This window comes from Callorhinus ursinus, unplaced genomic scaffold (genome assembly GCF_003265705.2).
Source record: "Callorhinus ursinus isolate GAN/ISIS: 27379988/994484 unplaced genomic scaffold, GSC_fseal_2.0 scaffold8, whole genome shotgun sequence".
Taxonomy (NCBI): domain Eukaryota; kingdom Metazoa; phylum Chordata; class Mammalia; order Carnivora; family Otariidae; genus Callorhinus; species Callorhinus ursinus.
The window spans coordinates 34227486-34371664 of NW_027397070.1; the positions used below are offsets into that span (position 1 = coordinate 34227486).

General features: G+C 38.1%; 2 protein-coding genes and 1 pseudogene across 11 annotated transcripts; 1 reads left to right on the forward strand and 2 right to left on the reverse strand.

Annotated features, from left to right (window-relative positions):
• Window positions 1-4900: 4900 nt before the first annotated feature.
• CUNH14orf39 (chromosome unknown C14orf39 homolog) lies at window positions 4901-61912 on the reverse strand. Of its 10 annotated transcripts, none has more exons than XM_073895310.1 (18): window positions 61775-61912; window positions 60902-60958; window positions 60751-60807; window positions 58161-58287; window positions 56351-56440; window positions 42490-42677; window positions 42352-42394; window positions 39761-39881; window positions 38733-38830; window positions 36754-36884; window positions 35999-36075; window positions 24242-24327; window positions 24099-24157; window positions 18799-18860; window positions 17514-17692; window positions 13663-13801; window positions 9102-9159; window positions 4901-6026 (listed from the first exon to the last, which is right to left on the reverse strand). In XM_073895310.1, the coding sequence occupies exons 2-18, from the start codon at window positions 60948-60950 to the stop codon at window positions 5827-5829; spliced, it is 1764 nt and encodes a 587-aa protein (XP_073751411.1). In that variant the 5' UTR covers window positions 60951-60958; window positions 61775-61912; the 3' UTR covers window positions 4901-5826. The 10 variants fall into 10 exon arrangements, with proteins under 10 accessions (XP_073751411.1, XP_073751412.1, XP_073751410.1 ...); XM_073895311.1 differs by lacking the exon at window positions 61775-61912 and adding an exon at window positions 61584-61743; XM_073895309.1 differs by lacking the exon at window positions 61775-61912 and adding an exon at window positions 61403-61743 and having other exon boundaries at window positions 39761-39869.
• Window positions 14967-16447, reverse strand: LOC112822760 (NEDD8-activating enzyme E1 catalytic subunit pseudogene; annotated as a pseudogene).
• Window positions 61913-88815: 26903 nt separating the features above from the next.
• On the forward strand, window positions 88816-90943 carry SIX6 (SIX homeobox 6). The gene is made up of 2 exons (XM_025870502.2): window positions 88816-89387; window positions 90485-90943. Exons 1-2 carry the CDS (start codon window positions 88816-88818, stop codon window positions 90651-90653), a joined length of 741 nt encoding a protein of 246 aa, XP_025726287.1. The 3' UTR covers window positions 90654-90943.
• Window positions 90944-144179: the final 53236 nt, after the last annotated feature.

A 144179-nucleotide genomic window follows, 5' to 3' on the forward strand; every position in this document is an offset into this window, starting at 1 on the left:
TACCAATAGACAATAGAAGAAAACTACGGACCAAAATCAGAATACATTAAAAAGGATAATACATCAGGGTTTATCCCAGAAATTTATGACTGGTTCAACGTTTAAAAAGCAACCAATGTAATTCACTGTATTAATAGACTGAAAAAAATACAATATGATAATATCAATTGATGCAGAAAGAATTTGACAAAATTCACAGCAGACTATGAAAAGAATAGAATGTTCTTAACCTGATAAAGGCAACTATATAATAACCTACAGCTATCATACTAAATGGTGAAAGACTGAACACTTTCCGCCTAAGATCAGGTAAAAAGCAAAGATGTCCTTCCCACCCCCTATTCAATATCCTACTGGAAGTCCTATCCAGTGAAATAATATAAACAAAAGAAATAAAAAGCATGTATACTGAAGAAAGAAAGAAATGAAACTGCCTCTATTTGCAGACATTACTTACATAGAAAATCCCAAAGAATATATAGAAAAGCTACAAGACCTATTAAGTGAGTTTAGCAAGATCACAGGATGTAAGGTTAATACACAAAAATCAACTTTATTTCTCTATACTAGCAATAAACAATTGGCATTCAAAATAAAAGTAGAAAAAGTATAGCATTTATATTAGTACCAAAAGGAGGAAAAGAAGAAAAATAAATATAAATAAAACAAAATATGTGCGGGACCTGCACTATGAAAATGACAAAATACTAATGAAAGAAATCAAACAGATGTAAATAAATAGAGAGATATACCATGCTCATGATTAGAAGACTCAAGATTGTTAAAATGCTGAATCTATAGGTCAGGGGCCCCTGGGTGGCTCAGTTGGTTAAACATCTGACTCCTGATGGGAATGATTTCAGGTCATGATTTCAGGGTGGTGAAATTGAGCCCACATCAGGTTCTGGTCGTGGAGCCTGCTTAAGATTCTCTCTCTCTCTCTCTCTCTCTCTGCCCCACCCTCTAAAAAAATGCTGAATCTATAGGTCTAATGCAATCCCAATTAAAATCCCACAGACATTGGGGCACCTGGGTGGCTCAGTCGTTAAGCGTCTGCCTTTGGCTCAGGTCATGATCCCAGGGTCCTGGGATGGAACCCCGCATCAGGCTCCCTGCTCGGCGGGAAGCCTGCTTCTCCCTCTCACACTCCCCCTGCTTGTGTTCCCTCTCTCACTGTATCTCTCTCTGTCAAAAAAAAAAAAAAAAAAAAATCCCACAGACATTTACAAAAATCAACAAGCTGATTCTAAAATATATATGGAAAGGCAAAACAACTAGAAGAGCTAAAATATTGTTTACAAAGAACAAAGTTGGAGGACTTGTACCACCCAATTTCAAGATTCATTATAATTCATAGTAATCAAGATAATGTATTATAGATGAAAGGACAGACACCTAAATCAATGGAAAAGAATAGAGAGCCCAAAAATAGACCATATAGGGGTACCTGGGTGGCTCAGTTGTTTAAGCATCTGACTCTTGATTTCCACTTAGGTCATGATCTCAGAGTTGTGAGTTCAAGTCCCGCATTGGGCTCCACGGTCGGAATGGAGCCAACATAAAAAAAAAAAGACCTGTATGAACATATTGATTGATTACTGCCAAAGATACAAAAGCCATTCAATGGAGAAAGGACAATCTTTTCAACAAATGACGCCCCCCCAAAAGTTTATCTTAATACATACCTCACACCTTATATAAAAATTAACTTAAATATATCACAGACCTAAAAGTAAATATAAAACACTAAAGTTTTTTTAAGATTTCATTTATTTATTTGAGAGAGAGAGAGAGGGAACACAAGCAGGGGCAGAGGAAGAGGGAGAAGCAGACTCTCCACTGAGCAGGGAGCCTGTGGGGCTGGGATCATGATCTGAGCCAAAGGCAGATGCTTAACTGAGTCACCCAGATTTAGGATTTGCAACTTCCACAATCATGAGAACCAACTCCTTAAAATAAATCTAGCTGATGGATGGATATATAGACAAAAGACAGAAAGGATGCTATTGGTTCTGGTTCTCTGAACCCTAACATAATGGCCTTGAAAATTGGAGTGATGTGGACACAAGCCAAGGAATGCCAGCATCCACCAGAAATTGGAAGAGGCCTCTGTAGAAAGTATGGTCTTACTAACACCTTGATTTTGACCCAGTAAAACTGATTTGGGGTTTCTATCCTCCAGACCTGTGAGAGAATAAATTCCTGTTGTTTCAATCCACCAAGTTTGTGGCAATTTGCTATAGCAGCTACAGGAAACTAACATACCCTAATGGATAAATTTGTTTCTTACAGGGTCTGGGTTCACAATTCTGAAATTAAATGCTTACTAAGGTTGAACAAAAGAGTAAATAAATTATAATTAATGAAAGCCAAATTTCTCACCGTCAGAGAAAGAAGTTTCAAATAAAAGGAAAACACTAGAATAACCCTCATGTTGCTGGAGTTATCAGTACAAGCTCATGTTTTGTTTTAAGTATGTAGATAGATAAATATACATACATATATTTCTTGCTCTGTCCACTGAGAATTAGTGATACCACAGTAGCTATAGTATCTTAGACCTCCTTTGATGATAAATCAGTCTTAACTGAATTGGAATTTTCCTCTTCTAAATTTAGAATACCTTTTCTAATCATAGAGAAAAAAATTAGGCTAATCATATTAAAATAGATTTTTTTCTTAAACATAAATAGATGTGCAGTTTTAGCTTTTCTACTAAATGTAACAGAGGGCTCTGGGACTGGACCCCACATTTCTAAAATCTTACTGAATAGAAGTGGAGATGAGTTCCTATTTTGAAGATGACCGTTATTTTGAAGATTTCATCTATCATTAGGGGAATACTGCTCTTTAAAAATTATCTTTAGAAGGTTATTTGATTATACAGTTATTTCTGTGATCTATATTAGAAACACTGCACATAACTCTGCTAGTTGAGATTTATGATATTCAAACACAACCAAATAACTCTGCTTCCTTTCTCTTTTTACCTTATATACAGAAGGTATTCAATCAAATATCTTTCTTTTAGGCAGCACATACTTTTCTGATTTTAGGTGTCAGCAACATCAAACCACAACACAACTAGTTGTTATCACCTGAAACTTATCACTGCATATCTGGACCAGTGCAACTGCCTCCTACTTGATTTAACTCTAATTTCTCTCAACTCTAACCATATTACCTACTTGATTTAACTCTAATTTCTCTCAACTCTAACCATATTACCTACTTTCTTAGTCATTCCTTTTATCTTGCAACTCCGGCATTTAAGACATAAATTCCTTATCAGCTTCAGAAACCAAGTCAAAACACTTGAAGATTCTCTATAAATCATTCTTACCATATCTATTAACCTCAGTTTCCTACTATTACTCTCCACTCTGTTTAGGCCTATTTTGAATTTCCTCCATTTGTACTAAATTTGTGATTGCATTTTTCCTTTGCTCATATTGTTCCCCTTACCTAGAAAGCCTTCCCTGCCTCTTTTACCAATTCAGTTCAATTCTATTAATTCAACAAAAAATTAATGAAATCTTACTAGACACTGGTCACTAGAGTTAGGCAAAAAAAATGCAAAGCTAAAAAAAAGCAGCATTAACACTCAATAATTTTACAATCTACATACCTTTAGTGTCCTGATTTAAATCCTACCTCTTCAATGACTCCTTCCTATGCTTTCCAGTTCATGATAACCTTCCTTCTTATAATTCTTAAAGCACTCAACCTCTTCTCTACCACAGACCAAGTTATAAACTATAGAATTTGATTATAAACTATTTTATTGTAATGTGTTTTTGTTGTTTCATAAGGTATGTCTCAACTAAATTATAAGTTCTTTGAGTGTAAGACTGTGTCTTTTAGCTCTTCTATATACCCTCAAAATGCCATGCACACTGTAGATACTTTAAAAATACTTATTTTATCTCTTTTATTGATACATGATACCTGTGTGCTAGGCATTTCTCTATTTAAAGTAAAAATAAACCATGGAATCACTGGGTCTCTCAAGGCTAAAACCAGTTTTGACCCTCTTAAATAACAAACCAATTACATTTTCTCCTTCCTCATATATAGCCAATGTCTTTATTGTATCAAAACTACCAATTAATTCAATCATAGGGTCAATAAAATACTTGATATAAAAAGAAAAACTCTAGGTTTTTAACTGAAATTTTCAGCTTTCAACCAGTTGTTGAAGCTTTTATTTCTAAACCACAGTCTGAAGTTTTCTTAAATTCTTTCTCTAATTAGCTGTATCATTTCTCTGACTTCTATCAAGTCTTTGGGAAAGCTTAATTTAATACAATTGTGATATGTTGTAGACACCCTGAAGAAGCAAGAGAGATTCACCCAAAATTTGGCTTGGATATTGAGACTAATGGCACCACATACACCCCAGTAGGGTATGAAAAGGTTTATTACTCATATAATGACGTTTTCTGGAGAGGGCAGGCCAGGACTACCTAGTTTGTCTGAAAATGGCTTGAGAGAGCAGAGGAAGGAGACTGGCTATGGGTTTTTATGGTGGTTGGGGGTGGGGCCAGAACAAGAGTTCCTATATATGGCTTCAACTTCCCACTGGTGCTAAAGGTGGGAACACCTGGGTTGTTTTTTTTTTTTAAGATTTTATTTATTTACTTGACAGAGAGAGAGCACAAGCAGGGGGAGAGGCAGGCAAAGGGAGAAGCAGGCTCCTTGCCTACCGAGCAAGGAGCCAGATGTGGGACTGGATCCAAGGACCCCAGGATCATGACCTGAATTGAAGGCAGATGCCTAACCGAATGAACCACCAGGCATCCTATGGAACACCCGGGCTTTCTTATCAGCTTGATCAGATGTGGAGCAGAAGGGAAAGAAAATGCAGTGAAGCTTAAAATCTGTCAGTCACACACCAGAATTTGGAATCAGACTCTTTATTACTCGAAAACTCAATGTAACCAATTTAAAAAGCACAAAATACAAAGATATTGAGTAATACGTTTATATAATTTCATCAAAATTTAAACATCTTTATTTAACCTATGTAACTCACAAGCAAATACTGCATATAAAACATGAAGGCTAATTTTTTTGTTAGAAACAGAAAACAAAATTTTAAATGTTCTTCAAAAAAGTTTAAGCAAGAAAATATAACAGTATTATCATTCATATAACAATCTAACTTTCAGAAATTACTCTAGCCCTTCACATTTAATTTCTTTCCATTAAAAATATTAGAATAACTGACAAAATTATAATTTTATTATTTGTTGTATTAGAAGAAAATAACACATTTTATTCACTATCACTAACATGAGTTCTGTGAGATTATTAAAGCACTACTCTTTATACCGCAACAGTGAAGCATAAGTGAAACAGTAGTTTTAAAAGCATTTTTTAGTAGCTAAAGTACAAAGTACACCTCAGCTAATTCTGCATAGTTACTGCTACAAGGTCTTCTGGTGGCCTAAATTTCAGGTTCTTATCAAAGCACCTAAAATACTACCAGAATGAAACTTAGGTTCTGGGGAGAAGCAGGCTTAATATTTATAGTAAAGATTAATGAAAAAGCATCAAATTCTATTAAGATTAATTCTGCCTAAATACAGCTTCCAAAATCAAAACCAAAATAAATGACAGAAAATGCTTCAAATAAAACAAAATTTGATGACATAGGGTTAATTTTCCTCAATATTTAAATATATAATCAAATAACATAACTATGGTAACCCATTACTGCTTTAATCAACAAAAGAAAGTAGTCTTCATTTTTAAGTGATAATGTAAATTTATGCCCTAGATGATTACAGAGCAGTTAAATAATTTGAGAAATTAGTAATCAGTTCAAAAAAAAGTAAATTGTGTTGTATTTTGTGAGGAAGATGAAAAACCTTTTACAGAAGAAGGTGTTGAGTTTTGATCCTGTTCAAATGAAAATGGAAAACTAAAATAATCTTTTCCAGTTCCAAATGTGTGAGTTGAAGAGTCTGATGAAAAAGAAAATGTGAAGCCATCTTCTCCTTCTGGTTTCCCAAATAAGTTTCCTGAGGAAGATAAACATTACAATACCATGCTATTCATGTTACATAATTTACATAATCTATTAAATTACATATACTGCAAACAATAAACAGGGTAACACTGAATCACTTATTAAGCAGATAGTTAACTGTATTCCTATGTGCAAAGAACTGTGAGAAATCAAATAAATCCAAAATTACTTTTAAGTAATTTGAACTCCAGCATAATAAGAGCTAGTATATATGGTAAGAGAAGGGGTAAAACACCTCAAATGGAGAGAACAGCACAGAGGCACAGAAACAGGCATGCATAGGAAGTATAAGGATAACAGAAATCAATTCAGCTTGTCAGGAGCACTGAGAAATCATAAAAAGTTATTAAAAGGGTATTAATGAAGATGATCTTAGAAAGACTGCTGAATGTCCAACTACAGAATCTGGACTTTATTTTATATGTAAGAGGAAGCCATTAAAAGTTTTCAAGTGGAGGGGCACCGGGATTGTTCAGTCAGTTAAGCAATGGACTCTTTGATTTTGGCTCAGGTCATGATCTCAGGATTGTGAGATCAAGCCCCGTCTCCCACTTCACACTGGGTGTAGAGCCTGCTTAAGATTCTCACTCTCCCTTTCCTTCTGCCTCCCACCAAAATAATAAAAAAAAAATTTTTTTAAGTTTTCAAGTGGAGATATGACAGGATTTGAACTACTTTATAAGGATTACCAAGGAAAGAATGTGTAGAAAGCCTGGAACAGTAGAGCATCTAGAAGTGGGGATAATAGGAAAGAAATGATGAAAGCTTCGTCATATAGTCACAGCAAAATGAATGGGGAAAGATGCTGGGTCTGAGAGATATTGCAGAAGTCAAACTTATTCAACTATTATTTATGAGTTACTACAATGTACTGTTTGTGGCATTGTTCAAAGAAATGGACAGAACAGTGAAAAGGCTTCTATAGTTCTAAAAGGAATTTAAGATTTTATTTTTATTTATTTGAGAGAGAGAGAGAGAGAGCACAAGCTGAGGGGAGGGCCAGAGGGGCAGGGAGAGGGAGGAAATCTCAAGCATACTCCACGCTGAGCATGGAGCCTTATGTGGGCTCCATTTGATGACCCTGAGATCATGACCTGAGCCAAAATCAAGTCAGAGGCTTAAACAACTGAGCCACCCAGGTGCCCCAAGAGGAATTTTTGAAATCAACTTTACATAAAAAATGATTTGGTTAATGATGCCAAGAACTGCTCCTAAGGAAAAATATTATTTTTCATTCACTATATATGTAAGACTATAAATATTAAAATATTTTAATACCTTTATTATAATTTTTAGTTATTAACAAACTCAAAATACACAGTAATCTAAAAACTTACTTGAAGTCTTTTAAAACACCTGTATTTTTTCCATAAAAAATCAATTCAGTTAAGCAGAACAATTTGCTTTGTAGCACTTTAAAATTTCATGTATCTTTAAACACCTCAATCATTTCAACCTAAATAAAGCTGAGCCTACCAGCAGTAGGGTGGGTGGATGGAGGGATGGTTAGAAAGACAGATGGACTGACTGATTACCAGATACTTGAGTTCTTCCTCTAACCCTTTATTTTTCCATTGACTTCAGTACACATCCATAAGACTTAAATGAAGGAAAATAACTGTAATATAGCTATAGGCTCAGAAAGAACTAAAATCTTGAATCTGCCTTTGAATAAATGAATTTGATGTTTTTTATTTCAGAAGAAAAGAAGTTCATATAAAGTCTCCATAAAACTCCTATGTTCATTATAAATAAAATAATAGATTAATGTGCAAGGTGCTGTGGACAATACAAAGGTGAATAAAACAGAATCATTGTCCCCAAAGACCTGTGATTAGAGAAGATTTTTTATATATTGATAAATAACGACAAAAGAATATTATGAAGTATATAAAAAAAGAAACATAGAGAAAAGTGAAGGAGAGATCTTTTTGGGATGAAAAGTTGAAGGGAAATAAAAGGATTTATGGAACCTGGTCTTGGAAGATGGTTAGAAAGAAATGGAAGTTGATTTCAGGAAGAAAAAAGTAGGTAAGAAAGTGTGGGCATATTTGGGATGTAGTGAGTTCTTTAGTCTGGCCAAAAGCATACATTATTTCTAAGAGAAAAGGCTAGATACATCACATTAATAGAATAAAAGAAAATAATCATATAATCATCTCAATAGATGCAGAAAAAGCATTCAACAAAATTCAACATCCATTCATGATAAAAATTCAACAATTTAGGCATAGAAGTTACATATCTCTACATAATAAAGCCATATATGACAAGCCCACAGGTAACACTACACCAATGGTGAAAGGAGAAGAGTTTCCCTTTAAAATCAGGAACAAGACAAGGGTGCCCGCTCTTACCACTCCTATTCAAAGTAGTACTGGAAGTCCTAGATAGAGCAATCAGGCAAGAAAAAGAAATAAATATATGTATATATATACATATGCACACGCAATGGAATATTACTGAGCCATAAAAAAACAGGAAATCCTGCCATTTATAGTAACACTAATGGCATTATGCTAAGTGAATTAAGTCAGACAGAAAGACAAATAATGTATAATCTCACTTGTATGTGGAACTGAAAAGGAAAGGAAAAAAAGAAAAATGTCCACTATTCTATCACCAGAGCCAAAGCAGTACCGAATACAAAATATACTATATTTATACACATACACATTTCTATGTTGAATGAATCAATTAATCATGGGATAAGAGAAGAAGGAAGATCAAATAAAAAGTAAGCACCAGAGATATAGGAGGAAATCTAAAAACTTCAGAAAGAAGATGAGAATAGTCAACTATATCGAATGCTACAGAGATAGTGAATATGGTAATAAATAGAAAATACCCATAATGTTTAATAATTGTTAAGTCACTAGTTGTTACTGGAGAATTTGATGGAGTAGTGAAAGAAGCTAAATTGCTACAAAAAAATAATTAGTGAGTGGTGCAGAAGTAATAGAATTTTAAAAGAATAAACTGAGGGCCTGAGAAAATCAGAGGCAAACTAAATAAAAAGTGGAGAAGTTAACATGTTTTTATATGTAGCAAACTTCAAATCACTTACCAATTTCTTGTTGTGATGAGAGAGGATTTAAATTTCCTGCAGAATAATGTTCATTAAACTGAAAAATAATTTCCACTCAGTATTACTCAAGAAATCAGTAAAACAGTATATATGGTATTTATATTTGAATATAAAGCCTGGTTCTTCTAATAAGCATAATTAGAGTATACAAAATGGCAACATTCTATATAGCACATTACTGTACTTTAAAAAAAGACCTATCTTTAAAACCTATCATTTGCTTATATTAAAATAAAGCTTATTGATTTGATTCTTGCAATAGATAATATATTAAAAGGTATATATAGTATACTAAAGATAGTTCCTACTTTGGAATATTAATATAACCTAAAATTCTAAGTAACTTTTGCTTTATTCTGAAGGTCTTTTACAAAGCAGATTCTTGGTATTGTTTTCCTGCCTATAAAAGTAAGGAAATATGACAGCTTCATGTCAGTTCAGATCAAGTTTTGCTGCCAAAAGAGTCTGTTTTCTCTGTAAAACAGGTTTTTTTCAAAAAATGGGATCATGACAACAGATTTCTGTCCCTTTTTTTCTCTTAATGCTGCATTATGAGCATTTTCCCATGTCACTATTCTTCCAAAACCAAGATGCTCTGGATGGCATTTTCATATTCTTCCATATGAACACACCATACAGTTTCTTTTTTGTTTGTTTTTATTTAAATTCCAGTTAGTTAACATAGAGTGTAATATTAGTTTCAGGTGTACAATTTAGTGATTCAACACTTACATACAACACCCAGTGCTTATCACAAGTGCACTCCTTTATTAACCCATTCCCCCAATCCCTCCCCTCTGGTAACCATCAGTTTGTTCTCTATAGTTAAGAGTCTGTTTCTTGGTTTGCAATCATTTTTTCACTTTGGATATTTAGGTCACTTCTGTTTTTTTCTAATACAAATTACACTTGAGTAAATACTGTTATGCACAGATTTACATTTTTTTGACAATTAATAAGGAAAACTGTTTATCCCAGAGATTTTATAAGTCACTTGAATTTCTTTTTCAGTGATTATTTATTCACCTAAAGAACTTTGTATATATCTCTATTGAGGTAGTAATTCTTATTAACCCACATAAGCTTTTTACATATTAAAGGCATTAATTCCTTATATTATTGCAAATATTTTATATCACATTATCATTTTGCCTTTAAAAACTTTTTAACATATAAAAATTTTCTATGGACCCAAACCCAAACCCTTTTATTTTCTTTTGGCTCTTCTTCCACTGTTTTAATGTTCAGAGAATCCTTCCTCTTATTAAGATCTAATGAATATTTAAAATTTCAAGACTTTCTAGCCCATACTATTGATCAATTTATCAGTCCTTGTACCATTATCACATTTTGATTGCTCTTGGTTCCCCCTCACCAGTCTTCTTTTCCACAATATTCTTATTATTGTCTGTAGGATCTATAATACAATTTTATTTGTAAAATAGGTAAATTGGCTTATCTTTTTGTCAGTCTAATGATGAGTTTATAAATTCTGTCAATTTTTTTCAAAGAACCAACTTTGGCTTTGTCAATTTTCTCTATTGCTTTTTTTCTATTTCATTGATTTATCTCCCTTATTTTTTCATTCTATTTACTTTGGGTTTACTTTGTTCTTTTTCTAGATTTTTCTTTTTTTTAAGATTTTATTTATTTATTTGACACAGAGAGAGAGAGAGAGAGAGAGCACAGCAGGGGGAGCAGCAGGCAGATGGAGAGGGAGAGGGAGAAGCAGGCTCTCAGCTGAGTGGGGAGCCCAATGCGGGGCTTGATCCCAGGACCCTTGGGCAATGACCTGAGTTGAAGGCAGATGCTTAACGACTGAGCCACCCAGGCACCCCATTTTCTAGATTTTCAAGGTGAAAACTTAGGTCACTGATTTTAGACCTTTCTTCTTTTCTATTAACTGAATTATTTAAAATATTAATTAATTTAAAGCTATGGTTTTATTCTGGTTTTGGAAACATTCCTCAATTTTGAAACACTGAATTTTCATAATCACTCATTTCAAAATCTTTTCTAATTTCTCTCATGATTTCTTTTGTTTTTTGTTTTGTTTTGTTTTGTGTGTGTGTGTGTGTGTGTGTGTGTGTGTGTGTTTTAAAGATTTTATTTATTTGACCGAGAGACAAAGCGAGAGAAGGAACACAAGCAGGGGGAGTGGGAGAGGGAGAAGCAGACTCCCTGCTGAGCAGGGAGCCTGATGTGGGGCTCAATCTCAGGACCCTGGGATCATGACCTGAGCCGAAGGCAGATGCTTAAAGACTGAGCCACCCAGGCGCCCCATGATTTTTTCTTTGATCCATGACCTAATTATTTAGGATTTTCCTTCTACTTTATTTATTTCTAATTTAATTATATTGTGGAAAGAGAACATACTTGCTATGATCTCAATCCTTTGAAATTTATTAAGACTCATTTTATGGCCCAGAATATGGTCTTGGTGAATATACCAACAGCACTTGAAAAGAATATAAAGGCATACCTCAGAAATATTACAGGTTTGGTTCCAGACCACCACAAAACCGTGAATATCACAATAAAGCAAGTCAAATGAATTTTTGGTTTCCCAATGCATATAAAAGTTATGTTTACACTACACTATTAAGTGTGCAATAGCATCATGTCTTAAAAATTGCACATACTTAAATTTAAAAATATTTTATTGCTAAAAACATGCAAACTTTCATCTGAGCTTTCAGTGAGTTGTAATCATTGATCACAAACCACCATAACAAATATAATAATAATGAAAAAGCTTGAAATATTGTGAGAATTACCAAAATGTGACATAGAGATACAAAGTAAACAAATGCTGTTGGAAAAAATGATGCCAGTAGACTTGTTTGGCACAGGGTTGTCACAAACTTTCAATTTATTTAAAAAAAATAAAAGCAGTATCTGCAAAGTGCAATAAAACAAGACATGCATATATAAGCTGTGGAGCTGAGGTTGCTGGATGTGGTTGGTGTTCTATAAATGTCAGTTAGGTCAACAGGTTTGTTGGTAGTGTTCAGATTTTATAGATCTTTATTGATTATGTTGTCTAATTCAATCAAGTGCTGAGAGAAGGGTGCTAAAAATCTCCAATCAAGTTTGTGCTTTTTTCTATTTCTCCCTTTAATTCAGTCAATTTTTGTTTCTGTATTTTTTTAGTAGAGTTGACAGACAATGTTACATTAGTTTTGGGTGTACAACCTTAGTGAATTGACAAGTTTATCCATGATGTTATGTCCACCACATTTATAGCTACAATCTGTCCCATTACATTGCTATTACAGTATCACTGACTGTATTCTTTATGGTCTGCTTTTCATTTGTTTCTGTATTTTGAACCTGTTATTAGGCACATACACATTTGTCATTGTTATATCTTTCTTAAGAACTGGCCCTTTTATTTTTTTATTAGAGAGAGAGCGAGAGAAAGAGAGAGAGTGAGTGAGCAGGGGCCAGAGGGAGAGGGAGAAGCAGGCTCCCCACTGAGCAGGGAGCCTGATGCGGAGCTGGATCCTAAGACCCCAGGATCATGACCTGAGCCGAAGGCAGATGCTCAACCGACCGAGCCACCCAGGCGCCCCGCAATGGCAAAAATTCTTGTTTCCATTTTACAGATGAGAAACAGGGAGCTATGTACTCAAAATGCTACATCCAGTACACACTCAACCAGTGTGGCATCAGGGTCTGGTCTTAACCGCTACACTGTGCTGTCTCTACTGATCAAATAAAGCATATCTTAATTTTCAGTTTCAATTGCCAAATAACAGAAATAAGCACTTTACTGGCTTTTTTTAAGCACTTTACTGTTCCATCACTGAATAGCAGAAATCACTATATCACTATTAGAAGAAAACTAGGTCTTTTAAAATTAACCGATAATGTTGCTACATACACATATGTAAATAAAAAGACCAACTAATAACCTGGAGAATTTTTCACACTGAGAAATGAAAAGTTTGTTTAGAAGTTAGGAACATGAACTATGAAGCCAAATCCATTTTAAACTGCCTTTAACTGCAATTTAAATCATCCCTATCCTGAGATGCTTTTTTTTATTAAGATATCAACTGAGGTCACCTGAAATTGAAAACAAAAACATAATGGGGCAACTGTGGTACATTATCACTACTCAGAATCTTTTTAAAAAATTGCCTCTGCTTTGTACTCTGCTCCAAGACAGTTTGATAGTAAAGAATTAAAATTACTTGAGGGGCACCTGGGTGGCTCAGGTGGTTAAGCATCCAACTCTTCATTTTCACTCAGGTCATGATCTCAGGGTGTTGCAATGGAGCCCCAAGTTGAGCTCTGCACTCGGTGGTGAGTCTACCTAAGATTCTCTCTCTCCCTCTGCTTCTTCCCCTGCTCACTCACTTGCTCACTCTCTCTCTCAAATAAATAAATACATCTTAAAAAAAAATTCTTTCTCCCTCTGCCCCTCCCCACCCCTGCCTGCATGCATGAGTGCATGTGTGTTCTCTCTTAAAAAAATTACTTGAGGTTCCAGTGTACAGCTTTTTAGAAATAAAACTTTAGCTTCTCATATTACCTGATCTGATGAGATTTCTGAATCAAATATAGTAGAATCAAATAAGTTCAATCCAGGAGATCTAGAAGTATAATTCGTAAGAAAAGAAAATCCAGGGGATTCCTTTTGTGTTTGACCTTCAGGCATTATATTTCTATTTCTGTTACAAAGAAATAATAAAAATGTTAAAAATAAAAAATTTTAAAAATGTTAAAAATATATTACTAAATACTGCAGACTGGTAAACAATAGCACAGAAGTAAGAATTAGTACAGTAGGGAAAGGGAGAGAATAGTTATTGAAGTGAAAAACCTCTTAAGAAAAAGATGGTTTGAGGTGGAAAATAATGTTAAAGTAGAACAATCAATTAGGGAATAATAATGAATTCCAACTGAGAAAATACTGTCCAGCTCTATTCTAGGTATTTCCACTGGTATTAACTTACTTATTCCTCACAATAAACCTATGAAATAGGTACTATTATTACCACCTCCATTTTACAGAAGAAAATTTTGAAGCATAGAAAGGTTAAATGACTTTCTCCAAGAAATGTAAGTGCCAGAGTTGGGATTTGAATTCAGCAATCCAGATTCAAAGTCCCAGCTCTTAACTTTGAGGCTATATTGTCTCCAAGATTTTGAAAGACAGTTACAAGATTTTAGTCTTGATGAGGAGTCAGCCATTACATATTTTGCATAAGGAAGTTAAACTATAAAATGATTTGGGAAAAATAATTAGAGAGCATAGTGGTTAAATGAATTCTGGAGGTAGAGCTGCCTGTATTTTTTTTCTTTCAAACATCCATGTCTTGGCTTTAATACTGTGCATATTTGGCCTCTATGGCACTACAAGTAAACATGAAAATAGTTCCCATTTCCATGCACAAGTATTCAGCTATAACACCATTTAAAATTAGTATGGACAAGGTAACCTTTGCAATAATTAATATTCATTTGGATAACTACAATTAAATGAATATTAAATCAAGTAAAAAATAGGCTATGTTCAACATGCTCTAGATGTCAGGGTATAATATTCAATGTTATTTAAAACTTAATTTTCTTTTTTTCTTTTTAAAGGGACATCTTTTCTCTATGTGGGTGCTCAAATGAAAACTGAGGAATGCATTCTTTGACCATAGGAGCAAAATTCAGACAAAAGAGAGTGCTTGCCTCCTCCTCTGAAAGAATACATTTGCTCATTATCTCTCTCTCCAGGCATCATTTCCCATATTATTAATGAAAATGCTTACAAGTACCAACCCCAAATTTCTGTCTTTATGGGTAAGTTATAATTTAAAAAAGAGTGGTTCATTATATAAAAAAGTCAAATTCCAGCAAAACTCATGCTAAAAATGACATTAAATTTCTTAGCATCCACATAATATATTTTCATGAATTTTCTATTATGTGCAGATTTATTTTCTTTAAGAAGTAAAATGAAGTTTGAATAGTACAGTCTGTGTTGTGGTGACATCAGCAACTGCCAGTTCTTGCTCATCAACGAGTCCCAATTCTTTCAACGTCTTGGAGAGATTTGGCCTTGTTCGTTCTTCAATAGAGGTTACTGACTGTAAGTAAAGTGTTCTATTTTTTTCCCTCTAATGTGGCTGTGATGGCTGGAGATTTCATCTGCAGAGAAGCACTACTGGTTAAATAATCCAAAACCTCCTGCAGTTTAGTGGATGGAGAAAACTGAATATTTTGAGGAAGATGGCTAGAAGCTGGGCAGTTTTCCTTTCCTTTCTGCTTCAAATGTGTATGTTTACAGTCCGTCACATCACTGAATACCAAGTATAAGAGGAATATATGCACTTGTGGCTATTTTAAAAACCTCAGTGGCACATACAGCTGCAATAACTGCATTTGTAGAAGCTACTGCAGGAATGATTCATTTTACTACACCTTGAGTGAGTCTATAGGTAACACCCCTAGTATTATATTGTGATGCTATCACCACGAACTTTTGGAAAATCCACTGAATATGATCAGGATCATTTACATCTAATGGACTCCTTCTCCAAAAGCTGCTCCTTAGGCCACTGCAGTATCCTTACATACTCCATACAGTGTTCTGGTCGCCTGGGCATAGACGCAATGGTGCACACGGGAAAATTAATCTGTGGAGCATGCAGTTCTAGTGTGCATTCAATACAAGCGGTCATTCCAAGCAGAATCACTGGGCATTTCCTTTAAAACCTTCTGTCCCCCCATCTATCAAAGGAACAATGGAGCTTGGATCTAATAACACCATCTTCATAATTTAGAAGAGATATCAGCATGCCATTTATCCATCTTCTGGCTACGATAGAGTCCAGTCCACATACAATTATATGAAATTGTCGATAGAAAGTGTCATTAAAATCCTGAAAACTTGTTGAAATGTGGAACTACATTGCAATTAGGAACTCTGTCATTTAGAAATTCTGCAGCAACTTCAGCCTTAGGTCTTCCAACATCTTTAGGCCTATATAAAAACTGCCTATTTAGATTGGAAACATCTATAGCGTCCATGTCTATAACATAAATCTAAAACCAGACAATGCCAGATTTTTTAGGAACTCACATCCTAAGCTGCCAGCTCCAATGACCAGAACTTTACACGTATCTAACAAAAACTGGAGAGATTCAGTGCTCAGTTCGAAATCAGGGTGTGTGAAGGGTCCAGATCGCTCGAGGAACTTCTTTACATGGTTCCAGCGAACTTCTCAGTCTCCAGTGTTCCCACACCCAACATCAACAGCCATTTTCTCAGCTAGCAGCTCCTCTATTCTCCTTTTTTTCTCTGGCTCCTCGCCATCCACCATATTGTCTCCCAAGCTACCTGCATTTGAATCTCAACTCTATCACTGACAAGTTGTATCACCTAGGATTCTGTTTCCTCTTCTATAAAATAAGCATAATAATGTATTTACATCTCATAAAGTTGTGACTATTAAATGAGCAATATTTATAAAGTGTTTAAACACAGTTAATGCTATTGTCAAATAAGATAGAAATCTGAAAATACTTCCATAACTGTCTCCATTGACCATCAATGAGTCACTTAACTTTACAGATCAGTTTTCTCATCCATAAACAGAGGATTTAGCATATGGCTGCCATATCCTTTTACAGTTCTCATATTTGATGAGTTCCACTTTGAATATACTGTGTGTGAGTCAACAGCGTGACTTTAATATATAAAACTCTTACTAGCAACTTAAAATACAGAAGTAGAACATGGGTGAGAGATATTTGAAGTGGAATCTGTTTGATATATGTTTTAAAAGAATCTTAAAGTTTGTAGTTTAAAAAGGGATTAAACTAAACAAAAAGGTTAAATGCAGCCTATTCTCTTGGCTGTAAACTACAAATCTGTGGTTTCCAAAGTTAAATAATCATGTTAAGAGATATTTCTGCCTACCAAGGTTACTTAACAGATGGCAATTCTTGCTTTAGACACTACAACATAAGGAAAAATGACAGCTGGAACATTATTCAATGATGTCCACAATCTACCATACACGATAATACCTTTTTAGCTTGACATTTAATATTTTTCCATACATCTTCTATCCTTTAGAAAATCTTAAATGTATATACTATTGCACAGGATAAGTACTCAGAATCTATACCATCTTCAGCTGAATGCTGTAGGAAAAATGGGGAAGAGGTTCTATGAAACAAGAATGGCAGAATGTTAATAATTGTTTAAACAGGATACTAGGTACATGGAGGTTCATTACGCTAGTCTCTCTCCTTTGTGTATTTGAAATATTCCATAATAAAACCTTTTTAAAGTTACAGGAACTAGACATTTTACTATTCCTATTATTTATAAAATATTGGCTCAATAGATTCTTTAATGATAATTATTAATTAAAATCCTACATTTCAAAAGAAGGGGTTTTAGGAAACAATAATTTCTCCAAAGATTCAGGTGTTTTCACAGCTTCAGTGTTTCTTAAAAATAAAGGAATTTCAGGAGTTTGTAGAAAATTCTCAGCCCTTTCTTCTACTTCATCACTATTATTTTCTATTGGTTTCCCAAAATGTTCTGCACATAAAACCTGCAAATTCAAAATAATAGAAAACTATAAAAATGAATGTTATTTTTTAAAAAGGTTATTACATTAACAAATTCACACATGTAAAAATGTGTGAGGAAGAACATCATATTAATCTATGATGTTATCACTTCACAGACAAAATAAGTAAAATAAGAATACCTGATGAAAGTGATACCAAAATATAATTGTGCAAAATATGGAAAAATAATTATTTTTAATTTTCTAATTTTTTTCTTCTTCCCAGCTCCACCTCCCTTATGTTTACCCGAAAAAGGAAATGATAACCAGAACATACTCAAATTGATGAAGAAAAATGGTTAGGAATGATTTTTTTTAAATTTCCACATCATGCGCTGGCTCAGGAATTGTATATGACACAGGAAGGAAAAAATGATTTACTTCTAAGCAATCTTATTCTCATTGGCTGTGTTCTTTGTACATTTTTGTCCTTAAAAATTCATTACACTACTTTCTCGGCAAAGGTTGAGAACATGAATAGTAATTTTCCTTTATATCATTTTGTAGGGTAGGAATATGACTTCTCAAATATGTTTGCTATACTAAATCCTATTTCAGAAATAATTTGGGTCTCTCAACCAAAAAAATTCAAAATGTTCTTTTTACCTGTTTTTCTTGAGCAGAATTCTACTATGTCATTTGTCTTGTTTTAACCCTTAGTAGCTACCTTAGTAAAGCCAATAAACATTGTCTACATCTATCATTAAAGTTTTCCACTATTAAAATATATTTTGAAAATATTTTTGTGGCAACCACTGGTCTTGAACTGCCTTAGAAAATCATTTAATTTTACCAAACAAAATTGTTTTCTTCAGTTGTGATTTAGTTGTGGCATCAATATATATAGTCAATTATTAATGACAACTCTTTTTGTATATTTTCCTATAAACTTTTTGTGGCTTCATTTTTTAATCTAAAACTCCTCTAAGGAATAGAAGCTTTAACACCACAGAAACTTGATTACTAACCTAAAACACCTAGACCTCACATATATAATCTTCATTAAACTTAATCTGAAATTAAAGTGGAAACAATATTTTAAATTGGAATATTTTGCTTAGAAATTAGAAATCAAACATTTGACTTACTTGTGAAGTACATTTTGATTCTCTCAATTGTCTTACTGTACCTTTGTCTTCACACTCAGCATCTGTTTGTTATAGGAGAACAAACTATTTTTTCTTTTGGCAACTTAATTGTAAATAAAACATACACACAATAAGAAATTACCAATATTTGTTTCTGACCTACAAAAATAGCAATTTCATACAGCTTAACCCAATCCATACAGATAAGAGAATAAAATCCATACAAATGTTTAACAAAGAAAATTATAGAGAATACCCATGTAAGCATCACCCAGGTAAAGAAACAACATCATACATACTCCAAAAGGCCCCATATTCCTCATATCATCCCCTTCAGAGGTAATCACTTTCCTGACTTCTGTAAGGATTATTTCCTTGATTTGCTTTCTATAGTTTTATCACCTAAGTAATACAGTTTACCTGTTTTAAAACGTTATATGATAAAATGGTAATATAGATGTTCTTTGTCTTGCTTTTTTTGTTCAGCATATGCTTGTGAAATTCATCTATATTGTTTCATATAGACATAATTTGCTTACTTGTATGGATGTAAAGTATTCTATTGTACAAACACAACATAATATACCTATCTATTCTACTAGCAAATGGGCATTTGGGGTATTTCTACTTTGAGACTGTTACAAACAGTAATGATATGAACATGCCTTTACATATATATTTGTACGTATGTACTTGTATTTCCCCAGGTATATACCTAGGAGTGGAATTACGAGGTATAGAATATGTATATCTTTCATTTTACCAAATTTTAAACTATTTTCCAAAGTTTAGTTTCCAAACTATCAATTTTTGTTGTGGTACCTAGCCATCCCAAGTTACCTTAGGAGCTCATTCAATTTCACCAGACAAAACTATTAGCTCTAATTATAATTTAGATATGGTCTCAATATATAGTCATTTATAAATGAGTTTCCCCCAATAGTTGTGAGAGTTCTTATCATCCTATATTCTCATTAATACTTAGTATTGTCAGACTTTCTAAATTTGCTTATCTGTTGGATGTGTAATAGTTCACTGTAGCTTTATTTTTCAGTTTCCTAATTTGCTGAGCATCTTTTCATATGTTTATTTACCACATGAGTTTCTCTATTTGAAGTGCCTATTTGCATATTTTGCACATATTTCTAATTGGGTTGTCTGTCTTATTTTTCTTGGTTTGTAGAAGTTCTTTGTACAATTTTGGAAACCAGTCCTTTGACAGTTTTATGTGTTAAAAATATATCCTCTTGGGCACCTGGGTGGCTCAGCTGGTTAAGCGGCTGCCTTCGGCTCAGGTCATGATCCCAGGGTCCTGGGATCGAGCCCCGCATCGGGCTCCCTGCTCCGTGGGGAGCCTGCTTCTCCCTCTCCCTCTGCCTGCCTCTCTGCCTACTTGTTCTCTCTCTGTCAAATAAATAAATAAAATCTTAAAAAAAATAAATATCCTCTTGTCTTCCATTCTTTTTTTTTTTTAGGTTTTTATTTATTTGAGAGAGAGAGAAAGAGAGTACATAAGTAGGCAGAGTGGCAGGTGAAGGAAGAGGGAGAAGCAGACTCCCTGCTAAGCAGGGAGCCTAACTCAGGACTTGATCCCAGGACCCTGAGATCATGACCTGAGCTGAGGGCAGACACTTAACAGAATGAGTCACCCAGGCGTCCCTTCCATTGTTTTTATAATGTCTTTTGATGAACAGAAAGTCTTAAGTTTAATATAGCCAAATTTATCAACCTTTCTGATTGGGCTTTTTAATTCTTATTTAAGAATTCTTTCCTACCCTGAATAGACATTTTTCTATTTGATCATCTGAAAGCTTTATAAAGATTTTGCCTTTTGCAGTTAAGTCACAACTATTATTTTCCCACATATTAACTTCCTCAAAAGACAGGCTTGGAGATTGTTGAAGAGAGTCCTTTTTTTCTTCTAAGATGATTACATGCCTTTTTGGGTGTGAAGCCTTAACATACATGCTGAACAGCAGCTAGACTGTGCCAGATATATGCATTTCCCCACATATTTGTATTAGGGGTGCATTGTTCCTCGAGATCAGCCATTCTTCCCTTGTCTAACACTCTATCAGCTTAGGATATATAGAGGATTATAAACAGGTGGAACAAATCACAGAAAGGTTCCCCTTTCTCTACATCCTCATCAAAACCTGTTGTTCCCTGTGTTGTTAATTTTAGCCATTCTGACAGGTGTGAAATGATATCTCATTGTACTTTAATTTGTATTTCCCTGATGATGAATGATGTTGAGCATCTTTTCATGTGTCTGTATGTCTTCTTTGGAAAAATGTCTATTCATGTCTTCTTCCTATTTTTTAATTGGATTATTTGTTTTGGGGGTGTTGAGTTTTATAAGTTCTTTACATATTTTGGATATTAACCCTTTATCAGATAATGTCATTTGCAAATATCTTCTCCCATTCCGTAGGCTGCCTTTCAGTTTTGTTGACTGTTTCCTTTGCTGTGCAGAAGCTTTTTATTTTGATGAAATCTCAATAGTTCATTCTTGCATTTGTTTCCGTTGCCTCGATGTATCTAGTAAGAAGTTGCTATGGCCAATGTCAAAGAGGTTACTGCCTGCGTTTTTCTCTAGGGTTTTAATGGTCTTCTGTCTTACATTTAGGTCTTTCATCCATTTGAATTTACTTTTATGTATGGTGTAAGAAAATAGTTCAGTTTCATTCTTTTGCATGAGGCTGTTCTCCCAACATCATTTCTTGAAGAGACTGTCTTCTTTCCATTGGATAGTCTTTCTTGCTTTGTCAGAGATTAGTTGACCATATAGTTGTGGGTTCATTTCTGGGTTTTCTGTGCTGTTCCATTGATCTATGTGTCTTTTTTTTTTTTTTTTTAAGATTTTGTTATTTATTTGAGAGAGAGCAAGAGAGAGTAGCGAGCGATAAGCAGAGGGAGAAACAGGCTCTCCGCTGAGCAGGGAGCCCGACTCGGGGCTCGATCCCGGGACTCCGGGATCATGACCCAAGCCAAAGGCAGCCACTTAACCAACCGAGCCACCCAGGCACCCCTAATGTGTCTGTTTTTATGCCAGTACCATACTGTTTGATCACTGCAGCTTTGTAATATAACTTGAAGTCTGGAACTGTGATGCTTCCAGCTTTGTTTTTCAAGGTTGCTTTGGCTATTCAGGGTCTTTTGTGGTTCCATACAAGTTTTCAAATTGTTTGTTCTAGCTCTGTGAAAAATGCTGTTTTTATTTTGATAGGGATTGCATCATATGTGTAGATTACTTTGGGTAATATAGATATTTTAACAGTATTTGTTCTTCCAATCCATGAGCAAGTTTCTCCATTTCATCTTCATTTCTTTTATCAGTGTTTTGTAGTTTTCAGAGTATGGGTCTTTCATCTCTTTGGTTAGGTTTATTCCTGGGTATCTTATGGTTTTTGGTACAATTGTAAATGGGATTTATTCCTTAATTTCTCTTTCAGCTGCTTCATTATTGGCATATAGAAATGAAACAGATTTCTGTATGTTGACTTTGTATACTACAACTTTATTGAATTCATGTTATCTGTTCTAGCAGTTTTTTTGGTGGAGTCTTTCAAGTTTTCTATATATAGTATCATGTCATCTACAAATAGTGAAAGTTTTACTTCTTCCCCACTGATTTGGCTGCCTTTTATTTCTTTTTGTTGTCTGACTGCTGTGGCTAGGATTTGCAGTATTATGTTGGATAAAAGTGGTAAGAGTGGACATCCCTGTCTTGTTCCTGACCACAGAGGAAAAGGTCTCAATTTTTCCCCAATGAGGATGATTTCAGTTGTGGTTTTTTGTATATGGACTTTATTGTGTTGAGGTATGTTCCCTCTAAACCTACTTTATTGAGGGTTTTTATCATGAATGGATGTTGTACTTTTTCAAATGCTTTTTCTGCATCTATTGAAAGGATCATATGGTTCTTATCCTTTTTTATTAATGTGATGTATCATGTTGATTGATTTGTGAATACTGAACCACCCTTGTAACCCAGGAATAAATCCCACTTGATAGTGGTGAACAGTTCTTTTAATGTACTGTTGGATTTGGTTTGCTAGTATTTTGCATCCATGTTCATCAGGGATATTGGCCTGTAGTTTTCTTTTTTAGTGGAGTCTTTATCTGATTTTGGTATCAAAAAAATGAATTTGGAAGTTTTCCTTCCTTTTCTATTTTTTGAAATAGTTTGAGAAGAATAGGTATTAACTCTTCTTTAAATGTTGGGTAAAATTTGCCCGTGAAGCCTTCTGGCCCTGGATTTTGTTTGTTGGAAGACTTTTTATTACTGATTCAATAGAATGAGCCATTTTTAAAACTTTAAAATAAAAGTTTGTAATCCACATGATACAGACAAGAAGAAGTGAATACTTTTATATAGCCTAATATATATATAAGTGGAATAACTGTTATTCATTACTGGATTACCAGCATATGTATATATGTATACATACATATGAGATGTCTTATGTTACACATTATGTTATATATATTATGTATTTACATGTACATATATACATACATATACATACATGAAGAGATAGAATGAGTTTTTTAAAGGGTGTGATACCCTTAAAATTTTCCAACAGCTAGTTGACTCTAGCATAATAAACTCATATATACATACATATATTTATATATACATATATATATCCTGTGACCATTTTATGATTTTATTCAAAGAAAATAATCCAAGATAGTAAAAGATTTATGTAAAAGAATATAGTAGCATTAGGAAAAACACCCAACCTGGAAACAATAAAATAGTTAATGTTTTGAAAAAGAATGGCTAAATAATTAAAAGAAGTCAATATAAAAATAATTCAATATTCTGAGAGAATGGCTAAATGAATTATAGCATTTATTTAATATTAATATCTAATGGCATATGATACAGTCATTAAAAATAAAATCTATTTAATGGCATAGAAAAATACTCTAACAGTATATCAAGCAGAAAGAAAAGGTTACAAAATTATATATAGCATTGTTTCAAATTTGGGGGAAAAAAATAAAAGAACACATATATACATAGGAAAAAAGGATGAGAACATATACTAGTATGGACGGTGTCAGTTATATCTGGGTGATTGTATCTTTGTTTCTTTTGTATTTTTCTCTGTTTTCCAAATCTTTTACAATGAAATATTTTATATTTAGTGAAAAATGTTTTTAAAAACCAGGCATGCATGGTCAGTTAACCAGAGATGCAAACAATCCAAATAATGTATTTGAATAGTATAAAAGCTGGATATAATTTGTTACTCCCACTTCTTAGGAAAAATATAAACAGCAAATACCTGTATCTCCTTTTTCAAACCATTGACTGCAATTTGATTGTTTCTGTGGGGTTAACAATCTAAAATACAATAAATAAATTTTATATTATTTGCTGATTTATTAATTTCAGAAATTAAAACATTTTTCGTATTTTAAAAGTTACCTGAAATGCATCATATTTTGTGAATTTTTAATAGCCACAGAATTTGAGCATTTTGAATGGTTATTCAGAGTAGAGTCATTAAGTACCTGAACAAAAGAAATTAAGTATTAGAACTAGCTACACAGACAACAAAAATTTTTTGCTTTCCATGGCTACTGAAGGTTCTCCAAGAACATTGTCATTCTCCACCTCATCATCATTAGCAATATGAACAACAACTACAAACATTAACTGAAACCACTACATACAAAATATTAAGTCAAATACTGGAAAAGTTTAAGACTCTTAAGGAATTTGGTATTTTAGACAAGTATAACAACTATGCTTCGTAGTATTCCTACATTTAAGATAAACTTAAAAATTTTTATCCCACATTTATTACTAACCAAGTCAATCTTACCATTTTCTCAAATGATCTGTCTATTCTCTATAACCTCTTAAATTGAACATAAAAAAGCAAAATAGCAAGTTAAAAGATTAAAACCTGAGATTTTGTTTTTTATATATGTATGAAAAAGGTAGTATTTCATTTTTAACTTTAAATTTTATTTAATATTAATATCTAAGCCACTGCTTTACTAATGTTTGTATTGTCTGTTTCAAGTCATTCATTCTCCGTGAGTCACTCATTTTGAAGAGTTCCTGATTTTTCTTATTTGACTCAACATAAAAATATCTTTATTTTAATAGGAAAATGTATCCCATTTATTTTTGTTATAACAGCCATTGGTCTTAATTCTGTAATCTTATTATGATTTTAGATAAGAAAAGACCTTGCGCCTTAAAGAACACCTGTCCCTTAAAGAATAAGTGTTGTTAATTTCAATGTATGTTTTAAACAATATACATTTTGTATGGGTTCCCTGGTAAAAGTATTTGTACAAGTTAAGTTGTTGTTTACAATAGATGCCAAGAACTAAAATTGCTGAACATTTGCATTTTTATTTTTAATAAGTACTATGAACCAGTCCTCCAAAGTAATTACACCAAATTACATTCCCACTATTGCTGACTTTAATAGATATTATCAAGTGTTGTAGTGTATGCAAATCTGATAGGGGAAACCAGATATCTCGTTGGTTCAATATGCATTTCCCTATACCCCTGAGCTCAAGCACCTTGTTATGTTTTGTGACACTTTTTCTGTAAACTGTTTTATCTTTTGCCTAAAAATTAATTTGTATTATGTGTTTATATATTATACATTCTGTATACCATCTCCTATCCATTCTGTCATTCTCTTTAACTTTGTTGGTGTCTTTTGTCACACAGAATTTTTTTATTTTGATGTAGTCCATTGATCAATTTGTCTTTTCTTATACCACACTGTTATAATCATTGCATTTTGATAATGTTTTAAAATGTTCTGGGATGGGGTGCCTGGGTGGCTCAGTTAAGTGGCTGACTCTTGATTTCAGCTTATAATCTCAGGGTTGTGAGATTGAGCCCCACATTGGGCTCTGCGCTGGGCATGGGGCCTGCTTAAGATACTTTCTCTCCCTCTCCCTTTACCCCTCCCTCCTGCCCCCCCTGCTCGCTCACTCTCTCTCCCACCCTAAAAAAAAAAAAACCATGTTCTGGGATGATGAAAATGTTCTGGAATTAAGACAGTGGTGATGGTTACACTACCTTTAGAATACACTAAAAACCACTGAAATGTACATTTTAAAATGAATTTTATGATAAACATTTTGATATCTAAGAGTATGAGTTTCCCTTACATTGTTTTAAAACTTTTCATACTCTAAGTATGAAAATCTTTAGTTAAAATTATTTTAAATCCTTAGTTAAAATTATTTATTAATCTGTTGACGTAATGTCAATATGCTTGATAGACTTTTCTAATGCTATCATTGTAATTCTTGGGAAAGCCAAGTTTAGTCATAACATATTTTTTTAATGTTACAGTGCCCAATTAGGTTTGCTAATAATTTATTTGGATTTCTACATGTATGTTCATTCTTGAGACTAATGTATAATTTTTTCTTTCACTATCTTTGTCCTTGCTACCTAATGAATTAGCCATGCATAATTTGCTGGCTAGTTTCCAACTTCTGTATTCTAGAATTGCTTATTAATAATAAATAATAATAAAGAGACTGCCTCAACTAGCAATTTTGCCTCCCAGGGAACATCTGACAATGTCTGGAGACATTTTCTATTGTCTTTTCTTTGAGGGGAGGTGCTATTGGCCCCTAGAAGATCACAAGATAACCCTACAAAAAAGGATTATCTGGTCTACAATGTCAATAGTGTCACAGTTGAGAAACTCTAATTTAGTCCTCAAAGGTTTGGTAGAATTCACCTGAAAAACTGATTCTGGTGTGTTTTTGAAAGGGGTGTGTGTGTGTGTGTGTATGACAGAGGGAGAAGGGACACAAGTAATGGAGGAAAGAGGAAAACAGAGATTTGCTTACATTTCAGTTTCACTTACATTTCCATTTCTTCTAGTTTATTGATCTATTCACGTCTTTCTCTTTCAGTCTATATAACAATTTATATTGTCCTAGAAAATTAATGCCCTCACCTAATTTTCAAATTTATTGATATAAAGTCTTGCATAGTATTATCTTAGGACCTTGAAAACATTTCTTCCCTATGTACAATGATATGCACTTTTCCCCCTTATTATTCTTTTCTTTTGAGAGGTGGGGGCTTTTTTTTGTACTTGCTGAAACTTTATTTTATTGATATTTAAAAGTTACTAACTTTTGGCTATACTGATTAACCTAACTTTCTAATTTCATTAATTTCTGCTTTTCTCTTTATTAATTCCTACTTTCTTTGGATTATTTTCCTGTTTTGAGTTGCACTTTTTTCATACTTTGAACTTTTCATACTTAGAGTTCAGCTAATTTTAATCTTTATTTTCTAATATACTTGTTTTCAAATATAAATTTCTGAGGACCAATTTTGCTACATTCCACAGGTTTTGGTTTATAGTATTCTTCTAAATAGTTTTTAAATTTTATTTTGATTTGTTCTATAATCCCCAAATAATTTGAAAGTGTGTGAATTTCTTTTTCCTCTGCTAAATACTTTTTTGAGAGGAGGGCTTTGTTTGTTGAACTTTTTTTATATAGTGGTAAATAAAGAGATTAACTTTTTAGAACTGGTTGAGATACCCTTTTAGTTGTAGTAAATGGCCAATTTTACTTTATTTTATTTTAAAAGATTTTATTTACTTGACAGAGAGACACAGCAAGAGAAGGAACACAAGCACGGAGAGTGGGAGAGGGAGAAGCAGGCTTCCTGCTGAGCAGGGAGCCCAATGCGGGGCTCTATTCCAGGACCCTGGGATCATGACCTGAGCTGAAGGCAGACGCTTAACGACTGAGCCACCCAGGCACCCCAGTAAATGGCCAATTTTAGTGAATACTGCAAATATCAGGAAAAGAAATCATAGATGAGCCTGAGAAATGACACAGTAGAAATGATGCTATCAGCCCTGATAAGTGAACCTGACTGAGCCTCTTTGAATTTCATGGGCAGGTAAGAGAAAAATAAATATTTATCTTGTTTAAGATGCTGTTATTTCATTCATTTGGTTTTGTATTGTTACACATGTAGCCAAACTCAACCCCTAAACTCAAGATAGTACTTTTTTTGAGAGAACTATTCTTTTTAAACTGTGGATTCAATCCTTTCTTGGAATTCTATCAATTTTTACTTTATATATGGTGCATCATGGTTCTTAGGACTTAGTGAGTTATTTTTTAAAAAATATGAAATATATTTATCCCTATTAATGCTTTTTGTCTTAAACTCTATTTTATATGGCATTGTTACATCTGCTTTTTGTTTGCATTTGTCTGGTATATATTTCCCATTTCCTTCTACCTTCACCCTTCATTTGTCAAATTGTTTCAGCTCTTCGTTTTAAAAGTATATGGCTATACTGCTCTGGAAAACAGTATGAGGTTCCTCAAAAAGTTAAAAATAGAACTACCCTACAATCCAATATTGCACTACTAGGTATTACTCAAAGAATACAAAAGTATGAATTCAAGGGCGCCTGGGTGGCTCAGTTGGTTAAGTGACTGCCCTTGGCTCTGGTCATGATTCCAGGGTCCTGGGATCGAGTCCCACATCGGGCTCCCACTGCTCTGCGGGGAGCCTGCTTCTCCCTCTGCCTCTGCCTGCCACTCTCCCTGCTTGTGCTCTCTCTCTGTCAAATAAATAAATAAAATCTTTAAAAAAAATACTAATTCGAAGGGATATATGCACCTCTCTGTTTACAGCAGCATTATCAACAATAGCCAAATGGAAAGAGCCCAAATGTCCATCGACTAATGAATGGATAAAGGAGATAGATATTCATACACACATACACATACACACACACAAAGAGTATTACTCAGCTGAAAAAAAGAATGAAATCTTGCTATTTGCAATGATGTGGATGGAGCTAGAGATTATTATGCTAAGTGAAATAGAGAAAGACAAATACCATATGATTTCACTCATATGTGGAATTTAAGAAACAAAACAGATGAATATTGGGGGGAAAAAGAGAGGCAAATGATAAAACAGACACTTTATAAACTATAGAGGACAAACTGAGGGTTGCTGGAGGGAAGGTGGGCAGGGGGGAATGGGTTAAATGGGTGATAGGTATTAAGGAGGGCACTTATTGTGATGAGCGCTGGGTGTTGTACGTAAGTGATGAATCACTAAATCCTACACCTGAAAGAAACTAATATTACACTGTATGTTAACTGGAATTTTAAAATTTGGAAGAGGGAAAAATAGTATACGGCTATATTTGTATATACATTACACAGAAGCACCTCTGTCACATATTTGATTACAGATTTGTTTGGAACTATTTATGGCATTTTATTTATTTTCTATTTATAATGTGTCCTAGCTATTTTATCCACCCTTCTATTCCTGCCTTTTGTAGGACTGATTAAGTTTTCTTTGTTTCATCTTTTTTCTACTATTTTAAAACTTACACACTGCATTTTATGTTGGTTACCCTCACATGTTTAATATACACACATGAATTCACATTTTTCCAACAATATATAAGTAAATCAGTATTCATTTATTCCTCTACCTCCATCCCCAAACAAAAAAAAAGAACTTGGGTAAACTTTTGTTTCCCTCATTTATCTTCCCACCTTCAACCCATATTGATCTCATCTGAAATTTTAGTACTAGATTTTAAAATTTTTGTAATTAATACATATTTAGAATTAGTAAGTTTCACTAATTACTTTGGTTACCACTACACCTCTGTATGTATTAATTATGAATTAATGAAAGACAATCATATTTTTCATTGAGAATTTCCCTATGGACTATTTTCAGGAAGAATGGGGGAAGATGGAGATGTGCCACACCAGAAGCTAGCTTTCTGGGGGGTATGTTCCTTGTTTTTCATGAGCATCATGAACCCCCTGGAGTACCATCTATCTCTCTAACCCAAGCTCCCATACTTACTACTTCCACCTGGAGACAGTCATCCCATTGCTGATGACTGCCCAAAGGCAGAGGGGATATGAGATGAACTGATATTAACTAACTAACTTCCACTGAAGTAACCCAACCAATTACCCTATTCATTATCCTCACACCTATACCTTCTGCAAGAGTATTCTATGCAAGTCATGGGCCACAATTTCCCTCTTCAATCCAATCCTATTTTCCTCCTTCAGAAATATGTTTTTGGTCTACTGGATACAGGGCTTGGTATTTTTTTTTTTTTTTAAGAGAGAGAGAGTGTGGTGCATGCAAGCATTGGGGAAGGGCAGAGGGAGAGGGAGAGAATCTTTAAAAAAATTTTTTTATTTTATTTTATTACGTTAGTCACCATACATCATTAGTTTTTGATGTGGTGATCCACGATCCATTGTTTTCATATAACACCCAGTGCTCCATGCAGTACGTGCCCTCCTTAATACCCATCACCGGGCTAATCCTTCCCCCCCTTCCCCCTCTAAAACCCTGTTTGTTTCTCAGAGTCCAGAGTCTCTCATGGTTCATCTCTCCCTCCGATTCCCCCCCTTCATTTTTCCCTTAATGCCCTCCATGCTATTCCTTATGTTCCACAAATAAGTGAAACCAGATGATAATTGACTTTCTCTGCTTGACTTACTGCACTTAGCATAATCTCCTCCAGTCCCATCCATGTTGATATAAAAGTTGGGTATTCATCCTTTCTGATGATTGAGTAATATTCCAGTGTGTATATGGACCACATCTTCCTTATCCATTCATCTGTTGAAGGGCATCTCGGCTCTTTCCACAGTTTGGCTATTGTCGACATTGCTGCTATGAACATTGGGGTGCATATGGCCCTTCTTTTCACTACATCTGTGTCTTTGGGATAAATACCCAGGAGTGCAATTGCTGGGTCATAGGATAGCTCTATTTTTAATTTTTTGAGGCACCTCCACACTGTTTTCCAAAGTGGCTGTACCAACTTGCATTCCCACCAACAGTGTAAGAGGGTTCCCCTTTCTGCACAACCTCTCCAACATTTGTTGTTTGTTTCCTTGTCCATTTTTGCCATTCTAACTGGTGTAAGGTGGTATCTCAATGTGGTTTTGATTTGAATTTCCCTGATGGCTAATGATGATGAACATTTTTTCATGTTCTGTTAGCCATTTGTATGTCTTCTTTAGAGAAGTGTCTTTTCATGTCTCCTGCCCATTTTTTGACTTGATTATTTGTTTTTTGGGTGTTGAGTTTGAGAAGTTCTTTATAGATCTTGGATACCAGCCCTTTATCTGTAGTGTCATTTGCAAATATCTTCTCCCATTCTGTGGGTTGCCTCTTTGTTTTGTTGACTGTTTCCTTTGCTGTGCAGAAGCTTTTTATCTTGATGAAGTCCCAAAAGTTCTTTTTGCTTTTGTTTCACTAGCTTTTGAAGATGTATCTTGAAAGGAGTTGCTGTGGCCAATGTAAAAGAAGTTATTGCCTATGTTCTCCTCTAGGATTTTGATGGATTCTTGTCTCACAGTAGGTCTTTCATCTATTTTATCTTTGTGTATGGTGGTAGAGAATGATCAAGTTTCATTCTTCTGCATGTGGCTGTTCAATTTTCCCAGCACCATTTATTGAAGAGACTGTCTTTTCTCCATTGCATATTTTTTCCTGCTTTGTCAAAGATTATTTGACCACAGAGTTGAGTGTCCATATCTGGGCTCTCTATTCTGGTCCATTGGTCTATATGTCTGTTTTTGTGCCAGTACCATGCTGTCTTGGTGATCACAGCTTTGTAATATAGCTTGAAATCGGGCAACATGATGCCCCCAGCTTTTTCTTTTTCAACATTTCCTTGGAGATTCAGGGTCTTTTCTGATTCCATACAAATTTTAAGATTGTTCCAGCACTTTGAAAAATGTCATTGGAATTTTGATCGGGATGGCATTGAAGGTATGGATTGCTCTGGGTAGCATAGACATTTTAACAATGTTTATTCTTCCGATCCATGAGCATGGAATGTTTTTCCATCTTTTTGTGTCTTCTTCAATTTCTTTCATGAGTGTTCTGTAGTTCCTAGAGTATAGATGCTTTACCTCTTTGGTTAGGTTTATTCCAAGGTATCTTATGGTTTTTGGTGTTATTATAAATGGAATCATTTCTCTAATTTCTCTTTCTACAGTTGCATTGTTAGTGTATAAGAAAACAACTGATTTCTGTGCATTGATTTTGTATCCTGCCACATTACTGAACTTCTGTATGAGTTCTAGTAACTTGGGGGTGGAGTCTTTTGGGTTTTCCACATAAAGTATCATGTCATCTGCGAAAAGAGAGTTTGACTTCTTCTTTGCCAATTTGAATACATTTTATTTCTTTTTGTTGTCTGATTGCTGTTGCTAGGACTTCTAGTACTATGTTGAACAATAGTGGTGAGAGTGGGCATCCTTGACGGGTTCCTGATCTTAAGGGAAAGGCTCTCAGCTTTTCCCCATTGAGGTTGATATTCACTGTGGGTTTTACACAGATGGATTTTATGAACTTGAGGGATGTTCCCTCTATCCCTATACTCTGAAGAGTTTTAATCAGGAAAGGATGCTGTATTTTGTCAAATGCTTTTTCTGCATCAATTAAGAGGACCATATGGTTCTTCTCTCCCCTCTTATTAATGTGTTCTATACATTGATTGATTTGTGAATGTTGAACCACCCTTGCATCCTGGGGATAAATCCCACTTGGTCGTGGTGGATGATCCTTTTAATGTATTGTTGGATCCTATTAGCTAGGATTTTGTTGAGGATTTTGGAATCCATATTCATCAGGGATATCGATCTGAAATTCTCCTTTTTGATGGGGTCTTTGCCTGGTTTGGGGATTAAGGTAATGCTGGCCTCATAGAATGAGTCTGGAAGCTTTCCTTGTGTTTCTATTTTTTGAAACAGCTTCAGGAGAATAGGTATTATTTCTTCTTTGAATGTTTGGTAGAATTCCCCAGGGAATCCATCAGGCCCTGGACTCTTGTTTTTTGGGAGGTTTTTGATCACTGCTTCAATCTCGTTACTGGTTATTGGCCTATTCAGGTTGTCAGTTTCTTCCTGTTTCAGTCTTGGCAGCTTACAGTTTTCCAGGAAGGCATCCATTTCATCCAGATTGCTCAGTTTATTGGCATATAGTTGTTGATAATAATTTCTAATAATTGTTTCTATTTCCTTGGTGTTAGTCATGATCTCTCCCCTTCCATTCATAATTTTATTAATTTGGGTCCTTTCTCTTTTCTTTTGGATAAGTCTGGCCAGTGGCTTATCAATCTTATTAATTCTTTCAAAGAACCAGCTTCTAGTTTCGTTGATCTGATCTACTGTGTTTCTGGTTTCTAATTCATTGATCTCTGCTCTAATCTTAATTATTTCTCTTCTAATGTGTGGCTTAGGCATCGTTTGTTGCTTTTTCTCTAGTTCTTTAAGGTGTAGAGTTAGTTGGTGAATTCGGGATTTTTCTATTTTTTGAGTGAGGCTTCGTTGGCTATGTGTTTCCCCCTTAGGACCACCTTTGCAGTATCCCATAGGTTTTGGACCGATGTGTTTTCATTCTCATTGGTTTCCATGAATTGTTTAAGTTCTTCTTTGATTTCCTGGTTGACCTAAACATTCTTGAGCAGAGTGGTTTTTAGCTTCCAAGCGTTTGAATTTTGCCAAATTTTTTCTTGTGATTGAATTCCAGTTTTAAAGCATTGTGGTCTGAGAATATGCAGGGAATCATCTCAATCTTTTGGTATCGGTTGAGACCTGATTTGTCACCCAGTATGTGGTCTATTCTGGAGAAAGTTCCATGTGTACTCGAGAAGAATGAGTATTCTGTTGTTTTAGAGTGGAATGTTCTGTATATATCTATGAGGTCCATCTGGTCCAGTGTGTCATTCAAAGCTCTTGTTTCTTTGTTGATTTTCTGCTTAGATGATATGTCTATTGCTGAGAGTGGAGTATTGAGGTCTCTTACAATTAACGTATTGTTATCAATATGACTCTTTATTTTGGTTAACAGTTGGCTTATGTAGATGGCTGCTCCCATGTTGGAGGCATAGAGATTTACAATTGTTAGATCTTCTTGTTGATAGACCCTTTAAGAATGATAGAGTGTCCTTCTGTGTCTCTAACTACTGTTTTTAGTTTAAAATCTAATATGTCTGATATAAGAATTGCTATCCCAGCTTTCTTTTGAGGTCCGCTGTCATGGAAGATGGAGCTCCATCCCTTCACTTTCAGTCTGGGTGTATCTTTAGGTTCAAAATGAGTCTCTTATGGACAGCATACAGATGGGTCCTGTCTTTTTATCCAGTCTGCAACCCTGTGCCATTTTATGGGAGCATTTAGACCATTCACATTGAAAGTGATTATTGAAAGATGTGAATTGTCATCATGTTGCCTGTGAAGACCTTGTTTTTATAGATTGTCCCTGTAAATTTCTGTTGTATATCACTTTTGGGGTCTTTCTCTTTTTATAGAACCCCCCCTTAATATTTCTTACAGGGCCAGCTTAGTGGTCACATATTCTTTCAGTTTCTGCCAGTCTTGGAAGCTCTGCATCTCTCCATCCATTCTAAATGATAGTCTTGCCAGATAAAGTATTCTTGGCTACATGTTCTTCTCGTTTAGTACCCTGAATATGTCTTGCCAGGCCTTTCTGGCTTGCCAAGTCTCTGTGGATAGGTCTGACGTTATTCTGATGTTCCTCCCTCTGTACATAAGGAATCTCTTCCCCATAACTGCCCTTAAGATGGTTTCCTTGGTTCTAAGATTTTCAAGTTTTACTATTACATGCCAGGGTGTTGGCCCGTTTTCCTTGATTTTGGGAGGGGTCCTCTCTGCCTCTAGGACACGAATGTTTGTTTCATTCCCCAGATTAGGTAAGTTCTCAGCTACGATTTGCTCAAATATAACTTCTAGTCCTCTCTCTCCAACCCCTCCAGGATTCCAGTAATTCTGACATTGGAATGCTTCATGGTGTCGCTTATTTCTCTGATTCTATTTTCATGGATTTGGAGTTATTTTTCCCTGGCCTCCTCTTTTCTCTTTTTATCCATTAAATTGTCTTCCAGGTCACTAATTCGTTCTTCTGCCTCACTTACCCTAGCTGTTAGACTATCTAGATTAGATTGGATCTCATTGATAGCATTTTTAAGTTCCGCCAATTCAGCTTTCATTTCTGCCCTTAGAGACTCTATGTTGCCATTAATTGACTTCTCTATTCTAGCTATTGTCTTCACAATTGCTAGCCTGAATTCCATCTCCGACTTCTTGGCTATATCTGCATCCATTTGTAAATCTGCAGCATAAGTCATAATCTCTAAGTCTTTCCTATTTTGGGGGTTCCTCCTCCTAGTCATTCTGTTGATGGGTGTTTGAGGTAATGTATATAGAGTCCAAATTATTGACCAGAACCCAAGCAAGATGCACCTGTTTTCTAGGGACCTTAGGGTTGCTGGTCTTTTGTTTTCCCAGCCTGTCTTCTGGGGGAGGGCCCTGCCGCGCTGTTACTCAGGCAACCCTGTTTGGGCAGAGCTGCCCTGCCCCCCTTTAGTGGGGGATGGGCTCAGTGGGAACCAGTTTTTTGGGGCTTTTGTTCTCTGGCAGCTTTCCCTGCTGGCTTTCCACGTCTCTTCTGAGAGAGCAAAAGAGACCATTTCCAACCCTCTGCCTCAGAGCAGAGAGATCACAGTCTGTTCTTCAGTGAGCTCTCCGGGCCACAGTCTCTGTTTCTGTCCGTGCTGCTATAAACTGCAGCGTCCTGGGTTGTGCACCCCTCCACAGTGCTCCCAGTCCTGCCTCCAGGTCAGGGCACGTTTCAGAGCACTTTTGTGCTTCTAGAACCGCCAGCCACCCCCAGTTCTCAGGCCTGGCCCTGCCGCTCCGGTTTCCATCTAAGTCCTTTCCCTGCCACTACCGGTCTGTGAGTCTGTGCCCCGTCCCCAACGCGGGAGGCTATCGCTCACCGGCGGTGTAGGATCCCCACAGCCAGGCTCCCTCCCACTGCTGTTTATCCTCTGGTATCTGCCAGCAGAATCACAGCTCCCGCTTTGTACCTCAAAACCAACCACCTGCGATCTTCTGTTTGTAGAGATCCAGATCTATCTTCTTACATCTCAGGCTGAATTTGTGGGTGCTCAGAGTAGTCTGGTAGGTATCCAGCTCAATTCCGGGGACCAGTTGGAATAGAGTCCCCTACTCCTCTGCCATCTTTTCTCAAATCCTCTCTACCCCAAGAGAAAGACTCTTAAGCATTTAGTGCAAGCAAATATTTAATTTATACTATTAAAAAACAAATGCCTACCTGCATGTTGTTTTCCTTCTGTCTAAAGTCAATACTGGCAAGGTTTGCCTGCTTCACGGAACTTTCTTCTTTTTTATCTAGGTTATTAAATTGTACAACTTCAAATGAATTCCAGAGATAGAATCAAATATTATGCCCAACATTCAACCTAACCTTGTAATTTAAAAAATTAAGTTACAATGAATATTTAAATTAAAATATAGAAATATGAAATTTCTACATAACTCTTAATTCCTCACTATATAACAGTTATTACAATAAGCATGAATGTAAAATGAAAACCAGCTTACAAAATTACACCTTTATAATAAGGAACCAAAGAAGACTGGGAGAAAAAGAACAGCTAATAGGGTTAAACTAATACAATGTAGTTAATCTAATTGGCAGAACCATTGAATGAACCATGATCTTAGTGACTAAGTCACAAATATTAACACAAGTCTGCTACCCACTTTAATTATACATATTGATAACACTTCTCAAATGAAAAATGTATTATTCATCCTCCTCTGACAGCTGTGCAACCAGACCAGAACACTTCTTATAATATCTTCTGAGTGATTTCTCTCTCAAAGAAAAAAATAGGTATAGAAGAGGCATATCTTGCTTGCTCTCAGAAAGTAGTACTTTCCTGAGTCTACTGGTCTCTAGTATTGTCTGTTCTTGCTTACCCCAAATGATGATAAAATTGCTTCTATTTCTTCTATGTGTTTGCAGAGAAAACTAAGTTTTTAAATGATTAACAGATACTGTACCTATAACTCTTGGTTCTGAAGAATGCATCTTCATTAGTCTGTCTAATTTCTGAGATTCATGTGGAAGAAATAATTGACTGTCTTGAGGGGTTTTATTCAATGTAAGTGCAGGTTGTTCTTTTTCAAAAAGTCTAAAGAGTGAATTACATTAAATATTTAGTAAGCAAAAAAATAATGTATAAAGCTAGAAGAGATATTTATTGACTATATAGTTTAAACTCATTTTGCATACAGTAAAACTGAGTTCCAGAAATTTAACAGATCTGCCCAACATTATTAAATTACTTACTGACATCACAGCTAAAACACACTTTTCCTGAGTAAGTCTAGTACCCTTCTCAGTATACCACACTCTCATTTTTAAAACATAATCATTTTAAAAGAATTTATAAACACGTCAAAAACATTTAAATCAAAACTTTATCCACAAATAGCATGCTGTAGATTTCAGAGTACTTCAAACTTTAAAAACAATTATTCAGAAACAAATCAGCTAGTATGAACCCAGAAATCACCAAAGCAGTATTATAATCATAAATATGTCTTTTTTTTAATATGTCTTTTAAGTTTTTTACCGGAAGAAAACAAACTCATTGAATTTTTCCTAAATTAAAAAAATAATTTTAGTTATTGATGGTTAAATAATTTAAATAATGGTGTCATTTATAACTATCAAAATAGACATTGAGGAAAAATGACTAACAGTTACATAAGTTCCTCTCAATATAGAGGATTTTTACAGTATTAAAAAGTCAATGAAGTGAAATTCTAATCAATTTCTTCACAGAATTAAAGACAAATTATTATGGTTGTGAGAAATAGGCGGGGGGGGGAATCAAGGAAATAATAGATCCAAGGAAATGGAATCTGAGAAATTAACTTGGGAGAGGAATGTGTTGAAAAATCAGGACAAGAGCAATGGAGCCTAATGAGACAAATTTAAGAAGAATTTAAAAGGGTACAGGCAGAAAGAGAAAAAGTAGAAATTTTATCAGAAACAGCAACAGTGATACACCTATTTTTCTGTTACAGAACAGACAAAATCAATCTTTTTTTTTAATGCCTCCACCACTGATGTCTCTTTTATCACCATTAGGATGAAAGACAAGGCCACAGATTCAGCAGCATTTTGATTCATCTTCACTCTGTGGCAACATAAGAACTGGTCAAGCTGGTGACAGGGGTGATAAAAAGGTAAATACAATGCTGTTCCCGCAACTGTTCCTCTGTTTTACTCCTATTGGTGATCCATCATTGAAAACTGGATGAAACGTACAATGACAGGCTATAAAACAGCAAATGTGCTACTGCTATCTTATTTCTCTCTACACGTTATCCTTGGCCTTACTAAATAACAAGCATATTTGAAAGTTAATCTATAATATTTAAGGGTAAAATCAATATTTTTCAAGAAATAAGCAGAAAATAGCCTGCATAAATGTATATAGATATACATATGAATATATGAATATTGGTGGCTTGGGATAGAATATAGAATATAGCAGGGAGCCTGGGTGGATCAGTCATTAAGCGTCTGCCTTCAGCTCAGGTCGTGATCCCAGGGTCCTGGGATCAAGCCCCACATCGGGCTCCTTGCTCCGCAGGAAGCTTGCTTCTCCCTCTCCCACTCCCCCTGCTTGTGTTCCTGCTCTTGCTATCTCTCTGTCAAATAAATAAATAAAATATTTTTTAAAAAAGAATATAGAATATAGAACCAAATGCTTAGATGCAGAATAACTATTCACATAAAATCCCATTTTAAAGTTCACCTAGGGGTGCCTGGGTGGCTTGGTCAGTTGACCATCTAACTCTTGATCTTGGCTCAGGTCATGATCTCAGGATCACGAGATCAAGTGATGGGTTCAGCTCCATGCTCAGTGTGTAGTCTGCTTGAGATTCTCTCCTTCTCCCTGTGTCCTTCCCCCACCCACTCGTGCGTGCTCTCTCTCTAAATAAAATCTTTATAAAAAATAGTTTACCTATACCTTTCTTTCAAATCCTTTATCTTTTCTATATTTTTATTTTTTTCTTCCAGAGTTTCTGCAAGATTCTTAGTTTCATGGAGTCTTGCAATATGCTAAAAAGAAAAATGACAAAGCAAAACAAAATAATTATCTGTGAAGCATTAAAGAACATATGCTTCATCTTAACTAATGAATATGATTTTTTCTACATAATCACAGGATTTATGTTTTTGTGGCATCAGCTATCTTTTAGTGAAAGTTGCTAAAACAGGGTCAAAATTAACAATAAATCATACTCCTTTAACTTTTCCTTACAACTCCATTAGCAAACCTAGATTCAATGAACTTCCATCTTCTTTTTTAAAAAGGTCAGAAGCAAAGTAGATATCAATTCCCTATATATAGACATAGTTACCATATATTTTAAAGGAAGTAGCATCTACTTTATTATTAAAATGATTTTATTGTTATTTGGAACCTTATGCCTAAGAATGGTTAATTTATCTTCTTTAACACCTTTCAAAAAATTCAGAAAATTAGCTGTTCAATTTTTTTCTCAGAAATTGGAAATAACTTTGATGGGTTCTCAGTCAATGAAAGCCATTTCAGTAGAGGACAGTAACAATGTATTCAAGAAAATATCATGCACCATCAATCTTAAAGTCTAAACTAGTTCTAGCCTAGTTCTATACAGATTATAGCCATAAATTTTCAAGATTAAATTCTTTAAACAATTTGCTGTCTTGTTCTCTTTTTTGACAACACTGTTGTAGCCTTTAAGTTCCTGTTATTAAGCTGTATCTTGTACTTTGTTCATCTTTTTGCAGCTGCCAAAGAAAAACTATTCCCTAAAACTCATAACTAAATATGCTCAGTACCTAAAACACATATTGGCTCCAAAGGTAATCTGAGGTAAATAAATTTTCATAAGTCTTTCTCCATATTTAGGCTCTTTAGAAATAGCTCTTCTAAGACTGTCAGTTAACATAGCATTATACTTATACATTAGTACATATATTAGAAACATATTACAAAATATATACCTGGTTTAAATAATTAATTTCTATTTCCACTTCATCTACTTCTTCCTTCAATTCAGATGAACTTTTGGAATAATTGCTGGCATGTTTAAGAATATCTTGTGTTTTACATCTCACATTAGCCCTTTTATGTTAAGGAACTATGTTATGCAAGTAAATTTTATATTTGTAATATATGTACCATATCAGAAATAGTTAATATTATGTAACTTTATATATGTTCCATATAAACAATAAGCAATATTAATAACAGTATCTGAAAAGAGGTAAAACTAACATAAATATTTGGCAAACTGACAAAGATAATTTATTGCTTACCTATGTTATATATTGAGCTTAAAAATTTTTCATCCAAAATGTTAGAATTTTTCCTTTTACTTAAATATTTCATATAGTTTTTTGCTTTTGTTTTTTTACCCAAGTTCATCATATCATTTGGCATGACTAATAATGCATAATCAATTCAGGTCGAAATTTAACTTCTTGTGTTTCCATTGTTTATTTATGCCAAAGTCGACATTTAAAAATCCAACCAGGGTGCCTGGGTGGCTCAATCAGCTAGGTGTCTGAATCTTGATTTTGGTTCAGGTTGTGGTCTCAGGGCCATGGGATCAAGCCCACAGCAGGGCTCTGCGCTCAGCAGAGCATCTGCTTGGGATTTTCTCTCTCCCTCTGAACCTCACCCCCAAGAATAAATAAATAAATAAATCTTTTTAAAAAATATTAATTAATTAATTAAAATCCACCCAATTTCCCTTTTCTTGCTCTGTAAGTTTCACTTGTGCAGCCTGCAGGACTCAGAAGACAGCTAGATCTTCCATCTGGGCTTTCTGCTTGAACTAGATTTATACCCAATTTCAAAGATTTTTTTAAAGATTTTATTTATTTGACAGAGAGAGAGAGACAGTGAGAGAGGAAACACAAGCAGGGGGAGAGGGAGAAGCAGGCTCCCCGCTGAGCAGGGAGCCCGACACGGGGCTCGATCCAAGGACTCTGGGATCATGACCTGAGCCAAAGGCAGACGCTTAATGACTGAGCCACCCAGGCACCCATATAACCAATTTCAAGTACAGAATTTCTCAGCTGTTAACAGACATCCTGCATAGTTATTAATTACTACAATTTCCTAAGTTACTCTACAAACCATTTAGAACTTAAAAATTAATAGAACAGTAGTAGTGAACAAGAACTCCAGAGAAAATCTGTCTACTTAAGACAGAATATTTCCTACTCTGCCTTAAAATATATATGCTAGAACATAAAATTTCAGATGAACATTGTTTATGATGCTATACTGTTTAAAATAAGTATCAATTAAAATTTTGATATAGACATTTAAATCCTAATCTTCAATTTTCCCTACCTCCATCACCTCTTCTTGTTTCTCACATAATCTTATATTTCATCCCTTCCTACATCAAACTTCCTAAATTTCTGCTATACCTCATGCATCAACCAACCTCTGCCTCTTCCCACTGAGAAGTTACAACACAGATAGGCAGGAAATAAACAACTAAAAACAGAATAAGCTAAAACCTAAACATGAAGAGAGCAAGCAGCAAAAGGGTTAAAAGGATGATTTAGGATGAAGCAGAATGAAGCCAGGTAGAATGCAGGGATAAAGAAGACTTAGTATAAACAGTGGAGTTATAATCTGATAGGAAAGCATAGGATGGATTGTAGAGGTTGGAAGAGGATTAAAGTTCTAAGTTCATCATCAGGGAAGATCTCCTGGACAAACAGATGAGACTTAGACCAATTAAGAATTACTTAATCATCTAATACAATGCCACTGTATTAGAATTAATTGTTTACATGTCTGTCTCCCCTACTATACTGTGAGCTTCTTGCAAAAAGCTCTGTAACTTGAGGATTGCCTGGCACAAGGTAGGTACCCAATGAATTTCTATAGATGAGTAGATAATTGTGACTCACCTCCTCACCACCTCCCATCCTGATTTAAGTGGAACTCTTTCTTTGGTAAGACAGAGCAAGATGACTTTTTGATTGGTTTGGTTGCTAAGATACACCACTTAAAGTCAACACATATACCACTTTCTTCTCATTAAAACTGCTTGTTCTCATCACATGCACACATATGAAAACTAATCCCAAATGACCTTTTTTTTTTTATTTTTTAAATTTTATTTTATTATGTTAGTCACCATACATCATTAGTTTTTGATGTGGTGATCCACGATTCATTGTTTTCGTATAACACCCAGTGCTCCATGCAGTACGTGCCCTCCTTAATACCCATACCAGGCTAACCCAAACCCCCCCACCCCCTCCCCTCTAGAACCCTCAGTTTGTTTCTCAGAGTCCATAGTCTCTCATGGTTCATCTCTCCCTCTGATTTGCCCCCCTTCGTTTTTCCCTTCCTTCAGGCTGCGATCTCTCCGCTCTGAGGCAGAGGGTTGGAAACGGTCTCTTCTGCATCACCAAATGACCTTTAAAGTAACCTCTAAGTTTTTTTAATTAAACAAACAAAAAAAACCCAAATCAATTTGCTTCTTACCAGGGAATCATAATAACAAAATACAGAAATAATACTTATATAATAAAAATTCTAGGTAGAAATATTTTGTGGATACATATGTAATGTCCATTTAGCAAGTGATGGAAAAGGAGCAGGCACTGAAAAACAAAATCATATTTTAGTTTGATTCATTATTCCTTTCATTACAAATAGATACCATTATTTAAACAACATATAACAAAAACATTAATACCTAGAAATTCCATAAAGATAGATTCATTCATTTTTAGTTGTTCAGTACATGCCAACACTCTATTTTGAATTTCTTCGTGTTCTCTTTTCTTCTCATAATATTCATGTGAAAGGGATGTTTCTGAGTATTTTAACTGATATTGCTTCAAAACATCTTTATACTGACATATATAACCATGGTACATTTTTCTGTTAAAATCAAAAGAAATGATGTCAATATAACAAGAACATATCTAAAAACTTTCCAAGTGTCACCTGTTAAAGTCTAATAAGTTAAGTATAAAAGATAAGTCAAATGCCAACTTATCCCCGTTTCCTTCAATACTCTCTGCCTTTCAAATTTTCCTTTACTCCATCACACTTTTCAACTGTCTCCTTTCTCTTCACTACCTGTTATTCATTCCTTAATCCTCTTCAATTTAACTTTTACTCCCACCATTCCAAAGAAACTTGCCCTTCCCCCCACACCAAAAAAAAAAAAGAAATGAAACTGCCCTTCCCAAGGTCACCAATGATCTAATTGTCTAATTCAGTGATCTCTTTTTATTTCTCATCCTAATTGATACTGCAGAACCTAGGGGTTTAAGTTTTTATTTAGATTCCAGTTAGTTAACATACAGTGTGATACTAGTTTCAGGTGTACAATATAGTGATTTCATTCATCACCCAGTGCTCCTCACAACAAGTGGACTCCTTAATCCTCATCACCTATTTAACCCATACCTCCACCTATCTCCCTTCTGGAAGCCAACAGTTTGTTCTCTATAGTTAAGAGTCTATTTCTTGGTTTGCCTCCCTCACTCTTTTTTCCCTCTTTGTTCATTTGTTTCTTAAATTCCACACATAAGTGAAGTCATATGGTATTTGTCTTTCTCTGATTTTCTTCGCTTAGCATAATACTCTCTAGCTCCATCCATGTCATTGCAAATGGCAAGATTTCCTTTTTATGGCTGAGTAATATTCCATTGTATATAGGTACCACATCTTCTTTATCCATTCATCAGTTGATGGATACTTGGGCTGTTTCCATAATTTGGCTATTGTAGAAAAGCTGCTATAAACATTGGGGTGCATGTATCCCTTTGAATTAGTATTTTTGTATTCTGTGAGTAAATACCTAGTAGTTCAATTGCTGGATCATAGGGGAGTTCTATTTTTAACTTTCTGAGGAACCTCCATACTGTTTTCCAGAGTAGCCGCACCAGCTTACATTTCTACCAACAATGCAGGAGGGTTCCCCTTTCACCACATCCTTGCCAACACCTGCTGTTTGTGTTGTTGATATTTGGGACTTCATCAAAATAAAAAGATAAAAAGCTTCTGCACAATGAAGGAAACGACAAAACTAAAAGGCAACCTACAGAATGGAAGAAGATATTTGCAAATGACATATCTGATAAAGGGTTAGTATCCAAAATATATAAAGAACTTATAAAACTCAACACCCAAAAATGAATAATCTGATTAAAAATGGGCAGAACACATGAACAGACATTTTTCCAAAGAAGATATACAGATGACCACCAGATACATGAAAAGATGCTCAACATCACTCATCATCAGGGAAACACAAATCAAAACTACAATGAGAACCTGGTTCTTCCAATGACTTCCTGATCCTTATCCTCCCTGAGGCTTTCAGCTTCTACTCTCCCCAGTTCATCTACCTCTATAACGATGCTTTTTAAATTTTCAACTCTCTAACCTGACATTTTGATAAGAAGTCATGTTTTATGTGTTAGAACTCCGGGTTCACAATCATTCTTATATACTCCATAACTATATTTTATGAAGAAAATTTCAGCACTGTTTGGAGGAGCTCCTCCAGTCCAACTCACCTAGAGGTAGATGGTCACCTATTTGGGCCAAGTCTTTAGTGGACAGTTGATTCTTGCAAAAGGATATTAACTCTTCCTTCTCATTTGATTTTTGTTAACCTATGGGCCAAATTTAACCTGCCACCTGTTTTTGTATGGCCCGTGAGCTAAGAATAATTTTTGCACTTTAAAATTATTGAAAAATCAAAATAATATCTCATAACATTAAAATTATATGAAATTCAAGCTATAATATCCATAAATAAAGTTTTATTAGACCACAGTCATTCATTTACATGGTGTCTAAAGTTGTTCTTGCATTACAACAGCAGGGTTGAGTATCAGCAGAGACTGTATAACCCACAAAGCCTAAAATATTTACTATCTGGCCCTTAATAAAAAAAAAAGTCTGGGGAGCCTGGGTGGCTCAGTTGGTTAAGCGACTGCCTTCGGCTCAGGTCATGATCCTGGAGTCCCAGGATCGAGTCCCACACTGGGCTCCCTGCTCAGCGGGGAGTCTGCTTCTCCCTCTGACCCTCTTCCCTCTCGTGGTGTCTCTCACTCTCTCTCTCTCAAATAAATAAATAAAATCTTTAAAAAAACAAAAAAAAGTCTGGGGCGCCTGGGTGGCTCAGTCGTTAAGCGTCTGCCTTCAGCTCAGGTCATGGTCCCAGGGTCCTGGGATCGAGCCCCACACATCGGGCTCCCTGCTCCACAGGAAGCCTGCTTCTCCCTTTCCCACTCCCCCTGTTTGTGTTCCTTCTCTCGTTGTGTCTCTCTGTCATATAAATAAATAAAATCTTTCTTTTTAAAGATTTTATTTATTCATTTGAGAGAGAGAAAGAGAGAGCACATGAGAGGGGGGAGGGTCAGAGGAAGAAGCAGACTCCCTGCTGAGCAGGGAGCCCGATGTGGGACTCGATCCTGGGACTCCAGGATCATGACCTGAGCTGAAGGCAGTCACTTAACTAACTGAGCCACCCAGGCGCCCCTAAATAAATAAAATCTTTAAAAAAAAAAGTCTGCAGCAATGAAAATGTTCAATCCAGGTTCATTATAGGAAATAGATTTTTAGATCCTCTTTTACCCAATTCTTATCAAATACTTAGTATCAAGAAATAATATTCATTGAAAATTTTCTAAAAATAAATAGTCCTTATGTTCCTCAGAATCCTGTAAATTTTCTAAATCAAGACATACTATATGGGGAAATTTATTTAAAGATACTATAATGATTATCTCATCTTAACAGATGAGAAAACAAGAACAGTTTTCATAAATGTTTTTATACTGAGAAAAAACTAAGGATAACAGTATTGTACTGGTCAGCAGATCTGAATCTTCTGAATGTTTTAATTTAATATACTAAACTCTGTCCCTTTTTGCAAAATAAAGCAGTTGAGCCCAAAACGAACTCTTATTCCTCTAAATGCACATTTGCTAATTAATCTCTCCCTTCTTGGGGAAATGGTCCAGGGAGGAGGGAAATACCTATTAGAAAACTAAGTCTGAGTCATCATTTTCAGATGAAATTAGCATACCACATTTACCCTTTTCATGTTATATATTCATGCCCACTCTTCTTATATACTCCACAGAGGGAATTTAGCAGAGACCAGCTTAGTCTATCTCATCTGTTGCCAACAATACTAGTCTTCATGAATGTCTAGAATGGAAGATTAGGAGAAACAAGAAGCTGGTACCTCTATTTCCTTTAGTACCCATGATACCAGCAAATGGAGTCTTTTCTTTTATACATATCTGGTACTGAGTCAATTCAATCAACCTATGTGGTTGGTTTAAGAAAGACCTATTTTCACTTTAATATCTTTAGCTACCTAAGAAGTCATCCACAACAAACACTATTAGAGAGGTACATATTTAAAATGCTTTGTTTTAGCCCCTCATAGAAGCATTTTAATAATGTTTTTATAGCCATGGCTTGCATTGAAAGATGTTTTAAGGAGAAGTAATATATATATTGTGTTTATTTTGGGGAGGCCACTGAAGATAACTGACTACCACACTGCATAATTCCCCTTTTATGGGAACTCAGGGGAGAAATTTCTCTCAAATCTCATTACCAGGAAAAACCTCTGTTTATCCTAAACAAGAGAACTGGGCTCCTCACTCCTTCCTTCTTTCCTCTCTTCCTCCCCTCCCTCCCCTCCCTCCTTTCTTCCTTTATTTCTTTTTTTTCAGAGAGGACAGAGGAAAATAGTCTGAATTGGGTTATGAGGTAGGGTACCTCACCTCACCTCAGCCATTGAACTCACTTTGCTGGCTCTGAGTCTGTTCCAAGCTCTGGCTAAGGAGGCCATCTGCCAGAACACTCCCCAAGAGTGGGGTCCATGGCATCTCCTGCCCAGACTGCTCTCATGCAAAGTCCTGTTCTCTGGGAACTCACCTCCCCAAAACTCTGGGAGGACCCTGTTAGGGCCGCTTTTGAACAACTGAACTGGTTTTTAAATGAATACTCTGAATCTCAAACTGATCACATTTCCACAATGACTTGACTACTACTAGTAATTCCAAAGCCTAATGTGTACCTATATTTAACAGACCACGTAATAAGAATTTCTATCCTAATCAAAGGCTTCATCTTCCTACATTATCCTTACATCCCTATAGCCTTGATTTTTATATTTAGTTTTCTTTTAACACTATGGTATTATACAAATTATTTCAAACCCTTTTTAGATTGAAGCAAGGTCTAAAAATGACAAAGTAACAGTCTCTTTCACCAATTCCACCCTCTGCCAATTCCTTGGATGGCAGTGTACTCTAGCTTTCTCTTCTTTTTGCTCTATATATTTCCCTGGGCAATCTTATCTATTTCCATGATTTCAAATGCCAGTGAAGTCCAAATCTATTACTTTAGTCCCTACCTTCTCCTCTTAAGACCCATCTTTAAATATAAAGGGTATCGCAATCTAGATTTTGTATGTGTGTTTTTAATTAAAATATAAAAATTGGCATGATGTCAGCAAGATGACAGAATAAAATATCTCTCATGTGTACCGTCCCATCAAAAATAATAATTTAGCATCCATCCATGGACAAAAGTGTATTTGTGGGAGCTTTGGGATCCAGGTAGAAAACTGTGAAATCCTGGTGTAGTCCAAGACTGAGGAGAGTCATTTTGAGAAGGCAGGCTCACATCCTGGTGGCTAACTCACTAACTGGTCCTGGCTATAGACCTGTAAATAGTTCAGTACCCCCTGAGAACTCAGCTACAACCCCATTTGGCTTTGGGTCTGTTACTAGCACCATACACCAAAGGACCCAGAAAGAGTCATGCCCACCTGTTTGTCCGATAAAAGATACACATACCCTGGGCTAGCTATGGACCCTGAAGTGACCCTGAACCAGCTCCAGTCCCTATGTCTGCAGTATAGGAGCCCCTGGAGGTTAGACTGCCAAACTCATTCAGATTACAGATTCTGAAAGGGCCTCTAACTGGGCTCCAGCCCATCCCAGCCACAGTCACCAAAAGAGTCCTGCTCACACAGGGACCCAACAGGAGATACTCCTGTCTGTGTCCCTGAAGATCCTGAAAGGGCCTTATCCTTGGTTCCAACCCCCTCACAGCCATAGTTTGTCAGTACTGCCCTCAGTGGGAGTTCCCAGTGGGAGACAGTCCTATCCACACCCTAGTAGATTCTGAAGAGCCATATACGTGGTTCTAGGTCTCTCACAGCCAAAAGCCATCAGCAAACCTGCCAGCCCTGGAACCCAAAAATAGGTACTCCTTTATGTACCCCTAGAGATCCTAAAAGGGCCCTCTACTTGGCTCCAGTCCCTCCAGCTACAGTCAGGGAATACTCCAGCCCACCCAGGGAACTGGTGGAAGACATGCTTATCTGTACCTTCAGAGCTAGGAATACAGACCTCAAGATTGTAGAACCTGATTGTGGAACCTGAAACATCTCAGAGGCTCAGTTCCAGCCCCTCTTGGCCACAGTCTAGGGCCAGTCCTGACCACCCACAGATCCATCCTGTGACTAGGCAGGAGCTCTACCAAGTTCCTAAGTGGGAGCCACACCCGTCAACACACTTGGTAATAGGCCTGCTGACTGAGGACCAACTGTGGAACGAACCTGAAGCAGACCTTTGTCCCAGCGTTATCTAACTGAATGAAGTACAGGAAGCATTCTCAAGCACCCAGGAACCAGAAGGATCATACCTGCCTGAGCCCCTCATAACAAGCACACCAACCACAGATCCCAATGTAGACAAAGTGACAGCCTCAAAACCAACCCTAACCCAGCATGACTGCAATTCTAGAGGTAATCCCATCAGTCTAAGAAACCAACAGGAGAAGGTCTTTACCTGCCAAAACCAATCTGTAAAGACTAAAAAAGATGTCTGTTCATTCAAGAGCAAAGACACTAATGCAAGGCTACACAGATCACAAAGAACCAGGCAAATATGAAACCAGCAAAGGAAAGTAATAAAACTTTAGTAACTAACCCCAAAGGAATAGAGATCTACTATTTGCCTTCCAAAGAACTGAAATAATCATTTTCAAGAAACTCAATAAATTGCAAGAGAACACAGACAACTAAATGAAATCAAGAAAACAATGCATAAACAAAATGAGAAGTTTAATAAAGAAATAAAAACCATAAAAAAGAACCAAACAAACATCCTAGGGGCACCTGGGTGGCTCAGTCAATTAAGCATCTGCCTTCAGCTCAGGTCATGCTCCCAGGGTTCTCAGATCGAACCCCACATCAGGCTCCCTGCTCTGAGGAGAGCCTACTTCTCCCTTTCCCTCTGCCTGCCGCTCTGCCTGCTTGTGCTATCTCGCTGCCAAATTAATGAATAAAATCTTTAAAAAAAAAAGTAACATTAAAAAATAGATACAGCTACATTAACTTGTTAATGGATACACAGTATAAAAGATGTAAAGTGGGGCACCTGGCTGGCTCAGTTAGTGAAGTGTCTGATTCTTGATCTTGGGATCTTGGGATCATGAGTTTGAGCCCCATGTTGGGGGTAGAGATTACTTTAAAAAAAATGTATTAAATAAATAAAGGGAACTTTAAAATAAATAAATAAAGCAAACACATATATAACTCCCACCCTTAAAAAAAAAGATATAAAGTATGACATAAATAGCATAAAATCTGAGGAGGGAGATGTAAAAGTGTACAGTTTTTATATGCAATTGAAGGTAAGTTGTATCAGCTTAAAATAGTGTTATATTTGTAAATGTTTTATGTTAACCTCATGGTAACCACAGAGAAAAAAACCTATAGCAGATAGACAAAAGATAAAGAGGAAGGAATTAAAGTATACCACTATGAAAAACAAATCACAAAGGAAAACAATAAGAGAGGAAGACAGGAACAAATGAATTTTAAAAACACTCAGAAAACAATTAAATAAATGGCAATAGTAAGTCCTTATTTATCAATAATTACTTTAGGGGCACCTAGGTGGCTCAGCTGGTTGAGTGCCCAACTCTTGATTTCAGTTCAGGTCATGATCTCGGGGTTGTGGTATCAAGCCATACGTTGGGCTCCATGCTTGGCGTGGAGTCTGCCTAAGATTTTCTCCCTCTCCCTCTGCCCATCTACCCTCATGCTCACACTCTATCTCTTTCTCTAAAATAAATAAATACAAAAAATAAAATAAAATAAAATAAAATAAAATAAAATAAAATAAATACATCTTCTAAAAAAAATAATTATTTTAAACATAAACAGACTAAATTCAAAAGATACAGAGATGAATGGATTTAAAAAACAGGATCCAACAATATGCCACCTACAAGAAACTCACTTTAGCTTTAAGGACACACAAAGGCTGAAAGTGAAGAAATGGAAAAAGATATTTCATGCAAATGATAACCAAAAGAGAGAAAAAGTGGTTATACTTATGCCAGACAAAATAGACATTCAGTCAAAATCAGTCAGAAAAGACAAAGAAAAGTCTCTATACAATGATAAAAAGGTCAACTCACCAAGAAGATATAATTGCAAATATATGCACAACACAACACTAAGCCACCTAAAGCAAATATTAACATAACCGAAGGGAGAAAGAGCAATATTGGTAGAGGACTTGAATACCTCACTTTCAACACTGGAAAGATTATCCAGACAGAAATTAATAAGGAAACAGCATACCTGAATAACACTGTAGACAAAATTGACCTAACAGCCTTATACAGAACATTCAATCTAAGATTCTATCTAACAACACAAGAACATACATCCCTCTTAAGTACACATGGAACATTCTCCAGTAGAGATCATATCTTGAGCCACAAAGCCACCTTAATAAACTTAATAAGACTGAAATTATATCAAGAGTCTTTTTCTGGCTACAGTGATATAGAACTAGAAATCAACAGCAGGAAGAAAATAAAAAATTCACAAATATGTGGAAATTAATCAACACACTCCTGAACAACACTGGGTCAAAGAAGAAATCAAAAGTATCTTGAATGCCTCAGTCACTAAGCATCTGCCTTCAGCTCAGGTCATGATCCCAGGCTCCTGGGATCAAGCCCCACATAGGGCTCCCTGCTCCACGGGAAGCCTGCTTCTCCCTCTCTCACTCCCCCTGCTTGTGTTCCCTCTCTCGCTGTGTCTCTTTCTGTCAAATAAATAAAAAATCTTAAAAAAAAAAAAGTATCTTGAGACAAATGAAAATGAGGGGCGCCTGGGTGGCTTAGTTGTTAAGCATCTGCCTTTGGCTCAGGTCATGATCCCAGGGTCCTGGGATCGAGCCCTGCATTGGGTTCTCTGCTCGCTGGGAAGCCTGCTTCTCCCTCTCTCACTCCCCCTGTTTGTGTTCCCTCTCTTGCTGTGTGTCTCTCTGTCAAATAAATAAAATCTTAAAAAAAAAAAGAAAATGAAAACACAATATACCAAAACCTAGGGGATGCAGCAAAAGTTGTTTTAAAGGGGAAATTTATAGCAACAAATGCCTACATTAAGAAAAAAGAAAGACCTCAAATAAGCAAACTAACTTTATACCTCATGAAATTAGAAAAGGAAGAACAATCTAAGCCTGAGGTTGGCAGAAGCAAGCTAATAAGATTAGAGCAGAAATAAATAAAATAGAGAAGAGGAAGACAATGGAAAAAAATCAGTGAAACAAAGAGTTGGCTTTCTGAAAAGATTAAAATATTTTGCAAACCCTCAGCTAGACCAACCAAGAAAAAAAGAGAGAGGAACTCAAACAGGCAAAATTATGAATCAAAGAGGAGATATAATACCATAGAAATACAAACCATACAACTGATACCATGGAAATACAAAAAGATCATAAGAGGGTACTATGAACAATTATAAGACAATTAGATAACCCAGAAGAAATGGATAAATTTCTAGAAACATACAACCTGCCAAGACTCAATCATGAAGAAACAGAAAAACTGAACAGATCAATTATTAGCAAGGAGATTGAAGTAGCAGTAACCAAAAACCTCCCAACAAAGAAAAGCCCAGGACAAGATGGTCTCATTGATGAATTGTACCAAACATTTAAAAAATTAATACCAATACTTCTCAAACTCTTCCAAAAAGCTGAAGAGAAGGCAACATACTCCAACTCATTTTATGAAGCCAGCATTACACCAATACCAAAGCCAGATGAGAACACTACAAGAAAAGAAAACTACAGGCCAATATTCCCGAGGAATATAGATGGAAAAATTCTCAAAACACTAGCAAACCAAACTCAACAGCACATGATCATACACAATGACCAAGTAGGATTTATCCATGGGTTGCAAGAATGGCTCAACATACACAAGTCAATGAACATGTTATTCCACATTAACAAAGGATAAAAATCATATGATCCACTCAAAAGATGCAGAAAAAGCATCTGGCAAAACTCAACACCCTTTCATGATAAAAACTCTCAACAATTGGGTATAAAAGGAACATACCTCAACATAATAAAGGCCATGTATGACAAGTCCATAACTAACATCACAGTCAATGGTGAAGAGCTAACTGCTTTTCCTCCAAAATCAGCAATAAGACAAGGATGCCAGTCTCACCACTCCTAATCAATGTAGTACTAGAAATCTAGCTAGAGCAAGTATGCAAGAAAAGGAAATGAAGTCATCCAAATAGGAAAGAAGTAAAATGGTCTCTGTTTGCAAAATGACATGATCTTATCTACAAAAAACTCTAAGACTCCACCCAAAAACTGTTAGAACTAATCAACAAATTCAGTGAAATTTCACACTACAAAATCAACATACAAAAATCAGTTACATCTCTATATACTAACAATAAACTATCTGAAAAAGAAATAAAACAATCCCATTTACAATAGCATCAAAAACAATAAAATACTTAGGAATAAATTCCTAAGTTTTTCACATTTCACAAGGAGGTGAAAGGTCTGCCCACTGAAAACTATAAGACATCGATCAAATAAACTGAAAAAGACACAAATAAATGGAAAGATATTCTGCACTCATGGATCAGAAGAATTGTTATAATGTCCATACTACCCAAAGCCATCTTTGGATTCAATGCAATCCCTATCAAAATTCCAATAGCATTTTTCACAGAAATAGAAAAAACAACTCTAAAATTTGTATGGAACTTCAAAAGACCCCCAAATAGCCAAAGCAATCTCAAGAAAGAACAAAACTGGAAGCATCACACTCCCTGATTTCAAACTACGCTACAAAGATATAGCAATCAAAACCCTATCATACTGGCATAAAAACAACACACAGACCAATGGAACAGAATCAAGAGCTCACAAATAAACCATGTATATACAGTCAATTAGTATTTGGAAAAGGAGGGGCACCTGGGTAGCTCAGTCGTTTAAGCCTCTGCCTTCAGCTCAGGTCATGATATTAGGATCCTGGGATCGAGCCCTGTATTGGGCTCCCCGCTTAGTGGGGAGTCTGCTTCTCCCTCTCACTCTCCCTCTGTGCTCTCCCCCCCATTCTCTCTATATCAAATAAATAAAATCTTTAAAAAAAATAGTTGGAAAAGGAGCCAAGAATACTCAATGCAGAAAGGATAGTCTCTTCAATAAGTGGTGCTGGGAAAACTGGATATCCACATGTGAAAGAATGAAATTGTACCCCTTCCTTATGCTACTCACAAAAATTAACTCAAAATGGATTAAAGACTTAAATGCAACACTTGAAACCATAAAACTCTTAGGAGAAAACATAGGGGAAGAGCTCCTTGATATTGGTCTTTGCAACAGTTTTTTGGATATAATACCCAAATCACAAGCAACAAAAGCAAAAATAAATGAGACCACACTGAACTAAAAAAGCTTCTACACAGAAAAATAAATTAACAAAATGAAGAGGCAATCTGTAAAATGGAAGAAAATATCTGCAAACCATATATCCAATAAGGGATTAATATTCAAAGTATATAAGGGACTCATACAACTGAATAGCAAAAAGGTTAATAATTCATGTTAAAAATGGGCAGAGGAGCTGAACATTTTTCCAAAAACATACAAATGACCAAAAAGTTCATGAAAAGATGCTCAACATCACTAATCATCAGGGAAACACAAATCAAAACCACAATGAGATATCACCTTACACCTGTCAGGATAGCTAGTATCAAAAAGACAAGACACAACAATTACTGGTAAGGATGTGGAGAAAAAGCAACCCTTGTGCACTACTGGTGGGAATGTAAATTGGTACAACCACTGTGGAAAACAGTATGGAAGTTCCTCAAAAAATTAAAAATAGAAATACCAAATCCAGTAATGCCACTACTGGGTATTTATCCAAAGAAAACAAAAATACTAATTCAAAAATATATATGCACCCCTATGTTTACAGCTGAATTATTTACAATAGCCAAGATATACAAGCAACCCAAGTGTCCACCAACAGATGAATGGATAAAGAAGTGAGATAGATATATATAGATATAGATATATATGCAATGGACTATTACTCACCCATAAAAAAAAGAATGAGGTCTTGCCATTTGCGACAACATGGATAAACCTAAAGGGTACTAATATGAGTGAAATAAGTCCGAGAGAGAAAGGCAAATATATGATTTCACTTACATGTGGAATCTGAAAACACACACACACACACACACACACACACCAGATTCTTAAATACAGAGAACAAACTAGTGGTTGCCGGGGTGGGGGCAGCTGGAGGGGTGGGGAATACATGAAAGAGATTAAGAGGTTCAAACTTCCAGTTATAAAATAAATGAGGGGGCGCGTGAGTGGCTCAGTGGGTTCAGCATCCAACTCTTGGTTTCTGCTCAGGTCGTGATCTCCTTGGTTGGAGAATCAAGCCCCACATCAGCCTCCACACTTAGTGGGAAATCTGCTTGAGATTCTCTCTCTCTCCCCTCTGCCCCTCACCCTGCTCGCTTGTGTGCTCTCTCTCTCTAAAATAAATAAATAAATCTTTTTAAAAAATTGTCAAATCATTATGTTGCATACCAGAAAATAATATAACACTGTACATCAATTATTCTTCAGTAATAATTTTTTTAAATGCATATATAGGGGCATCTGCCTGGGCCAGTCAGTAGAGCATGTAATTCAATTTCAGGGTCATAAGTTTGAGCCCCACATTGGGCACTGAGTTTCAACCCTTTAAAAAATAATTTTAAAAAATGTGGTGTGTGTGTGTGTGTGTGTGTGTATGTATATATATATAATGGAATATTATTCAGTCATAAAAAAGAACTGCTGCCATTTATGACATGGATGGACCATGAGAATATCATGCTGAGTAAATAAGAGAAAAACAAATACAGTATGATCTTACTTATATGTAAAAATCTAAAAAAACCCAAATCATAGAAACAGAGAATAGAATGGTGGTTGCCAGGGGCCAGGAGTGGAAGAAATAGGGAGATGTTGCCCAAAGGATACAAATTTCCAGTTATAAGGTGAATAAGTTCTGGGGATTTAATACACAGCATGGTAAATATAACAACAGTGTATTACATACTTAAAAGTTGCTAAGAGAGTAAATCTTAAACGTTCTTACTACAAAAAAATATAGTACTTATACAAGGTGACAGATGTGCTACCTTCCTAACCTTATTGTGGTAGACACTTTAAATTATATACATGTATCAGACCATCATGTTTGTACACCTCAAACTTAAACAATGTTATATGTCAGTTATATCTCAATAAAACTGGGACAAAAAGTAGTAAAAAAAAAACCTAAAGTATAAAAAAGATAACATAAAAATATAAAAAATCATGCTTGTGTCCAATTATGTTAAAAATGAAAACATTTCAATTTTTTAAATTAAGTGAAATTATAATGCTACATAATGTGTTCAAAGTCTCTCTTGGTATGCCTGGGTAGCTCAGTCAGTTAAACATCTGCCTTTGCTCAGGTCATGATCCCAGGGTCCTGGACTCGAGCCTCACATCAGGGCCCCTTGCTCAGTGGGGAGCTTGCTTCTCCCTCTGCCTGCCACTCCCCCTGCTTGTGCTCACTCACGTGCACTCTCTCTCTCTCTCTGGCAAGTAAATAAATAAAATCTTAAAAAAACCAAAAACCAAAAACCAAAGTCTCTCACCTTGTTCCATTATATTCACTAATTACATTTAGTCCTCCAAACAAGGTTATTTTACACATAATAAAATAAATCCATACAATGGGTTTCTCCATTAGAATATAACACCCAGTACATTAGCTCTCTGAAAATGAGAAGTTCCATATAAAATCCCCTTCAAAAAGTCAATACTCCAAATTTTTCATAAGCTAAGTCTATAGCTAACTATTCCCCCAGATATTTACCTATAACAGTTCAATTATAAAGACCATTAATTGAAGCACTCTGCTATTAATTCCTACTGATAAATTGTTTCTATCTAAGGACATATCTAAATAATCCAGGGTGGTAGAGCTTTATAACAAATAGGGAGGCCTCCAATGGCACCCAAATAGTCCAAAGCACTGGATTTACTTTAAAAAACAAAAACAAAAAATCTCCCAATGTACAAAGTTTCTGCATTTTTCAAGTAATATTTTTATGAAGCATACTAAATTATATAACTGATAAATTAATATGTGTACTGTACTTGTCTTTTTCAATAGTTTCTTGGTAAATAGTAAATTGGTCCTGCATATAGTCTTCATGCTTATGAAAAACATCACATGTTGGCTTCCAGCTATGGAAAAAAAATATTGTAATTAGAATCTCAGAATAATAAATTGTAAGAGATAATAAAAATGAATTTAACTATTTAAAGATAAATGAATCTTTCTCTTCCTGGAGAAAACAAGCCTATATCAAGAAAATATTCCCACCTCCCATCACCACCACTACCACCATTCAGGCAATCATACATACACTCAAATATCAATATCCATTAATTTTTACATAAAACCGATTGTAGAACCATGACTAAGGAAAGAGCCAATGTTATATGGCTGGACTGTGTATTGCCATGGCATTTCTAGAATATACTGTGCAATACTCCAACATCAGGCTTCCTTCTCATCATACTTCTAAGATCTTGGCTAACAAATTCTTTTGGAGTAAGGATTCAAAGAACTAGAATAAAGGCTAAAAAGAAGCTTTTTCTCCTTTGAAACTTAGAAAGTTGGGTCGCTATACCCTCCTGAACTGGAAAGAAACTAGGCCAAAATGCGTTATAAAATCAGACAGTAAGAATAAAATGAATAGTCATAATATTTTTTGTTTTATTACAAGACTTGAAAAATGTTACCAAATGTGAAAAATCTAAAATTTGCATCCACCATGTCAGCTTCCATTCTAAGTGCTGTTCAACTATTTCCTCTAGCTCTTTTTTTGAATCTTTAAATATTATATTCAGATTCAAAAATTCACATGCCCACTTCGGAAGCAAAGAAATGTATATGTAAGGAAATGACTATCATCCATATTCTCAACACTGAATAATAACTACTATTATTGTTTTAATAAACTATTTCCAGATTTTATGATAAGTATATATATAAACATCTTTTTTAAAGGTTTATTTATTTATAGTATGATCCCATTTTGTAAAAAGAAAAAATAGATATATAGACAGATGTACATGTAAGTTTATATAATAGTGACATTGAATTTTTATTGAAAAATGTCTGAAAAGATAGAATCGTTAAAAATAATTACCTATAAGGAAGAGGATAGGGTTGAGGTAGAAACTGCAGGCAGGGAATAACTTTTTATACTATGCATTTATATAATTTTTGAATTTTTATACTAGGTATGCATTAGTTTTATAAAGGGGGAAAATAAAAAAAAATTAAAGTTCTGAATAAAAATATTTTAAAGCAAATAGGATTCTAAAGTATAGTAGTTAATACAAAGACAATGGTCTACATAAAGTACAGAAAACTAACACATTTTATTTTTGTAATGTACAATAAAGTTCCACTAGTAAGACTTTGTTTCAAAATGTTTATGTCTTATAATAAATTTAACCACTAGGATCCAGAACCTGAAGCCATGTTGAAAGAACTCTCAACATATTGAATACCTTTACTTTGAAAAGCAACTTATTTTAGGCTAGATTCCCCTAAAAAAAATAAGACCTTAAAAACTCAAAGATGGAAATTATTTCAAATGTATTTACCTAATAGGAATTTTATATACTGAGCCTATATTATTCAAAATTCTGTAGACTATTTAGATCTGAATTAAGAGAGATTTTACAGCACTTCTATTTTTCTTTTGATCCTCCTAGATCCCTCTTTACCAAAGCATGTAGCAAAGCAAGACTTGACTCATTCTTCTGCTAATACAAAACACTACTTTAAAGCAACAGTGTCTTCAATTATAAATACTATAAATTATAAATAAATCTTGAATAAAAAAATCTAGTGACAGTTACTGGAAGTTCATTTCTTTCAAATACTCACTTACTACAGTTGTCTTTGATCTCCTTACTACGTTTACAGTAATGACCAATTTCCTCATCTGTTGTATTTATAGTTTCATGTATCTTACAAATAGTTGCCTTGTTTTCTTTAATATCTTCAAAGCATTCTGGAAAGGAGAAAGGTTTATTTTTAAGGTAGAAATCATAAATTCAAAATTAACAAATACAGAGGATAAAGAGGTATGGCAATTTACCTAAAAGGAGGAGAATGAGAGAACTGAGAGGGAATGAGGCTTGAGATGGGAAGGCCCTATACTAAAAAACACAGAACCAGGCTTGCTCCTAGACCCAGAAGTAAAGGATTTGTGTTTGGGATGGGAGAAGTACACCTGGAACTAATATTATACTGTGTTAACTAACTGGAATTTAAATAAAAACTTAAAAAAAGAAAGAAAGAAAGAAATGTCCCTGTCCCTCATCTTTAACGTTAAGAGGGCTAGATTAAGTGATATTTAGGATCAATGGCATCTTATGATAGTATGAGTTCATATAAACATTTAGTCATATATGATACTAACTTGTTTTGGTTTTGACAAATGTAAAATTTCTCTTCACCAATTCCATGTCAATTAATTATTAAATACACCTTTGACTCACTTATTTCTTTGTTATGAGTGAATAAATACAAGATAAAAATATAATTTAAATATTAAAATAAATTCTTATTTTATCTGCATTCTTTTTTGTTGCAGAAAGGTAACCAAATTCTATCTTTTCAGAACCATCAAGATATTAATGGTTATATTTTATGATAGTTTTTATGTAGGATCTTAAAAATACTATATTTATGTAATTTGCTTTGCCATTTCCCTCTTTTATCATTTTTCAGAATTGTTCCTGAAAATGGACATCCATCAATCCTGGCCCCTGACTTTTGGTTATGTCTAAAAAGATTTTTAAAATTCACTCATGTGATCCAAAATCTATAAGGAACTTATCAAACTCAACACCCAAAACCGAAATAATCCAGTTAAAAAATGAGAAGACACAAACAGACATTTTTCCAAAGAAGACATACAGATAACTAACAGACACATGAAAAGATGCTCTACCTCACACATCATCAGGGAAATACAAATCAAAACTACGATGAGATATCACCTCACACCTGTCAGACTGGCTAAAATTAACAACAGATGTTGGTGAGGATGTGGAGAAGAGGGAACATTCTTACACTATTGGTGGGAATGTAAACTGGTTCAGCCACTCTGGAAAACAGTATGAGGTTCGTCAAAAAGTTAAAAGTAGAACTACTCTGTGATCCAGCAACTGCACTACTAGGTATTACCCAAAGGATACAAAAATACTGATTGGAAGAGTGCCTGGGTGGCTCAGTTAAGCATCCAACTCTTGATTTGATCTCAGAGTAGTGAGATGGAGCCCTGGGTCAGGCTCTGTGCTGAGTGAGGAGGCTGCTTAGGCTTTTCTCTCTCCCTCTGCCCGTCTCCCCACCACCCCTCAAGTGCACTCTCTCTAAAAAAAAAAAAAACTGATTAGAAGGGGCATGCACCCTGATGTTTATAGCAGCATTATCAACAATAGCCAAATTATGGAAAGAGCCCAAATGTCCATCCACTGATGAATGGATAAAGAAGATGTGGTGTAGGGGCACCTAGATGGTATAGTCAGTTGGGCATCTGACTCTTGGTTTCAGCTTGGGCCCTGATCTCCCTGTCGTGGGACTGAGCCCCCTCATCCCTCTAGGTGCTCAGCGTGGAGTCTATTTGAGATTTTCTCTCCCTCTCCCTCTGACCCTCCCACTCATATTCTCTCTCTCTCTCTCTCTCTCTCAAATAAATAAATAAATAAATCTTTTTTTTTTAAAAGGGTGTGGTGCCTATCTACAATGGAATATTACTCAGCCATAAAAAAGAATGAAATCTTGCCGTTTGCAGTGACAAGGATGGAGCTACAGAATATCACACTAAGTAAAGTAAGTCAGAGAAAGACAAATACCATATGATTTCACTTATATGTGGAATTTAAGAAACAAAACTAATGAACATAGGGGAAAAAAGAGAGAGAGGCAAACCATAAAAGAGACTCCCAACGATAGAGAACAAACTGAGGCTTGCTGGGGGGTCGAGGTATGGGGGGGGATGGATTAAATGGGTGATGGATATTAAGGAAGGTGCTTGTGATGAGCACCAGTGTTGTATGTTAAGTGATGAATCACTAAATCCTACACCTGAAACTAATATTACACTGCATGTTGAATAACTGGAATTTAAATAAAAATTTGAAACTATAAAAAAGCATAAATTTAAAATTTACTCATGTTTGAAATAACCTGTTATTTGAAAAAATAACATTTCAACTGTGCTTAATTAAGGTGTTATATCTGCTTAAAGCAAAATTCTTCAACACAAAATAACTGAATGCTGAATACAGAAATGTATTACTGAAAAGCCATAGTTAGGGCAAACAGCTTAGTATTAGTCACTAGATAGAACCAGAACAAAAGTTATAATCTCAACTATAAGTTACCCTAAACAAGGCAACTGCTTATTATCTTATATGCCATAAAAAACTTAAAAGCTAGAATAATTTTATCACACAAAACGACTTACTATTAATTCGTTGAAGCATATCTTCTTTAGTACTTATATCTTGCTCATACTGGAAAACTAAAAAAAAAAAACAGTGACTGCATTTCATTGTTAAAATGTTAAATAATAATACAAATAGTTACCTACTTCTTTATTTTCATTCTATACCTACCAAATTCTAGCAAAAGTCTGTCCAAACTGACAAATAGGCTGTCATTCATCTTGGATACTATATTAAAAAAAAAAATTGTAAGAAAGGATTTTCTGAAGTCATATGCAAAACAGCATATATTCGTTTGGTAACAACGTTTTTAACCAGGCATTATTACAGCAAAATGTGGGGGGAGCAAGAACTGAGGAGAGGGACCCTTTCAGCCCAGTACTGGGCACAGCCCTAGTAAGGCCCCAATAAATACTTGCTGAATGTCGCTGCAGGACTGAAATATCTGGGGGGCGGGGGGAGCCTTCATAATCATTTATACGTGGTATTGCAATACGTCATTGAATATTCTGGAGTGCCCAGACACCAAGACTCCTCAAAATGATACGCCCTTTAAAATCCTCTCTCTGAATATGCCCTTTCTCTGCGCGTGTACCCCCCTACGCGTAGCAAGATTCCTAAAGAAAGTCCTTAACCAAAACCAAAGTAAAACCAAGCGAGAATGTAATTTACCACCAAAAATCCAAAAAGTGGAGGTTTTCACAGGACTGTCAAGTCGCATTACAAAATACGCCTGAGGCGGGGGTCGTATTACTCGTCACGAGCAGATTCGAGGAGCCACTCTTCCCGCCCGTTCTGAAGCGCGAAGTTCGCTCAGGACCAACACCCTCACAGCCAACGCGCTTCGGCTCACCCGGGTCCCTCCCCAACCCTCCAGGCAGGCGGCGGCGCCTACTGCTTGGGGCGGAGGAGGAGGCCACGCGCCGGCAAGCCCTGACGCGACCGCTGGTCGAACTCTGGGGACAGGGCCCGTCAGCCCCCTAGATCCCTCAGAGCCGCCCGCCCAGGGAGTAACCGCCACACAGAGCTCCCTTTCCCACCCACCTCAACGGCCCCTCCGGGACCCGAACGTTTCACGCCCTCCCTTCTCTGGGTCCCACAACTCGACTCAGGGTCGCGAAGGCGGGGTACTCCACGCAGAACCCGACACTGAGAGGCGGGCGGGGGTCCGCTTCGGCCCCACCCAGCCCCGCGAGACTCCGCGAAGCCGGCAGCGGGAGCTGCAGATCGCGCTGAAGAGCGAGATCGAACTGCCCGCGAGACCAGCGCGGCGGCAATCACCTCTTCCCGCCTGGGCGAAGCGTGAACCAAGCGCCCCAAAACCCCAGAAGTGGTGCGAGAGTCAGAGGGAAGCCCTGCCTGAAAGGAGGAACAGGGAACCTGTCAGGGATTTTCCTGTTGCCTTGAAGACAAATGTTGTTTTAAGACGATTCATTCCTCTTGTAACATAGCAGTTTAAAAAAGTATTTTCAGAGAACAGCAGTAAAATTGAGAGGAAAAAACTCGAATCGATCATCAGAATTCAATTTTGCATTCAGCATTTTCAAAACTTCTTTAAAAGCAAGCATAAAAATTCAAATATATTTTCATTCAACAAACATTCTGAGTGACTCATTTGTTTAGTTCCAAATAAAATGCACATTAACACTTTTTGTCCAAATGCTGCCTTTAGATAATTTGTGCTCTTAGAATTTGTCAGCATATCCAAAGTGAAAAAAAGAGTAGAGAAAATATAATTTAAGCAATTCAGCTCTCAAATTGATTTAATTATTAATATATTTCTGGTAAAGATTTTCAATATTAAATGATCTAAATAATTCCCTCAAGTCACCACAACCTAAATTCGCAGATTATTAAAATGAAAAAAATTTTCAGAGGTTTTTCTTGCTTAAATACTTCAGATTATATGTGCATAACTGATTTTATTATAATGTGGTGGAATGTTGCTCATTAGTATTGATAGTAAGCCATCAAAACTAATGAAGTTTGATGATGTAAGAGATTTAACAGCTTTATTCTTATACTTGTTTATGATATATTTGTTAACTACCCCCTTTTTAGGAAGGCATAAGGGCATAAATACGAAGGTTAAAGTTATTTAGTCGTGCTGGTACTACATTGCTATGACTGTCAAAATTTGATAGGTCAAAAGTGTTGATGCAGTTCAACTTAACAGATTTTTCTTGTAAAAATTTGTGGAAACATGGAAACAGCACCTTACTGAAACCTGAAAATCAATTTATTTGCATTTAAGTTCACATCTATGCATATCCTAATTATTCTCACAAAAATACGACTGTGTTCTACCAAAACCACTACCACCAATTCCATTCTAAAACATCCCTTCTAGAAAGCAATAAAGATGAAGTTCCATCTACTGGAGGGTTTTAAATAACAAATTTTATTCTTCCCTCTCTATTCCCTCAATGAAATATAGAGCACCATTAGAAAAATTATAGACCGTTGACTCAGGTAAACATTTATCTTAACAAATCATTTTCTGGGAAAGTACTCCTGTAAAAATCCCTCCCTACCTATTATTAGCACCTTCCCCTTTGCACCAGACATGCAAATCAGAATCTGAAGAAATTCCTTATTTAAACCTGCTCCCCATTCTAATTGTACTGTATTCCTTTTTTTCCCTTTCACTGCTAAATCTATCCAACAGAAAACACATCTCCTATTTACTATTGCTTTCCACTCCTTTCCCATTGACTTTTTTAAACTCATCTGCTATCCCCATGACAATTAACTGCTTTCTCAGATAATCAATAAAATATTTTTATTCCAAATCTAATGGTCTTTTCTCAGTCTTATCCCCCACCCCACCTTTTTTTCTAACTCTCCTCCATATTTGGTCCTATTAAAGGTCTTTGCAACCTTGACTTCCAAGACACTGCTCTCTCATAGTTCTCTACTTCTCCTACCAGCACTTCTGATTTTGGCTTCTACTTCTTCCCTTTTACCATCACTACCCAACTATGGACTCTTATCAAAGCCTTTTCTTTAACTCTACCTTTCTCTGTACTCTTTTCTTTGGATCATTCATGCTAATGACTTTAGTTATCACTTCTGTGCTTAAAATTCCCAAATCTTTATTTCCAGTCCTATCTTATTATCTGAAAGTTATAAAAATATTTACATTTACACGCTTTCCATTAGTCTGGGTTCAATCTGATCCAAATCCAAAGTCATCTCTTCCTTTCCCTCTAACATGCCTGTCTCAGTAGCACAGTAATTACCCTCAAAATCAGTATGTGGAAAGTTGGTATCTTATATGACTCATTACTTTCTTCATCTCTTATAACTATTCACAAAGTCTTGTTGATTTTTTCTTTTCTTTTCTTATTTAAATTCAATTAGCCAACATAGAGCACATTAGTTTTTGATGTAGTGTTCAATGATTCATTAGTTGCGCGTAACACCCAGTGTTCTTTGATATATCCCTTATATATATCCAATCAACTCTATAAACCATTTTGTAGGCATACAGATATGGACTCAACTTCTGGTTCTATCATTTCTTGAGTCAAAACTTTGGGCAGGTTTCTAACCCAAGCTTAGTTTCCTCAAATGTAAAGTGAGAATCAATAACTCCGACACCTTGGGGCATGTGGCTGGCTCAGTTGGTAGAGCATAGAACTCTTGATCTCAGGGTCATGAGTTTGAGCCTCATGTGGGGCATAGAGATTACTTTAAAAAAACTCTAACATCTTTGCTTCTGAGATACAGTATTTACCTGTTTTTTCTACTATCTCTAATAATTTATCTCTTCTTTCAGACTCATCCTCTTCCACTGAATCATGAAATGTTATAAATTCCTTGGGCTCAATCCTAGCCCTTTTCTTATTCTGTACTCTATATTAAAGTAATTTGTCCCTCCACTACAACTACTATACAGATGACTCACAAATGTATATCTCTAGCCTGGGCCTCTAGTATCAATCCATGTCCTTAGTGGCAAACAACCGAAGGTGACTCTGGCTGGTGTAAGCGAAAACAGAATTTGTTCAAATGATACTGCTTATCACAAAATCCCCAGAATAGCTAGAGAACCAGACTCAGAGGCAACCTAGGAAAGAGCAATGCCCAAATTCATACCACAGAACTGGAGGTCAAGACAACACAACCACAACCAAGCACAAAGGACTGCAGTTCACACCACTACCACCAGCATGAGATGCTTCTGTTATGTCCACAACCACAACTGCCCTACAAACTTGATCTAATTTCAACTGCCATCACTGCCAGAAGAAATTCTTCCTAGGGCACACTTCTTTGTGTCCCTTACTTCAAATTCAAAATTTGGGGTGGGTACATTTGATTTGGGGAAGCCTAGGCCACATGCTCCATCTCTTGTTTCCCTCAGACTGAGGTAAAAAAATTCTCCAAATATAAGTGAATTTAAATGCCAGAAAGTAAAAAAATAAGAGAAACTTTCTATGATACCTATCCTCTGAGTTCCAGAGGCATATATCTTAATTGCCTGTACAATAAGCCAAAACACAATTCATGTTTTTCCCTCCACTAATGCTGGGCCTTTTTTGTTATCTGTCTTTCCATAAATGCGACCAGTATCCATTGGTATGTGCCATAAATCTAGGCATCATCCTTGACAGTCTTCCTCTCATATCATCCCCCATATCTAATCTATCACAAACCCTACCAATTTTACCTCTTACATATCTTTCCATCTATTTCTCTCCATCTCAATTACCACCATTTTAGTCCAGGTTACCATCATTTTCTCACCTGGATTACTATAGTTGCTTCCAAACTAGTTTTGCTGTATATCTACTCTAGCCCTCTAGTCCATTCTTCATCCATCTTTCAATGGAGTGATTTTAAATGCAAATTTATTACTTTCTCTTCGTCTCTGTCTCTCTCTCTCTAATACACACACACACACACACACACACACACACCCCTTAGAACACTTCAATAGGAATGACTTCCTATTGTTCTAAGGACAAAATTCTTATCATGGCTTATAAGGCCCTTTATGATCTTCTCCCTTTCTATCTCTGCTTCTTCATATTATACCAACCCTATTTTCTTCCCTACAATCCAACCTTACAGACCTTCTTTCAGTTCTTAACATCTTCCTTTCTAGGCATTGCACTTGCTGGCTGCTCAGCCTGGAATGCTCTATCCTTCATTTGATAACCTCCTAATCCTTCAAATCTCAACTCAAGTATCAGCCTCCGTAATGCTCATTATAAACTCTCAGTTTACATGTATTCATCCTTCATAGCCTTTAACATGGTTATAATTCTACACTATTTGTGTAATTGTTGTATAAATATCTATCTCATCCACTAAACTGGAGACTTCCAATCCCCTCTGTCCCCTCTGCTCCAACACACACAAACACCTTCACAGCCACAAGGAATAATCCCAATTCAATTCACATGCAATTATAAGGTAATAAATGCCACCTCAAAGAACAGTCCTTATAAGGAAAACAGTCATAGAAGAGGAAGTGAAGCAATTTGAATCTAACACAAATTTATTTACATGAACGGCAATCAGGTCAATGAAAAAAACCAACAAGTTTAAAGTGTGCCCAGATTTTCAAATATGCATGATGAAACTTACATTTTAATATTAAATTTATTAAAGATATATATTTAATATATAATATTATTATATTACATATACTATGTAGTATAATAACATTAAATATTAATATTAATCAAAACAACCCCCTCATTTCCTCAATATTAAATTTATTAAATATATATTTAATATATATTATATTATACATACTATTTAATATAATAATATTAAATATTAATATTAACCAAAACAACCCCCCCTCCTTTGTTTCCTCATTTGATCCCATGTGGTAAGATTAGTGCTGCTCATCTTCCTGGCTACATTAGGTTTGTATTTTCATCACTTCCTTGAATTACCACGTCAATAAAATATGAGTAGTTATTTGACAACTCTGCTCTATTTTCTTGACAATAATCCTAATGCTAGGAGGTTTCTTTTTTTTTTTTAAGATTTTATTTATTTGACAGAGAGAGACACAGCAAGAGAGGGAAGACAAGCAGGGGGAATGGGAGAGGGAGAAGCAGGCTTCCTGCTGAGCAGGGAGCCCGATGTGAGGCTCAATCCCAGGACCCTGAGATCATGACCAGAACGGAAGGCAGATGCTTAATGACTGAGCCTTCCAGGCACCCCAGTAGGTTTCCTTCTAAGTGCATGCAAACCATATTCGGCAAATGCAAACAAACAAAAACAGGCTTTTTTTGTTTTTGTAGATCTTATAGGAACCATTTAATGTTAATTTGACCCATTCATTGTTTTACTGTTCGTATATCCTTTGATTCTGTTTTTGGTCCAATCCTATTTCCCTCAAGTATATCTTACTTCTAAAATCCTATTAAATGAGATCTTAAATTTTAATTTACCCCTCTTATTCTATCCTTCACATCGCGTAATTCTTTAATTTTATTCCCTTTTTACTCACCATTGTATGCCCAACAGCTAGTCAGTGCCTGGCACAAGGTAGACACTCAACAGATACTTTAATTAATAAATGAACGAGATGTGCTCAAAAAATGCTTATATCATTTCATATTTGGATTACTGTAACAGACTGGGGACAACCCATTCCCTTTGATCTATCCTATATTCTTCCTATTCCATCCTACAATACTGATTTTCTTGCATCTATGTCATTATGGTATCTATCTAATTTGAAAGAAATTAATGATTATATTTTCTTCTGCTTCAAATTGGAATGTCTGCACTATTTTAAGACCTTCTATAATTTGACCTCGACCTTATTTCCCAACAAAATCTCTCTCTTTTTAGCAGCCCAATTCCCTCACTGATCCATGAAGACACTATGCTTATTTAAGCTTCCATGCTTTGTGTTCAATGTTCCTCTCAACTGGAAAGTTTCTTCTTGACCCAATTAAGTCAGTTGTAGAGAAATAAAGGCTTAGGACATTCAAGAGTCCCTTCTCAGACAACAGAACTCCTCTTTCTTAACAGAAACCAATAACACTATGTATCTAGCTCCCAGACGGCTCATCTCAGGGATGGACATGTGACCAGGCTAGGAATGGCCTGGCCAATCACAGTACTCCATCTCCAGGGCCAGTCTTTCCTTAAATGGTATGTGCAGAATGGTGAAAGAAAAATGTCTCTCTAAGCTACTGAACTCCAAAAACCTTGTAAGGCTGGAGCTGCTAACTGTCCTTCTCTCCATATGAAAAAACCTGTGCCCTATAATGAAGGCAACACAGACAAAAGCAGAAACAAGATAGAGGAGTCAACTACCCCTCGATTTTCAGTTCTGTTAGTCAATAGATTCCCTTTTTGTTCAAGATAGTCTAAGTTCAGTTTATATTGCTTGCACTTATAGATTCTTTTTAAATGCAGAGAAGTAGAGATGATAAAATTTTTTGTCACTACACATGCCATTTGAAAATTGATTGCATCAAATTTCCAAGCATCAAAGTTAGTTAAATTTTCTTTGTTTAGTCTCCATCAATTAATTATAATCATGACATGTTTTAGTTTGTTTCATATTTGATCCATGATTTCTTATACATATTTTGTTTTCCCTGGAGTTTCAATTGTACTTTTCCCCCCTATAAAGAGAAGAATCATATGTCTTCTTCATCATATCATTAAATCCCTCAGGCACCTTACTACTTGTTAAAGGCACTAGCATAATTTCTAAGCCCAGAGTAAGCACAAACATTCTAGTTTGAGAGACCTATACCTTCCCAGGTTAATCACTCAATTTCATTACAGACTATTTCTTAAGCTTCAGTCTGAGCGCATTCACATGAGTAGGAGGGGATAGGAGAGGCCAATTACCACGGCCCTGCTCTGGATAATTTTTCAAGCTAAACCTCATTTTCTGCTCCTCTTCCCCTTCCAATTATCTATATCTACCAACTCAGGGACAATCAACAGAAAAACTTCCTCATTAATTTTAAACAATAGTAAATGTTAATTATTATACAGTGCTGTACTACAATGATGCCTTCAAAATGTATGGAATTATATAGGACTTAAGACCTTTACAATAATAACTTCAAACCATGATACTTTTTCAGTTCTCATATCTGTTTTTCCTATGTAAGGAAACTATTAAATCTTACTGATGGACATAAAAGAATATTTGAATAAATGACAGCCATTCCATGTACCTGAACGGGAATATTCAACATCATAAAGATGTACTTTATCCCAAATTAATCTATTTATGTAATACAATTTGTTGAAGGAGGTCATTGAGAGGATGTGACTACTGGTTGACCTGTGAGCTAGACCCAAGCACTTGGAGGCTCCTCAACCCCTCCCCTATCCTTGGGATGCTTACCATTCCCACCATGGGAGCCATTTTCAAGGACTTAGCCTTGAGAGAGTAAGGTGTTATTGAGACCAACTGGACTGTATACATGACTGAACCCAGTTAAGGCCTCTATAAACTTTTAAGATTCAGCATGTGGGTGCAGAGATCTACTCATCTTGTGCTGCTTAAGACAAGCCTCATAAGTAAGTTACCTTAAACCTGTCACCTACCAATCTGAAGTGGTCTGCCTCTTTGATCTCTCTTGCCGTCTGTGTAGAGGAGTAAGTTTCTAAACCAACAATTGGTGAGCCAGCCAAGAAACCAAAGAAATACAGCTTGGGAAAGAGGCAGGGGAAATTCAAGTTGACCATTGATCTCTAAGTGGGGCAGAGTGGCCCATATGTCAGAAGCTTATGGACCCCTGCATAAGTACATGGACACCCCAAAAATGCAAGCTGTTTTAAGGCATTTATTTGAGAAACTCTGCATAGCACACTGCAGCAAATAAGGGAAACAAACAACTGCCACAGTGGACTGGCCTCTATTGTGGGCAGTTCAGCTGGCCATCAATGCCCAATGAGAGACTGAAGCTCAAGTTAGAAAGATGGAAAAAGAGCAGAAGTTAGAGAAAAACATGCAGTTGTATGCTACTCCTCTAGCTTTGTAGTTGGGGACTAGGTGGGAAAGCATGATACAAATTGGAGACCTTTGCATGCCATTTTGCAAAGCAAGGAGGGCGCAAATTGCCACAGATCAAGACCCAAGCACTTGTGACAAAGCCCGATTAAGACGCTAAAAGGTAGAATTACTGGAAAAGTGAGGAGAGCAAAGGGAAGGATGTTGTGGTTATTGATAATGATATAGACAGAATGCCCCGTGCTGCCTGATCCCTAATACAAAGGACAATTTTAAGTAGTAATTACCCTAGAATTCTAAAAATAGAAAAATATAACCCAAAACTCGTAGGAGAAAACTTGCATTCTCTCTTTGTCCCTTGAGTTTGTAAATTTATCATATCTGAAATGTAAACATCCCAACAGGTAACAAAAACACTGACCACAACTGACTGAGAGTGGAGAAGAAAAAGGGGGGAAAGAAGTTTTTTAAAATATGAACTGCTATAGAAGCTCCCTTACTCCAAATCTAGTCCACCAAAAGATTACTGGTAAAGGGCAAATACAAATCTTAAAAATCTTCTCCACAAATATTAGTAAAAAACTTTAGCCATGTGAGTAGGTAACCTTAACTTGTTCCATCAGAGACACATTTGGGTCTATCAGAGACACATTTGGGTTTTGTAAACTAATGAGTTTTATATTGTTATACCTGACCCACAGATAAAGTTTTGGAATGAAAGCTATAGGGTCTCTGAATTTGTCTCTATTCTTATGCATGTCTGTAGATACGTGTTATATATACGTGATGATTTTCGGCCTCCAGAGGGTATTGCCAAAATTAATTTGTAAAGAAAAATAAGCTTTAAAATCAGTAGTGTACTTATATAAAACTAAAACTTAATTTTCTTTCATATGCTAAAAGGACAACATTTTCTTGGACTATTGGTCTGTTCTTGATGGAACTGTGTAATGTTTTTATCTTTTAAGTACTCTGCCTAGAAAACAAAGATTCTGTGTTTTATCAAAATAATTTCCTGTACTTCATGTTGTCTTTATTAAGACTTTGATTAGTTAAGAAAACTGAGTCTTCTGTACTACGTAACTTTCTGTATTTGCCTTTGAAGTCACTTCTATCTATTGAAGTATAGTTAGCACACAATGCTACATTAGTTTCAGCTGTACAACACAGGGACTTGACAAGTCTATACATTATTCTGTGCTCACCACAAGTGTAGCTACCATCTGTTACCATATAATGCTATTACAATTTCACTGACTATATTCTCTATGCTCTATCCCTGTGACTTATTCATTCCATAACTAGAAGCTTGTATCTCCCTCTCCCTTTCACCCATTTTGCCCATCCCCTCACCCTTCTCCCCTCTGGCAACTATCTTTTGTTCTCTGTATATGTGGGTCCATTTCTGCTTTTGTTTGTTTGTTTATCCATTTCTTTTGTTTTTTTGATTCCACATATAAGTGAAGTCATATGATATTTGCCTTTCTCTTATTTCACTTTAATTAGCACCCTCTAGGTTCATCCATGTTGTTACAAATGGCAAGATATTCTTTGTGTGTGTGTGTGTGTGTGTGTGTGTGTGTGTGTGTATTTAGGAGACACAAAGCAATCTTCATTTCTTCCATATATTAGAAATATATATATAATATGTATTATATATACACATATATGTAATATATGTATTTATCCATTCATCTTTTTATCCATTCACCTATTGATGGACACTTGGGTTCTTTCCATATCTTGGCTATTGAATATAATGCTGCTATAAAGAGGGGCGCATATATTTTTTTTAAGATTTTTTTTTATTATTTATTTATTTATTTGACACACAGAGAGAGATAGCGAGAGAGAGAGAGGGAGAGAGCACAAGCAGGGGGAGCGGCAGGCAGATGGAGAAGCAGGCTTCCTGCATGAGCAGGGAGCCCGATGTGGGGCTCGATCCCAGGACCCTGGGATCATGACCTGAGCCGAAGGCAGCGGTTTAACCAACTGAGCCACCCAGGTGCCCCGGGGCGCATATATTTTTTATTTTTATTTTATTTTTTTTTTAAAGATTTTATTTATTTATTCATGAGTGACAGAGAGAGAGAGAGAGAGAGGCAGAGGGAGAAGCAGGCTCCCAAGGAGCAGGGAGCCCAATGCGGGACTCGATCCCAGGACCCTGGGATCATGACCTGAGCTGAAGGCAGACGCTTAACCATCTGAGCCACCCAGGCGCCCCTATTTTTTAATTAGTAAATACCCAGTAGTGGAATTACTGGCCTATATGGTATTTATATTTTTAACTTTTTGAGAAACCTCTATACTGTTTTCCACAGTGGTTGCACCAATTTACATTCCCACCAACAGTGAGTGCACAAGGGTTCCTTTTTTTCCATGTCCTTACCAACATTTGTTATTTCTTGTCTTTTTGATACTAGCCATTCTGACAGGTGTGAGGTAATATCTCATTGTGGTTTTGATTTGTACTTCCCTGATGATTAGGGGTGTTAGCATCTTTTCATGTGTCTGTTGACCAATGTCTTCTTTAGAAAAATATCTATTCAGTTCCTCTACCAATTTTTTAATCAGAATGAGATTTTTTTTCTGTTCAACTGTATAAGTTTTTCATATGTTTTGGATATTAACCCCTTATCAGATATATCATTTGCAAGTATCTTTTCCTGATCAGTAGGTTGCCTTTTCATCTTGTTGATGGTTTCCTTCACTGTACACAAACTTTTTATTTTGATGTAGTCCCAATGGCTTATTTTTGCTTGTACTTCCTTAGCCAGATGTGACATACCTAGAAAAATGTTGCTATGGGTCAATATCAAAGAAATTACTGCCTATTTTCTTTTAGGAGTTTTGTAGTTTCATGTTTCACATTTACATCCTTAATTCATTTTGAGTTTTTGTGTATGGTGTGTGAAAGTGGCCCAGTTTTGTTCTTTTGCATGTAGCTTTCCAGTTTTCCCAGCATCATTTATTGAAGAGATTTTTTTCACCATTGTATATCTTGCCTCCTTTGTCACAGATTATTTTCCTATTCTGTTCCATTGATCTTTGTGTCTATTTTTGTGCCAGTACCACACTGCTTTGATTACTATAACTTTGTAGTATATCTTGAAATCTGGGATTGTGATACCTCCAGTTTTGTTTTTCTTCCTCAAGATTGCTTTGGCTATCTGGGGTCTTTTGTAGTTTCATAAAAATTTTAGTATTCTTTTTTTCTAGTTCTGTGAAAAATGCTGTTGGTATTTTAATAGGGATTTCATTGTATCTGTAGATTGCTTTGGGTAGTATGGAATTTTTACCAATATTAATTCTTCCAATCCATGAGCATGAAATATCTTTCCATTTGTTTATGTTGTCTTTAATTTCTTTCATCAGTGTTTTATATTTTTCAGAGTACAGGTCTTTCACCTCCTTGGTTAAGTTTATTCCTAGGTGTTTGAAGTCTTTAATTGTCACTTTGGTTAAATAGATAACTAAGTATTGTATCACAGTGACCTAGGATCCTATTTAATCAAGAGTTTTAAACTTTTTGAAAATTTTGACAAATTTCCCCAGAATCAAATTCTAAATAAGGTTTTATTGACCTTGAGCTAACTTTGGGATTTTGCAGAGAGGCCCTAAAACATCTCAAAAGATGTGACCTCTCTCCTTATAAAAGAGAGAGATTAGACTAATCAGGCTTGTTTGTCATGTAAAATTACATGGAAAGCATTATAAAAAAAGGTGATGCTAAACTTAAAGTTATTTCATCTAAATATGCTATTAATATAGCATAAGTATCTCATCTTCAAGGAGATTTATGGAAAAGACTCTGACAAGCAGAGGTTTCTAATAACTAAGATCAATTTGCTTTCACATGGGAGGGGTAATAATAGACCTTTCAAGTGCTTCCCTAAGGCTATCCACACAGTCCCACCTTATGTTACAAGATGGTAACCTAAGACCTATCCCTGTTCTCCTTCCTCGTATCAGTAAAATGGGCCCATTTTATTGATAATACAATGTTAACATGTGAAGCCTTGCCTCTGCTGCTGGACACTCTGCAGACTTTGCTGGAACATCTGTGAGGGAGAGGATGGGTAGTGAACCCACAGAAAATTCAGGGCCCAGGAACTGCTGTAAAGTTTCTGTGAGTTGTTTAGTCAGGTAAGATGCATGTTATCCCAGAAGCTGTGACTGATGATATGCAAGCCTATCCAACATCTAAGAATATGAAAGAGGTGCAAGCTTTTACAAGGTTTTGGGGATTTGGAGGACTTTTATTCTTTACCTGGTACAATGCTTCTGTCTCTTATACCACATGGGGACAAAATGTGTCTATGTCTTCAGAAGGTATGGTTTGGGCACTGTGGCACAGAAAATAGAAGAGAGTACACTTAAGATTTTGGTCCCAGCTCTGGAAGGGGGCAGAAGCCCCATAACCCTCCCCCCCCAGAACAATAGCTCCTAGCAGTGTACACAGTGTTCCTCCAGGTAGAGCCTCTCACAAAGGAACAGCATATCACAGTAAGAACTACCCTTCCTGTCAAGGGGTAGATGAAGAATATGTTCCTTTGACCCGCTTAGTCTAAGTGGTATGCTTATTTGCAGCAGAGGAATACCCGGTCTGCCAGCCTATTGTCTCTATAAATGCTGGTGTTACCACGTCCTCTAGAGTATGTAGATCCTCCAAATGCTCCTGCTCCTATTCTTGTGATGACCCTGGCAATCTGTAGAGAGAGAAAGTGGGGGAAATTCCCACTGATGCCTGGTATACAGATGCCTGGAAACAGGAACAAACCAAAGCAGCCAATGGGCTAAATTCAGAACAGTTTGATGTTCAATGTGTGATGTCCAATGGGCTGTACTCAGCATCATAAGTTTGACTCATGAGCTTTGGCCATTAACCCTCTGCACTGACAGGCTGTTCTAAAAGGATTAAACCTGTGGCTTGAACAATGGCAAGCTGGGGGTTATATGATGATGAATAAGCCCTTGTGTGGTTAGGATATGTAGAAAGATATCTGGGTTCATCTGCAACAGTCTGAGGCAGTCCTCAGTATCTTCTACATCCAAGCTCATAAGGCACTGATACTTGCTGGCAATCGGAAAGCAGATGCCCTTGGCTTGGGTATGAGCCCTAGCAACTGACCCTTCAGTAGCTATGCAGATTTGGTGCATAGAAAGAGCAGCCACCATAGCACCCAGGTGGGATGGCATATTGCCAAGGATGCTGGATTGCCCTTGAAATACAGTGACTTGGTTAATGCAGTAATAGCATTCCTGTGTGTTCTAAACAATGCCTAAGACAATTGCCAAAGGAGTCTGGGGTCATCCACCAGAGTTTTCAAGCAATGAAGAATTGCCAAAATGATTATATTGGCCCCATCCCTCAGAGTGAGTGTTTTAAATATGTCTTGGTTTGTATGGATACAAGTTTTCCCCTACTGCTGCACAAACCAGGCTACCACCATTAGAGCATTAGAGAATTTGAGTACCATGTACAAATGCCCTCATCAAATAGACAGCAATTGGGACTCATGTTTGAAAGGTCATGATATGCAAGATGGATCAAAGAACATGACACTGAATGGAGGTTCCATCTCCCCTCTAATCCACAAGCAGCAGAGTTAGTAGAAAGGAGAAATACAATATTAAAGCAGCAGATTAAATTACTAACAGGTAAAACCACCTTGGCCAGATGGACTACTGCCCCAGGCTTTAATACATTTGAATGATCAACCAGTAGAGCCTATTGCCTCATATGCCAGACTGGGGACTCCTGCTGAGACACTCAATACCACAAAGATATGTAAGTTGTAGGAAACAGCCATTGCCCCAACTCTCACTGTGGCTCAACATGCTATGCTCCTGGCAGACAGTCTCTCCTCTGCTGTCCTGCTCACCTCTCCCTTGCAGTGTATTCAATAAACTTCTATCTCCTTTTAAAAAATAAAAACACAAGCACACACAAAAAAAACCCAAATATGCTATGCTGCTGAGAACACCAAAGCCCCATCACACCAGAGAAAGGCATCATCTACTGGAATTTACAATGGGATGTGTCACCAGGATGGCCAGAGAGCCACCAAATAAGTCATCTCTATACTAGTGAAATCCCTTACTGACTTCTCAGGGCATAATGTGGAAGAGGGGTATGTGTAAGATTGTAAGAGCCAGTCATGAGGGATGGGGTATTGGAAAAGGTCATTGAGAAGACATGACTACGCATTGACCTAAGAGCTGGACCCAGTCAGCTGGAGCCTCCTCACCCCATTCCCTATCCTTGGAATGTAAGTTCTGCCTACCATTTCCACAGTGGGAGCCATTTTCAAGGACATAGCCTTGAGAGGATAAGGTATTGTTGAGACCATCTGGACCGAATACATGATTGAACCCAATCAAGGCCTCTATAAAGCTTTTAAGATTTGCTAGGCAGGGGCAGAGGTCTACTTGTCCTTGCTGCTCCCCTTGTCCTTGCTGCTACTTTACAATCCTTGTAAGTAAGTTCCTTTGCTAATTAAACCTGCCACCTACCAATCTGGAGTGGTCTGCTTCTTCCTTTGGTCTCTTCTGCCTTCCATGCATGGGGCCAGTTTGCAAACAAAAACAATTCCACAAAAATTCCCACTGGACTTTCTGCAGGTGTCAAAAAGATACTTGACAAAACTGACCTTACATCTGGAAGAAAATATTCACAGAACAGCCAAAGAATTTTCTTTAAAAAATGCTGAGAAATAATTTGCCCTATCAAATATTAAAATGTATTTTAGCTACAGTGAAATCATAGAAATAAATAGACATACCAAAAAAAGAGAATAAAAGGTTCAGAAGAATACCTATGTATTCTATCTTTATATAGAAATTTATGTATATACAGAAATTTAGTATGTGATAATGATGGCACTTCAAATCTATGGGAAATGAATGCATCAATCAATAAATAATGGCAGAAGAATTAGAAAATGATTTGATTCGAAGGGGAAAAAAATTATGTTTTTAATCTAGGCAGAGTAGGAGAAGAAAATACAGATTATTTATATAATTTGAAAGGGAGGCAATACTAAATATGGCACCCAAAATAGAATCAGATTTGCTAGATCTATGTAAAAATTATAAACTTACAGGGAAAACAACACCATAAGTTAAAAGGCAAGTGAAAAAGTAGGAAAAATATTTGCAATAAGGACAGGGAAAAACAGATCTTTAATATTTGGAGAAATATTACAAATGAATAAAAGGAAAAAAATATTCCAATGAAGGGATATAATTGAGAAATTCTCAAAGGGGAAATATAAATATAACCTTATTAATAACCAGAGAAATGCCTATTTTAAAAATGAAAAACCATTTTTCACCTATTAAGAGAGCAAAGATTTAAAAGAATAGTAATAGCCAGGGCATGGAGGGAAATCTTATACTCATACTCTTATACAGTAGAAGTAGAAGTAAAAATCCTTTTGGATGACAATTTGGAAATATGTGTCAGTTTTTCAACTGTGTAAACCCTTTAACCCACTCATTTCACTTCCAAGAATTTGAAGGAAGACAACCTACCAAACGAGAGAAGATTTTTGCAAATGACATGTCAGATAAAGGATTAGTATCCAAAATATATAAAGAACTGGTACAACTCAATACCCAAAAAACAAATAATCCAATTTAAAAATGGTCAGAAGACATGAACAGACATTTCTCCAAAGAAGACATACAGATGGCCAACAGACACATGAAAAGTCACTCATCATCAAAGAAATGCAAATCAAAACTACAATGAGATATCATCTCACACCTGACAGAATGGCTAAAATCAAAAACACAAGCAGCAACAAGTGTTGGCAAGGATGTGAAGAAAGGGGAACACTCTTGCACTATTGGTGGGCATGCAAATTGGTGCACCGTTGTGGAAAACTACATGGAGGTTCCTCAAAAAATTAAAAACAGAACTGCCCTACAACTCAGGAATCATTCGATTGGGTATTTACCCCCAAAATACAAAAACACTAATTCAAAGGGATACCTGCACCCCTATCCTATTGCAGCATTATTTACAATAGCCAAACTGTGGAAGAAGTCCAAATGTCCATTGACAGATGAATGGATAAAGAAGATGTGGTATGTATATACAATGGGATATTATTCAGCCATAAAAAATAATGAAATCTTGTTATTTGCAACAATATGGATAGAGCTAGAGAGTATAATGCTAAGCAAAGTAAGTCATTCAGAAAAAAACAAATACTGTGTGGAATTTAAGAAACAAAACAAATGGGAAAGAAAGAAAAAAACAAATCAAGAAACAAACTCTTAACTATAGAGAACTGATGGTTACTATAGAGGAGGTGAGGGATAGGGATTAGAGTATACTTTATCATGATGACAAAAATAAAATAAAATGATTTAGAAAATTTGCTGCAAAAAAAGAATTTGAAGGAAAAAGATTGGACAATGCATAAAGAAGCTCATGCTTCATTGTTTATAATGGTGAAAAACTGGAATCAATTTAAACAAACATCAATAGAGACTGGTTCAATAAGTTATGTATGTATGTTGTGGAATACAATGCAGCCATTCAAAATGATAACATGCATTTATTATCAAGAAAAATGTTCACAAAATATTATCATGAAAAGAGGTGATAAAACAGTGTGGGTAATAGGACAGCATTTCTGTCAAAAGAAAAAAAATGTGTATCTGTGTATGTAGGAAAAAAGATCTATAAAGATATGCACCTAGCACTGTTAGTGATTATCTCTGGAATAATGGCATTACATAAACTTGCGCTTTTGACTCCATATAACCTTAATATATGGATATTTATTGCAATAAGTATGTATTACTTTTATAAGAAGAAAAACAAAACAAAACAAAAGGTATTTCCAGTAGGGAAAAAACACAACTAGCGCTCCAGATTAGGAAAATACATGAGAAAAGAATCTAAATGTCAATAAATGACCCAGGGCAGAAAGAAGAATGGAGAGGAATGTGTGTGTCTGTATGTATGTTCATAATAAGAATAGACTGCCTAGAACTGCGTGACGTTGTTAAATGAGTATTCTTAAAACAGAAGGGGCACACTTCAAGGAAACTCTAGGTACTGTAACATTTCAGGAAACTTTGGGATTGGCATAACAGAGGAGGAGGAAAGCGGGGAAGTGAAAACACTCTAAAAGTCTGATCCTATTTGGATAAGAAGAAGAATGGGAAAAGTAATGTCATGGTAGGAAAAACAGTGCATCTTGATGGGAGAAATATTAAGTATCTTGTTTATAAACTGTAGTAGAGTCATATGTAACAATCAAAGAGAGCAGGGAAAAGAAATATAACCATTGATGGACTAAAAATGACTGTCGAACTTCCAAATCATTATTTCAACTAACTGAACTAGAGAAAAATACAAATAAACTGTAAATTTCTTCTCATATCTGTGAATTGTACTTCAACATAATACCATGATATGTTTTCATTTCATACTAAACATATGCAGAGAGGGAAAGAATCTTCTCTTTTGTCTTATCCTGTAAGATAAATCCACTACTTTAATTGTTTAATTCACTTAATGTCCCAAGGGACACTTTAAAAGACAGCTTAATATGAAAATAAAGAAATTAATTACCATTCTCCTTTGTTTAGGATCTTGCCAATCTAGACTCTGAATAATGATGAGGTGAAAAATCTGTAATTTATTTAAAAGTTTTTATTTATTTGTCAGAGAGAGAGAGAGCACAAAAGGGGGGAGTGTTAGGCAGAGGGAGAAGTAGGCTCCCTGCTGAGCAAGGAGCCCAATGCAGGACTCAATCCCAGGACCCCGGGATCATGACCTGAGCCAAAGGCAGACGCTTAACTGACTGAGCCACCCAGGTGTCCAGAAAAGTCTATAATTTATAATAACAAAGCCAAAAGGATTATTTTCCTACTTGTAGACTAACTACTTATAATGTTCTATCTTAATTTACTTCCAAGAAACATTTGAGACTAGCACATTTGTCATATAAGTGGGTATGGTAGGCTGAGGGAAAAAAAGCCCCCAAAGATATATTCACTTCCTAACCCCTAGAATCTATGAATATCACCTTATACGGCAAAAGATATGATGAAGTTAAGGATCTTGAGAAGAGGCTTATCCTGGATTAAACAGGTAGGCCCTAAAGGCAATCACATTCATTTACAAAATAAAGCCAAAGGAGTTTTCACAGAAACAGTGAGAGTAAGGGCAAGATAGGAGGGGAACATGCAGCATTATCTACAATAGCCAAATTATGGAAGCAGCCCAAGTGTCCATCAAAGGATAAATGGATAAAGAAGATGAGGTACATATATACAATAGAATATTACTCAGCCATAAAAGAGAATGAAATCTTGCCATTTGTAACAACATGGATGAAGCCAGAGAGTGTAATGCTAAGTGAGATAAGTCAGAGAAAGACAAATGCCGTATGATTTCACTCATATGTGAATTTAAGAAACAAAATAAATGAACAAGTAAAAAAAGAGACAAACCCAAATACAGACCCTTAGGTATAGAGAACAAACAGAGGGTTACCAGACAGAGTGAGATGGGGAGGATGAGTGAAATAGGTGAAGGGGATTAAGAGCACACTTATCTTTTTTTTTTCATTAAAGATTTTATTTATTTATTTGTCAGGGAGAGACAGAGCACAAGCAGGGAGAGAGGCAGGCAGAGGGAGAAGCAGGCTCCCCACTGAGCAAGAAGCCCGATGTGGGACTCGATCCCAGGAGCCTGGGATCATGACCTGAGCCGAAGACAGATGCTTAACCGACTGAGCCACCCAGGTGTCCCAAGAGCACACTTATCTTAATAAGCACTGAGCAATGTATAGAATTGTTGAATCACTATATTATACACCTGAACATAATATAACTGTATGTTAACTACACTGGAATTTTTTTTTAAGTGGGGAGGGCAGGGGGGGAAGAGGAAAGAGGGGAAGAGAGGATGTGGTGTGAAGGAGGCAAAGTCTGGCGAGATGTGGCTATAAACTGAGGAATGCCAGCAAGCCATTAGAAGATGGGAGAGGCAAGAAACTCATTCTTCCCTAGAGCCTCTGAAAGGAGCACTGCACCTTGATTCAGACTTGTGGCCTCCAGAACTATGAGAGAATACATTTCTGCTGTTTTGAGCCACCCAGTTTGTGATAAGTTGTTATAGCAGTTACTGGAGACTAATACAGTGAGCATTTGGGGAATTTCATGTAAACTATCCACTGACTTCTTTAGACTAACTTATTGTAAAAATAGTGGTCCATAGAACAGGAAGGCCTATTTCAAAATAATTTATTGCTTGGAAAGTTTCAAGAGACCTAAGCAGAACACGAAGCGATTATGAGACCAAGGACAAGATGGAAAGTGAGCCATCACTAATATAGAGGGTCAAACTAACAGATTAACTAGATGGTTTTCTACAAGAGGGGAACTAATATTTGTTGTGAATTTACTATAAGCCAGGTACTATGCAAGGAATAGTCATGCATAATCTGGTGAAGAAACCGGGGCCTAAAATCATGTGGTTACTGCAATGATATAAACTTATTTAGCGTCCTTGTGTTTCTACTATTTTATCTGCTTCCACAAAGTTTAGCTTGAAAAGCATTACTTCCCCGAAACATCATTATAGTGACACTATACCCCTCTTCTCTGAGAACCACTCCCGGTCCCCATCTACTTTCAGGAGTGAGCACTTTATCTATCTCACAATTTTAACAAGGCTTAGTTTAGTGAGGAGGTATTTGGCAATGGAGAACAGGAAACAGAATAAAGAAGTCATGGAGTCAGAACAAACAGAAAAGAGAAAATAAATACAAATCATTACACTGCAGAGAACTACAATCATTGGGAAATATGAACTTTCAGAGTCTACAAAAAGGATAGGCAAGGATAAAAAGGCAAGTAAGCATAAAGGAGATGAGAGGAATGGTAAGAAAATTTAACTAAGTGAAGGGTAAAAATTAAACACTAAAATTCCAAAAAGTCATTTCAGCCTCAAATTTTAATAGCTGTAATGACAAATTCTCTTACACTAATTTCACCCAAAACCAGTAATAATAGAGAAAGTACTAACAGATAGAATACAAAACAGAAAAAGTGGAGGATTAAAATTCCATAGTTTGAAGGATCTGGAAAAAAAAAAAAGTGCTGTTAAAAGAAACATGCACACATTTCTCTGTCCCTTAATTTTTTTCTGAATCTATTCCTACTGTCTGCCTATATAATTCCCTACCAGAGCTTTGCAGCTGGTCCCCACTGGGGCTTAAGCTGACTCCTCTCTGTGTTTCCATTTAAAAATCTTTATTTCAATAGGTGGGCCTAGAGCATCTGCACTTCCAAAATTACCACACAACTGATCCAAAATGATTGAAACAAAATTGGTTTCAAAAATTGCCCTTAGGCTGAAAAGAAGATGAAGGCTAACATTTAAACCTAAAGAAACATTTATCACAATTCTGTGGTCTGTAATAGACTTCTGTGGTTGTAATAGAAATGTTGATAGCTTGTTAATTATAGAAATGCTAGTGAGCATCACTGTTAGTCTTTTGAAAAAACCTGACAAAAGAGTTCAGATTTTTTTTTATTTATTTAAAACAAGCTTTACAGCACCTCAACTCCAATCTCTCCTCCCCAAGAGGCTGGATTCAGTCCCATTTTCCTGTAGTATACAGCATGATGACTCAGAGAAAGTCTTCAATTAAACCCAGACTCCAATGTTCCCTCCCCCTCAGAGAAGTCCCAGAGTCACATTTGAGATTCAAGGCCTTTTTAGGGCTTGCAAGGACATAAAACTTGACAAGACCCAGAATGGTTTAAATCTCTCTGAGATCCATGAACTAGAGTGCACCAACCTCTGAAAGTCACAGCCACAAGAAACAGCATAAGACCTTACACAGGGCAGCCACCAATAAATATTCATGTGTGATTCAGATCCTCTGTGCTTAAACTCAACTGCAATTATACCATCTTCCTTGGGTAGAAAAAGCAAGGTATATAGTGGATAGAGGTTTGAATTTGTGTTTTAAACCTATCTCTGCCGCTAATCATTGTGTAACATGAATAATCATCTAACCTCTTTGGTCTTCATATTTTATTCATTTGTAAAATAAAAAAGGGCTGACCAATAACTTTCAACCATTGTTGCGTGTCCCATCAATTACTCAAACAATATAAATTCCACCATGATAGAAGTAAAACTCCACCTTTCCCAGAGATATTTCTAAATATATAAGTATTCAGTCACCAAAGTATCATTTATGGTAAATTTTAAGAAGAAATAAAATTACAATAGGCTCTTAGGAACAGATTTTATTGGTGTGGACTAGGCCTAAGGTGAAATTAAAAGAGTACTGATTCCTTTGAAAGTGTTTCAACTCCAGAATAAACAGAATTTTAGCAGATTTTGTGTGTCTATGCCTTGTTGATTATTTTGAGATTCTTTGAAGCAGGGTTTCTCAACAGTGGTGCTATTGACGTTTTGTTAATAGGGGACAGTTCTGTTCATTGTAAGATGTTTAGCAGCATCTCTGGCATCCACCCATCAGATGCTAGTTGTGATAACCCAAAGTATCTTCAGGCATTGCTAAATGTCTCCTGAAAAGGGGAGTAAAATTGCTCTCTATTGAGATTTGCTGCTTTGACAGGTAAGATGTCATGTAAATGTATTTTTGTAATGCAGTATTCTTATTCATTTATATATTTTAAATGTTATATATGTTATATGTAACATATATTATGTATACATGTGTATACATATACATATTATGTATAATATATAATAAATAATATATATTATATATTTTTATAATGCAATATTTTAAAACTATTTTCTGCAACCAACTGGATTATTTAGGTTTTTATTAGAGGCTAATAACTTTACTTGATTTTACAGTATTGGAAGGAAATTATTATTTACTCATATAATACATGTAATTAATACATATATGTGCCACACATATAATTTAACATAAATACTCTTTGGCTCATCCCAAAGGGCATAAACAAACTTACACTCTTTCACTTCATTAAATTTTAAGGCTTCTGTGTATATTTTAGAAAGATACTTTCTTTTTTTTTTAAGATTTTATTTATTTATTTGGCAGAGAGACACAGTGAGAGAGGGAACACAAGCAGGGGGAGTGGGAGAGGGAGAAGCAGGCTTCCCGCTGAGCAGGGAGCCCGATGCGGGGCTCCATCCAGGACCCTGGGATCATGACCTGAGCCAAAGGCAGACGCTTAACGACTGAGCCACCCAGGCACCCTAGAAAGATACTTTCCTCTTAGATTTGAAAATGGCCAAAAATAATCTGCTGGTGGAAAAAAAATAAAGTTCCAGTAGAGAACTACAAATTAATCATTCTTTCAGTCATTCAACTAATGTTTTATTACTGATAATAAAGTGTTTATAAGTGATATGCTGGTTACATTTTTAAGCATTAATCCTTCATACAAGAACCCACTGATACATAGCCCTAAGCAAGCTATGCTTGCTATGTGGTATAGTTAGTCCCATGTAGATTTAGACTTATGCCACAGAAGCAGAAGAGAGAAAAGTGAATTTAAGACCATAGTTTTAAAAAGGAGTATGACTTGTAATATACTCTTTGGTTTAAAAACAAATTCTCATTCAAATGCCTAGGATTAACCACAAACTAGAGGTCAAAACAGAGTGGTATAGTCAGCCTAACATTTAAAAATAACAAAACAAAACATTACTGCTAGTTAATCATTACTTTCAAATGGTACATTTTCCCACATTTAAGCTTATACAAATTTCCTCCACTTAACAACATCAGCAATTTTGCATCATTTAAAAAATAACTGGTAAATAATTTTGTAAATAACAACAAAATATTCTAATCTCTTAAAATTAGATCAATATTTTAATTGTAATACTTTTTCCCAGTTAATTTTACAGTGCCAGGAAATCTACAAAATATTTCTCAAATGGTGTTTGTTCTCAGGAATACACAATAAAAAGGCATCTCTGTTCTTTGTTACAAAGTGCATAATGGCAGGGGAAGAATGCATGAAATAGAACAATCTACCTTGGGAGCTAATTAGGACAGTCAGCCCTTTAAAACTAGGATATTGAATTAATTCCATAATCTAAAGATTTGGACTACCAAATACATAAACAAACATATATCTATATTTATGCATATGGTATCATCTGAAAGTCAGAATACTAAACTTAAGAATAAATGTTTGAGAGTGTAAAATTTTAATACTGTAAATTCAAAGACAGTAAAATGCTTTTTTAAAGATTTCTAGATCTTTTTTTATGTTATTCTCACTCACCAGCAACACACAGCTTTGAGGCCCAGGAAAGGGAAACCAAGATATCTCCCCCAAATGTCAAAATGGACTTACACAAAAGACTAGGACTTCATTGTCTACCCGTCTATGACTCTCACATGCAGCATATATGTCTTTATCAAGGAATTCAGATGCACTCAATTACTACATTCTTAAAATCCCTGACTGTGAAATTATGTAGGAAAGAAAACAAAAATATACCATTTATTTTACAGGTGTTTGATTTAGGAAAAGTCAAAGACAAGAGACAAAACAAAACAAGAGATTGGAATCTCCGGCAGGACTGTATTGACCTTTAAGCAGCACTCTCCATGGGCAAATCATTCAGCAATGTGTAACCGGGGCTCCACATGTCCCTCTACTCTAGAGGAAAATAAGAGAGGGCAAAATGAGGGTGCGACACCAATAAGCTCAAGAAGTCCCACTCTGAAGATTTCTGGTATGAACCTCACAACTTTCTGGGGGGTGGAGGGGCACTTTGCTCTGCTGTTGCCTCACTGAATAATTAAACACAGAATCTGCCCAGGGGCATTGTCTTCTACAGCTTTTTTCACCATATTTTTCCCGGTAACGTAAAACTGAGTGTGCAGAGAACAGAATAGATGTCTTTGGATTCCCAACGAGAATCAAGCATTTGCCTGCCCAAGGCCTCTCAAATCTACTAGCTGCACACCAATCACAGAAAGCTGCAAATCAGGCCAAGGGCTGCCACTAAGCTTTCTAGGTTCCCTGGTCAAACGCAAAAGAAAAATAAAGTTGGGGGTGGCAAGTAGGTGGTTGTCCAGAGGGTTGGTGCAAAGTTTCAAAACTAGTAAAAATCTAACCTTCCGTAAAAATTTAAGAAATCAACCTGAAAGTCCAGCTCTCACTGGCGCTTTAAGGGGGGGGTGGGGGGGTCCCCCCCTTTTCCTTTTTTCCAAGGAACCCGGGGGGGCTTCTCTCATTTCCAGGGGTGGGGGGGGGGGGGGGCGAGGGCGGGCATGCATTTCTTCTGTTTGTGAAGGTGATGAATGAATATGTGATCCTAAGTTTCCCAAGGGTGGTTTATTTCCTTTGAGTTAATAAAATTAAATCAAGTCCCCTGTGATAGGATAGGATCTCCTGATAGTAGACCAAGACCTCTAGACATTTCTCAAACCTCCACACGCATCGTGTCCGGACACAGCGTGTGGCGGAACTGGGACTCTGCCGCCCCTAACCAGCGCCCTTTTTCCTCGGCTCCAGGCGCTGCCAAGCCAGGATTTTGGTCCCAGTTGCCTGAGAGCTCCAAACACGCAGAATCCAACGTGCCCTCTCCTCTAATATTTGCAGAACTATTATCCAAGAAATGGGATTTTCCCATTTCCTGGATAGGGCGCGTAGACTTGGAAAATTAACACGACTTGCTCACAAAAACTAAGGGTAAGAAGCCAGCTTTCCCCGAATTCGCAGCTTTCAAACAGTTTAGCAAAAGGGCAGAGAGGCGCAGTCCCGTGAGGTACCCGCAACTTCTCACCTCAGGCGGCTAGGTGCGGGTGTTGGGGTCCTCTCTGGGCTCTGGGGCTGTAGGGTCTCCCAGACTTGGGGCTTCTTCCACGCAGGAGAGCGTGAGGCCATTCTGCTAGGGGCAGCCGGTAGGGAAGACATACTGAGCAAGGGGATGCTTTCCTTCCCCGGCCAGAGGTGCCGGGAACACAGCCTTCCCAGGTTCCGCTTCACCCCTGCCCGATCCCCATGGCCCGCCGGGTTTTCTACACTGCGTTTTGGGGGCACTTGCATGCGCTGTTTCTCACTAAAAGTTGTTCCTCCAGCGAATTCGGAAATCTCTCCAGGCTAGAGATTTGTGCTTTGACATTATCCTCACCGCCCTCTCTATTTTGCCCCTGCCTTGTCACATTTCAAAAAAAAAAAAAAAAAAAAAGAGAGAGAGAGAGCTCTTAAAAAAGAAAGCCTCTCCTTGAAGGCGGCTGGCAATCTCACAGAAATGATGTAAATGGTTGCAGGGCTCCCCCGCCAACCTCAGCTTTTTTACTATTATTATTTTTTTTATTTTTTTAGTGAACTGTGAGGATCTGTGAAAATAATATCAGGGTTTTCCGTCAGAATGAGCTTTGCCCTGCACTCAAGCGTAGCATAATCTGACCCGACACCTCCAACCATCTGTGCTATCTATCTGCCTTCTGATTTACCAGAGCTGTACAAGCCGCATACAAATTGTACTTGATACTAAAGAAAAGACGGCTGGCCCAGTCCAGTTCGGTGGTGAACATTCTTATCTGATTCGTTTAGGGATGGACCTCCAAAAATGGTTTTCCAGTCATTGTTGTTGGATGCCCCTTTCCCAGTTATTGTCTGCAAACTAAACAAGCCCCTTTGATAAGGCCAGGTGAGATCATGGTTTCTTTTGATAGAGACCACAGAAAATGGTATGATGTGGCTATCAATTGGGAATCAATAAAAATTGCCAATTCAGTCTGCTGGCCTTAAGGCAGAGCTGCCAAGAAGGCCCTTCCTCTCTGCAGGAGGGGTGAGTGCTCAGTGGCTTAAAAAGTGCTTTCTGCCCCTCTTCCCATTGCTGTGGTTCCCCCTTCTCTATTTTACTTGTACAGAGTTTCTTTGGGACAAAAAGGCCAAGGTTAGAGTTTCTATCCCGGTGCAAGTTACATGTTCTAACACAGAGTAGGGCAAAATCAGCCTGCAAGAAGAGCAAATCAATATTTTAAAAAGATCTTTGAAATAAGCTTTTAAGTTGCTGTCCTGACCTACCAGTGACTTCTCACTCTAGATGTGGCTATGCTGCACATTTGTGCAAGTCCATTAAACTGGGGGGTGGGGGGGAGACTGAAAAGTATAAACTTTGGGGGAGTGCAACCCCCTTTTTCCTGAGTGTTTAACTTCATGGTCAACACCTGTGTTATCAGGTGTGAGATTTGTTCTAGCCCGTATTTAAAATGATTTCCGGGGGCTTTCGAAGGTGTTGGGGATAGCCCAAACTGACCTCTTAAGAGATCCCTGGTCCTGTTCCTTCTGCTTCCGATTCGCTTCCCACTCGGCTGCTTTGGCAGCTGGAAAAGGGGGAAAGGCGTGCAGGGATGGGTGCTGAGGAAAAAATGAGGTGATCTACTTCCCTCCCTCCCCCTTCCTGCACTCCCCCCAAAGTTTTCTGTTTCGTTACAATTAAATCTGGCGAACTCTCCGAGGATTTCGATTTGGCCCAGTCCTCATTGTCCTCCGGAGACCTCTTGACCCAGGCAGCGCATCACTCCAAAGTGGATTCCTGTAGCACTACTGCCTCTTTTGGCGGGGAGTGGGGGGAGATTGGGGGGCTGGGGGTGGAGGAACAAGGCTGGAGGAGGGTGTTGAAACGCTGCTGTCCTTGCCTTTTTCTCCTAGCCACTCTCCAGTCTTTTCCTCCTCCACATTCTGCAAAATACTGAGGAAAAGTCCACGGGTGAACGGCGGGCGCTGTCGAGAGCTGGGAGGTGCTGAAAGGACCCGGGCGCACTGGTCGCAGTCTTGATTGGCAGAGCGGGCCGGTGACTGACAGGGGGTCTCCATGGCGCCCGCGCCGCCAATCCGCCCATTCCAGTAGCGGCGCCAGTTCGCCGGCCTGCGTGCCCTAACGAAGCCGAGCCGAACCTGGGCGGCGGGGCCCGCACCTCCTCCAATCCCTCCCGCTCTCTCGTTCCCAGCCGTTGCGCCGCCGCAGCTGCCTGGGCTGTGCGTCCCGGCTGCCCTAAGCCGCTTCACGGAGGAGAGCCTGGCGCACCCGGCCAGGCCCGCGGGCATCTGCTGTGTGTCCGGCTCCGTGCTCAGCGCCCCCATTGCAGTTGGCGCTGCCTCGATGTTCCAGCTGCCCATCTTGAATTTCAGTCCCCAGCAAGTGGCCGGGGTATGCGAGACTCTGGAGGAGAGCGGCGACGTAGAGCGCCTGGGTCGCTTCCTCTGGTCGCTGCCCGTGGCCCCTGCGGCCTGCGAGGCCCTCAACAAGAATGAATCGGTGCTGCGCGCGCGAGCCATCGTGGCCTTTCACGGTGGCAACTACCGCGAGCTCTACCATATCCTGGAAAACCACAAGTTCACTAAGGAGTCGCACGCCAAGCTGCAGGCGCTGTGGCTCGAAGCGCATTACCAGGAGGCTGAGAAGCTGCGTGGACGGCCCCTGGGGCCGGTGGACAAGTACCGTGTAAGGAAGAAGTTCCCGCTGCCGCGCACCATTTGGGACGGCGAACAGAAGACACACTGTTTCAAGGAGCGCACGCGGCATCTGCTACGGGAATGGTACCTGCAGGACCCATACCCCAACCCCAGCAAAAAGCGTGAGCTCGCCCAGGCAACCGGACTGACCCCTACGCAGGTGGGCAACTGGTTCAAAAACCGCCGACAAAGGGACAGGGCGGCTGCTGCCAAGAACAGGTCAGTACCTAGAGGCCTACGCGCCTTGCCCTCTCCCGGGTAGGGCAGGCGAAGGCACCCCGGGCGCCCTTACCCAGGGCCCGGCAACTTGGATCCACAGGACCTGAGAGCTCAGTCTGTCTTCAGTTATGAGCCCACCGTGTTCTGGGATCCTGGGCGGGGAGGAGAGGGACGGTTTCCTTCCGGACTCTAGGTTCCCCATACTCTTTCTCTCGTTCTCAGTGCCCGGGGGTCGCTCCACCAGCTAGTTCCAGTCGCCAAACCAAGGCTGCATTGGGAAGGGGAAAGAAATGAAAATTAAAATCCCAGCAATAATTAGGGACCCCAAGGCCCAAAGCTAATTCTTGTCAGCCTGGGCCCAGGCTCCTATTATTAAGTGAAGCCTGGCTTATTAGCAAAATGTGGCATTAGCGTTGCCATTTTAAAAGCCCAGATAAATTCTTCTCTAATGCTTTGAAAAGAGTTTTCAATGGACTTCTGGATGATAGTCGAGCTCTCCTCTTTTCACGCGTGGACAACCCTGCCTCAAAACAGCAAACTAGTCAGCTGAGGCTTTTCGGTCCGCAGCGTGTGGATCTAAATTAGCCAAACATTTTGGCCAAGAAACCCCGCCTCATCCCCCAGGCCCAAACGTTCCGTGTAATCCTCAGGCAGCCCTTTTTGCTTTTAGCTTTGCTCTGACCCGGCCTTGAGGGCACTAACACGAGCGTGCGCCCAGAAAAGATGCACGCTGGGAAGGGGGTTCCCTATCCAGGAGCTTGATACGTCCTTGTCACCCACACCTCATTTATCTTGACAGTATTGTAAATCTCCCAAAGGCGGCCAACAATCGCGAATGACCCTGTGAGCCTAGCGTCCCTGATGGGGAGCCGAGAAAGGATTCAGAAGAAGGATGAGACAACTGCAGGGCTACTTGGAGAGGCGGCCGCGGACTCCGGCCCTGGCCTCTGTTGCCTCACTTTTCCCACTTTAACTGCCCGGGTCTGTGGAAGGTCGCTGGCCGCTGAGCTTAATGGATGCAGACGGGGGGTGGGGGTGGGGGTCGCAATGAGCGGCTATGTTACGCTCGGTGACTGGTATCCCTTTCCTTCCCGTAGACTCCAGCAGCAGGTCATGTCGCAGGGCTCCGGACGGGTTCTAAGGGCTGAGGAAGAGGGCACGCCCGAGGTGCTGGGCGCCGCCGCCAGCCCGGCCGCCAGCCTATCCAGCAAGGCAGCCACTTCGGCCATCTCCATCACGTCCAGCGACAGCGAGTGCGACATCTGAACTGCTCATCCAGCACGCTCAGAAACAGAATCCAGTGTAAAAACAAGACAAAATGAAATAGGATCAGAGACCAAGCAAACCCACTGCTTGCGAAACCGGGTGGCCAGGGACCCGCGGGCTCCGGTTGCCCATTTCTGCCCCGCGGCCGGCCTGGCTCCACTGGCGCCCTAGGGCCGCTATCACAGGGGTCCGCGGTGAGGCCCAACCCAGCGCTACGTTCTCCTTGCTTTGCTTTTTTCCAAGAATTTTGCTGCAAAGATGCCTCCGGAACCCGAACTGCATGCTGAGCGCCTGCCCTAAATCTCCCGTGGGTATTTCACGTCGAAAGGACGCTGTTATATAAATTTTGCTTTAAAGGTTTTTTAAAACAAAACAAAACAAAACAAAACATATATATGCTGTTTATTTACTTATTTAAGAGACTGCCCTGGTAGGTTTCTCTATATCTTGGGAACTTGCTGTTTCTAAAGCCGCAGGATGGAGCAGATGGGTTCAGTGTGAAGAAGCCAACAATAAAAACCTGGTGAGCAACCTTTCTTAATTAAGTGAGCTGCTCTCATTCCTTTAAAAAAAAAAAAAAAAAAAAGATACTCTTCACCAGGTAAGCAGGAGCCCTTGTGCAAATAGTCTCAGGAGAGTCTTCTCTTATCTTTTGCTTTCTCTGATGTCTCCTGGTATATTTTTTAAATGGTTCATGGTAGATCCATAACCACCTGCTCAAAAAATCATATGTATGTATATACGTGTGTGTAGGATATATTTAAACCGAGAAACTGGCAACATAAGCATCCCCTGTAAGGCAACTCCACACATCCTCAAGCACAGGTTACTATGGCTTGTCCACCTGACACTCACTTTTATGAAGTGTCAATGGCTTTCGGGAACAATTTAAGAAGCCAAACTCTGGGACTGAGTCATGAGTCCTATTTTATAAAAATCCAAGTCTATTCTGATGCAGGCTCTGCAATTACAAAAGTTTTCCATCTCCTTTCAGGACCCCTACCATACAAAAGCAATAGGCACCCATGATCATGCTAGAGTGAGTCTATACTATGTTTAGGATTGAACTCATATTAAAATAAAACAAAAGATAGGTTTTAATAACTAAACTAACATCTTCTTGATGCAGAAGCAGGTTTTAATCAAACACATTTTTCCACAAAAGGGATACTTAGATGAAGGAAAGGATGTAATCATGTGACATACTGAAGTGAAGCAGAAAGATGCAGAGAAATGACTGGCATTTTTAAAGTCTGATCTCTGTATTAACATATGAAATAAGTCACCTAGAGCTTCATTGTCCTGTAATGGCCTCAATTAAAACTATCAAATATTCTTAGGATTTAATTTGTCCTCACAAAGTTGTGTAGGTACATGCAGGCACATAGACACACCAAAACAAAAAAACCCCACTGTCCTGTACTAAAAAAGTAAATGTTATCCAGAGTCTCTAAGCTTTTTTCCTAGTGAAATGGGTTATATATTATAAAACTGGACATTGATCTTTAAATCACTTAAGCTGAACTTCCCTCCTTGAGCTCCTCCTGCCACACACACACACACACACTGGACTCTTCAATTTACCTATCTGTCCTTAGTAGATGTCCTTTGGTTCAGAAGCCTGTTAACTTATTTTCATAGAAGTGCCAATGTGCAAAAAAAAAAAAAGTGAAGTCATGGAAGACAAAAAGCAGTCAAATGGCAAGATATATGAGAGAAGCCCAAGATATGAATAAGAGTTATTTTTGATTTCTAAATCACTTAAACAGATTTGGCCTTATTTGGGTTTTATAAATTGTTGTCACTGTATAGAGAGGCCCTTATCCAGAGAACTGTTGACAATCAAAACTCTCGTACACAAGAGCTCTAGATGGAAGGAATGGGGATGTCTTTGTGATCAAGCTGGTGTTCTTCAGGAAAGCGAGCAGATGCCCTTCCGTGGGTCCGGAAAGGCTAGGATGGTAGAGCTTCCTGAAAACTCTTATTTTGTTTCCTAGAGCACCCCCCCACACACACACATCTAGTTCCTTGAATGCCAAGGAGCTGGGCCAGGACTCCTATGAGGCAAGGGAGGCACCCAGAGTACAAAATTAAGGAGGCATTCACTCTCAAGGTCAGCAAGTACACAAGTGCAAGGTATCTGAGAATGAGTGCCTCCTTAAATTTTGCACTGTAGGTGTTTCCCTTGTTTTACCCTAGTCCTGAATATGCTAAGAAGTATTGCACTTCAAGGAAAAATGAAGAAATTTCCAGTCTTGTTCACCAGACCCACCTGGTACTAAGGAGCTATCCAAACCAGCATTTGGAGAAGACAGCAAATTTTATCTCTTAAGCTGATGTTTCCAGGTCCAAGAAGGAAGGGAAAGAACTAATTAGCAGAATGATGTAATGGCAGTTGAGATTCTAAAAATCCCATCCCACTCACCAGTTCAAATGATGCCTAAAAGCAGAAGAAAATGTCCATTCTGCATTCTCAAGAAAAAAGGGTTATACTGCTAAGAACTAAGCTTTCTCTTTACAAATAATTTTTAAATAACCCTTACGGCTTGGCAAAAAAAGAGAAGACGGAACAGTTCCAGAGGACTTTTCTTCCTGCTTTGGTGAAAGCCTTTAAAGTACATTTTCCTTTAAAGTACATCTAATTTGCTTAAAGTAACATGTTGCCTAAGGATTACATTATAAAGTAGGTGTTCTGTTTCACCAATCTGTAGGTTTATTGATCTGATTTCACTTTAGAATCTTAAGGGAGGGGTGACATATTATTTTAAAGAATTTTTAAAATGTTTATCTGAAACCGGTGGCACCTAATTGCTCTTGTGAGTAATCAATTCTTTGATAATCACATGTTGGAAATTGGTCCAAATCTTCACACAGATATTTATGTTAATTGGTCCAAATCTTCCCTTGGGCAGGTATCGTAAAAGTTTTCGTTTTCTTTTTACGATTTTTTTTCTGTATCAGTTTTATCCTGGTCTAGAAAGGTTTTTTTTGTTTGTTTTTAATTCCAGGTTGCAGCAAGGATGAAGGTTTCTGAATGTGGAGAAATCTCCATATGATGGGTTTCCTTTCTGTCTTCTCTTGAAATTTATTTCCTTGTAACAATTTCCCAAAAAGCAGTTACTCCAGCAGAGTGGAAAGAAGCTGCCTTTTAACAATTCAACGGATCTTACCAGTGTGCGGATTTCACCACCAGCCCCAGCTCAGGCTTCTTTACTGGTTATAAATATTTCAACCACCCGCCAGTTCCACCAAAAGCGCGATGGCTCCCGCTCCCCAAATGCCGCAGTTCCTCGCTCCTCCACTTTAATGACCCACTCCGCTTCCACCCGCCGCGCCCGCCCCGCCCCCCTCTTCCCTCTCCAGTTTGTTTATAAAAATCTGGGAGGGAGGGGATGAGAGGCTGGGGCGGGGGGAGGACTTGCTCTTTGTTTACATTAAACAAATGACAGGCAAAGAGCTCAATCAAAATCTTCCTTGACCTCGTTCTCTCTCCCTAATTTTAACAAAAAGGAAAAAAATATTGTATCCAAAGAGAACGTGAATGGGGCGGGAGGAGAAGAGAAGCAGCTTTTCGCTCTATTCAGCCGGGACGCGGGAGCGCGGACGATTTCCGCTCCTATTGTGAGGCGGGGCCCTGGGGCGGCGGTGAATGGGGGGTCTGCCGAGCGGCCCGCAGGGCTGTCAGGCGGCTCAGCGTAATCAGGGCTAATGACGGTGGCCGGGCGCTCCGCGGGACAATGCGCGGGGCCGCGGGGTTTTGTCGGCCTGAATGGCTAATAGGTTTGCCTGGGGGTGTGAGGGGGGCGGTGTCGGGGAAGAGGCGGCAGCGAGGGGAAAAGGGGTCATTGTTCGCGCACTGGCCCGGGCGCCGAGGCGCGTCCCTCCCCACGCGGCGGCCCCCGGGCCGGGAGCGGCCGACTGGAAGGCCGCGGCCGGGAGGCCCCCTGGAGGCCTGCTGGGAAATGGCGGCAGGAACGGCGGGTGCGTGGGTCCCCTAAGGGAGGCAGCCCTGAGAGGAAGTCGGGACGAACTTTGTTCCCTAGGAGAAGCCCATCGTGGGCCCAGAGTACCCGAGAAGGTGTGTCCCTCCTCCAAGGTTTGGGTCGCGACTCCGTGAGGTGACAACTCCACACACCCACCTTTTCTGTCCAGCGCCCTGGAAGCTCTCAGACGCGTAGGCCGCGAGCCACTCCTATTGTTAAGAATGCCTGACTCAAACGGCTCGAGCAGAGAAACCTCTCAAAGCCAAGGGGGACGCGGGGTTAAAAACCAAGGCGGGGGTTTAAACAGATGCGCGCTCGCCGGTAGCCTCGGACGGCGCGGCGGTTCTTGCGCCTCGTGCCAGACGGTGCGACGCGAGCCGCGAGGCCGCAGCGCCGGTCTGGGCCTGCGCGGGTTGCTGCCGAGCGCGTCGGGCTTGCGTGTGAGGAGCCAGCGTGCGGAGGGCCGCTCGTCCCGCAGCGGTAAGCACCTTCGTGCACCGGCACCAGAGAACGGCAGTTGTCACGGCGGGCTCTCGGCGGCGCCACGCGAGTTGCTCAAGCAGGGACCGGAGGGCAGAGAGGCTCCCGATTCAGGGAGCGGGATTCTCAGGCGCTGAGGCCTCGGGAGGGCTTGGTGCGCCCCGCAGATCCGCGGGTCAGCCGTCGGGGCGGGGACCCAGAGCAGAGCGCCCTGAGAACCAAAGGCCCGCGGCCGCACGGTTAAACTCAGGCAGGACCCGGCCGCCGCCCGAGCCCCGATCTTTCCAAAAGTTGGCGGCTCCCATTTCGGCTCCTACAAATCTCCTCAGGCTAGATCATGCCTTGCAGCTCTATTTACTAGGATTTATATTCCCAGACTTCTTTAGACCTGCCCTACCGTGAGGGGTCGAACTGGTTTTCTCCCGTTGTCTGGAGACAAAAGGGTGTGAGGGCGATCCCGGAGCAGAACCAGCCGTTTCACGCCGGTGCCTCTGCTCGCGCCGTTTCCTCTTCCTCTGCGCTAACTCCGCCGCCTACCTCCGCGGCTAACCTGTCCATCTGGGAGCCTATCCCACTTCCAAAGCGTCTTTCTTGATTCCGTGGGCTCCCCACAGAGACTTTTCCACTTCCTTTTTAGTGTTCTCACCGTACCTGATCCAATGTGTGTTTTAATCATTGTAATATAGTTGTGCATTTGTCTGTATGTTTGACACCCACCTCCCCCCTCCCCTCCAGCGTGTAAGCTCCTTAAGGGCAGGGACTGAATTTTATTCATCTTAATATTCCCAGGGCCTTGCCTAGTAGTAGGTGCTCAATAAATATCTTTAAACTGAAACAATGGATCTTCCTTGAAACCTGTCCCAAATTAGTGGAATATTGCTAGTTCTGAGTTCATTTGAACAGCAAAGATGACAAATACAGGCTGCACCCAAAGTTCACTTAAATACTTCAGGTTATGGGCGCCTGGGTGGCTCAGTTGGTTAAGCGACTGCCTTCAGCTCAGGTCATGATCCTGGAGTCCCGGGATCGAGGCTCGGCAGGGAGTCTACTTCTCCCTCTGACCCTCCCCCCTCTCATGTGCTCTCTCTCTCATTCTTTCTCTTAAATAAATAAATAAATAAATAAATACTTCAGGTTATCGGCTCTTGCCTACTTGTCAGGTTCTCAGGGATGATACTCCCTCTACGCATATGGTTTTTCAGAATCCTCTGGCTTTGGGTTCCTAACACGAAAATTATCTCACATGCACATTTTCTCAAACAGTAAGGTAAGAGTCATCCCCTTAGGTTTCAAAAATTCTCGTTATTATACTCTCTGAACCCTATAAAATATAATTCCTAATATTTTTGTCTGTTACAGAATGATAAAGGTTTCCCCTTCCAAAATAACACTTTCCCTTCTTTCTCTCTCCCTCCTGCCCTACCTTCCCTGCTTTAGTCTTGACCTACAAATTAAAAGATAAACAAGAGAAATCACAAACTCAGGGTGTCCAATTTTAAGATCTTAGATTGGCATCCTACCCCCATTCTTAGGAGAAATCAGGGTGAAAAACAAGAGTTTTCATTAAAATCTTAAATCACAAAAGCCCTGTGAAAATCCAGCTACTAAACTCATCTCAGTTTTAAATTTTAATGGACAGAGGCAAGTGAACTGTGTGTAATTTTGAGTTCTGATAAAATATATATAAAGCTGCCTCTTGGAAAGTCATTTTAGCCTGGCACTGTCAATCTGCAACCTGAGAATGTTGACTTACTATTTGTTTTCAGACTGAAGAGATTAGCCTTGAATATTTTAGCATGAAATAAAATATCTTAGTTTAGATTGTGCATATTAATTTGATACATGACCAGTCTGGTTGGTGGCAAACTAGTTTATGATACATTTCAAACATTTTTAGATGTTTAAAATTCCTGTTAAAGATTTGTCCATTCAAATTTAGTACCATTTAAGGCATATTTTATTGCATTAGATATACTCCTTACTTTCCATAAATTCATGATGAAGTATGCACTTGAACTAAAGACCTATGCATATACACTAGACATCTGAGCTACAAAATTATTTTTGCAGGCAAGTGTGACTGTATGAGCCAGATTCAATAAGGATGGAAAAGACAAGCAAATAGGAAAAGAAAAACTATACTGGAAACAGCATGTAGCAATAGACTAATACCTGAAAGAGTGGGATAAAACAGACTTTGCTTAAAATACCCTAATCACTGTGGATTTGGGCAAGTCACTCAACACTTTGAGCCTTAGCTTTTACTTCTGCAAAATGAGGGATATTGTGTTTGGTATAATGTATATACAGCACCTAGACCAGATGTTCACATATGTTAGGTGTTCAGTGAATGGAACTTCCCTTTTCCCATTTTTCCTGGTTAAATGATAGGCCAAGGATATAAGCTATATAATTCCCCTTAAAAATTATGTTTTAATACAGGTCATCTACATATTTGGAATATTATTGAATTTGAATGTTAAATGCTGTTTTTAGAAGCAGCTCTGCTCACCACCCCTAAACAGGGAGGACCCAATATGTTGGTTTCCCAGCCATGGTAATGGATGAACTTGGGCTAATACAACATCATTCTTTCTTAGGCTTTTAACTCTGCCTGGGGCTGCTTGTCATCTATATGAAGCTCTCCAAAGGCAACTTAGCCCATCCTACAATTCAGAATAACCCCAAATGTAAGTATGATCACTGAAAAGATAACCTCTTAGGGAAAATGCAAAGCCTATTATTTTGAGGAGGAAGGAGTGATCCCAGTTTACTTACATTTGTGTGGCTCTTCATAACTAGTAATGTGGTCCTTTCAGCTGCACCATCTCACTTCCTCCCAAGAACCCCGTGAGGTGAGTCACCAGATTTGTTCCTACCTGCCAGATAAGAAAACTGGGGGCTCACATTACTTGCTCAGCCACAGGACCAGGGAAGAATCCAGAATTTATAGGGCTTAAAGTTTAGATAATTTGGAGGGAAGGATACTCTTTAAGATAAAGGATACTGGGGCGCCTGGGTGGCTTAGTTGTTAAGTGTCTGCCTTCGGCTCAGGTCACGATCCCAGGGTCCTGGGATCAAGCCCCGCATCAGGCTCCCTGGTTGGCGGGAAGCCTGCTTCTCCCTCTCCCACTCCCCCTGCTTGTGTTCCCTCTCAAGCTCTCTCTCCCTGTCAAATAAATAAATAAAATCTTAAAAAAAAAAAGAAAAGATAAAGGATACAATATTATGAATACAAAATTGGGTATAAGAAATCACAAAATTTACAAAATTTTAAAACCTAGCAAATACAACAAATGTCACAAAATCCAAATAATAACATCATTTTATTGTCATATATACCTCTAGAATAGTTTTTTCCCTACTTTTTTTTTCCTGTGTGTTCTTTGATTGCTTCTATATATGACAACAATTTTACAATACAATCTTGAATAGAAAAATAATTCAGTCTTTCCTTTAGTATGGGTTGGTTTTTAATATTTTTATTATTCATAGTTTAGAAAAGCTTCTTTCAGTTTCATAGCTCATTGGTAATGCCATATGTAATTTTCTGGATTGGTATCAAATTTGGGAAAGCCTCTGTGAAGTTTCTTTCATATATGAACAGATTTCAAGACATTTCAAGTTTCCTTGAGCAGTGACCCATCTTAAATAATCTTTCCATTGACAACACTCATTAACCAGTTTGTAATCAACGACCTTACATATTCATGCTGTGAAACATAAATTAGCACAACAGGCAATAGGAATATTCCTACAAGACATCCCTGCACCAAAAGAGCTGGCAATGACCTAACAATACACAGAAATGACAACAAACCATAAAAAATATATACCACTAAACCCAAACTATATCCCCAACTCAAGTTCCCTTTAGGTACTGGATAGCAAAAATGACTGGTTACTCCAGTGCCACCCAGCACGAAGGGAAATGTGGCAAAGGGAAAATAGGAGTGGATGGGGATGGTGGTCTATTGTAGTTAAATTATCTAGTTTTGCAAATTTTCCAAAAATGCATGATCAAATGAACATATTGCTAGGATCCTCCCAGGGCCTTTGAAGGGCTCTGTGCAAATAAGGTAACTTGCAACCTAAGTGTCACTTGCCTCAAGGTAATTCTGCTTCTGCACAGGCCAAGTAAGTGTTTGACAAGAGCAGGGTTTCTTTTCTTTTTCTTTTTTTTTAGGACAGGTTTTCTGATTCTATGTCTAGTACTGTTTTCTATCATCCAGGACATAATGCATTTCCCCAGAAAGTTTTGACAAGGTTCTACTCAAAAGCTGTTTTACAAAATGGTTCATTGATGGAAGGAAAGAGTTTCAGATTGTAGCTGGCCTTGGGTAGGACTGTGAGATAGACAGGTTACCCCTTAGAACCTCACCTTTTCCTTTTGGGAGTTCTTCACCTTGCCTCCTTGAAGGTGCCACATCCCAAACTGTCAAAAACGCTTCAGTGCTCTTCACCCTCCTTTTATCAAAATCTATTCTCGGTTGTTAACAAAAAATCAGATAAGCCAATTCACATTGACATACAAATAGCTGCTAAAAGCTTAATGAATTACCTACAGATGGGGACCTAGGGGGGTACTTACTAACTGCTAGGAGATAATCCTTTAATTCAATAACCCCAAATCACTAATGGTAGCAATTTAGACATCACTAGTAAACTAGTACAAAATTATTTTTGGTTGGAAGGGAGCCAGGAATCCTTAAAGTCATTCCATGGAAGTAGATGACTGCTTCTTGGGCCAAATAGCACCAATATTAAAAATAAATTGAAGTAAAATAAACTTGTTGGGCCCCCAGCTTTCTCCTTAAGTTGTAATTCCTTCTCTACCATTCCTTTTACCACCAAACTTCATGATAGAGGAGACAGTAGCCTACATTCTTTGCCACCATTTTTTCACTAGATACTTACTCCTTAACCTCTTGCAGTCTGGCTTTTACTTGCATGGCTCCATCAATACTATCCCCTCAAAGGTCACTCTACTCGGTCCTCAACTATTCAGCCTGTTATCTTCAACACTGTTGAACATCCCTTCTTTCTAAACAGGGCCAAGATTAGGTTGAGGCAAGTAAGGAAGGTGCCTAAGTTACAAAATTTAAGGAGGTTTGTCCCTCTCTCTCTCTCTTTCCCCCTCTCCTCACCCCTTCAGAGTTCTACAAGTTCAGGATTGGCATTTGAGAATACCTCTGAAATTTTGCACCACAAATGCCTTGGCTCCCTTACACAAGTCCCAAGCCCTGTTTCTGAAACAAAACTGAGCTTCTCACCATATTCACAGCATGACCTGTAATTTGCGGCCTTCTTGCCTTTGCTCATGCTGCAGGTATAAATGGACCTCCATGCTTTGTGCCTCTCCTGCACTCCTTCCCATCTTCTTCGGATAACAGCACCCTTAGGAAACTGCTCCTTTAATACAATGTGTTTCTGGTGGGGCTGGCCAATGCAGGGCCTCCCTTCCCAACTCACAGCAGGGTATAACCACCAAGCTGGGCCAGTCCTTTCCAAAATTTCTAAATTGGAAGCTGAGGAGTAACTCTCTCTTTACTCTTGGATTGAGAGGGGTAAGAATATGATGCCAAAGTTACTGGCAGTAATAACACCTGTTACAAGAAGGAACCTGTTAGAAGAAGGAGAAGAGGCAGGATGGAGGAAGGAGAGACAGAAAAGGGTAATGCTGATAAAGTCTTTGTATGCTATTGACACTAAATATAACTCCAGTCTTATCTATTCTGGTTTTGGTTACAGGAATGAATATAGTACCCTCCTACTTTTTCTTTCTTGTTTAAGCTACTTGGAGTTTCTGTCACTTGAAAACAAGAGTGCTAAGATATAACATAGAATGTTCTTCCTTTTCCATCATCCCATCTCCATAGGTACATAGACTCAACTTTCATGACTCAGCTCAAAGTTTATTTTCCTCCCAAAGCCTTCCTTAATCCATAGAATTGAACTAATCTCTCCCTTCTCTGAAATGCTGTGGCATTTTATACATCTCTCATAATTATTTAGCTTTGTGTCTTGTATCTTACTATACTACATGTTCTTCCAGGGCAAGATCCATAATCTTTGTAATCCTCTAAGACCTGAGTGCAGGATCTTTGACACAGCAAGCAAATCAATAGATTTTTGCTGAATGAATGAATGAATCAAATGGATGAATGAAAATAACTAAAGGATACCTGGAATCTTGTTGTTTAATTTCAAGAGATTTAGTCTGAATAATCTGAAGTTCTTTATTTTTTTTAAAGATTTATTTATTTATTTGAGAGAGAGAGAGCTCATGAACAAGAGTGGGGAGAGGGGCAGAGGGAAAGAATCTCAAGCAGACTCTGTGCTGAGCACAGAGCCAATTTGGGGCTTGATCCCATGACACTGAGATCACTACCCTAGCAGAAATCAAGAGTCAGACACCTAACCAACTGAGCCATCCAGGCACCCCTAAAGTTCTTTGAAAAGGGACCTTTTTCTTCTAAGAGAAAAATAAAAGAAGGAATGGCCCACTGATTGCTAGAGAAAATGATGATTGTTAAAGAGTGCCAGAGTTCTTTAAAACATGGGAAATGAGGGGCTCTTGGGTGGGTCAGTTAGTTAAACGACTGCCTTCGGCTGGGGTCATGATCCTGGAGTCCTGGGATCGAGTCCCGCATTGGGGTCCCTGCTCGGCAGGGAGTCTGCTTCTCCCTCTGACCCTCTCCCCTCGCATGCTGTTTCTCTCTCTCTCTCAAATAAATAAATAAAATCTTAAAAAAAAAAACCATGGGAAATGAGATATATACGCATATCTGAATAAACAAACTCTGGAAGAATACACAAGAAACTATAAACAGTGGTTTCAAGTTTGGAGGAGCAACTGAGCAGATGAGGATAGAGGTGGGAGAGAGACTTTTGACTGTATACTTTGTATATTTTAATTTGCTTAACCGTATGAATCATTGCCTATTCAAAAGTTAAATTAAAACTAAATGAATAAAAGAACAACTAAATAAAGTGGTTTGTTGTAGAGATTATCCACCTACAAGATGAAAGGAAAGGGGCTCCTGGGGGGCTCAGTCGGTTAAGCGGCTGCCTTCGGCTCAGGTCGTGATCCCAGGGTCCTGGGATCGAGACCGCATCAGGCTCCCTGCTCAGCGGACAGCCTACTTCTCCCTCTCCCTCTGCCTGTCGCTCTGCCTACTTGTGCTCTCTCTCTCTCTGTCAAATAAATAAATAAATAAATAACTTAAAAAAAAAAAAAAAGATGAAGGGCGCCTGGGTGGCTCAGTTGGTTAAGCGACTGCCTTTGGTTCAGGTCATGATCCTGGAGTCCCAGGATCAAGTCCCGCATCGGGCTCCCCACTCAGCAGGGAGTCTGCTTCTCCCTCTGACCCTCTTCCCTCTCGTGCTCTCTATCTCTCATTCTCTCTCTCTCAAATAAATAAATAAATAAAAATCTTAAAAAAAAAAGATGAAAGGAAAAATCTTTCTTACTATAATGTGCATGTGGTGATACCACCATGCTCTGGTTTAAAAAGTGAAATAGCTCAAATAATTTATGTAGAAATGAAGATGATGTGGTCTGGAAAATTCTGTTAGAGATCTCAACAGATGGAGCAAACAGCCCTGGTAATGATGATGACACAGATGTTGAAGCTAAATGCAAAGGGCTCAAATAAAATTGTTTCATTTTTTTTTTTAAAGGGTAACAGGGAACTCAGAATTCTCCAACTACTAATTAGTGTTTTTCTTTCCAGTAAAAAAAAAAAAAAGTCCTTGTCTTAGAACTTACTGAAATTTACACTTTCAGATGGGTGAATTTTGTTGTATGTAAATTATACCTCAATAAACCTGATTTTAAAAAGATGTAAAATGTTAGATTGAAAGGGACCTTAGAGAATTTGTATAGTCATCCCCAATCTTTTCTTTCTAAAAGCATTACTTTTATTTTGTTTCAATTATTAACTCTCAAATCTTGATTTTATGACTTGAATGAAATCCTATAAAGCACCATGATATTAATGATAAAATGCAATATAATTAAATAGGCTTACAGACAAAAAAAGTCTTAACCTCGTTTTGCTCATTTAAAAGTTGAAAGGTCTTTTGACACATTATCTACATAGATACTAATTTATAATTAGCTAAAATAATATTCCTATTAGCTAAAGGAAGCAGCTTGGTTTTTGATTTATAACATCTTAACTAGTAATTTATGATAACTTATATAAATCAGAAATCCCATTTCTCTTCTGAAGAAGCACTTTCACTGTCAACACCCCGGTGATGGTAACACTATCACAGATTGACAGACTTGTCAGAAATCCATTCATTCATTCAATCATCCTGTAATCATCCATCCATTCATTCGACATATATTGGGCTCATAGTACATGCAAGGCATTTTCTGCTCTCCACCCACACTAAAAATCTCTTCATCTTTTAACCATTTAAGTAATTATTAGTAAATGACTATCCAATAGGTAGAGATCAGAAGAGAGAGAGAACTGGGGGAGAAGCAGAGGGAGAGAGATAAGCAGACTCCACACTGAGCGCAGAGCCCAACCCGGGGCTCAATCCCACCACACCAAGATCATGACCTGAGTGGAAATCAAGAGTCGGAGGCTCAACTGACTGAGCCACCCAGATGCCCCATTACATTCTTTTTAAAAAAACAAAGATTTTATTTTTTTTTAAAGATTTGTTTATGAGAGAGAGAGAGCATGTGCACACACATGCATGATTGGGGGGAGGGGCAGATGGAGAGAGAGAATCTCAAGCAGACTCCCCACTGAACATGGAGCCTGAGGTAGGGCTCTGGGCTTGATCCCAAGGCCCTGAAATCATGACCTGAGCTGAACTCAAGAGTTAGACGCTTAACTGACTGAGCCACCCAGGCGCCGCCAAAAAGGATTTTATTTTTAAGTAATCTCTACACCCAACATGGGGCTCAAACTTACAACTGCAAGATCAAGAGTTTCATGCTCTAGTGCCTGAGCCAGTCAGGTGCCCCCATGAATTACATTCTTGGACCTTGAAGGAAGGTATTGAGGTAGTCTCTGAGTCCAGAAATCTTAGAGAATCAATGGACAATGGGAGAGGTGCCAGAATCCTGGAATGGGAAGAGAATCTCCTTTGTTCAGAAAGAGGAAAAAGAGTAGATTTTAGAAACCATAGATTGAGCCATTTGTTCTCTAACTGCAGGGAAGACCACAGTGCAGTGCCACAAGTCACCACTGTAAGTCAACATTTTCATACTGGACTTAGATGAAGGTTAAGAAATGTTTTTTAAATGAACAGAATTATAACCAAAAAGAATAATTAATATGATGGATGATAGAAACAAAATTCAGGATGACCCCACTTGAATGGTGGGCCCAAACTAGCGAGGTAAACTTTAATAGGTCTCTCCCAGATATCTAGGCTTTAGCAACCTGTAACTCTAAAATAAGGTCACAGGATCACAGGTCACACTTCCACTAAATAGAAAAATTACAGTGGACCCTGTTGGCTTGTTTGAAGGAAACTACCTTGGTTGAAGGAATTTCCCCATATTGTGTTACAAGTGTTTTTATGTTTGTTTTTTTTTTGCTGTAACCACCTTATCTTGATACCACACTGTTGCTACTACATGAGACTACCATGCCACTGGGCACAGATGTCTCTGCCTATAATCCCCTCATTGTAACTTCTTTAGCCTCAAGAAGATTCCGTTCTCCCTTTTTCACCTCTATTCATATAGGATAGATTCCCCATTAAAATCCCTGAAGTACAGTTAATATGTAGCCACAACTTGTGAATGCAATTTTACTTAAGGGTTAGAGGATAACAGAGAGGGAGTATAAAGCAGGAAGTTCAAATGCTATTTGAAGTAACTATTATCAGAGCCCAAAGACTGAGCCCTTGCTGAGTCCTGGCCTACCTCCACCTTCCTGACCCATCCATTTACTGACAGTGCTTTGACTTCTGTACCCCTACAAGTTCAAACTACACTCCCCTCAAGGCCCAGAGAGAGAAAGAAGTTACCCTAACCCCACCTCTCAGTCTAAGCAGCACAGTTAAAGGTAGCTGGAAAGTTGAGTCCTCCATAGCAGTCAACTGTATGGCATCTAAAGATACGGGTTTGGCAGAAACTGAGCAGAAACTGTAGGGGCATATCACACCCAAAAGGCTGCCACCGGAGCAGAGAGCAGTGTAAGACCACGAGGGCAAAGCCAATAAAAGGAATCAGGGCTCATTAGAGAAGTGGTTGATTCCAGGGCTGGGACAGGATGAGCCTGGATAATCTTGTGGTACCAGAAAACAAAGAAGTTCTCAAAAGGGGATGGGATGAGTCCAAAGGATACAGGAGCCAACCTGAAGGAACCCCACAATGGCCAAACATGGAAAAATTTGAGCAACTAAATCAATGATGACAGTATTAGATTTTAATCCATAAAATAAATATCCATGAGCCAAATAATTGAACAAATGGGAAAAAAGGGCAGCTCTTCCTTGGAATTCCTAGAATTCCAATTAATAAATGTAGAGAGAATTTAAGAAGTACAAAGTCACTACTGGGTATACTTGCAATAATAGTTGTTACAGACAAGATCTACCTATGGATGCAAAAATCAGTGGGCAAAAGTTTGAGGAGAAACAGGATATTATCCTAACTCTCAAAATACCCCAAGATAATTATCAATTGCAAAAGGGAAAATAGTAACTTCACAGTGAAGAAACCTGACATTACCATCTTAACCAAGCAATCAAGATTAAGATCACCAGTAATAAGACATATCAATATCATGTAACTCTCTTATGTCCTAAGAAGGACACAAAATGACTTGTATGGTATTCTTGCCAAAAACGCATGTCCCCATCATGAGAAAACATTAGACAAACCCAAACTGGAGAGACATCCTACAAACTAACCAGTATTCTTCAAAAGTGTCAAGGGTGCAAAACACAAGAAAAGACTAAAGATTGACAGAGACTAAAGAGAGACACAACTAAATGCAATGTGGAATCCAAGATTAGATCCTGAAACAGAAAAAAAAAAAAAGACAATAGAAAAAGACTGGTGAACTTTCATTAAGGCTCATAATTTAATAATAGTGTGCCAAAGTTAATCCTGGTTTTTCCATTGTACAATGTTAATAGTTAACATTAGGAGAAGCTGGGTGAAGCATATACATATGAAATCTTTGCACTATTTTAGCATATTTTCTGTCTAAAATTATTATAAAAAGTAAGAAGTATATATTAGCTTTTTGGAATCAATTAATGGAGTCAATTATTCATTTGTTAAACTGCAAAAACCAAGAAAAGTTATTTTGCATAATTTTAATTCACCCAATGAAAAACATTAAATTGATTTCCTCTCTCATCCCATCCCCCCCCCCCCCCCCCCGCAACACACACACAAACCACCTGAGGAGGCCTTCAAAAAACATCCTGAGTTAAGATTACCATATTACCTTAGCTGAATCACCATGAATCACCAGGGACATATTGTTTTTTAATTTGCATCTACTTGCTAATGTGGCATTCCCTAATGTTTTTTAGAATCCTTTAAAATGTATTGTTTCTTACTCTTAAATCTCTGCCACAAAATGCACATGTTGTCTCTGAATTACTTCTTAAACTTGCATGACTGCTATTGTCTTCAGCATAGATTCTTTTGTTCTCCCCCTTCTATAAAAGGGGTTTAGCAGTTATCCAAGGAAATCAAACATGCATGACTATTTTATATCTTAAGTAATATATGGAAATAAGGGCTATTCCTGATTCCTTTCTCCCCTTGTGATGTTAAGTTAGAATTTGAGAGAAGTCCTGGGGATCATCCCATCTCAGAGAAAGTTCCAAAGCCTTCCAAAGAGAGCTCACTGCTATACTCAGTACTGACTAATTGGAAAGAAAGGGTGAGTAGGTGCAGAATGAAAGCAATGGCAGTATTTTGAAGGTGGAATTGGAAAATAAAACAAGTATCCCTTAAAGTTTAAAGTCTTCACACTTTCCTATATACTGTTAGAGAACTTCTATGCTTTATAAATTTTTGGTTATAGAAATTTGTGTTTGAAGACAAATAATATATTATTTCTGGTTATTTGCATTATACTCTAGGTAGATAAACAATCAGATTTCTCCTTTTGATCCAAAACCTAATTCTTTTAAGAAATAAATCGAAGGAAGTTAAAAACTAGTAAGGCTTTCAGTTTGCAAGTTCCTTTGCAGCTAACCAATGAGGCAAAAGGAAATTCTACAGTTTAAGTATCTCAGATTCAATAGACTGTCTGATTAAACTGACTCCTGTTTGCAGGACCTCTGGGCAATCATACAGACTTGGGTTACAAATCTGTTTACCTAGTATCACTACCACTCTGGTGGAGAGAACACATTTCTTTCTCAATTGATGCATTAACCAATAATGAAAAGACTCAGTAATTATAAAATGAAAATAAAGAGCTATGTGTAAAAGCCATGGAACTCTCTCCAATTGTAATAACTTATCTCATTTCTTGTCAATACTTTCGTCCTTTATACCTGGGGCCTTTTAGTTGGGACTTGTGGCTTTACTCCTTCCACTCTCTCAAGCCCCATGACTTCTAGTCCCTCCAGCATGGGCTCTGCAGAGCTCTGGTTGCACACAAAGGGAACAGACATCAAGCCAGGCTGTTTTCCATCTCATACCTCAGATTTGGTACCTTGAGTTCAACGGTGCTTCTAAAACTAAACCCTTGCCTTCTCCCTGGTTCCAGTGCCTTAAATACTTACCTTGATAATCTGCCCACTCTCCCAGTCTCTGTACTTTACCTTGGTCTTTACCTTATTCTTGCCAGTTTCTATATTCATCCCCCATCCTACCCACATCACTTGAATACTATCCCTAAGCCCCAGTCCTGAAGATGGAGCCGTTACTAGCCACCAATTCTCTCTAATGCTGAGGACCAAGAAGTCACACTCTGCCCACCTGTACTTCTTCCCACTGCCCATGGAAATGTGTTCTATTCAGTCCCAGCCTTGCCCCATGACTGTGTCACCCCACCACAGACCACAGTCCCAGTCCTAGCCCCATATCACTCTCTTTCTCACATTATATCATGTCTTAAAGAGAACAGCATATTCCAGATGCATCTTACTTTAGTATTTCTCAAAACTATGTTCAAGGTAAGCGTGTTAATCAGTGCTCTCCTTCTAGTTGAGAGTACTTAACAAATCACAAAACAGTATGGTCCAAAAGAACATCAAAATTTGTATGGTAGTACTCCTGATAAAGAATAATTCAAATAATTAAATCTAAAACCTTCAAAACTCAACCTCACACAGGTAATCTCCTTCAGTGCTATAAATTAAACCCAATTTACAAATGTCTTCTAGAATACTGCTATTCAATGGTGGTCCCTGAAGCTTGCTTAGAAATAAAGAATCTCAGACCCCCACCCCAAACTACTGAATTGGAAACTATTTTAACAAAATCTCCAAATTTGAAAAGCACTTTTCTAGAATTATTAGAACCTTAACTATTCATGTTTTCTTCAATAGCTTTGGAAAACATATAACTATTTTCATCTCTGCACTATTCCGATTTGAGGCACCACCTCTCCCCCCATTCTTTGTGGATCTGACGGAGCTACTAATCAGCATCTTACCTCCATTCCCATCACCTCCACCAAGGGGCAGGCCTGTGAGCCAGACCAAGCTGACCACAGGACTGTAGCCCCCTGGAAATAGTGACTGGCCTGAGTGGCCAGTTTGACAAGTAATCCAACACAGAGTGATCAATATTCATGAAATTTTCCAAATTGGAGGCCAATAGTTTTCTCTCTCCCTTTGGAGAGGAAAGTGTAGAGCAATGACATCGGCATTGCCAGAGGCCGTATTTCTGTCATAGGGAGAAATGCCCTATAAAATAGAAAGGAACAAAACTAAGCAGAAAGGAGAGACAGATAAGAAGGAGAATCCTGAAACCATCATTTGAGACCTTGGATCCAGGTATGCCCAAAATCAGATGTTCTTCAGATGTTCCCCACTTATGTGAACAGATTAAGTCTTTTTTTCACTTAAACTGGTTTGCACTGGGCTTCTTTCACTTGCTTCTTGGCTAATGCACAGTTGATTGCTATAATATTTATTCTTTTTTATTTGTTTAATCAGCTTATTTTAATTTTTTCCCATAGATTTTTTAAATTTTATTTTATTATGTTATGTTAATCATCATACATTACATCATTAGTTTTTGATGTAGTGCTCCATGATTCGTTGTTTGCATATAACACCCAGTGCTCCATGCAGAACGTGCCCTCTTTAATACCCATCACCAGGCTAACCCATCCCCCCATCCCCCTCCCCGCTAGAACCCTCAGTTTATTTCTCAGAGTCCATCGTCTCTCATGGTTCGTCTCACCCTCCGAATCCCCCCCTTTATTTTTCCCTTCCTACTTAAACTGACAACCATTTGTGGGTTTTGGAGGACTGCTATTAGAATCCCAAACTCCTAGCTGTTTTTTCTGATAGTCTGTTTATTCCACCGTCCCTTGGGAACCCCCCTGAAACTCCTAAGGACCCTCTAAAGAACACCTCTTTCTTATCAAAGCTGATGTGTGTGGGTTTTTTTTCCCTCTCTGATTAGCAATGTTTCTGAATATTTTTCAAATCTTATATATGAATACTTAGTCGGGAGGACAATAGATTGGCCTATCTCTGAGTGGATTCAGAGAACACTTAATGGAAGCTCCATGCATTAATTCTACAAGAAGAGCCACTGGACGCATTGTAATAATGATGAAGGATCTAAATGGTTACAGTGCTCTGCTTTTGAAAACACTGAGTACATCATAGCCATTTTAAAAGATTGCTTCAGCTCAGATCATTTGGTAAAGCTAAAGCAAATGTGAACCATCACATTTATCCACTTATCCTTGGAATCTAGAGACAATAAATGTGTATATAGTGAAACAGAAGGAGATCATCTGAAATCATTTTTTTTTCTGTCTTGAAGTGATGTAGCCATGATAACATGATAAAGCTCTTTTTAACTTGGTTTAAAAATAACCACTTCTCTGTAACACTGGAGTTAGGCTAATGAGAGAAGGAAAAAAAAAAAAAAACACCTCAGAAACACTTCCAAACCACACCCATATAGTAAGGTCATAAGAGAGCCACCAGTTCTGCATTCAACATAATGGATTTATGCAAACTGGTTAGCATCACCCTATTTCATGGTCACAGAAGCTCCCCTAACTGTTTTACAATTGTATCTTACTTGTTACAAAAAAAAACCCCCATTCACAGTGTTAGTCTAGGTCAGGCCAATGATTCCTCTACCTCTGTGGTTTTCTTTTTCTTTTTTTCTAACTATATAACCTATTTAGGTGGAGAAAAGGCCAGGAAGTCCTCTTAGTCTACCTGTTCTCACTTTCTAGGGAAAAAGAACTTGATAATAACAAAATGTCAACCACACATAACTTTACAAGAAAAAAATAATAGCAATTCTATAGATATCTTCATTAACACACCAATAGGAGCACTTTAAAACCACAGTAACTCAAGACAACACTAGTGATGTACTGTAATAATAAAACATCCTCTGAAAAATTGGAAGATACCAACTATGTATGCATATAAAAAGTAGGAGTTTGGGGCACCTGTGTGGCTCAGTCAGTTAAGCGTCTACCTTCGGCTCAGGGGGTCCTGGGGTCAAGCCCCACATCAGGCTCCCTGCTCCCTTCTCCCTTCCCCTCTCCCTACACTTCTCCCTGCTGCTCCCCTTGCTTGTGCTTTCAATCTCTGTCAAATAAATAAATAAAATCTTTTTAAAAATAAATAAAATGTGGCTCCTAGAAGAAATTTGCAAGTGACGTATCTGATAAAAGGTTAGTATCCAAGAATATATAAAGAACTATAAAACTCAACACCCAAAAAACAAATAATCCAATTAAAAATGGGCAGAAGACATGAATTGACGGCCAACAGACACATGAAAAGATGCTCAACTTCACTCATCATCAAGGAAATACAAATCAAAACTGCAATGAGGTATCACCTCACACCTGTCAGAATGGCTAAAATCAACAACACAAGACACAACAGGTGTCAGCAAGAATATAGAGCGAAAGGGGAACCGTCTCGCACTGTTGGTAGGAATGAAAGCTGGTGCAGCCACTCTGGAAAACAGTATGGAAGCTCCCCCAAAAAGTTAAAAATAGAATTCGCCTATGATCCAGCCATCACACTGTGTATTTACCCCAAGAATACAAATAATACTAATTCAAATGGATACATGCACCCCTGTGTTTATAGCAGCATTATCTACAATAACCAAGATAAGGAAGTAGCCCAAGTGTCCATCGGTAGATGGCTGGATAAAGAAGATGTGGTGTGTGTGTGTGTGTGTGTGTGTATATATATATATAGGACTATATATATATATATATTTATATATATTTATATATATAGGACTATATATATATATATATATATATATATATATATATATAGGACTATTAGCCATAGAAATGAATGAAATCTTGCCATTTGCAATGACATGGATGGAGCTAGAGAGTATCATACTAAGTGAAATTAAGTCAGTCAGAGAAAGACAAATACCATATGATTTCACTTATATGTGGAATTTAAGAAACAGAACAAATGAGCAAAGGGGAAAAAAGAGAGCAGCAAACCAAGAAACAGACTATTAAGAATAGAGAATAAACTGATGGTTACTAGAATGTAGGTGGGTGGGAGGATGCGTGAAACAGGTTTTGGGGATTAAGGACTACAACTGTCATGAGGAGCACTGGGTGATGTATGGAAGTGTTGAATCACTATTTTGTACACCTGAAACTAATATTACACTGTATATTAACTAACTGGAATTTAAATAAAAACTTGAAATAAAAAATTAAAAAATAAAATATGGCTCCTAGAAAAATTTAAATTATATACATGTCACATCATATTTCTATTGAACAATGCTGTTTTATACTATATTCAATGATTAGAAGCACAGTCTGGTGTCAGCTTGAAACCCAGTTTTGAGTTCTGTGACATTAGGCAAAATACTCATTTTGGGGGGGGGTCTCAGTTTCATCATCTGTAAAATGGAGTTAATAACAGCAGGGGTGCCTGGGTGGCTCAGTTGGTTAAGCGACTGCCTTCGGCTCAGGTCATGATCCTGGAGTCCCGGGATGGAGTCCCACATCGGGCTCCCTGCTCAGCAGGGAGTCTGCTTCTCCCTCTGTCCCTCTTCCCTCTCGTGCTCTCTATCTCTCATTCTCTCTCTCTCTCTCAAATAAATAAAAAAAATCTTTAAAAAAATAATAATAATAATAACAGCACCAAACTTTTGTAATTGTAAAGATTAAAGAAGTATTTATATGTAAAATACAGTGCCTAGCACATACTGAGCAGTCAATATATGTTCACCATATATATTTATATACGTGTGTGTATGTGTATATATAGATCTATATATAGATATATCTATATCCTTGGTAATACCCTAGTTTTTTGTTTATGGACTCCAAATTTTATTACTTCACTTAATTTTAGTGATTCATTAGTGGGTATATTAGTCTGCTCAGACTGCCATAACAAAATACCACAGACTGGGTGGCTTAAAAACCCCGAAAATTATTTTCTCACAGTTCTGGAAACTGGAAGTCCAAGAGCAAGCTGCCAACAGGATTAGTTTCTGGTGAGGTCCCTCTCCTCAGCTTGTAGACAGTGCCTTCTAAATGTGTCCTCACATGATAGTCTCATATCTCTTCCTCTTCTTATAAGGACACTAGTCCTATTGGATTAGGGTCCTACCCTTATGACCTCATTTAACCTTAATTACTTCCCTAATGGCTCTATCTCCAAATAGAGTCACAGTGGGGATTAGGTTTTAACATATGAATTTGAAGGTGGGGACACAATTCAGTACATAGCAGTAGGTCACGTGTAAATAGTTCCTTAGACACATATAAAACTGAAAGCCAAAGAACTCATAATTTTGCATCCATTTACAGTCCACCAAGAGGAGCATGTAGCTACCAATCACTGAAAAATTCTCATCTTAATCAACAGGGCCATTCATGGCATAAAAGGTGTTTGGCAGAAGGGCATGATGGTTCCCCCTAACCTCAACCTCAAAACACTTCTCTGTATTACTAAACCAGCCCAAGTTTTAAACTTGGTATGAATTGAATAGCCCTGAGTTTAATATAACTCTTAGTCTGTATCACGTCTTGGAGGGTTGAGTTTAATAACTGCCTGTTGGAAAAAGTTGTTTCTTCTTACCTTTTTTTTTTTTAAGATTTTATTCATTTATTTTAGAGGGAAATGGAAAGAGAGTGTGAGCAGGAGGAGGGGCAGAGGGAGAGGGAGAGAGAGAATCCTAAGCAGACTCTGCACAGAGCCTGGGCCCAGCTCAGGGCTTGATCTCAGGACCCTGATATCATGACCTGAGCCAAAATTAAGAGTCAGATGTTCAACCAACTGAGCTACCCAGGTGCCCCATTCTTCTTACTTGTTTTAAAATTACCTTGTCAGGGGCAGCTGGGTGGGCTCAGGGGGGCAGTCTGCCTGAGATTCTCTCCCCCCTCTGCCCCTCCTTAACTTGTTTTCCTTCACTCTCAGATAAATAAATCTTTTTAAAAATAATAACAGGGGCGCCTGGGTGGCTCAGTCAGTTGAGCATCTGCCTTCGGCTCAGGTCATGATCTCAGGGTCCTGGAATCGAGCCCGGAGTTGGGCTCTGGCTCAGCAGGGAGCCTGCCCTCCTCTCCCTTTATCTGCCGCTCCCCCTTCTTGTGCTCTCTCTTTCTGTCAAATAAATAAATATTTTTTAAAAAAGAAAAAGAATAAGAATAAGAATAAAATTGCTTTGTCAAATACTGAAGTATGCCAAATTTTTGAATTTTTGAGTTTGATAGAAATTCTCCACTTTCATCTTAAACAGTGACTTTTGTTTGAATATATTTTCTCTCAGATTATATTTCTACATGAGATTTTTTTTTAAGATTTTATTTATTTATTTGACAGAGAGAGATACAGCGAGAGAGAGAACATAAGCAGGGGGAGGGGGAGAGGGAGAAGCAGGCTTCCCGCGGAGCAGGGAGCCCCATGCGGGGTTCGATCCCAGGGCACTGGGATCATGACCTAAGCAGAAGGCAGACGCTTAACGACTGAGCCACCCAGGCCCCCCTCTACAGGAGATCTTTATTGTCAATCTGTCTTCACCCAACAATTCTTTTATTCTCTTAATTGTCTTACAGCCTTTACAATCTTTTCTACTTTATTTGAGATTCACCATTCAAGATTCAAACAGACAGGAGTTTATACACAGGTAGAACAACATTTTCTGTTTTGTTTCTAATTTTGAGAATGAGGAATGTTACCTTTTTGCTCCACTGTATTTATGATTTCATTTCTTTTTATTTTTCTTAGTCTGTTTTTTGCTGAGGCAACATATTTGGTCAAAATCTTCAGGAAACAATCCAGATGGACTCCTAAATTCTGTCCCTATGTTTGAAACCATAGCTTGGAAATCATTAGCTATATGCATCGTTCCCCAATTTATTAGCTCTATACATCATTCCCACATTTCAAGACTTATACTTAACCCATCTAACTACATCCTCATTATATCTTCCTGAAGTTTATCAACATAGGTGTAGTGTTGTACTATCTAATGAGACTAAATGCCATGTGTGAACCTCAAATCTTTTCTATGTACTACATTTTCTAAATTAATTTGAAATGTTAAATAAATATAAGCACAGATTCTATTTCTATTTCTCTATGTAAAGAAATGACAGTGAATTTAATTGGATAAATACTCACTAAATACCAACTGTATGCAAAGTATTAATAGAGATAAAAGTTAATATAGTATGATCATTGATTTCCCTTCTAGTCTAGAGGAAGCAGCTATATAAATAGCCTTGACAAGTAGAATAAAACAATGCCAAATAGATTCAAGTGTTGGACTAAATATTTTCCCCCCAAATTCATATGTTGAAATCTTATTCCCCAATGTGATGGTATTTGGAGATGTGATGACATTTGGAGTCTTTGGGAGGTACTTAGATTACCAGGGCAGAGCCCTCATGAATGAGATTGGTGCCATTATAACAAGAGATGGGAGTTGATTAGTGAAAAATAAATGTTTGTTGTTTAAACCACCCAGCCTATAGTATTTTTGTTATAGCAACTTGAACTAAGACGTCCAAGTATGAAAGAAACAGAAATGGCTTCTAACTTGATTGAGTGAGTAAGCCTTCACAAAGAATAGGATATTTGAGCTGAGGCTGGAAAAAAGAGCAGGCTTTTGATACAACCACCTGAGGACAAAGTTTACACACAGTTGGAAAGAACCAAAAGAGTTCTTGGAGAAATGGAGCCAGAGCCCTGACCACCCCATGCCCAGAAACCACCCTACTGATGGACTTGTCTTATCATTTAAGCCAATTTGGGCTGCTTTTTCTATTACTTGCACTCTAATTGATATAACCTTTCTAAAGCTCTCAACCTATATTTGTATATGTCAGCTAGGTGCCTCCAAGTGGATGTCCCAACAACACTTTGTGTTCATATGGGTTGTCTGAGAAGCAGAGGCCACAACAGGATTAGAGGAGCAAGAGATGAATCGGGGGAAATATTAATGAGGGAAAAATAGAGAAAAAGCCAGTGAGACTGGGAAGGGGGCAGACTATCCACCCCTTTCTGAGGGGAGAAGGAAGTAAGGGAGGTTCAGGGAAGAGCCATAGACTGCTGCGCAATTCTAAGGGATTTCGGTAAGGCTGATGGAGAGTCCTCAAACCAAAATTGCTGATCAGAGGAGGAAGATTGTAAATCTAAGTGTTCAATATTCCTGCCATGCCCAGTCGCTGCCTGGAAGCAACCCATGGGAGGTGTGGCCTGGGCCTGATTGACATAAAGGATGTCAGAGGACCCCAAGACCTGGGGCCCTTGGTCGATCACACTACTCCTAGTCAGCAGCTTCTGAAGTTGGATTTTCCTGACCTCTACCCACTTCAGCTTCAATACACCCAACTGAATTCATCTTATCCAGCTCCCAAACCTCTCTCTCTGCCTGTGTTCCCTACCTTCCTTGTCATCCAAAGCAGAAATTGTATAGTCATTCTTGATATCTTCCTCTTCTTCACCCCTCACAACTAAAAATACCTCCTATTTTAATGATTCTACCTCCAAAGCATCTCTTGTACCCAACCCAGTATCACACCAGGCTTTCATCTCTTGCCTGTACTGTTGAAGTAGCCTAAGCAGAACTCACTTCTGACTTCCAATCTGGCCTTCTTTCCACTACATCAAACCACTTTCATCAAGTTAAGTTGGAAAGCCCATCTAATTTATTCCTCTTCAGTCTTTGATCCACCCAAACATACCTGAGAGAATCCAATTGCCACTCTACTTCCCAAATAAGAATTACTGATAATTTTTTAAAGCTATTGTAGAGGGTTAAGGGAATCATCCTTTGTTCTGGACACACCATTATCATTGGCCTGAGCAAGGTAATCTCTGGTTTTATTTATTTAGACCTTTTATTCCCATCCCCTACTCCCATTCTCCTTTCTGTCAATAGGTAATCATTCTAACATGTTTGATGTGTATCTTTTATTCACAGGTGAGTGGGGCTTTTTTTTTTTTTGAGAGTTGAGTTAATCAGTTATTAATAAAGTATTAAAAATAGTTCAATTTTTTTCGGGACTCCTGGGTGGCTCAGTCGGTTAAGGGTCTGCCTTTGGCCCAGGTCATGATCCCAGGGTCCTGGGAGCAGGGAGTCCACTTCTCCCTCTGCCTGCAGCTCCCCCTGCTTGTGCCCCCTCTCTCTCTGTCTGACAAATAAATAAAATCTTTAAAAAAAAATAGTTCAATTTAGGTGCTGTATGAGGGATGATATATATGTATGCAATTTACAAAATCAATTATTAAAGCCAAGTGTATTCTAAAAGTATTTCTAAATGAGAAAAAAATTTAAGAGAAGAGTGGGTTTTGGTTACCACAGGCCCTTGCAGAATCCTCTGGCTCTAAAGATGAATATCAATCACTGGGAAGTGGCAGAATGGCCTTCGGGGATATGACAATCTCTTCTCATCTCATCATCTCCTTATCATAGACTACAGTTAAAATCTTAGGGACTGTCTCATTCCATTATCATTACATCTTCATATACTTCAATGGATGCAGGTTCAAGCCCACATATTTAATTCTCAACCACCTGACTTCCGCCACCTACTTGGCTCTCCCCCTCTAAATGAGTGCCCCAGACACTGGCAGCTTTTGGTTTGAAATACTTACCCCTGAATTTTTGGATAAAAAGTTGTTTTCTGTCTTCACAGAGTGGGCAAGAGTGCGGAGAAACTTTGGCACCATGTGCCCCTTAATATCTTCCAGGTCATCACCATCAACCTCAGGACCTTAAAGTGGAAAGAGCTTAAAATAAAAGCTCCCAAGTATGTTGGCTTCTCTGTTTTCTTGTGCTGGATCTTGCATGTGCTTTTTTTGTGGGTTTTGTTTTGTTTTTGTTTTTGTTTTTGTTTTATAACTATTTAAGAAAATTAATAGTGGCACCTTGATGGCACAATCAGTTAAGCGTCATCCTAGGTCATGATCTCAGGATCGTGAGATCAAGCCCACGGTTGGGCTCCACACTGAGCATGGATTCTGCTTAAGACTGTCTCTCTCTCTCCCTCTGCCCCTGCCCACCCCACCCCCCCCAGGGGCACATGCATGCTCTCTCTCTCAAATAAATAATCTTTTATTTATTTTTATAAATAAATAAATTTTATTTATTTTATTTATTTGAGAGAGAGAGAAAACAAGAGTGGGGGGTAGAGGCAGAGGGAGAGGGAGAAGCAGGCTCCCTTCTGAGGAGGGAGCCCAATGCGGGACTCCATTCTAAGACCCTGGGATCAGGACCTGAGCTGAAGGCAGGCACTTGACTGAGTGAGCCGCTCAGGTGCCCCTCAAATAAATAATCTTAAAAAAAAAAAAAAGAAGGGGCGCCTGGGTGGTTCAGATGGTTGGGCGTCTGCCTTCGGCTCAGGTCATGATCCCGGGGTCCTGGGATCGAGTCCCACATTGGGCTCCCTGCTCCTTGGGGGCCTGCTTCTCCCTCTGCTTCTCTCTCTCTCTCTCTCCCTCTCTCTCTCCTCCTCTGTCTCTCATGAATAAATAAATAAAATCTTTAAAAAAAATAATAAAGAAAGAAAGAAAGAAAGAAAAGAAAATTAATAGATTTTATTTCTTAAAGCCATTTTAAGTTTACAGAAAAATTGAACAGAAGGTACAAGAGTCTCCATAAATTTCTTTCTGCCCTCACTGCCACTCCACTTTCAGTTTCCTCTATTGTGAACATCTTGCATCAGTGAGGTACATTTGTTATAATTGATGAACCTAGATTGATACATTATTGTTAACTAAAGTCCATGTTTTCCATCATGTCATATTTTATGAGTTTCGACAAATAGATTACGACATATATCCACCATTACAGAATGATTCAGAATAGTTTCACTGCCCTAACAATTCTCTGCAATCTGAAGGAAAAAGAGAGTTAATCCAGTTAAAAATGGGAAGAGCAATGCTCCATTTGCAAAGACAAGGAGATTAGAGATTATATATATCAAGTTTGAGTAAATGGAAGCACTTAAGCACACCTAGAATATAAAGTCCAGGACTAAGAGGAATGGGAGACAAATCCGGAGGGGAAAAAGGCAGTGGAGAGATAATGAAGATAATGGAATCTAGTGTAACTCACTGTCAGCTGGACAAAGATCTAGATAAGCCAGATCTAAAACCCCATTCCACAGGAGTTTAGAAAATCCAAAGCCTTCTCCAGGATTTCATCAAATTTCTAGTAGGTTTATATTACTAACTATGAATTTCTGCTTAATTCAGTTAAAGGATTATCACTGCCATGAGTGAGTACTGGTCCTATTCCTACACAATGTTGACCAAGACATGGGACCAGCCCTTTCCTTTCCTTTACACACACACACACACACACACACATACACACACACACACACACATATGCGTTCACACTATCACTATCACTGACAGACCCAGGTAATTTGTAGCAGATTAGATGTAATTAGTAGCAGATTTTACAGAGTGTATGAGAGGGTTATAACATTGTACTGTAAAAGTTAAAGTAAATACTAGAATTCTGATTCCCCAAAGTCCTCAGCCACATCACCGGCAGAACTTTCACCAGCTTCATATTTCTATTTATTTTGACTGACAATTACTTTGTTACCTTGACTTCTGGCATGTCATGTCATTCATTAGATCTTCTCTCAGCCCATCCCCAGTAGTCTTGAAGTATTTTTCTTAACGAAAACCACTTTCTCTCTACTAAGAAAAATTCCAGCTCTAGCTATTAGGATAATAAATGTTCTACCCTGCTACATAGGTTTAGAGGTTTACATTTTGTCTAAGGGCAACTAGAGGCCATTGGAAGGTTTTAAATAGAGGTGTTCCTCTAAGATGTGTTTGAATGATAGATCAGATACATTTGAGTGATCACTCTGAGTGGAGTGTGAAAAATGGATTGGAGGAGAGGGCTATTTGAAGCAGAAGATCATTTAGGAGACAGTAGTATTTGTCTAGGTAAGAAATGATGAGAATCCGAATAAGGATGGTGGCAGTAATGTGGTGGTTGGGATAGAGATGTAGATGGATACCAGCTACAGTCAGGGGGGTAAGAGCACCAGGACTTGAAAATTTGTTGAATAGAAAAGATCTGTCAGTTTCTGACTTGGAAAACTTATGATCGCAAATACTGGAGAAGGAGCAGGCATGGGGGAACATCCTCAGCTCAGTTTTGGTCTTGTGGAGTTTAAAGTGTGTATGGGATCCCTGGAGGGATATCAGCAGACAAATGGGTGTATTGGTTTGGAGCTCAGAAGAAATTTCAGGGCAGAAGATACATATTTAGGGGTCACCAGCCTATAGATGGGGATGGATGAAATTGCTCAAGGAAAGAGTTTAGAGAGGGTGCCTGGTGGCTCAGATGGTTAAGTGTCTGCCATCGGCTCAGGTCATGATCCCAGGGTCCTGGGATCAAGTCCCACATCGGGCTCCCTGCTCCTTGGGAGTCTGCTTCTCCCTCTGCCTCTCTCTCTCTCTCTCTCTGTCTCTCATTAATAAATAAATAAAATCTTTTTAAAAAAAAAAGAGTATAGAGTAATAAGAAAAGAGGGGTCACCAGCCTATAGATGGGGATGGATGAAATTGCTCAAGAAAAAAGTATAGAGTAATAAGAGAAGAGGGCCCAAGGCAGAGTTCCAAGAATTCCAGTATTTATGAGATAAGCAGAGGAAGAGGGACTATGAAGGGAAGCAACGACTAATCAGGAAAAAGAAAGAAAATCCAAAAGGTATGGTATCATATAAGTGAAGAGAGAATATTTCAGAACAAAGGGAGTGTCTGAAGCTCATCTTTACAGATAAATAAATTGAAATTAAGAAAGCTTAAGTAAATTACCCAAAGATATGCACTCACATATAGGGATTCGAACCCAGATCTCTGTGTTCATAACAACTCCATCTTTGAAGGCCTTAGTTTTCTCATCCATAATACACTGAGGAAGTGGAGTTGAGAAAGGGAGATATAGGACCAGATAAATCCTATGTTCCTCTTCCCAGCTTCATAGTTCTATAAATGGGGAAGAAAGTCTGGGATGGAGTATATGGCCAATCATTGGTGTGCCTTTTAGTTTTTCGTTCCTCTACTAATAGTAGGACAGAGCAGACATGCAATGAATATTTGCTGAATTGAACACAGACACACAATGATTATTGCCAAAGCACATTCGTAGGATGTCATTAATATCCATTAATGCAGAAGGAATTACAGGTACAGTGAAATCTATTATTAGGTAATCATCAGTTGACTAACATCCACCCTGCCAAACACTGCTTCTATTTTTTCCCCCCGTGGTTCTTACTTGGTCTGGCCCCACAGGTAACCACAGGTAAAGAGGCCTAGCATCTGGGGCGCCTGGGTGGCTCAGTCAGTTAAGCATCTGCCTTCAGCTCGGGTCAGGGTCCTGGGATCAAGTCCCGCATCGGGCTCCTTGCTCAGCAGGGAGCCTGCCTCTCCCTCTGCCTGCCACTCCCCCTGCTTGTGTGCTCTCTCTCTCCCCCTCTCTCTGAGAAATAAATAAAATATTTTTTTAAAAAAGAAGCCTAGCATCAGCTACATCTTTTAGCATTATTATGATATGAAAATATGACAATGGGTTCATAAATGGGAGTATTTAATATCTGCAGTTGCAAGGTGGCTCTGTGTGTCTGTAATTTGAACAATCAAATGATCAGCGATTAGGCCTTGTTCCATTCAGAGTCCAGAAAGAAAGCTGTTTGAGCTTTATTTTACTAAGAAAGATAACCCTCCATCTAAGCACATACTTTCAAAAGAATTCCCTTTCAGCCGGAATACCCAGACATGGCGGCCACTTGTTGGCAAGGGTCCACAGTAAGGGAGGAACAGCCGCTTCCTTGTCCGATGACTCAAGCTCCCTTAACTTTGTGCCTGAATCAGAGCCCCCAAACCAAGGAGATATACCGGGTCCTGTCGGTCTAGTCAGTAGTTGAGATTCACCTCAGCATTCTGCATGGAGGATTTTTTTTAAATCAAATGTCCTGATGTAAAATTCTAAGGCTTCAAGACAGTACGGTAGTTCTTAATAAAAATTAAGCATAGAATTCCCATATGATCCAGAAATTCCACTTCTAGGTATATGCCTATATGCCCAAAAGAATTGAAAGCAGGATCTCAAATAGATATTTGAACACCAATGTTCACAGCACCATTATTCACAGTAGCCAAAAGGTGGAAACAATCGAAATGTCCATTGATGGATGAAGAGATAAACAATGAAATTGATAAAGCATTCCATTATATTCCATTATAATGGAATATTAAGAAAGGGGTGAAATTCTGACACATGCTACAACATGGATGAATCTTGAAAACATGCTAAGTGAAATAACCCATACACAAAGGTATAAATATAGTATGATTTCATTTATACGAAACATGCAGAGTAGTGAAGTTCGTGGAGACAAAGTGTAATATAGATTACCATGGGCTGAGGGGAGGAAGCAATAGGGAGTTATTGTTTAAAGGGTACAGAATTTCAGTTTGGGATAGAGAAAAACTTATTTTTAAAGGTTTATTTATTTATTTCAGAGAGAGAGTGAGAGCATGAGTAGGAGGAGCAGAGGGACAGGGAGAGAGAATCTAAAGCAGACTCCACTCTGAGCATGGAGCCCAACATGGGGCTCTATCTCACGACCCTGAAATCATGACCTGAGCCAAAACCAAGAGTCAGATGCTTAACCAACTGCGCCACCCAGGTGCCCCCCAAAACTTTTTTTTAAAGAAAAAATTCTTGAGATGGACAGTGGTGATGATTGCACAGTGACATGAATTTACTTAATGCCACTGAACTGTATACATAAACTGGTTTAAATGGCAAATTCTATGTTAAGTGTATCTTACTACAATTTAAAAAATTCTATGCTTACAACTTCTGGGGATTGTGTAGTATAGTAGAAAATGTAGTTGAGAGTCCTAGTTGTGACATTTATAGGCTGTGTAACCTAGGGAAAGTCATTTAGCCTCTCCAAGGCTCAGTTTCCTCATCTGAAAAATGGGACAATAATCTCTACCTTGCATGGTTGTTCTGAGGTTTAGAGATAATATATATAAGGCAATCTGGCATCATATCTGATATTCACTGGGTGCTCATTAAGTCATATTTTTCTGAACCTAAAAAAATGCACACTTCAATTCAGAGGATGATATATGTAAACAACAAATTCACTTATCAAAATGTGAAGTTATATACATAAATTATTTACATTACTCTTGCCAATGGCCATTTGCTAAAGAGAAACTGCTTAATATCAAAATACCTTATTCCAAACTCTAGCTTCACCATCATATGTCTAATTTGGCCATAAATTATAATAGTAAAATGCTGCCTCATTGTGGGATCTCTGAACCCTGAGAGCCAAAGAATTATTCTGTTTTTCATCTCCCCTTGGGTTTCAGCTTACCAATATTTTCATTAAACATTTAAATATTTTGCCATTAAGTGACTATTCAGTGTTCAATTCAAAGCTAAACAAGTGGAAAGATTTAATATAACTCTTAATAGTAAAATATCTAGGGTTGGAATTAATCCCTAAATTACCTGTGTGCAGACATAGACATAACTTTAGGAAGACACGCCAAGGAGAAAAACAATTCCTTGTGTGCTGTTTTGTAAGGGAACAAGAAGGTTAAAGGCAGCAAAACAGCTCTGTTCAGAGAAGGCCCCCAGTGAATTAAGGTTAAAAGGATTTGCCCTTGCAGGACCCCAGGTCTCTAATTGGGACCTTCAATTCCTGTAATCCAGAAGGATTGGGACCAGACGCTTCTAGATGATTGCAAAAGCCCACAGGTGACTCATAATGAAAAAACAATTAGTGTCCTAAAAAACCCTTCAGATAGAAAAGAGGCATTTAATGAAACCTGATGCAGGCCCAGCCAGGGCAAGACGCTTAGTGAATATTCAGCCATTAGCAAAGGAGAGGAAAGTATGTATTTCCCTCTTCAGTTTTAATCTCACTAAATACCTGAGGTTTTTCTTAACAGAGTACATTAACTTGCTACTTTAAAAGGAATACAAAGTTGATTAGACCTGTGTTTAAGAAAGATGGTTTTCTTTGTAATTCTACAGTCTTAGGTAAGAGTAATAAAAATGAAGCACATCATATAAAGGACTCAAATTTCATACACTTTTGTTCTTCTCACACATAAGGCCTATGTGAAGAATAATAAATCTTCCAAGACCATGAAACCACAAGAGCAATCTAAGCAGGGGAGGTTGGTATAGAAGGACGGTTCTGGAAAATTAGGCTCCAAATCTACAGTGGTTCACAACGTGGGCTACACATTGGAATCACCTGAGGAATTTGTTTTTACATTTTTATTTTAATTCTAGTTAGCTAATATACAGTGTTATATTAGTTTCAGGTATACAATATAGTGATTCAACAGTTCCATACATCACCCGCTGCTCATCATAAGTATACTCCTATGTAACCCATCCTCTCTCCATTGATAGTCTGTTTCCTGATTTGTCTCTCTCTCTTTTCTCCTTTGCTCATTTGTTTTGTTTCTTAAATTCCACATACAAATGAAATCATATGGTATTTGTCTTTCTCTGACTTATTTGGTTTAGCATAATACTCTCTAGCTCCATCCATGTCATTGCAAATGGCAAGATTTCATTCTTTTGTACGGCTGAGTAGTATTCCAGTGTGTGTGTGTGTGTGTGTGTGTGTGTGTCGTCTTTATCCAGCCATCTACTGATGGACACTTGGGCTACCTCTATATCTTTGCTATTGTAAATAATGCTGCTATAAACATAGGAATGCATGTATCCTTTGAATCAGTGTTTTTGTATTCTTTGGGTAAATACTCAGTAGTGCAATTGCTGGATGATAGAGTAGTTCTATTTTTAACTTTTTGAGGAACCTCCATACTGTGATCCAGAGTGGCTGCACTAGTTTGCATTCCCACCAACAGTGTGAGACGGTTCCCCTTTCTCCACATCCTTGCTGACACCTGTTGTGTCTTGTGTTGTTGATTTTAGCCATTCTGATAGGTGTGAGGTGATATCATAGTTTTGATTTGCATTTCCCTGATGGGTAAGTGATGATGAACATCCTTTCATGTGTCTGTTGGCCATTTGTATGTCTTCTTTGGAGAAATGTCTGTTCACGCCTTCTGTCCATCTTTAATTGGAATATTTTTGGGGGTGTTGAGTTTTATAAGGTCTTTATATATTTTTGGATACTAACCCTGTATCATATATATCATTAGCAAATATCTTTTCCCATTCTGTCAGTTGCCTTTTTGTTTTGTTGATTGTTTCCTTCAGTGTGCAGAAACTTTTTATTTTGATGCAGTCCCAATAGTTTATTTTTGCTTTTGTTTCCCTTGCCTCCTAAGACATATTAAAAAGAAGTTGCTATGGCCAGTGTCAAAGAGGTTACAGTCTATGTTCTTTTCTAGGATTTTTATGGCTTCAGGTCTCACATTTAGTCCATTTTTGACTTATTTTTGTGTATGGTGTAAAAAAGTGGTCCAGTTTTTCTTTTGCATGTTGCCATCCAGTTTTCCCAACACCATTTGTTAAAGAAACTGATTAAATACCAAAATCTGAAACCCATCCATGAAGATTGTGATGTAACCAATCTGGGTACAGACTGTTGGGATTCAAAAACTCCCCAGGTGATTCTAAAGTACAACCAAGGACAAGAACTACTTTCCGAAAAACAACAACAACAACAGGACAAGACAATTATCTATTCAATTCAGGACCAGCTACATAAAGTTCAGGGTCCAGTGCAAAATGAAAATGTTGGCTCTTTGTTAAATTTAAATTATTAAATAAATTTAATAAATTATTAAATAAATAATTTAAATTATTAAAATTTCAAGATCAGGACAGAAGAGTGTTAAACCAAGCGTGAGATCCATCTAAGCACAGGGCCCTGTGTCACTGCACGGGTCACACACACACATGAAACCAGTCTTGATTTCATTCTTTACTAAACCAAATTACTGTGTTTTACTTCATTTTTTAGGATCAAGAAATAGGTAATCTTTTCTCAATGTGGTGTTCACTGTGTCTCTAAGATCCCACAAATAACTAATCTCTAAACAATTATTATTGTCTATTGAAACAACTTGATTTGTCTTGACAGTTCCCTCACTTTGTCAAGACTAATAAAAGTCTAAGCTATAGAACCAATGTGTAGACATTTGAGACTTGCACTTCATATCCCCATCCACAATAGAAAAAACATTTTACCTATGAAATATTAATTCTGAATACAGGCTTCTTGTTCCAGAAAGCAAAGCAAAACAAAAAATTTCTGAGTCTGGAATAGTTAGTCTCTTTAAAAAAACTCACTCATTCTCACATCCCTGCCCTACACATCTGGCAATTATCACACTACAAATTTTATTGGCCAAATCCATAGTAAAGACTCAAACTACCAAACCTCCATTTACTTATTCTTATATTATTGTTCTTTCCTATGTAACAATTGGTGATTTTAAAATCTTATTATAATTTCAGGGAAAGCTTAATAATCAAAATAGTGTAGAAATTCCCTAATTGCAAATTCTGTCAAAATTTCCAGTGTTTTCAGGTTAACAGATCGCTTCCCTTTCTTCTGGTAGGGCAGTATCCGTTTATACAATGTTAGGAGAGCCCTCTGGTGGCCAAAGTAAAATTCTAATGTTGGCAAATTTAAATAAATGGAGCACTATAGATTTCAGGAAATGAACAATTCCAGAAGAGGCATAGCCTCCATGCCCTGCCTCTCCTCACCCAGCTTATCCTCTTATGGTCACTGCTATTGGAACTACTAGGGGCAGATCTAAGATTAGATTAGAGAAAAGAAGCTGTGAAAATCAGGGTCTGATTTACAGGGAAAAATCCAGTCAGATTCCTAGTTAGATTTCAAGGTGCTCACTCATCTCAACCCCCCCCCCCCAGCACACACACACATGCACACGCACATGCACACACATACACAGATGCCTCAGCCTCCACCCAGAAGTTCTAACCCTCTACATCCTTTCCATTTTCATTTTGCAATGCTCCACTGTCCGAGATCCATTTGGATTAGTAAGCAGGCTCTTTTTATTTTTTTCAAAATGTTTTCTTGAAACTATTGATCACAACTTTTTTTTTTTTAGTATAGCTGACACACAGTGTTACATTACTTTCAGGTGTACAACATAGTGATTCAACTTCTCTATGCATTACGCTATGCTCACCATGTAACGCTATTACAATATTATTGACTCTATTCCCTAATCTGTGCCTTTTATTCTTGTGACTTTCTCAGCCCGTAACCAGAAGCCTGTATCTACGACTCCCCTTCACTTATTTTACCCAACCCCCTTTCTGCTCCCCTCTAGCAACCATCAGTTTGTTCTCTGTATTTATAGGTCTGGTTTGTAAGCAGTCTGTTTTTAAAATGCAAATATCTCTGGATTCCATAGAGTTTATATAATAAATCAACGGTTTTCAAAGTGTGTCTCTCAAACTAGCAACATGAAGGTCACCTAGGGACTTAATAGAAATGAAAATTCTGGGGTCTGTCCCAGACCTACTGAATCAGAAGTTCGCTAAGGGCCCAGTGATTTGTATTTTAATAAGCCCACCAGGTGATTCTGATGCATGCCAAAGTTTGAGAAACATTGGTTTATACTATTGGTGGTTCTTCTTCTGATTTTTATTTATCTTTTTAATAAAAATTATATATATTTAAGTTATACAACATGATGTTTTGGTGTATGTACATAGTAAAATGATTACTACAGTCAAACTAATTAACATATCCATCTCCTGGAGGGCCTGTGTGGCTCAGTCAGTTAAGTGACCAACTCCTTTTTCTTTTTTTAGGATTTTATTTATTTATTTCAGATAGAGAGAAAGTATGAGCAAGAAGGCACGAGGGAGGGGAGAGGCAGAGGGAGAGGGAGAAGCAGACTCCCCACTGAGCAGGGAGCTGGACTTTGGGCTCAATCCAGGACCCTGGGATCATGACCTGAGTTGAAGGCAGACACTTAACCAACTGAGCCACCCAGGTGCCCCAGCAACCAACTCTTGATTTCAGCTCAGGCCATGATCTCCGGGTCATGAGATCGAGCCCTGCGTCAGGTTCCACGTTGATTGTGGAGCCCGCTTACGATTCTCTCTCTCCCTCCGCCCCCTCCCCCCTTAAAAAATCCATCTCCCTGTATAGTTACCATTTTTTGTGTGTATGGTGAGAGCACCTGAATTATACTCTTAGCAAATTTCCTGTTACAGTATTATTAACTATAGTCACCACACTGTACATTAGATCTCTAGACTTATTCGGGCCGACATAGCTGCAATTTTGTACTCTCTGACCAATATCTCCTCATTTCCCCCACATCCCTGTCCCAGGTTCATCCACATTGTTGCAAATGGTGGAATCTCCTTCTTTTTAAAGACTGAATAATATTTTACACTATTGGCTCTTCTGATGAAATAGGAGATTTCATTCAGTGGTGCCCAATCTAAAAGTGATTCAAGGAGTTTGTTGTAAGTCCATGTAGATTCCCAGTCCCCATCATTGGATATTCCCGTTCACAGTGGGTCTAGAGTAGGATCCAGAAATATGTTTTTAACAAGTATCCCAAGTGATTCTGCTACATGTGGCACAAAAATCATATTTTCCAAATCACTGATAAAGTATGTTAGACTTCAGTGGGGAGCCACTAGGTGGGAGTATTTAAGATATCATGAGGGTCCTGGATCCTTGGGAGAAGGGTACAGAAAAGGAAGTAGGCACTGGCGAAATACAAATTTTTCTTGTTTTAAAATGGTTTGTGTAGGGTTGGCTCTGCCTCATAAAAGCAGAGAAACTGTACATCCTTCTTATCTCATCTCATGGCCCCTTCCCTCCAAGTCCCAGAAATCAGGTTGGAGTTACTATAAAAGTCATTATAGTTTAATTGAGCTTTTGTTGGGTACCCAAAGAAACTAGCCATCCTATATGATCTTTTTAAGAGGAATGTGTTTTGATGTACCAATATTTATAAGAAACTTTCAGAACACAATTCTTTTATAAGTTGGGTATTTGCTTATTCATTTAATTTCTCATAATTTTCTCCTGAACTTACAGATATCTCAAATAGTGACAAGAAAAGTTTTATATAGAGTGAGTTCCAAATTAACATTTAATTTGATTTGAACTTTAGAACACACAATTACTGATTTATATAGCCCTAAGTCTTACTGAGTAGTAGTCTTTTTATTGCTTGCTGCATCCCACAATACACCATAAAAGCAGCCATACATTAATGTATAATTAAAGTATACAGTACCTCTGTTAATGTCATATACATCACACAAGCACAGTATATTATATAATTGCCCCATATAATATGCATATATTGTTACATGCACTTTATATAACACAGTATAATGCATATATATATTAAATCAATTTAGGAACAAACAAACATCATGAGATGTTATATGGCAGGTCACTCTTTTATTTTTTTTAAGATTTATTTATTTATTTATTTGAGAGAGCAAGAGAGAGCGAGCACACATGTGAACGCAGGGGAGAGGGGCAGAAGAAGAGGGAGAGAGAATGTTAAGTTGAGTCCAGGCTGAGCACAGGGCCCCACTCAGGGCTCTGTCTCACCACCCTGAGATTACATCAGCTGAAACCAAGAGCCAGATGCTCAACTAACTGCGCCACACAGGTGTCCCATTTTTTTTTAAGTAGGCTCCACAATGGACATGGAGCCCAACATGGGGCTCAAACTCATGACCCTGAGATCAAGACCTGAGCTTAGATCAAGAGTCGGGGGGCTTAACCAGCTGTGCCACTCAGGTGCCCCAGGACACTCCGTTTTTATCACCTTCACACCAAAGAGATTAGAAGGATGTGAACATCAGGTCCCATTATTCATACCACTTATTCAAAACAATATTTTGAAAAAACTATCTGGCAAAATTTTCATAACATTTCCCCCAAAATATTCCAAAATTTGAATGATAAAGGAACCTATGGCCAAATGCTAGATTCTGAATAGTAAATGTGGCCTGTGGATTCCAAAGTGGATCAGATGAGAGACTGGACCAGGTTAAAGCCACTCGCTAACCTGCTCTGCAAAAAACAATTTAAAGCAACCTCATGTCCAATGGGAGGAAAAATCATTTTAATCTAAAACAGTAACCCAAAATTATTAGCCTAAAATACTTCCTCTTTGTGCCCCTTATGGAACTCTGAGTTTTCACCTCTTCCTATAGTTTGCTTCCCTCCACACCTCCTGAAGGAGGCAAATAAGGAAAGAGCTCTCCATTAACTGAACTGGGTTTTCCCTGTTGAAGAAGAAGTCGGGTGTGACTCAGTAGGAGGAAAACCTGTATTCCTGATCCACCTGGCCAAGCCAAACTATCCACCCCAGGGAATACTCTGGCAACCCCTTTCCTCTTGGACTGCATCCAGTTAACACCCCCATGTTAGAAACAACTGCTGGTTTACGCTGATCACACCCTTTGGCATTCCCAACCTAGGTTCTGTTCTGAGTGTTAAGGGTCCCCAAGTGGATATTTTAACATGGAATCTGCTTTTTTTTCCCTTGGTCTTTTGAAACATCCATAAACACCTAATAACTTTTCTTACCAGAAATACTACAGCAATTGTAAAAAAACTCTAAAGCAATTTGGTACTTTGGGGCCTCCCTTTCCTGCCTCCATTCCACCCTTTCAAAAAAGTCCCTGCTACAGCCAAAGCCATTCCAAAAGTTTGTCAGGCCAACTGAAATCACAAAACAAAACAAAAAACCCGAGCATATAGGCAGTAGGTACCATATTTCTCGAGGATACTCCCAGGAAAGCCTTGGTAACTTTTAGTGAAAGCAAAAGCATTCCCTTTTAAGATGGGAGAGGAATAGCACTTGGGAGAAGCAGATATTTTCATTCAGAAAGTATATGTACCTAGGAATTAAAAGCTTCAGAAGGCCAAAGATAGTAAAGTCTAAAAAAATCTAGCTTTTCAGCACAAGCCAAAAGATGATAGGAGGCTATTACCTGCCTCTCAGGGTGATGCCCTGTTTTTGCTACAGGGCAGCAGCACCACCTCGTGTGCAAAATCTTCTTGTTTTCTGTTGTTTCCTCAAGAACCAACTGGAAACCTACACCCCTTCTGTGCTCTGAATCATTCTTCCCTAGTTTTCAGGAGAGGCTGCAGAAGGAGAAAGACCATCCCTGACTTCCTCTGGCAAGGAGGAAACAGTGGACATTTGCGGTAGGCATTGTCTCCAGCACAACTCTAAGCACATTGTGTTGGATTATTTGTTTTTCTCACCTGCCACCCTCTTGACTGTGAGCTCCTGAGAAAAGAGACTGTTGCCCACCCCTGTATTCCCACGGTACCCCAGCCTTTAGCCCAGGGGTTAGCACATGGCAGAGACTCAACAAATGTCTGACAAATGAAGGGATTCCCTGGAATTTTTAGGTGGAAAAACAAATCAGCTGTAACATCATTACTAAATGTTTTCCACCAACTGGCTCTGCAGGTTGAATTGCAAAATTTACCATTAGAATTTGATCAAATACAAGAAATGAAACCAACTTTGAAATACAAAGCTACACTGATGTGACTAGAAATTTCAGTGGTGGAAAATTGAGTGATTCTTAATTGACTTATCTGAAGGATAAATATATGATATAAAAGAGAATTTCTTAAATAGGTAATCTAAGCCCTAACACTCAAACAAATATACCAGAATCACCCTACAAATTCTCATAAATGTAATTATATTTCTTATATCAGTATACAACTAGAAGTATTTGGGGAGGGGCGCCTGGGTGGCTCAGCCGTTGGGTGTCTGCTTTCAGCTCAGGTCACAATCCTGGGGTCCTGGGTTCGAGCCCCACGTTGGGCTCCCTGCTCCGCGGGAAGCCTGCTTCTCTCTCTCCCACTCCCCCTGCTTATGTTCCCTCTCTCGCTGTCTCTCTCTCTGTCAAAAAATAAATAAAATCTTTAAAAAAAAAAAAAGAAGTATTTGGGGAAATTTTGTAGTAATAAAACAACCTAAGAGCACTCATACCAACCCAACTTTTTCTAGGAGCCCTGAATGCTCCAACATTCAGAAAGTAAATAAAACTGGTTTATTAAAAGTCACCCAGCGCAGAGTTTTGCCTGATACAACAAAGAAATTACAGCCAATTCACACACACCCTTCATCTTTCAAGAACCACAGCAGTGAATTCAGCAAGCCAAAAAACTAACAAAATTACACAGGCCTTAGCTTCCAAGAACAGTCTCTCCATCCAAAACTCTTACAAATTCCAAGGCCAGAGAACAGTGTGACTAATTCTAACTAAAATAAAAACCAGCTGCCTAAAGCACGATAGTAACTACATATAATAACTTAAGGACAATGCTCTGTGATTTAAGTGAGGATAGAGAAAGTTACAGAATGTAATGGTAGTGAAGAGAGGTGAGCTTGAGAGTATCTCCAGCTAGGTTCTGATTCTCAAAGTTCTGTTTTAACATCAATTCAAAAGGAATACTCTCTGATCTACTGATTTCTGACCAAAAAACTTCAAAGGTGACAATCATTTCTAATGGGGTTCAATGATAAAAATCATGTAGATGACATCATTACAAAGCTCTGATTACTGAAATACCACCACCAATGTCCTGGAAACAAAATTTAGATATTTCATCATGAATGCAAATCATAATCTTCATCTGTTTAACATACTCTTAGTCCATAAAGTATATGAGATTCATATAGTGACACCCTATGCTTCTATAATTATTTTTTCTTCTGAAAAGTGCCAGTGAAGTCTTAGAAAATAGATGACTTTTGGAATTTCAGGAGGAAGAAAATAAAAAGGAAAGGGAGGCTTAAAAAGCAGGGGTGTCTGAAAACTTAATTCTTTTTGTAATTGGGCATTTACACAATTCATATTAAAATCATTCACAGTGAGATAGCATAGTAAAGGAAGGCTTTACTAAGATACCTGGAAATAACCAGCAACCTCAAATAAATACTCCTAGCTCTAACACAACTGTGGGGGAAGTTTGTGTCTGTTTTCTTTGAATATTTGAAAATTGAAGGCAAACTAGAAATTCTGAGGTGCTATATAGACACTTTTTCATAGCAGCCCTGGAAATAAATTGAAATAACTAACTCTCTCCCTTTCCCAGATGAGGAAATCAAGACCCAAGGAATTCAGAAAACCCAATCAGGATCACGCAAGGCAGGACTGAGATTGGCATGTGTGGAGCCTGTGTTTTAGTCAAGTTGAAGGTCTCCAGTATATCCAACACTCTACGAGGCACTGTGATATGAAGACCAAATAAAAAATTCAGTCCCTGCCCAGGAGAATTGGAATCTAATTAGGAAGAAGAGACACACCTATGAAACACTTCTGAGCAAGAGATCATGATAGATGCTTTTCAAGTATTTTAAACATTGTGTGACTCTGCAGGTATATCTATACTTTGTCACCACCATCAGGATTAGTTAGGACTGATTATCTGGATGAAATAGCATACCAGAAAGTTGAGGGATTTACAAGGTTCCTGATCAAATCATCTAAAGAGCAAAGTAATTCACCAGCACTCAGTCAGTTTTAGGGAATAAAGATATCCTCTGGGCACCTGGGTGGCTCAGTTGGTTAAGCGACTGCCTTCGGCTCAGGTCATGATCCTGAAGTGCCTGGATCGAGTCCTGCATCGGGCTCCCTGCTCGGCAGGGAGTCTGCTTCTCCCTCTGACCCTCCCCCCATCTCATGTGCTTTCTCTCTCATTCTCTCTCTCTCTCAAATAAATAAATAAAATCTTTAAAAAAAATAAAGATATCCTCTAGCACCATGGTTCCTAAATGTTGGTGTGAATAGAGAACTATAAGGGCTTAATTTCATTAAAGAAAATATAATTAACATCAATTAAAAGCTTGCTGTGGGCCAGACACTGTGGTAAGCACTCTATACATATTATCTCATTTAATCCTCATAACAGACAAAAAGTGAAACAGAATTAATTTACCCAAAGTCACACGGCTAGGACTAGAAGGTGAGCCATCATAGTCCATGCTCTACCCTGGCTGTGTATTTTCATCACCTGGGAAGCTTTGAAAACCTTGTGCTGGGTCTTCCACCAAACCCAAAGAATCAGAATCTCTGGTAACAAAGTCAGAGTACTGTTTTTTGGGTTTGTTTTTTTTGTTTAAGTCTTGCCCAGGTACTTCTAATGTGCAGCCAGCGTTGAAACCGTAGCTATTTCACACACCCAGAGACTCTGGGATGGGGTCCGCCGTCTTTAGCTTCAAAAATCAACTTAAATGATTCAGTATAGGTAGTCCACAGTCACAGTCTGAGAAAAACTAGGCTAGGGTGGTGGTTAGCAAACTTTAGCATACGTCCAAATTACCTCGACGGCTTATTGAAATGGTTTACTGGGTCCCAGTTCCAGAATTTCTGATTCAGGGAGTGTAGGATGAGGCCTAGGCATCTGTCTTTCTAATAAATTTCTAGGTGATGCTGGTGTAGGGATACCACACTTTAAGAATCACCTTGATCCAATGGAAAAAGGACAGTCTCTTCAATAAATGGTGCTGGGAAAATTGGACAGCCACAAGTAGAAGAATGAAACTGGACCATTTTCTTACAACATACACAAAGAGAAACTCAAAATGGATGAAAGACCTCAGTTTGAGACAGGAATCCATCAAAATCCTAGAGATCGTGGGCAGCAACCTCTTGGACCTCAGCCGCAGCAACTTCTTGTTAGACACGTCTCCAAAGGCAAGGGAAAGAAAAGCAAAAATGACTTCATCAAGATAAAAAGCTTCTGCACAGCAAAGGAAACAGTCAACAAAACTAAAAGGCAATCTATGGAATGGGAGAAGATATTAGCAAATGACATATCAGATAAAGGGCTAGTATCTAAGATCTATAAAGAACTTATCAAACTCAGGGTGCCTGAGTGGCTCAGTCAGTTGAGCATCTGCCTTCAGCTCAGGTCATGATCTCAGGGTCCTGGGATCAAGCCCCACATCAGGCTCCCTGCTCAGTGGGGAACCTGCTTCTCCCTCTCCCTCCCTCTGCCTCTCCCCCTGTTTGTGCTTTCTCTCTCTCTCTGTGCCAAATAAATAAATAAAATCTTAAAAAAAAGAACTTATCAAACTCAACACCCAAAAAACAAATAATCCAGTCAAGAAATGGGCAGAAGACATGAATAGACATTTCTCCAAAGAAAACAGACAAATGGCCAACAGACACATGAAAAAATGCTCCACATCACTTGGCATCAGGGAAATACAAATCAAAACCACAATGAGATACCGCCTCACACCAGTCAGAATGGCTAGAATTAACAAGACAGGAAACAACAAATGTCGCCAAGGATGCGGAGAAAGGGGAAACCTCTTACACTGTTGGTAAGAATGCAAGCTGGTACAGCCACTCTGGAAAACAGCTTGAAGGTGCCTCAAGAAGTTAAAAATAGAGCTACCCTACAACCCAACAATTGCACTACTAGGTATTTACCTCAAAGATACAAGTGTAGTGATCTGAAGGGCACCTGTACCCCAATGTTCATAGCAGCAATATCCACAACAGCCAAACTGTGGAAAGAGCTGAGATGTCCATCGACAGATGAATGGATAAAGAAGATGTGGGGTGTGTGTGTGTGTGTGTGTGTGTGTGTGTGTGTGTGTATGTTGTAATTCCACTGTGTGTATACATATATATATATGTGTGTGTGTGTGTGTGTGGAATATTACTCAGTGGAATATTACTCAGCCATCAGAAAGGATGAATACGTACCATTTACATTGACATGGATGGAACTGGAGGATATTATGCTGAGCAAAATAAGTCAGTCTGAGAAAGACAATTATCATATGGTTTCACTCATATGTAGAATATAAGAAAAAAGGCAGAGGACCATAGAAGGGAGGGAAAACAGAATGGGAAGTCATCAGAGGGGGAGAAAAACCATTAGAGACTCTTAACTATAGGAAACAAACCGTGGGTTGCTGGAGGGGAGGTGGGTAGGGGGATGGGGTAATTGGGTGATAGGCATTAAGGAGGGCACGTGATGTGATGAGCACTGGGTGTTATACAAAACTGATAAATTATTAAACACTACATCTGAAACTAATGATGTAGTACAAGTTGACTAATTAAATTTAAATTTTAAAAAAAGAATCATTTTGATCAGGGTGCCTGGATGGCTCAGTCGTTAAGCATCTGACTTCAGCTCAGGTCGTGATCTCAGGGTCCTAGAATGGGGCCCCACATCAGGCCCCAAGTCAGCCTTTGTCAGGCTCTGTGCTCAGCAGGGAGTCTGCTTGTCCCTCTCCCTCTCCCTCTCCCCCTACTCGTGTGCTTGTGCTCTCTGTCTTTCTCTCTTATATGAATAAATAAAATCTTAAAAAAGAATCACTTTGATCTTCTGAAAAATCACAGAGGGAAAAGACAGATTGATAAATGGCCATTTGGGTAATTACATATGTGTGTATTTTTTGGTGAGACTTTGTTGATTCTTTCTTTTGATAAATGTTTGTAAGTTTCCACAATGTGTCAAACACTGTACTAGCTTCTGGGACTTGAATACATATCTTGCTATCCAGGAGTTTATAACCTAGAATCACAATTCCATGCTGTGACTAAAGAACATAGGGTCCATGGGAACTCAAAAGAGGGAGAGCTCAATGCTGCACAGGAATAGGGAGCGGTTAGGGCGCCCGGGTTTCTCAGGCAGTTAAGCCTCCTCCTCTTGGTTTTGATTTCATGGGTCATGGGATGAGCCCCACGTCAGGCTCTGTGCTCAGCAGGGAGTCTGCTTGAAGAGTCTGTCCCTCCCCCTACTTGCTCTTTCTTTCTCTCTCTCCCTCTCTCTCTCTAAAGTAAATAAATAAATCCTTAAAAAAAAATTGGGAGAGTTTAGAACTAAAGAAAACTTACTTCATAGTGGCAGTGATGGTAGGGTTGAATGTTGAAAGTGAAGTAGAAGCTGCCTGGAATGATGGGGGGAGAAGGGCTTTCTGGGTGACCTTGAAAATTTCAAGCCATGATGAGGCTGGTGCATGATGTCCAAGGAAGGCATGGTGAAAACTAAGACTGAGCAAAGAACTAATCATGGAGGATGGTGAAAGGAGCTTAGGCTTTATCATTGCAGACAATAGGGAGACTTGCATGGTTTTAAGGTGGAGAGTAATACAATAAGATTTTCATTTTAAAATATTCACTCATATTATAGTATAGAAAACAGAAAGTTTGAGACATGATCTGAGTCAGAGAGACAAGCTAAGGACAATCCAGGCGAGACAAGATTAGAGTGGGAACAAAGGCAGTAGCAGTAGCTGTGAAGAAAAAAGTATGGACATCTTAGATTTTGTGGAGGCAAAATCAACAACAAAAAGGATAGAAGGCCTACAATGACTCTCATATTTCTGACCTGGGTAACTGGTGGACCATGTAGCTATCGTAAAGAGAAAAAACAAGAGGAAGAGTGAGTTTGGGGAGAAATAACAATAGTTACCATTTATAAGGTAATATATATCAAAGCACTGTGCCAAGTGTCTTACATCCTTTACCTCATTCAATCTACAAAAAACCTTGAGCAGTAAGTATGACTATTCTCATTTTCAGACAAGAAAACCAAGATTGAAAGAAGTAGAATAATTTGCCCAGGTGACATGGAGAATAAGTGGTAGAGCTGAGATTTGAATTTAGCTGCACCAGGGGTCAGCAAACCTTTTCCCGCAAAGGTCCAAATATTAAATATTTTAGGCATTGTGAACTATATGATCTCTGTGGCAACTACTCATCTCTGCCTTTATAGTGAAAGCTATAGTCAAATATAAACAATAACATAAACAAATGGGTAACACTGTGTTACAATAAAACTTTCCTTATAAACATTGAACTTTGAATTTCATATAATCTCCATGTTTTCTGAAATAGTATTATTTTGGTTTTTCCAACCATTTAAAAATGTAAAAACCATTCTTTGTCCTTGGGCCATATAAAAACAGGCAGTGGGCTACATTTGGCCCTTTGGTCTTAGTTTGCCATCTCCTGAGCTAGTGCTTCTGAGAAAGATTACTTTCCATTTTGGACTGCTGAGTTCAGGATGCCTGTGGAATGTTCAGGTAAAAATGTCCTGTTGGTAGCTGTGAAAGTAGATCTAGACTTCAGAAGAGATCTGGGCTAGAGACCTGAATTTCTGACTCATTCACATACGGGTGGCTAAATATAGAAGTTAAAAGACTGGATGGGTTTACCCGGGGCACAGCAGGTAGAGTGAGAAAGGAGAGAGCACAACTGTGGGTGGCATTTCCTGCATTTAAGAATGGCAACCAGGTGTATGAGGCCAAGGGATAAATAATGAGCCCAAGAGAAAAATAATACCTTACCTAAGGCAATCCAACAGCCAGAAAGAGGTGAAACAGGTAGGATGATTAGAATGCAAGCCCAATGATGTAGACCTGCTCCTGGAAGAAACAGGCGAACATGTCCCTAAATGACGCTAATGTGTGCATGTTGACGCATTTGCAGAGAGAAGACAGTGAGGGGCTAGGACACACAAAAAGCTGCTGGATGAAATCACATAATTATGGTGATCAGACTTCTACAAATGTACTATCTCCAACCTCCAGTAAGTCTTCGTAAGTATATGATTCTTTGCCAGCAGTACTTAACAGCAAGGGTATAGATATAGAGAAGATGAGTGTATGGAATGGGATTTCCGTGAGAAAAAAGTTAGGATTAGCAGTGCGAAGGGGTTAAGGCTGCTGGGCCCATGGCGTCTAGACAATTACTTTTCAAATCCTGGGTCACAATTCATCAGTAGATCATCAAACCAATTTAGTGGGTGATGTCCATTTTTAAAAACGAAGTTAAATGGAATGGAACAAAAAGTAAAAGTAAATTACTTTTAGTAACCTTTGTCTCAGCTAAGTACATGCATATATGTATTGTATATTTAGTTGTGATATAAAAGGTAGTTTTCATAATGGGATATAGTCAAAAAGCTTGAAAACCACTGGTCTAGTCTATACAGAAAAGAATGTTGTATTAGTCATGAGAGTTTCTCATGGTTTCCTTTCTGACAGGTACATGATAGAATTGTACTTCCCTGTACTTCTTAAAGGTAGGAATGGCCATTTAACTTGTTTTGACCATGAAAAGTGAGCAGAAGAGACACGGGTCTGAATTTAAGAGCTAGTGCATTATTAGCCACATCTTTTTTGCCCTGTCACTGCATTAGGCAATGTTCCAGATGTTGTTCCTCAATCAGCCTGAGTCCTTGAATAAGGTGGCATGGAGCAGAGCCTCCAGCCAACACAAAACAGATGCATATTATATATAACAAATAAGCATTTGTTGTTAGAAACCATTAAGATTTGGGTGATAACATAGCCTGTCCTCTGCCTAATATAGAAGTCAAGTCTAGAAGGAGATGATGATCCAAGAGAAAATGGAGGGGTCAAGGAACATCCTCTGCATTGGTACTCAATATATCCTGATAGTCTATCAGAAAATAGATTGGCAAGTAATTGAGTGATAATTATGTAATTCAACAGCAGTGAATAGTACATAGAAGAAACATGTAATTGTTGATAGAAGCCCTGAAGTGGGACTCAAGCTGTTCCTTGAAAGATGAATTGAATGGGCAAAGGAAGTAGGCCCATTCAACAAGGGGGAAATAATGAGCCAAGGATAATGGGAATGGCATTTAGGGCAGGGGCTGGGGGTGGACACAGAAATGAGACACAGTCTCACCAGAGCTGAGAGTTCATGTTAGAACAGGAAAAAATGCAATTGGAAAGGGAGGGTAGGATCCCATTTTGGAGGGGTGTTCAAATCATACAGAAATATTTGGAATGAAGTAAAAATAAGGTATATAAAGCCCTTAACACAATGTCTACCCATAATTAAGGACTTGGCTTATATTTATTGCTGTTTTGTTGATATATCGTTGTGCAAGGAAGAGCCATGAGAGATTTCTAAGAAGACATGTACCATGAAAGCAGTGCTTAAGCTAATCTGGCAGGTGTGCACAGAACAGACTGAAGAAGAAACAAATAAATATGATAAAACAAGTGAAGAGGCAGTGGTCCAGGGGTGAGGCAATGAGAGAAGAAGAAGGAAAAAATAAATTCCACAGTGACTACTATTTTTTTTGTCTACCAGCCACTTCTCCACACGGCCACCAAGTGAACACTCATAAGAACAAAATCTTCCCATATTAAGAACCTATAAAAATAGGGTTCCACAATCTTATAAGGCATTCAGGGATTATTCTGTTGGGCTCTGTGGTAATTCAGAATTTTTGTGCTTTTATGAAAAGTGAGAGACCGTTTATCCAACCCTTAGTTTGCTCTACTTAGACCCTGAAGTCCCCAGTAGTACCCACAGTAACACTTTGCAGAGTATCCCCATTCCTCAAAAGTCCTGCTTTTATAAACCCCATCCAATGCCATAGATGCTGCCTAACATACCAGGTGGGAATAATGAAGCCTGCAACTTCTTTTTTTTTCCTTTTTCAAAGATTTTATTTATTTGACAGAGAGAGAGAGAGACAGCTAGAGAGGGAACACAAGCAGGGGGAGTGGGAGCCGGATGCAGGGCTTGATCCCAGGACCCCAGGATCATGACCTAAGCCGAAGGCAGACACTTAACGACTGAGCCACCCAGGCACCCCAAAGCTGCAACTTCTGAAGAGAAGACAGAGCCAGTCAGTCCCTTGGTAACTTTCCCTCCCTCACTTAGATAGGGTTGCCTCCATTTCTGCATGGAAAACAAGCATTCTGATGCATCTGAGAACTTTAGTCAGGGGCACCACAGCCAACTGGCCTTCTTTCAGAAGTTTCTTAATTACTTAACCTCTACCAAGTAGCTACATAGTGTTGTAGGTTAGACAGAGTAACTTATAAACAGTCCCTCTGGTTCTTGATGTACTGTTCATCAGGGTAATCGTGGGCAGCCTCTAAAGTGTTCTATGTCTCAGTCTGCTGCTCTGTGTACCAGGAAAACAATCACATTCACTTCACAAGGAAGATGCAAATCTTAATTAACATTTGCAAAACACTTTGACATCGTCTAATGAAAAGTACCATACCTAAGCAACATATAATTATAGGCAGGTTTGTCCCTATGATCCTTCAAGAGAAGAAAGCAATAATTTGTCTATCATTGTTGCTCATTCATGGATCAAATTCTTGACAAATACATATCACCATCCTAACTTAAAGCAAGTCTTTAATAACTAAAAATAAAACACATAAAATTATCACATCACCTCCTACTTCTCCAGCCAAGGACACATAGTCCTCTTCTATCAGACCAGCAAATCTGGGATCTGGTCCAGCTTACTTAAATGCAGTAGAGGGGAGAAAACCCTAGACCCAAAGTGGTAAATGACTTGCCCAAGGTCAGTGTGAATTTGGCCCCAGAAAGTTTTATTCCAATTCTATAGCTCTAATTCTTCTCTCGCAAAATAGTCTGAATTGATGAGTCAAGTCACCAGAAAGAATTAAAAGGCGAAGGAATATCTTTTTTTTCTAGTTAGAATATCAGACTTTCTGAAATAGGAGTAATTCTCTATGCCAGCTGGGGTAAGGACTCCTGAAATGTCCTAGTTAAGTAGATGTAGGCCAATGACTTCTCTTCTAAAATATTTTAAATTTGCAAGTAATGTCCCTTCCATATCTGGGAAAGAGCATTTCTAAATACATAGCAGATTTCTCGTATTTTCTCTGGAAGCCTCCCCCAAGCTCTTTCATAATAAGTGGCTTGCTGCTAAAGCCCGTTCTTTTCCCTCAAAGCAAAACTCTCACAGCAAGTTCCGCTCCTTGGCCCCAAAGACTGCAGGTCTGGTACCAAAGAATCCTCTTGAAAAATTCTACATTCTTACATTGAAACACCTTGATTTGTGTGCTCTTTCTTCCATCAAAAAATAACTTTGTGAGATATAAAGTTATTTTTTTACTCTCATTTGCTTATCAAAAAATTGTGAAAGAACTGCGATTTTGCTCTGAAAACGCCATGATTTATAGAGTGGCTCTTTAGATGCTGAGGATTCATTTCCTCCAAGATAAATGTTTGTCCCTACAATAGTACATTTTGAAGATTCCTGCAAGAAAATCTTGAGAAGGTAATTAAATTATAAGAATACTTACCTCAGGGTGCCTGGGTGGCTCAGTTGGTTAAGCCTCTGTCTTCAGCTCAGGTCATGACCCCGGGGTCCTGGGATCGAGTCCTGCATTGGGCTCCCTGCTTGGCAGGGGAGTCTGCTTCTCCCCCTCCTCCTGCTCATGATCTCTCTCTTGCTCACTCTCTCTCTTTCAAATAAATAAAAACAAATAAAATCTTTAAAAGAATATTTACCTCAATTCAGTTCCTTTTCCTAGCCTGCAATGTATGAAACTTAAATAAAGACACTACATTTGCTTATATATGATAATGTGGGAAGTATCCTATTATTGAGTTAATTTTTAGTTTCTACTATAAAAATATATTAGAACTGACCAGTCCCACTTTTTCCAATGGAAAGTCATAATAATTTTTTAAGGGGTATTGAGGAGGGAGACTCTAGATGTAAAATTGTTCATTTCCAGAAAAGAAAAATTAAGATATTCCTCACTTGATAAACTGCATAATGTGTTTTTACTTCAGTGAAATGAAAATAGCATTAATTATAAATACATTTACAGACTCCATTATTCTATACAGTTTTTTTTTAAAAATCCTGATTAAATGGTATAATAGCCCTGAAATATACAATTGGCTCTTTATTATTTAATCCAGAGGTTGGCAGCACCAACCACAAAGCAGAGCCAACTATATCATGTCACAAGAAGGGCACCATAACTTCACGCTCATGGTGAGAATCATATGTGGAAAGCAAATCTGGTAACAAAAACCAGGCTTGGAATGTATGTGGTGCCTGGTGTTGCTTTTCCAGAAAGGTTTTCATTATAATAACTAATAGCATTTTTTAAGGAGGGAAAACAGGAGAAAAGGAGCAAAAAATCATTGTTGTTGGTGGGCAAGAGTACAGGAATGCTGTCAGGGTGGAGGTGGGGAGAACCAAGAACGCATGTAATAGATTACATAGGTGTGCAGCTTTCCTCCTGGGAACTTGACACACCTCTGCCTTTCCCGGTATTACACATTCATGCTTGGGTTCAAACTCCAGCTCCACAGCAACTAGCCTTGTGACCTTGCCAAGTTACTTTACCCCTCTCTAGCTCAGTTTCCTCATTTGTAAAATAGGGTTATTACGATTTGCTTCCTAGTGTTGATGTGATGATTAAGGTGATATACATATATCATTTAATGTACTGCCTGGGACAAATAGGGCTTTTATGATTAGCTATTTGTATTATTATCATCCACATTTCCATTTTATTTATTTATTTATTTATTTATTTATTTTTAAAGATTTTATTCATTTATTTGACAGAGAGAGACACAGCGAGAGAGGGAACACAAGCAGGGGGAGTGGGAGAGGGAGAAGCAGGCTTCCCGTGGAGCAGGGAGCCCGACACGGGGCTTGATCCCAGAACCCTGGGATCGTGACCTGAGCCAAAGGCAGATGCTTAACAACTGAGCCACCCAGGCACCCCCACATTTCCATTTTAAAACTTACTTTCAACTAAAGCGTCTTTCTTATTAGAGTGAAACCAGTTACTCACATGCCAAATTTTAATTATTGCTACCATTTCTATGCAAATATGACACCACTAATCCTTCCCTACCACTTCAATCACACCCTCAAACCTGTGGAGAGCACTTACAGGACACAGACATGTCAGACACAAACATGAATAGAACACAAGTCATCTGCGATAAGTACATGGTTGAGAGTCACACAAAATACTGGGCATACAGAAAAGAGAGGGCACTTGTGCTGAATTGGGAGAATCAAGGAATACTTTACAAAGGAAGTGACATGTGAGCTAACTCTTAAAGGATGAACAGAAGTTTGAAGCAGCTGGGTCGCACATTAGGTTGAGCATCTGACTCTTAATTTCGGCTCGGGTTGTGATCTCAGGGTCCTGGGATCGTGTCATGTGTCAGGCTCTGCATTCAGCACAGAGTCTGCTTAAGGATCTCTCTTCCCTCTGCCTGCCCCCATCCTCTCTCTAAAATAAATAAATAAATCTTAAAAAAAAAAAAGAGGATGAACAGAGGAAGGGGAGGAAGATGGAGAGGAAAGAGTCTACTCTAGGACATAGAACCAATAGCCTGGTATGAAAAGAGGAAGGGAAGAGGAAAAGGAAGTGAGAAAAAATGAGCCTAGAGAGTTGGCACATATAGTGGAGAGATACAAGTGTGATGGGGTATGATGGTTAACTTTATGTATCAACTTGACTGGGCCTCAGGGTGCCCAGACGTTTGGTCATACATTATTCTGGAAGTGTCTGCGAAGGTGTTTCCGGGTGACATTAGCATTTGAATTAGTAGACTGAGTAAAGCAGATTGCTCTTCCTA

Bases quoted from the DNA above. Each gene is read 5' to 3' on its own strand.
- CUNH14orf39 (XM_073895307.1), bottom strand. From the start codon at position 61,451: ATGCGACTTGACAGTCCTGTGAAAACCTCCACTTTTTGGATTTTTGGT. The intron at 38,831-39,760 runs GTATATATTTTG...TTTTCTTTTTAG, and splicing joins AAATTAATTATTTAAACCAG to CATATTGCAAGACTCCATGA. The intron at 36,076-36,753 runs GTACAGTATCTG...TTAATAACCTAG, and splicing joins TTCAGAACCAAGAGTTATAG to ATAAAAAAGAAGAAAGTTCC.
- SIX6 (XM_025870502.2), top strand. From the start codon at position 88,816: ATGTTCCAGCTGCCCATCTTGAATTTCAGTCCCCAGCAAGTGGCCGGG. The intron at 89,388-90,484 runs GTCAGTACCTAG...TCCTTCCCGTAG, and splicing joins GCGGCTGCTGCCAAGAACAG to ACTCCAGCAGCAGGTCATGT.